This window comes from Panthera pardus, unplaced genomic scaffold (assembly GCF_024362965.1).
Source record: "Panthera pardus isolate Hobbes unplaced genomic scaffold, ASM2436296v1 HiC_scaffold_6, whole genome shotgun sequence".
NCBI classification, from domain to species: domain Eukaryota; kingdom Metazoa; phylum Chordata; class Mammalia; order Carnivora; family Felidae; genus Panthera; species Panthera pardus.
The window spans coordinates 113,923,015-114,067,193 of NW_026526991.1; the positions used below are offsets into that span (position 1 = coordinate 113,923,015).

General features: G+C 46.3%; 1 protein-coding gene across 5 annotated transcripts; it reads right to left on the bottom strand.

Annotated features, from left to right (window-relative positions):
* Nucleotides 1-14,507: 14,507 nt before the first annotated feature.
* JCAD (junctional cadherin 5 associated) lies at nt 14,508-97,145 on the bottom strand. Of its 5 annotated transcripts, XM_019465234.2 has the most exons (5): nt 97,014-97,145; nt 72,185-72,268; nt 44,320-44,659; nt 24,912-28,648; nt 14,508-19,366 (listed from the first exon to the last, which is right to left on the bottom strand). In XM_019465234.2, the coding sequence occupies exons 3-5, from the start codon at nt 44,598-44,600 to the stop codon at nt 19,332-19,334; spliced, it is 4,053 nt and encodes a 1,350-aa protein (XP_019320779.2). In that variant the 5' UTR covers nt 44,601-44,659; nt 72,185-72,268; nt 97,014-97,145; the 3' UTR covers nt 14,508-19,331. The 5 variants fall into 5 exon arrangements, with proteins under 5 accessions (XP_019320779.2, XP_053750580.1, XP_053750579.1 ...); XM_053894605.1 differs by lacking the exons at nt 72,185-72,268; nt 97,014-97,145 and adding an exon at nt 56,911-57,040 and having other exon boundaries at nt 14,508-19,263; XM_053894604.1 differs by lacking the exons at nt 72,185-72,268; nt 97,014-97,145 and adding an exon at nt 56,911-57,040.
* Between the last annotated feature and the right edge of the window lie 47,034 nt (nt 97,146-144,179).

Sequence of the window (144,179 nt, forward strand, 5' to 3'; positions counted from 1 at the left end):
TAAGCCTGGCCCGGCCAGAGCAAGCATCGATGCCCAATCCAGACACCCAGACGTTCTTTTTTTTTCTTATTAGTTTTAAATTTATTTATTTTGAGAGAGACAGAGACAGCAAGACTGGGGGAGGGACAGAGAGAGAAGGAGAGAGAGAATCCCAAGCAGGCTCCACGCCACCAGCACAGAGCCCGAGGCAGGGCTCGAATCCACAAAACCATGAGATCCTGACCTGAGCCGAAATCAAGAGTCGGATGCTTAACCGACTGAGCCATCCAGGCGCCCCCCCAACCCCGACACCCAGAAGTTCCGACGGAATGGGTTTGCATTGGAGACAAGAACCGCGGTCATTCTCAGCGCAGCCAGGACCGAGAGCTGCGGGCATACAGAACCTCCAGAGAGCCTCTGTCTCCCCACTGAGAAAAGTTGGGCCGTTTTATGGATGAGGAAACCATGTTGAAAGTGAGATCGCCAGCGGACTAGTCATTTGATTCTTGGCCAGAAACCACAATTGAACTGCCCCTTGGAGGAAAAGAGAGAATGTTTTTCAGAGTGCATTTACAGCATGCCCCTGCCTGTGCGGTCTGTAGCGATAACGTGATTCAGTGTTACTCTTGCAAAAGTGACCGAGAGGAAGCCACCTGCGTCCCCAGGGCCCCACCTGCGTTCTCCATGTGCCGCGCTGGGATGAGCCTGCGTGGGGGAGAGCGAGTCACTCGTTTACACGTTGCCGATGTGTGAATTTTGTGCCATGTGCTTTTGGTCTCCTGGGAAGCTCGGCCATTAGACATTTGTGCCTTGTTCTTTTTTCTTCTCTGGCATCAGGCAAGGGTCTCTCCACTCTGGAGAATCCAAGTCTGCCCCCACTGCTCTCAATCCCCCACCGCCCCCTCCCCCAGGAAGATACCAGCCTGAAAGCAAGCTGTGGAGTGCAAAGCAGGGGACATCTGAACCACAAAACAGGTTTGAACTAGAATGTCCTACTTGAGACTTCTTGTGGCCAGCGGGGGGGACATCTGTGTACAATTATGGAAACCATTTTGTGTTGTAGAAAGACCCAGCACGGCAGCAGGACCTTCCTGAAGTCTGGGGACCCTGACGTGTAAACAGAGGTCTCTTCCCACAACCACCGAGGATGTCTGGCCCCAGCAACTGCTGCTACAGGGGATGGGGGGAAGAGTTAAGATAAGGAACGCTGTCGCTTTGGGAGTGTTAGAGCAAGCGCAAGTGCGCACGCGCATCATCACGCCCACCTACGCAACACACGCTCGCCGCAACAGCCGCAGCACCTGCGCAGGTAACACACGCTCGTGCAGCGTGCGTGGTCAATACATGTTCTTTCAACACACGCTCATGCAACACGGAACGCGTGTAACACACTCATGCGATACATATACACAGCACGTGCACACACGACACCGCGCGTGTGCATGCAACACACGCTCGTGCGACACACGGTGCACGTCACACGCTATGTGATACGTACACAACACGTGCACACACAACACTCTGCACGTGCACCCGTAACACACGCCCATGCAACTCATACAGTGCACATAACACGCTCATGCAACACATGCACGTAACACACAGCGCACGCACATGTCACACACGCTGCTGTGACTCACGGTACACACGCGTGCACTCACACTCACATGCAGGTTGCTTCCGAGGGACCTCACAGAGCATTTGCGATGACCAGCCAGCAGGGGACAGCATTGCAAAGGCTTTGGAGGGCGAGGACTTTGCATCCAGAAGCAATACTCACAGAGGACCAACTTCCCAGGCTGCCTCAGTCGATTGCTTACGTGGTGCCAGGCATTTTGCCGGGTGCTGCAGGGGGCCGGCAGTGAAAACCACCGGAATGCCTTCTGCTTCCAGACCAAGCTTCCTTCTGACACTCTCCCGAGCGGGGCTGCACCCAGAGCCATCGTGGGGCCGCCTGGCTCTGAGGCAGGGGTGGGGAGTAGAGTCGCTGCCTTAGATCCAGCCCTGGGCTCAACAGGTCCGTGATGGCAGGCAGGCCACTTCATCCCTGCCCCGTTTCTGGAACACGAAGCGGCTGCTAGAGCCGCAGCACCCAATAGAAATACAGCGCGAGCTGCCAATGAAGCCACACTGGGGGCTTTAAATTCTCTAGTAGCACCTTTGAATAAAAGAAACGGGTAAAATTATTTTTCACAATGTACTTAATGTAACCCAATATATCAAAATACTATTTCAACGTCTAATACAAAAATATCGGGCTATTTTACATTTGTTCTGCACGGAGCCTTCAAACTGGGGTGCAGTTTCTTTCCACTTACAATGTGTCTCGTTCCAGACGGGCTGCGTCACAGGTGCCCTGGGCGAGACGGAGTGGCCCGAGTCTTTGCAGTGCATTGGAATCATCTGGAGAGCTATTTATTTTTTTTATTTTTTATTTTTTTTAAATTTTTTTAACGTTTATTTATTTTTGAGACAGAGAGAGACAGAGCATGAACGGGGGAGGGTCAGAGAGAGGGAGACACAGAATCTGAAACAGGCTCCAGGCTCTGAGCCGTCAGCACAGAGCCCGACGCGGGGCTCGAACTCACGGAACGTGAGATCGTGACCTGAGCCGAAGTCGGACGCTTAACCGACTGAGCCACCCAGGCGCCCCTGGAGAGCTATTTAAAAAAGCCACCCGTGGGGTGACCGGGTGGCTCAGTCGGTTAGGGCCCGAATCTTGGTTTCAGCTCAGGTCGGGAGCCTGATATCAGGAGTATCAGGAGCCTGAGGTTGTCACCAAATATCAAATGGCAGCCTAGCCCTTTCTTTCCCCCTGTGTAGTGTGTACCCTCATCCTACTCTCCACACACATACAGATACACAAAGACACACACCCATACAAATATATACATACACAAATACACACAAAGATATACACACAGAAGATATACACGTATACATATATACGCACACAAACACACACATGCAAATACACACACACACACACACACACACACAAAAGCATATACACAGGCAGGTACACACGCACAATGTTTGGAACCTAATGTTAGAGGTTTATTAGAATTGCCTTTTATCAGAAAACACAAAACAGGGGCGCCTGGGTGGCTGAGTCTGTTAAATGTCCGACTTTGCCTCAGGACATCATCTCACAGTTCGTGAGTTCTAGCCCCTCACTGCTGTCAGTGCAGAGCCTGCTTTGGATCCTCTGTCCCCCTCTCTCTCTGGCCCTGCCCTGCTCACGCGCACTTTCTCAAAAATTAATAAACTTAAAATATATTAATAAAATATAACATAAAACACAACACAAAGGGATGGAAGAGAGAGTCGGACTCGTGCATTTCTTCATAGCTGGACTCCAGCCCCTGTTCTGGGGGCCCCGTGGCTTCGCCTGAAGTCCCCTCAGAGAGCTCAGTACTGCCCTCCGCAGTGAGGCCGGGACGGCCCCTCCTCTGCTCCAGTGCTGGCCGCCTCTTATCACCTTCCTTCCAGGCGCACGGTGCCAACTCCTTTGTTGCTGAGGAAGCTGCAAGTCCCAGCAGTCACAGCCCTTTCCTCTGCTAGGAGCTCAGCCTCCGCCCGCCCCCTCCCTGCGCCCACAGGCTGGGGTGAGGCGAGGTGGGGACTTTCAGGGCTCCCTGCCTGCGGGCATTTCAGCATTTCCTTGGCTGACAGAGCCTGGCTGATGGGTGTGGCTTGAAGCTTTCCTGAGGGGATCACCTGGAGGCCACCAGCTGCCCCCTGGCCCAGGTGTCCAGGTATGTGACTGTTGAGGCTCCAGTGAGACAGACGCAGGAGGAATGGCCCAGGGAAACCCCCATGTACTTTGGTCCCTCGAGCAAGAGGATAATAAAGCAAAATCCCATTGGTACCACTCGCTCTCTGTAGGGAACCAGAAATTCGTTTAATAGCAAGCACACATGTAACTCCTAGTTACCCCATCAAGGTTTGGGAAGAGAAGAGAGGTTTGGAGGAAATATCGTTTCCACTTACTGTCCAGACGGGTCTCCTCTGCCATGGTATTAGCTGACCTTGGAAATGTCCCTAAACTTCCTGAGCGTCTGTTGCCTCACCTGCAAAATGGGAATGAAAATACTGCCGTATCTGGCTCTCAGGGGGTTGAGGAGGCCAGAAAGGAGACATCGGCTCAAACTTTTGTTCAGCTCAACGAGGGGTTGGGCACGGCCGCCTTCCTTATCAACTAGCCAGTAAGTCAGCCAATTTCGCGGGTGGTGGTGGAAGACACGAGACTCTTGGGTCAGAGATGAAGGACCCTACTCCTCACAGCTATAGCGGTAAGCCGGGTAGCAGCATTTCTTGCACCAACCTAAAACCCAGTTCACGGGGCAACATAAGACCCCCATGCGGGACAGGAACCCTGCACTCAGGAAGCCCACGGCATTTAGAATGGGTGGTGAGCTGGTCTGAGCTCTGCCCCACAGAGACACATTCTCCTCATTCTACTGGGCAGTGAACAGACCTGCCTTTGCTGTGGAGACAGCACTGCCTCTGTCTTCCCAGGCTGTTCGCTCTACAGACACCCTTGGCAAGCTGGTCCTGAACAAAGTCCAGAACAAAAGCAGTCAGCTCTTCTGTGGGCACGTGGGAGACCCATGGAGAATTATCTCCCCACAGAAGTGCTGTATAAAGGGTGCACACTGTGCACACGTAGGGCATCCGACTTCACGTATTCTGACAATTGCCCCCTGAGGAGGCAGAAGCAGAAGTTACCATTTTGTCGCTTAGGTGGATCGGGAGCCCGGGGTAGGAAGAGGTTAAGTATTTGCCTACGGCCACCCAGCCACTTGGTGAACTGCCATGTCTAACACTGAGAAGTCTAGACTCCAGGCCACTGGCAAGATGATCTCTCACTCATTCATCTCCACTACAATCTACAGATTGTAACACCCGGGGGGCACTCAGCACTCACGGCCTCTAGAATCTCCTAAAGCTTCCAAGGCTGAGCTCATTTGAAAACAGGTGATATGGACCCTGAATAACTAGGCTCTGTTCTGGGTTATCAAAATGATTCCAGGGGCTGTCCTGACCTGCCAACTTGGATGTCTGGAGGGAGGGGTAGGAAAGAGCTCAGCGACACCCAGGAGCAATCAGGCGCCACAGGGGATCGGCTTCTGTGAGCCTCCTGATCCAGGAGCTGCCTGGGAGGGGCAGGAGGAGCAGGCCTGCGGGGTGGAGGTCAGCCAATGCCTCACACCTGCCAGCCCATTGCTGCTCTGTCCCCAGGGGTCTTGCCCTGAGGGGTTCTTCCTGTGCAGCAGCGGAAGGTCGCCAGCCTCAAGAGGTCACATGGCCTGGGACTGAGGTCTCTGCTTCAACAAATACGGTGGCACTTCCCCCCTCACCCCCGCCAAGGGGCAGGGGTTTGTGCAGAAGCAGCAGCCTGCCTGCTGGGTCTCTTCAGGGGGCTCATGCCCAACGTGGGGGGAGGGGGGTGCCTTTCCAAGCCACCAGTTTGGCTGCCTGTTAACACTGGTTGAACGGTGCTGTGACAAGCCCGTAGCAGGCATGACCTTATTTAATCCTCACAAGATGCATTCCTACGGTGACATGCTCCAGTCGCACAGGTAAGTAACCGAACCGCAATTCACCGAAGGCCCATCCGTGTGTGCTTCCAGCCAAGGGCTTGTGGGTTATCTGCACATCTCCACAAATCAGGTAGGGGTCCAGGAGCAGAATCCCTTAAAAGCCTTTCTTCTGTGCCAGCCCGTTGCAGCCAAGTCCCTCAGCCTAGATCTCTACAGAAGGTACCACGTGGGCTCCGCAGGAAAAGCTGTGGCTGTTGTCCCATCCAGCAGGGCCCCGGGCGCTGAGGCACTCTGTCCTCTAGTGGCACGAGCATACGCTGCCCTCTAGTGTCCAAAGAGCGGCAGGACACTTCCTTGGTTCAGGACGCGCAGGGTGGCGGCCCCTGGTCTTTTCTTGAAGCGCCGCACAGAGCCCACATTTTCCCATTCTGAAGAATGGGCCTCTTCCCGGCGGGCTCTCCCACACAGACAGCGAGGCCCCCCTTGTGAAAATCCCCAGCATCCGTGTGCCCCGTGGGGCTGCCAGGAGCCCTGCAAGCTCAGCTCTACAAGAAGGGAGTTTTGTTTGACTCTGAGGGGGACTTTTGTACACTGTTGGCTACAGTCACCTCCCAAATGGCGAGTGTTGATATGGAACTATGTTCAGCTCGGATTCCACAATCCTCAGATCTATTTCCCATTCTCTCCCATGTCGCCGTCTCTCTCTCTTTTTTTTTTTTTTTTAACGTTTATTCATCTTTGAGAGACAGAGAGAGACAGAGCATGAGCAGGCAAGAGGCAGAGAGAGGGAGACACAGAATCCGAAGCAGGCTGCAGGCTCTGAGCTGTCAGCACAGAGCCTGACGCGGGGCTCGAACTCACGAACTGCGAGATCATGACCTGAGCCAAAGTCAGATGCTTAACCGACTGAGCCACCCAGGCACCCCCCCCCTCTTTTTTTTTTTTTTTACCATGTCACATCTCTTTAGAAACCTAGGCCCAAAGAAAATAATCTGTACACTAAGGAGCAAAGCAACTCCTCACGTTAGGATTTTAGAAAAATGTTTTGAATATACAGAAAGCAGAGGAGCCCTCTGATGATTAAAAATCATTAGATCATTACCCTTTGAAGAAGTGTCAGAGGAAAAGCCTGAGTTCAACTTGACCACCAGGAATAAATGGGGGTGAGCCTGCATGGTGAGATTTCCCAAGGCACCAGTCCTAGGCTAATCGAGCACTGATATTTCCGGGTCAGGTGCAGGGTCAAAGGGCAGAGAGACAATCTCTTGAGTACACTCCCTCTCCAGGAAATTCTTGATATTCCTGAAGGCCTTGACCTCAGGCACAATTCTCCCCTTGAATGTAATAGCATATACATAAAAAATGGAATTAGCGTATGTCTCAGTCAGCAGCCATTGCCATTGTAATGCTGCGTAACGAGCAACCAGAAAGATTTCAGGGTTGTTTTCCTCATGCGTCTGTGGGTTAGCTAACCCTTGTCAAGCTATGGGTCTTCAGGTTGACTGGGGTGGTCTGCCTCTCTGTGTCTCTTATTTTCCTGGAATGAGGGGCTGGCTAGGGCATATTCTTATGGCAATGAGAGAAGCACGAGAGGGAAAGCCCAACCACATTTCCAGCCTTTGCTCACATCCTGTCTGCTGATATATCGTTGGCTAAAGCAGGCTGTGTGGCCAAGCCCCAGCTCAATGGGCAGGAACTGATTCTCTGCCCTCCATGTGTGCACTGAGGAGGGGGGAGTGGAGATTAGAGACTAAACGTTTGTTCAGCTGTAATCCAAACAATTACACCCCTTTGGACCCTCACGTGCCTTTGACTTAATCAGCGGGTGGGATACACAGAACCATGTAGAAGCAGATGCTGGGCTGACTCTCGGATGGGTGACCTATTCCCACACAGGAGGCCTCATTTATGAGCCATCACTACTCTTCACAAAAACCACTCAAGAATAGACAAAACTCTGCAGGCCAGCTTGGCAAAGGCTCTGTGAAGGTCCAGTTTCCTCGGGCTGAGAATTCTCCACCCAGGCGGGTCTTCAAGCTGGTCAGCGTGGAGTTGCCCGTGGAGACGTTCCTCCGTGGGACTCCTGGTTCTCAGGCCAGCGCTCACGCCTTGAAACTGGTGGCCTGGCACAGTGTCTCCAACACTTGTCTCCAACAAGACACGATGGAGAAATCTGCACTGGGAAACCACATTTTGTTTGCACAAGACGTTTTCTCTCTATTGTGTGGGATCTATGCGATGGCTCTGGGACTTGAAACTTCTCTGGATTAAGAAAAAAAACTGAAACCCTCCACAGAGACCGTCTACTGGAGGTCCCTAAACTGAATAAAGATGCTCTGTCGTAAACGAAATGAATTCTGCAGACTTCAGCTTATTTTTCCTCATGGTACGACCTTACGTACGTGGGATGGATCTCAAACAAATATAATACAGGCACGATTCTAACTCTGAGAGGGCATCTTCTGTGTAACAGACCTTCATGATCAAGATAATCATTTTAACATCGTGGTAGGGACCCCTCGGCACACCCCTGTGATCCGAGCACAGCGTTCCGTCCAAGCTCATGCACGAGGGGCTTCCCAAAGGCGGAAGTGACTCTCCTGACAGCTTGTATCATTTGTTCTTCCAGAACAGACCCCGTGGCAAAATGATGAAGCTGTCGGAATGAATCCTCCCAGCCCCCCGGTCTTCTGTTTCTTCTTCTTCTCCCTGATGGCGACCACAAGTTTCCCTCTGCTTTCTGACTTCCTTGCTCGGGTTCAAGGTCAAACATCCAGAATCAGTTTCCTAGTTCTGCGCAACAGATCCCCTCCAAACATGGCAGCTGAAAACAACGGGACACGTTCATTATTCCACATCATTTCCGCCGGCATGTGGGAGCAGCCGGGCTTGGTGGCGCGAGGTGCCCCTTGAGGCCGCCCTGGAGAGGTCGGCGGAAGACTCTGGAAGCCTCCACGGGGGCGAGAAGGCCTGCCTCCTCCGCAGCTGGCTCTCAGGGCCCGGTGGGGGGCTGGCGCTGGCTGGCAGCGAGGGCCTCAGCTCCCCACCGCGTGGCGTCCTCCCCAGGGCTGCAGGAGTGCAACCTGACGTGGAGGCAGGCTTCCCTCAAAGTGAGGTACCCAAGACAGCAAGCTGGACACCCCAGTGGTGTTTTTTTTGTTTTTTTTTTAACGACCGAGCTTCAGAATTCACGCACCGTCGTTTTTGCAACCTGCTGTTGGGTACAAAGTTCCGCCTTCCTCGACGTGGGAGAAGATTCCGTAAGCACGTGCAAACTACAGAGCAAGGGTTACAGGGTCCATTTTGTGAGGCTGGCTACCAGGCCTCCAGCTCAGGGTCAGGGGCCTTTTAAACAGAAATCCCTTTCTCCTACTGAAATGGAAATCAATCTGAAATCAGTCAGTGGCACGGGCTGATCGAGTGGCTAGATTTCAGAGTGAATGTCAGACAACAATCGCATCAACCAGCAGCTGATCTTATGCCTAGTTGTAATAAAAGGCGTCGTCCCACGCTGAAAGTATGGAGGAGGCACGCACCAGGAGGAATGGGGGTGCACCCCTGCCATCACCTGCTGATTTACCTGAGGTCTGATGTGAGGGGAACAGACGGCCCTGGGAAGAGTGAATAGGGTAAAGAGGCCGTGCGGGATCTGTGGGCTTTCTGCAGTGGGGGAGGGGTCCTTCCTTCGGCATCCACAGGACCCACCATCAAGACAAGGGAGGGCCAGGGACATCAGGGTGGCTCAGTCAGTTAAGCTTCCAACTCTGGGTTTTGGCTCAGGTCTTGATCTCATGGTTCGTGAGAGATCAAGCCCTTTGTCAGGCTCCATGCTGACAATGAGGAGCCTGCTTGGGATTCTCTCTCTCTCTCTCTCTCTCTCTCTGTCTCTGTCTCTGCTCTTCCCATACTCAGGCCCTCTGTCTCTGTCTCTCTCAAAATGAATAAAAACTTTAAAAAAGAAAAAAGACAGGGGAGGGCCAGCCCAGGCTGTGTGGGGAAGACAGAGCGGGAGGGGGAGGGTGCGTCCTGCTCTCCTCCCACCCATGCCTGCTCACGCCCTCCGCCCACCTCCTCTGAACTCCAACGACAGAGCCAGGACCTCCTGTGTGTGGCTAAGACTCCACAGCCCTGAGTCTGCCTCCCCACCGAGCCCCCCTTGACCCATTCAAATCCCAACTACCCTGTGTTAACATGGGCAACTCTGACACCGCTCAGGATCCAGTTCCATTCACTGGCTGGTTTTTCTCCTCTTTTTAAACTCTTTCCTCTTTGTCCATGCAACAGCGATTTCCTATAGAAAACACAGTGAAATGATGTATGCACACTTACATCCATACCCATGATCCCGACCCCAGAGATAACAATTGTTGACATCTTGGTGAAAACACTTCTAGGCTTGTTTTATTTATTTTTTTAATTTTGTTTTTATTTGAGAGAGAGAGGCAGTGGGAGAGAGAGAGAGAGAGAGAGAATGAGCAGGGGAGGGGCAGAGGGAGAGAGAAAGAGAGAATCCCAAGCAGGCTCTGTGCCCATCAGCATGGAGCCAGTGTAGGGCTCAATCCCATGACCATGGGATCATGACCTGAGCTGAAATCAAGACTCAGAGGCTCAACTGACTGAGCCTCCCAGGTGCCCCTCCGGCCTTGTCTCCAGAAGAGTTTCCTCAAACGTCTACGGGATGACGGACATGGAAGTCACATGCCTACTAGTTAAAAAAGAAGTGTCCTAGTTTTCACGCCAGATACACTGGGTCCGCCTCTTTTTCTCTTTTAACAAGTTCCAGGAAACAGGATACACACCCAAGTTTGCAAGCCACAGCCCTGGGGCCGCTGCTTGTGGGGACGGCCTGGCGCTCCTGGCATCCAGGCTGGTCATTCCAGAACCAGCCCCGCAGCACCCCAGCAAGGGAGAGACGTGTTCGTGCAGACTGGGAGAGGGAGTGAAGGTCAGTTCCTGCAATTCATCAACTGCATGGGCACGTCCCTGTCTCACATCTTAACATCTCTGAAATCGGGATGGACTTAGAGTCAAAGGCAACTAATCATTTAACCGACAGCATTTGCTTCTGAACAAATAATGGCATGTCTCCCAGGTTTGTGGAAAATATGGTGGTCATCTTTCCCGACTCCCCGAGCCTCTCCTCCCTTGTTTAGCATAGCGCGCCCACCCGACTGGAGCTCAACTCTTCTGCTCCTCTTGGGGAGACCTTCCGGGGACAGTATTCTACGCCCTTCAGAATATTCCAGACCATGCTGTTAGACTGCATGAACAGTGCTACCTGTCACAACTTTTCCCCACACCCCGGACATCTTTAAATGTTTTCTCGTGGCTCCTGTTTCATTTTTGCCTTTAGTCATGATGCCTGCCAAAAAAAAAAAAAAAAAAAAAAAGTTTCTGGGGCACATCTGCTTCAGTAGAGATGCATCTATAAATACAAATCTCCATGACCAGGAAGGGGGTTCAGGGACTTTCCCTTGCATCGTTTACCAGCTGAGATCATTAATCGGAGAGGCAGAATATTCTACTGTCAAACGTGCTATCTGACCTGCTCAGAGTTCTGGTCCGGTTCCCTTGTGGTCAACTGCAGGACTTCTAAGGCTGAAAGCGTCCATCTTGGGCAGGAAGGCACTGGCATAAGCCCCCCTCTCGAGACCTTTCCAGCGAGGAGGCAGGAGGAGACGCTGCTTCATCCATCTCCGCGGTGGCTGTCCCCACGCCAGCCCCCTTCCACCGCGGGCTCACCCGCCAGCTGCCCCTCCCCCACCCACCCTGGGGACTTTCTCCTGAGGACTGTTGGGACCTCTGTGAAGACAGTCGAGAGTTCAGCCCGGGCCTCTGGGCAGAAGGTGTGATGAGTGGAGCCTGGAGGCGGCTGGACACAGTCTGTGGTCCTCAGAACCCGCAAATGCGGCATCTCCGCTGCCTTGTGCGCCGGTCACCTTGCCTCACACTTCCTCGTCAGCGCTGACGTGGAAACATCATTTTCCTTCGCCGGACAGTGCATGTCCTAGAAAGCAAGGGACGTTGTCAGACCCGAAGGCTGGACTGCAGGGGGGCTGCCTACAGCTCGCCCTGTTGGCTTCACGGTGGCTCCCTCCTTGGGGTAAAGGCACGATTAAAAACTCTCCGTTTGAAGCAACCTATTTAATCTTTCATGAGCCAGAATCTTCAGTGTTGCTTGTGGAGTTCTGTCGCGAACGTTCTACAGAGACGTGGAAGGCACACGGACTGCTCTGTTTTGTGGCTGGTGGGCACCCGTCCGCCCTGGGGCTAATGCCTGTCGGTAATTTAATGCCGCAGAGGCTGCTTGGTGGTTGCCTATAGTTATTGACTATTATTCCTCTCTTGATTACTAATAGAACTTTGATTTTATGCAGACCCTTGAGAGTGCCCGGGTTAAAAAGAACCACATTTCCCAGCCTCCCCTGCAGCTAGCTTGACCATGTGACTGAGTTCCAGCCAATGGAATGTAAGCAGAAGGGTGTCAAATGGCCTGGACGTCTCTTATAAAGGAAGGTGACTCGTTTGGAAGGAGAATTCTTTCTCCTGTCAGCTACCTGGAAGGCGTTAAAGATGGCTGGCACCCTAGTAGCCACCGCGGACAAGAAAGTTACCTTGAGGATGGAAGCCACCATGTGAAGAGGCTGGAGCAGAAGGGACAGGCGGCCTGGCTCCCCCGTTGCCATGGTGGTGACACGCTAGTCCCGGACCACCTGCCTCTGGACTCCTTTGAAACACGAGAGAGATACGCTTCCATCTCATTTAAGCCAGTGTTGTTTCTAATTCTCTGATGTAAGCAGCTGAATCTGATCCTAACAAATGCAGTTAGTATCGTTAAGCTGTGACTTTTGAATTTCTTACCTGGAGGATCCTTGTCTCATCCTCCCAGGATACAGCAAGCTAAGACGAACAGCATGGACTTTGGGGTATAGAAATAGGTTTGAGTCTCTCCTCTCCTGCTAGCTGCAGGCTGCAATTTTTTATCGTCTCCTCCCTGTACCCTTTTGTCTTTTGTAAAGTGATATGCATTAGATTAATCAATGCATGCAACGTACCTGGTCCACAGTGGGGACCCAACAATGTTACTTTCCTTGTCGCCCCCTCATCCCCATGTTGAACATTTTTAAGGACTCAGAAAAGGCTCTAGGTGAACGCACATTTGACTTCATGTCTCCACAAGCTGACCCTGCCATCGTAACTGGGGAAACACCAGTAGGGTCAGGCTGGGGAGAAACAGCCACGGTTAACACAGCGGGCGCACAGGACGGAGGGAGGTAACCAAGAGAAGAAGCAAATGGATGCTCCACGTGATCTGGCACAGACCTCCTCTTGTTCAAAGAAGAGCTAGACGCTCCCTTCCAGCCGAAGCCAAACCAGAGGCCCACCGCACCTGGGAGCGCCGATGCCCCCCCGGTTTTCCCTGGAGCCATCGTCCCCAAAATGCTGAGCACTGGGGTGACTCACAGCATTTCCAGCCTGCGAAACACAACCTGGGGAAAGATTTACGCGTGGGGTGGTAGCAGAAAGGCCAACTTTGCTGGGGAGACACAAACATCTCCAAACCTCAGTGCATTTAAAAGAACCCCAAGCAGGCAAATTGTGAGAAAAGCACTCTCTAGAGACACTGCAGATTAATGTCTTGGGCTGCCAGCCAGGCTCATAAACGCCCAGTGCCCTGCTCTAACATAAGAAAAATATGTTTGGGAGAATTCAATATTGTCAGTCTCTTGGCTGGTTCCAGACTATGGCGAGGCGGGGAGAAGTATGATAAGCTGTTGGAATGGAGAAATGGACCACCCTGGTGAAAGAAATAATGGCAGGGCTCCCTACCCCGGCGATGACCCGGTCCTCAGTCATGTATGGCCGTAGTTTTCAAGTTATTTTACTCTTGGACCCTTCTGGCAGGGCAAAGACCCCATGGACTTCCAATTTTGCCAAAAAATAACTATATAATCTTAGCGTTGGAAGAAACCAGTTAATTTAGTCCAATCCCACTTTCTCTACTTGTGAAGTGTTCCGGAGAGAGTAGGGGAGGTGGCCAGAGTCGCAGCTAGTTACTGCAGAGCCAGGCCCGGGATGAGTCCCCCGATTCCTAGGTTACGTATTTCATCGTACAGCATTAATTTGGACGAGAGACTTCTTTTTCAGTTTTATTTTCTTATGTGGATTCAATCATCACCCAACCGGGAATAGCTCTTACTCTCATACTTGCATTTGAACATGATCCGAAATGTCAGACTAGTGAGAGGGCCTTGGAACCCTCGAGCATGGAGCCCCACACAGGCAGAGACACAGAAGGAGGACAAATCTACAGACGCGAATGGGGAAAAGAAGGAGCTTAAGTTGGAAAGAAGGACCAAATCACTTCTTTTTAAACTCAGAAACACCAGCTTATCAGTTTCCTGGGCTACTGGAAACAAATTGAGAGCATCAGTTTGGGACTTGGCATGTGCTTCCAGAGCTGGGATTCTAAAAACAAGGAGTGAATTCCTAGAAGGAGACTAAGGCCTGGATTCTAAAACCTGCGAGTTCCCAGACAAGCATTTTCCCCATGCCTCGTAAGGCCCAGGTCTATATCCGTTTTCCATTCATTGAACACCCATGACGTGGGCTTCTCTGTATGTTTGGTCCTTATAGTCAAGGAATAAGAGGGGCAGATGGGGCAACAGAAGCCAGGAAGGGACATGTGCATGACCATGTGGCTCATAATGAAGCCCAAGTTCAAACCTAGTCCCCAGATTGGCCACAGGCCTCTTTTCCACCGCGTCAGCGAGTTCTTGCGGGAGATCCAAGAGGACCTTGAACACCCACCCGGGCGATACTCGGTGAATGCCAGAAGGTGCCGGAGCCCCTTGGGCCACCCGTCCCTGTATTACGATACCACCCGAGCTGCACCCTGTTCAGCCTGCTGCCGTCCGAAGACCAGCCTTAAAGGCTTTCAGGGCAGCACGTGCACCCACAGCCAAAGACAATGGACAGAGGTCCTTTCATGCAAAATGTTTATTTGGAATACGTGTGCTACTGTGCAGGCCAGCCATCCTGAAAGAGCAAGTCTTTACATTGTGCGGATACAGGAGCTCCTGGGAGACATTCATCTGTGCTCTGCTGGCGTTACTCTTCACCCACCTCCACCCCTCATCACCTTCAGGCGTCTGGTGCTGCCTGAACTGGGGGCGATGACCAGCAACCGGCGATTGGCCATTACCAGTTGTGTCTTCTCCTGGAACCCTCTCTACCTGCCTTACGTTATTAATGGTGCCCAAAGAGATGATGAGCAGATACAAAGTTTCTGTGGGGTTACAGAGCCTTGTTTTCACCAAGTTTCGGGAGTTTTCTTTCTTTCTTTCTTTTTTTTTTTTTTTTGAGATGCTTCTGCTTAGCATTCCTGACAGGCCTGAGTGTGAGGGCTCAAATTTCAGCTGACCCAAGTGGGGAGTAATTCATTGATTTTTATAATCCGTAGGTTACTGCTTTTCTCCCTGGCTCCGACATATGGTTTTCATTTCTAATTTCTGCCATATGCTTCTCAACTTGAACTTGCTCTTGTCTCTCTCTTGCTCCGTGACAGTGAGTGTCACGCATGTTGGCCCTGCTACAGGGTGGAGTGAAGGGTAGCGGGAGAGAGATGTCTTGCTCCTTCGGCTTAGCCACAGGCCCCAGCAGACCTGACTTCTGTATAGAAAAGGGGACAGGTGATCTTATGAGGAGTGTTTCCTCCTCACTCCCAGTCAAGGCAATGCCACGAATGGTTGGACAATCCGGACTTGCCTTCGGGTTCAAGTTTCAGTCACTGAGCAGAGGCCACAGAACCAGGACCTCCCTGTCTTCTATAACAAACACAACTGTGATAGGGGCTCTCGGAAGTCAAAGCCAGGAATCTGCAGGCACTCCGCCCGCCTCTCCGCACTGCTGATGAACCCAAGGACTGTTTCAATGGGCAGATTGCTAGACCGTATTGACCTTTCTAAGAGGTCTCAATCCGAATTGTAGTCTTAACCCTCTTTTTTTTTTTTGAAACAAAGCGTGCAGGCTAGGGGGTGGGGTGTTCTTTCTTTAGTGTTATTCTTTATCATCCCCCTCCTTCTTCGCTCGGTGGGTCCCAAAGTGGACCAACCCCCACTCCTGGAAAAGGGCCTCCCACCACGCAGACTCTTAAAGGTCACTTGGAATCTGTCTCTTAAATCCTGTCCTGAGTAGCAACTCTCCTCCTACAAACAGATGTACAGAATCTGCTGTTAAAAACAAAAGCAAAAGAAAACGCAGAACTCCCCCAGGCCTACGAGCCCTGCCTGAGACGCACTCCCACCCTTCACTCCGTCCCCTAAGCACAGATGGATCTGGCAGAAAATGGTCCAGACACAAAAGTCACTGCTCACAAGAACTTGGGAAGCTGGGAGTGTTTCTCTAAAGCTCAGATATTTAGACGGTGGGAGTTCTGCTGGTCACTTTCCAAGAGCTGCTAACCTGACACTTCATTGTGTACTGCTTAATCATTTTAAACAAAACAAAACAAAGCAAAATAGCCAAAACACACAAACACAATCTCTGGGGCGGGGAGGGGGGCAGGAGAGGGGGTCATGGATGAAGTGGTGGCTGAATCAGATTTTCCATTAGTCGTTTCTGCTCAGAGCTGGGAAGCAGTTGTGTCCACAGCGGATCGGCTTCGCCCTTCCTCCTCGGGAGCCCGAGGCCGAGCTGCCATCACAGGAAGTCATTCTGCGGCTGCAGGAGGCGGTCAGGGTCTGGTTCCAGAGCCATCCACGTTATTACGCATTTGAGCTCCACGTTAACAACACTTCACCAACAGTGCGACAGAACAGAAAAAGTTCTACTTCGAATTCGCACGTGGATCCAAACCTTAACCTACGACTTCAGTGAGGAAACCAGCATCTCGGAGACTAGATGCGTTTTAAGGGACTTCTAAAGAATTCCATGTTCCAAGCGGCATGGAAAAGAATTCTGAAGACACACTCAGGAGCTGTGCCCCATTAGCGGGCGGTTTTCTGCGGTCTGCAGAAACGTAAGGTTGAATGGGATAATGAAGATACTTGGTTTTCGATAATTTAGAAATTGTCTTCAAAAAAAGGGAACTCGAGCTGTATTACCAACATTCTTTCCCTTGCTTTGCACATCAAAAAAGACAAATACATTTCATATGCAATGCCGCATGTAACGTTTAGTCCAAATGGTCAAAATTATAGCTTTTAATTTTATAAGCCCCAAAGTACGAGACACGACCAGTTAGCATCCGTGCGAGAAAACAATGACAAACACAAAATAGGAACACTTGTTTTTTCCAGCCACAAATAATAATGGAGAGTTATATATGTATGAGAAACAGTAATAATAAGAGAATAATCAGCATTAAATTCAAAACTTCCAGGAAAGCTATTTTGGATTAGATAATGTTTTACTTCAGAATATGCAAGTTTAAAAGTCAAATTGTCAAAGTTCTCCTCCTCACCACACACCAAAGATTTATATACAGGCTGGAATCCAGAAGTTAAGGTTCAAAGTATAAATATTGATAATTGTGGCTAAATTCAGAATGGTTTCAGAAAGATGATACAATTTCAAATAAAAACTGAAAGAAATTTTGCTTTGTGATCTACATAGGTTACTCTAATTTTTTCTCTTCAGGATCCTTTTCTTTCTCTTGAGGAGTCAGCTAAATCTCAAATTATTTTGATTACAAGAGGTTTTTAGATGGGATCAGCAAATTTAGGAGGAAGTCAGAGCAGAGTGAATACATATGGATATATGTATGTGCCTATATGTGGACGTATATATATACACGTATAACTTCTTCCATCTGCAATGCAGAGGGAAGAACCCCCCACAAAGACCTCCCTGTGGCCCCCCTCAGTTCTCAGATGACTTGAGAGATTCACCAACCGTAACAGAGTGACCTCTTCCCCATTAAAACTTTTCCCGGGAAGAAGTTTCTGCCACTCCTAACGTGGAGACTTGGCCCATGTCCTTTGCGGGGAAAGCAAGAGCCCACGACAACTTTTCACAAGAGCCAAAATCTGGAAGGAAGTAGAAGACTCGGGGTAATGGGTAAGGACCAAGACTGCAGAGAAGCGTATTTGAGACGACTGCTCAGGACGACTTCAGTTCTGTATTGTTTATTACAGTCCAAATGCATGAAGTTCTTAGGAAATCAGATCAGATGGTACAGATAAAAACGGGCCATGAAAGCCCGGTCGGAGGTGTTTTTGGGCCAAATTGCAGACCACCCAACAGTTCACATTTTAGGAATTTGAAATGTCTAAAAATAGATAAGGTGGTTTCTCAAAAAAAAAAAAAAAAGAGAGAGAGAGAGACAGAGAGAGGGGGGAAGGAAGGACAGGAAAGGGAAGGAGGAAGGAAGGTGACAAGAACCCATTCAGGAAGTGTTCGCTAACGAGAACACCTTACTTAGAAAGGAGGGGCAGAAGCATGAAGACCCATTAACTCTGTGCACGTTACTGCAACGGTAAACACAGCAGAATGCATAGGCCTCGTAATACTTCAGGGATGGCATATATATAATGTCTCTAGCGCTTTTAAAAAATATGCCAAGACTAATAATTAAGGACCATCCCAGATAAAAATACATATTTCATAGAGGGGCAGGGGGAAGGGGGAGGAAAGTTTGGTCCCACGGTTGATCCTGGGACCTATCAAGATGAAACCATGTTTTTTTGGTAATCCTAGAGGATATGGCAGCAAAAATAGTTGTAAGGATGTTGGCTGGTTTTAAGAGGGTTATTTTCAAATATAACCTTACAGCTACATTTGCAAAAGCATCTTCGTGAAAAGTTTATTAACCCTGTAAACTGTCTATAGTGACATCTCTAAGATAAAATAAAAGTGGCTGAGGTGTGAGTGGGCAAGGGACGTGTGCTTTAAAGCAAAATCCGAGCCCTTTTGGGGGCTCCTCTCACACAAAGGGATACAGACTCTTAAATAAAATAATACTTCCTTAAAAATCTGCCACCTCACAATTGTTTACATCATAGAAAAATAGCATTTTTGTAAAAAGAAATAGAGTTACTTTGTTAAAATGGTCTATTTTAAACCAGCAGTCATTTCTCATATAAAGGATTTCTAAACATCCATACAGAACATAAAAATAGTACGGAGTGCAAAGCAGACAGTGGCATGTTTGCGAGTGATCGAAGGATTTCACTGCCAGATAAATAATACTCTGAGTACATTATGGTACAAGTTTTAATCTTTTAGAAAGTTAAAAGGTATCGCTCTTATCCTCTGATGGCAAGCTACTTATAAACAGAGTTACTTGCAGCAGCAGAAGGCCAAATTGCTTAGAAATGGGTCAGATGTATTCATCACGTCTCCCCTAAACTCAAAGCGCCGGGACGCTGGGCAGTTGGCCCACGTCCCAAACTCCTTAACGCAAGCGCGGACCACAGGCCGTGGAGACGCAGAGGGGAATTTACGACATTCACAGTCCTTTTAAAATCGTTCACGTTTGAATTTTCACATAGAACCAGATTAACACCAAACTATCTACCAGCTTGGCGAAACCCGTCACGAAGGAGAGTTTATGTGACTCCTTTGCAAATACAGGCATTCACTCTTTATATTATAAAAACAGATGGTTTCAACGGACTAATGCTTTATTTCCACACAGCGATTCTGTGGGGACGACGAAGTTCTCGGTGGCAGTGGTAAAGGATGTTACGGTACACGAAGGGCCAGTAGTCTCCAGCTTACACACGGGCAAGTCGGGCTGACGGGCTAAACGGGAGAACACTCAGTTAGTAAACTCTGGCGGTCCCGTGCTCAACTGGCGTCTCCTCACACCCTCTCCACTCTGCTAGGGTCGTATGAATCTGTATAAAAGAAAAAAAAGAACAAAAAGAAAAAAATTAGTAGTATATTCAATTTGCGTGTTTTGGTTTAACCCTCAGACCATAAATAAGTATGTTTAGGGAGCAAAATCCACAAGTGTAGAGTTAATGCTTCAACATTTAAACAATATTATTTTCACTGAGAGGCAAAAAAAACTTATCATCAAAAGGCTGTTTCGGGGCGCCTGGGTGGCTCAGTGTTGAGCGTCAGACTCTTGATTTCAACGGAGGTCACGATCCCTGCCTGGGATCTTTTCTCTTTTCTCTTTCCTTTTCTCTTTTCTTTTTTTTCCTTTCTTCTTTTCTCTTTTCTTTTCTTTTCTTTCTTTCCTTTATCTCTCTCTCTCTTTCTCTCTCTCTCTCTTTCTCTCTCCCCCGCCCCTCTCCCCAGCCAGCACGAACTCTCTCTCTAAAACTAAAAAATCAAAAAATTCTTAAAAAGGCTATTTTAAAAGGACATGTATGATCACTACCTAATCATAGATAGAAAAATGTTAGTTGCTTAATTTCTGATAATCTTTTCCTGTTGTCCACAGTGGAACAACATTAACTTTAAATACAACACATAAACCAGCAAAGGCATGCTTGCCTGATACCAAGGATTTTGTTTGCTTGTTTGTTTTGTTTTTGTTTCTTATAAATTACAACTCCACTGAAATCTTGCTTTAAAAAATGCATCTTTGTGATCAAATGCTGTCCCTGGAAGGCTTGAGGACCCTGAAATCTTGACTGTTTGGCCAGCAATGAGAGGCCTCTTGTCTCCAGCCGCCATCAGTCAGCAGACAGGCCCAGGCCTGGACACAGGCCTGTTCACACACTCTTCTAGGCCTTTCCCACGCACAGGGGTGTAGGAGCCTGGGCCACCACACTGACCCGTTCTACAGCCCACAACTGGAAAATCCCAGCCTGGGCCCGAGTGAGCTGCGTTTCCAAAATGGGACGCCATGCAGAACGATGGTCTGAAGCTGCCATTAGTCCTACAGCTGGGTGATTTTGATCTGACCACCCCGGGATTCACAGTCCTCCGGGATCCACATAAGCCCCAAGGCCACACGTGTGCCTCCTACGGCCAGAATTTCCTGCCACAGAAGCTCAAAGGCATCCTGACTTTTATTTAAGGGAAAATGCTTAGGAAATCTAGGAGGATTGGTACAATTTGACGGTTATAAAAACGGTGGCAGAACGATCTCTTCCCAAACCCATCTGGACCCCTGTACATCACGAAGGCCACGTACATCCCAATTTCTCTAGCCACAAAATGTGCTACCACGTCTCCTCACACCTTCTCGGCATAGCCACCATGTGTTTAGTGCACGTAAGACAACCGTGACGCTAAGGGCGTGCCTACGGCGCTTTGAGCCCGACATCACAAGCCGGATAGGACAAAGCGTCTGCGTTTAGGAAGAGCAGTCTGCTCCTCCTCGAACGTGATTTACCGCACCACTGGGCTGAAAGCAAGTGGAGTCCAGGTGGGTCAGCTGCCTTCTGACATGTTACGCTGAACGACGCCCAGTGTGACGACACAGGATGTGAGCAGCTGAGCGCTACGCTTCTGTGCTCAGTCAGCCTCTGAGTGGGGCTGATTCTCAGTGGGGGGCCTCCTCTGAGCAAAAATATCTTCTTCTCCACCGAGAATGAGGAGAGCGGTCACTAATGGATGACACGGTAGGAAGGGCACGCTTTCAGCTGGTGACAGGCCAGGAGGCTGAGCATCCACTGAGCCTTGAGGTACACAGACAGTGGGCACTGAGCAGCTCACCTCGGACCAGGCACCGGGAGACACCTCCACAGACCGTGCGTGTACCCCCGAGCCCCACTGATGAAACTAAGGGCCCGGAGCCAGGGAACTGGGGCTAGAACTCTGGAGAACAATGGGCTCCTTCTTCAGATCGTGGAGCATGTAGGTCCAATAAAAATATAACGTGAGCCACATAACATTACTTAAAATTTTCTACAAGCTGTGTTAAGGCAAATGGAAGGAAACAGGTGAAATTGATTTTAATAATATATCCCATTTCACCAAATCTATAAAAAACACGATCATTTCAACAGGTAATCAACATAAGAATTGTTGAGAAATTTAAACTTTTCTATCTGCTAAGTCTCTGAACTCTGGCATGTATTTTACACATACAGCACATCTCAGTTCGGATGAGCCACATTTCAAATGCTCAAGGACCCACATGTAATAAGGAGCTAGCAGATCTAGAAGACAGACAGGTTACCGAGTAGTTAGAATCCTGGTTCTGGTGGGCAATATTTCAGGTGAAGACAATTCAGTAAGGCCCAACCCTTGTGGATATTTTGTGTATTAACACCCTCGAGGGCTACTGCCCTTGACATTGTGCTGACATCCAGCCTTCTGACAGACGGCTCCATCACACCCTCCCTGGCTGGTCTCTCCTTGTTCCCTCCCGCACCCATACGGATGGAGTGTGCCACCAAAGCTGATGGAGCCAGCACGTTCTGAGCACTGCCAGTGCCTGGGATTACACTTCCAAATTGGAACACAATCCACCCAGAAGGGATGGACTGCTGTCACCTGAGTTAGTTTTGAGGTGCTGACTTCTTGGCCAGAGCCCCAAAAGACCACTAAAAAGATGTCAGCTGAAAGGACCGTCTTTCAGCGGCGTGAAGTACTTTATGATGCAGTAGGCGCTCCATCACAACACAGATCATGAAGTTCTAGAAGGGTGTGTGCATGTGTGTACGTTGGCGGGGGCGGGAGGAGGTTACAGATACTCACGGTATAGTTTTATTTTAAAATTCCAGAACAAAATCCAAATCTAAGTGGGCTGTGAATTCAGGAGGAGTGAAGTGGTTCCTGCACACTGGGCTGAGGGGGGCAGGGGAGGGGCGGGCGCGGAGACGATTCTTGCACATAAAATGATAAAATGTATCAAAAGGAAAACAAAGTCCAAGACGTCCATCTGTGAAAACGCAGTAAGGCTTTACTCTAACTTGTAAAACGATGAGTGGAAAAGGGAACATATCTCAGAGTTTGACTATCTCAGTCACATGATCCACATTCCTCTCCAGACGATTGATTTTGTGTAGGCCTGGTGACCAGTCCATGAAGGACTGACGGAGGTTCACCCGAGCCCCTGTGTATGTGTATGAAACCGTCCTTCGGGGTGTCCTGCTATGCAATTGCTTAAGAATGCCACCAGTAGCTGTGTGGCATCATGAGTATCTCTCTGCCTTTAGATTTTGGGTCATTTCATTATTTATTAACAAATGCATCAGGTGGAGAGGAGAAAAAAAAAATTCTACTTGTTAGTCACTATGGTTAAAAAAAAAAAATAAGGTCATGGAAGAGGTATTTTAGATGGCTAGCTAACACTAAAATTGGCACGATCTACATGTTTTCAGATACCTCTCCAACCTCATTCACATGCCAAGGGATCACGCTAAAAATTGAGGGGCACTTGACTGAACTAAAACTTCTGTGTTACAAAATACTGCCCAGAATATGTGCCCATGGACTGAGACATAGAAATCTTTACACCCTGGTGTTTTATTATAGCAGGATTTGTCTTATTTAATTTTTTAAAAATGTTTATTTATTTATTTTGAGAAAGAGAGAGAGAACATACGAGCAGAGAAGGGGCAGAGAGAGAGAGAGAGAGAGAGAGAGAGAGAGAGAGACAGTGGGGGGAGGGGAGATAGAGAATCCCAAGCAGGCTCCATGATGTCAGTGCAGAGCCTGATGTGGGGCTCGATCTCACGAACTATGAGATCATGACCTGAGCCGAAATCAAGAGTCGGACGCTTAACCCACTGAGCCACCCAGGCGCCCTGGATTTGTCTTATTTTAAAATTCTTACAATTCTCAGGATGAGACAGGACTGATAAAGAAACTCATTTTAACTCGTACTGAAAAGCAAGTGGGCATATTTGGGGAGGTGGGGCCGGGGGGACCAAGAGAGGAAGAGAAACCTAATAAATCCCAACAGCTTAAAACATGGGCCGTGTAATGCTTTTTCTGCCCTTATGGCAACGGTTCCACATCCTAGTGTTCTCTTTCTCAGAAAAGACCAACTTTGTTAAGTCAGATGATCCGACAGAGCCCTGACAAATGGCTTGTTTCAATGATGTATTTTGTATAAGGAACCAAGCAACACCATCTAACACTCCTAAGAATCATACGGCATTTGTGGGAAAATTTTTAAAGTGCCAAGTAGGCGTTTCATGAAACAAAAATTCTGGATTTTTCTAGCTGAAAACAAGCGAGCTTGTCCACTGACTTTTAAATCCTTGGATTTCACCACAGGAAGCAGAGAAAGGGGGTGTTCAGGAAGACTAGAGGGCTGGGCTCCGGAGGTGGGCCTGGGACCCAGGGTCCCCGCTGTCCCGCACACAAGGGAACGGATTCGCCTCGCTGTAAAAAGGTGTGAATGATTCATGGTCTCTTCTGTCTGCGGTTTGCATGTGGGCCTTCTGACAGGTACAACTCTTCTTCGAATCAGTTCTAGGATACATAATCGATAATTCCCCAGCCCTGAAGAAAACGCCAGAAACAGAGATCCCTGTTTGTGTCAGAGCTGAGGCTGAGACTGTGTTTGGGGAAAATCCCTGTTGCCACTGGGAACCCGCCTTGTGGTCTGAACCAGAGCAGCTCTGAAGGTGTGAAGGGGACAGAAGGGAGAGGGCCCAGAGGCATGCCAGGCCCTGCTGCCGAAGTTCTCTGTCCTGGGCTTTAGTGCATAAGACCATAGGGGACCTTATGGGACACGGCTGGTGGGTGAACTTTTTTTTTTTTTTTTTAATATTTAATTATTTGGAGAGAGAGGACGTGAAAGGGGGAAGGGTAGAGACAGAGGGAGACAGAGGATCCGAAGTGGCTCTGTGCTGACGCCAGAGAGTCCGACGTGGGTCTTGAACCCACGAACCGTGAGATCATCATGTGAGCCGAAGTCGGACACTTAACCGACGGAGCCCCCCTGTTTAGGGTGTTGACACAGTGCAAACTGCTCCTTTTGTTTACTAAAGCTTTTTAAAGTTTCATAAATGGCCGGTAGCAAAAACATAAAATGAGGGTCAAAGGATTTTGGAAGGTACAATGTAAGACAGCATCCTGGGCTGGGTAGTTTACTCAATCATATGATTAGGTTGGTATAAAGAGCATGTGGGGGGTCTGGGGGGAGCGCTTGTTTTCGGGGAGGGTGCAGAGCACACACTGTCGCCTCCTACAAGATTCATCGCGGTACAGCAGCACAATTCCAGTACTTTACTGATTTACCTCTGCACAGTACGGGGCCCAAACTATGTGTGTATAGATACCCAGATATAGCTGCTTGCATAAGGAATTTCCGTAGATATACAACCATTTACGGTACACTACCGGATCTTGGTTTTTAAGGAAAGCCTCCGGATAATTCTTTGGACAATGGAGAATCTTTCGGGGCAACAATGCACAGTATCAGCTTCACCAGCGCAGGACTGGCATCATCCACCAGCCTGGTGTTACACGCTCAGAGCACCACACTAATACTCTGTAACGCCTGCCTGCACACTGACTCCTCACCTGGGCACCAGAAATCCTGATGGATGATCTTCTTCTCCCCGTGTGCCGTTGGACGACCGTCTTCTTCCGGCGGGAGGGCGCCCTTGGAGACCACGAGCGGGAGCCCGGCCTTCCGAGCCAGGTCCCCGGCGTTCAGAGACACCAGGCCTCCGGGCTGCATCCCGGGGTCCCTCTCGGCCTTCGGTTCCTCGGCTTCCTCTGTGGAGTCAGCGCTCCGGGAGGTCAGGAGCCTCATCCGGGACACGGAGCTCACCTCCTTCATCCTCATCAAGCGGCCGGGGTCTGCTCTCCTAGGGGGCGAAGCCAGTTTCTCTTGTAAACTTTCAATCACTTTGGAAGTGCTTCTGAGCCTCTTTTCTGAGCCTGGCATATTTGGGGTCCTTTCTATAAAATGGAACAGGGTGGACTTGAAGGGTGGTTTTGTCCCCATGTCCTTGGGATTGAAGGACCTGGACTCTTGGGGACTGTACTGAGGCTCGGGGCTGGGGGCCTTCCTGGGGACAGTCCCGTCCGCACCCGAGGGCTCAGCGGCCGGGGCAGCGCGACGGGCGCTGTCCCTTTCCCCTACAAAGAGAGGGCTTTGGGTCCAGCCGCACTTTCTCCTGCCGTAAAAGGCGTCAGGGGACGCTGCGGGGTCATCCAGCTGTGAACCGGACCCAGGCTCCTCCCTGGGGGCCTCTGGCCCGCGGCCACCTCTGTCAGGCTCGGGGTGCTGGTCCTGTCCCGTTCTCCTGGTGCCTGGCAGCAGGGACTCCACGGCCACCTCGATGCCCAGGATCCTCGCAGCCCTTGCTTGAAGGGACTCATTTGGGGGGATTTCTATTGCACTGGCTTCACCTGAAGACACATCTGACTTCCCGGCGCTCTGCTCCTGTGCCCGCGTCAGTCCCACAGACCTCAAGTCCGGCGCCGAGAGCCCTCGGGGTTTGCTGGCGAGAGCGAGCGGGACCGGCGGGCTCCTCCCCTCCTCGCCACCGGCCTTCCGAGGGGTCGCTGGGCTCAGCTCGGCAGAAATGGGAACATGGGGCAGTGCCTGGCTTCCCGGGGGCTGCCTCAGTGAGGCCGGATCCGACGAGGGCACTGGTTTTGTGTCACCTGACCTGGAGGAAGCCGCTCTCTTCACAGGACCTGGGCTGACGGCTGGCTCGGTGTTCAGGGCGCGCTCCACCTCCTGGTTTCCCTCATCGGCGATCGGGCCTCCGTGTGCCGCCACCGCCGCCCCCCGGCCTCCTTCCACCTCCGCGGGGCCCGGGCACTGAGCACGGGCACCAGGCCGGCCAGGCTTCTGCCCCTCGCTCCAGCTTTCGGACTTACTCTTGGCTCTTCCCGGCCTGGCCCCGGGCTCCTCAACCCTCCACGCCTGGCCGTCTCCCCCGCAGCCCCAGTGCTTGCCCGTGGCCTCAGCACGGCCTTCGGGCTGCCACTCTGTGTCACTGTCCTCGCTGCTGCTGTCGCTGCTGCTAGGACTGCTCTCTTCCTCTTCCTGAAGCTCCTTGTTAAAACTCTCTAGCTGGCTAATCAAATCCCAGGGACGGCGGCTAACTGGCTTCAGGAGAAACTGACCAAACAGCTGTTTGCTATTGCACGGGCCGGTGGTCTCCCCCTTCACCACGTCGCCCCTGGGCACGGGGCTGGCTCTGTGGCCACGGCCCTCGGCGCAGGCCTGACTGGGCCCGGCTTTTGAAACAGGTGCCTGGCTTACGCAGGAGGCAGTCCTTGAGAAAGCACTGTTGCTGGAGGGGCTGAGGGACATTTGGCCTTTCAGGTGATGAGCACTTGGCCTCTGGTTTCGGTCGCCGGGAGCTAACTCCGTGGGCGCGTGAGCCTCAGAGACGAGAGGGTCTGAGTATTTTGGAGTCAGCACTGCTTTTGGTGAGCCTCCCGGCTTCTGACCGGGGAGGGGCAGCGCGCTTCTGGACTCCTCTGCAAAAGTGGTTTGGGTTTGCTGATCTCTGTACTGGTGCCCTGGCCACGAGCCAGAATACTTGAGCTCTCTGTGTTGTGCAGGGTGAATGAATCTGAGGTCATTTGTTTGTTTGCCTTCTTCTGGTTCCCCCAGATCTTGTTTCTGGAACTCTGTTCTCCCCACCATGCTTCCTGTGAGTGCCTGCAGCTCCAGGTCAGTGGAAGACATGCTCAGCAGACTTTGTTCCTGCAAAGCTGCGCTCTTATCAAGCCCATTCCTTTTATCAGTGCCCTGTTTTAAGTCATTGTTGTTCGTATCTATATCTGGCAGATGTGATTCTGATTTAACTGGGATGGAAACCAAACAAAATATTGTCTCGTTCATTTTCTTCTTTGAACTTTTCTTGGTCCGAATCCCAGTTTCGAACTTCTTGAGCTTGGTTCGAGTTTCACAGGTACTCTCGCCCTGCGGGCTTGGGGGGGAGACGAGGCCTTCTGTGTGCCCGCCCTGGCCGCCGTCCAGGGCAGGCCACTGTCCCCCCACGGCACCGTGGGCTCTTTGGTCAGGAGCGCCATTTTCCGCATCCCTGGGGAGCTGGTCCCACAGCCACCAGGGACTGGGATCGGCAGTGGCCGGGCCACTCACACCCCCCGGCGAGGTTCTCACACTCTGTGGGCTCAAAACGGCACCATCTTGTTGACCGTTTCCATGAGCGGGGGCCAGGGCAGTGCTGGGACTAGAGTTGTAGGACTTCTCGTTGGCTGTTGTTTCTTGACAGAAACCCCGGGGGCGGGCCAGTTTGAAATGCCGTATCCGTGGGTCGTCAAAGGGAATATACAGAACGGAGCCATCGTACGCGGTGGTCGGCCGGGGCTGCTGAGGGACCCCGCGAGGAGAGTGTGGGCTTGCACCATACTCATTCCCGGTGCCAGGGGGACCGGCCAGCTCCAACGGATGCTGCCGCTGACGGGGACCACACACGGGCCCAGGCACTGTGTCCTCCACGTAGGGGTTTGCGATGTGCTGGGGCGGCGACCTGTACGATGGCGGAGGCACGTACACGGGAGGCTCCAAACTAGAGTCAGGCGCGCACAGCTCCAGCCGGGGCTCACTGGATTTGGTCAAGTAGGAGACGCACAAGTCCGCCTGCTGACTGTCCAGAGAGTCACTGGCCTCCACGCCCGCCCTGGAGTGTTGGTGGGAGTCGTAAGGTGGAGGCTTGAGGGGTCTCCCAAACTTAGGCCGGGGGAAAGGGACCGAGGAACCCCCCTTCTCGGGGTTCCTTTTGGATTCCAAATTTGGCGCACAATTTGGGGGATAAAATGGCATTTTAGGAACACCTTGAAAATGTCCATCATTTAATGGAATGGGAATTTCCATGCAACTCAGGCCCTCGGGGGAAAGAACCCTGGGCAATGACTGGGATTTCCCTTTGCTTTGGGAATTCAGCACATGTTCTCCTTGCACAAATGGGTACAGATCTTGAAACAGTCTCTCCCCATCACCATCAGACATTTGCCTCCCTAGTTTCCTTGGCTGGTTCCAGCTCTCCAGGCTTATATTCTGCCACTTGGCAGGTCCTGCCATTCTCAGCTCTTCTTCCCAAACTGCCTTCTTCATCACGTTCTCTGTCCTTCCTCCAACTTCCCATGGGCCCTCCCTCGTGTGAACGGGCAGACTGTGGGCTTGGGCCATCCCTCTGACCTCTGGGTCTTCTCGGGCCCTTGGCCCCAGCAAGCCACCGACCTCCTGTCCTTTTCTTCTCCAGTAGGCGTGGTCGTGAGCGGTCTGGGGCTGAGAGGACCACCTCAGCACGGGCTGATGATAAAACCTACAAAACAGAGAGGCGTGGAAGTTATACCAGGGGAAGAACCACACGGAAGAAATGTGGATGTGTCTGCTTCTGAGTCAAACTCAGGTCAGTACTTCTGAAAAGTGTGTTCCTAACCAGAGTACTTACTGACTTTAAAGAAAACACGTCCCAACTAATTATGGTTGGAAGGCAGCCACGTGTTTTGCCACCGAGGGCCTAGGAGTCTCAGCAGCAGGCTTCCCACAAGAGCATCAGGCCACTGGTGGTACTTGAGAGATGTCAAGGCCCTTACAAGTTGAAATGCCCAAGGGAGCAAGGGTAAACTCGAGAGTAGTATTTCTCAAGTGTGGTCATGGGCCACTGGGAGTCCACGCCCCATGGAGGCCAGACCACTGAGTTCTCTCAGGAGTAGGTCTGGGAACCTGCTTCTCACAGCCCCACCCTAGAGCAGTGGTTTGTCAGCATGAGCAGGAATCATGAGAGGGCTGCTAAGGCACAGACTGCTGTGTCCTATCCCCAGTTTCTGCTTCAGCAGCAGCTTTGGGTGGGGGGGTGGGGGTGGGGGGCTCTACAATTTGCATTTCTTTTTTTTTTAAGTTTTGATTTTTTTTTTTTTTTGAGGTGGGGGGCATAGAAAGAGTGGAGGAGAGAGAGAATCCCAAGCAGGCTCTGTGCTGTCAGTGCAGAGCTCAACATGGGGCTCGATCCCACAAACTGTGAGATCATGACCCGAGCCAAAATCAAGAGCCGGATGCTTAACTGACTGAGCCACTCAGGTGCCCCTCCCCAACGTGCATTTCTAACATGTGCCCAAGCGATGGGGTCCCAGCACCCCACTGTGAGAACCATCACTGCTAGTTGTTGGGAACCATGACTTCACAAGTCCCGAGGCCCAGACAGTGTCCCAGCTCCACTGCGTCAGAATTGTGGAGGCAGGAGGGACACCCAGCATCGGCGTGTTTCTAGGCACCCCTGATATTCCCAGTGTGCAGCTGAGATGGAACCAGGACTTCAGCCGGGTTCCCACACTTCCCTGATGGCAAGAATCACCCAGTGGGCTCAGCAAATACACACACGACCACGTCACTCCTGTCAAAGTTCAGATTCAGTAGGTCTGGATTAGGGTCCAGGTGCCCACATTTTTGTAATGAGCCCTCCAGGCGAGTCTTAACTTAGGTGATGTGGGAATACGGCTCGGGCCGACTCTGACCAGAAGAAGGGGGGCTCTGTCCATGTGGCAGAACCCCCTGCCAGGTGGGACGGGGTGTGGCAAACGCCAGCCTACTTCTGGGTCGCCCCCCATCACCAGGCTGCACGGTAGAAATGTCCTCGAGAGCCTTTGCGAAATGCTAATGCCTAAGGCCCACCCCCCCCAAATATCTTGATCTAATCAGACCAGCCAGCAGCCACCAGTATATTTCAAAATCTCCTCAAACGACTCTAGTAGCATCAGCCAGAGTTTGGAATCACTGCTCTAATGCAGCTGGAGAAAACAAAATCCGAACAACTGTTACACTGTCTACGACAGTCAGCTCTGTGTACAAGAGACCAGAGACCAGGACCCTAACACAGAAAAACCATCAACTGGAAGGAAGCTTTGGCACACTCCCCTACTCTGATCAACCATGGGCTACACGGACAATGTTCCAGCTCCAAAACTGCTATTCGTTTTGTAAATTATAAAAGTAACAGGTAGCTGTTGTTGAAAATTCAGAAAAATAGAGGAAAGAACAAAAAACAAAACCACCATGGAATCTTTCCCCCCAGGGATAGTTATCTTGATATGTATCTTCCAGTCTTTGTGTGGGTGAAGATGTGGGTTCTCAAGCAGTCTTGGTTCTCTACGAGGGATCTGGTTTTCTGTGAACGTTTCCCTGCACTCACAGCGCAAACAGCAGCTGTCACTTGCGTGGCGGTTACTCTGTGCTCAGTCCATGCTTAATGCTTTCAGTACATTTGCGCACCCGCACCCCTCGGGAGATAGGAACTGATGTCATTCCCATTGGCAGAGGAGGAAACTGAGGTACAGAAGTAATGTAACATTAATATGCACTTGGGCACTTAGCTGTGTCTGGCCCTGTGTGACGAATTATTTCCTTTAAATCTTATAACCACTGTTCTCTCTCCCTTTTACAGATAAGGAAACCGAGGCACAGAGAGCTTTTGACAGCTCTCTCAAGTGGTACAGCTTGTAAGTAACAGGGAAAGATTCAAACCCAGGAAGTGTGACCCTCCATGAAGCCCATTCAGTTAGCCACTCCGTTTTACTTCTCCTAATGTAATGAAAAATTCCTCAAGTGCATAATTTTAACAGTTGAAGAGTACTGTGTCATATGCACATGACTCACTTAACCACTGCTGGGCATCTACGTAGATTATATTCTAAACGCTTTGAGAAACACTGTCATTCACAAACACTGAGCGCGTCTCAGGTTACGTAGAATAAATCCTCAGAAAAGGAATTAGTGGGTTGGGGGCATTATGTTATCTGTATCGTCAGATCTGCCCTCGGTTCCAATTTACTCTCCCACCTGCAGCGCAGGGCACCAGTCTTGCTGATTTTTTCCATCTCTGGTTTTTCCAGTCAATTTGTTTCCTTATTATAGAAGTGAAAGTAACTCCTGATTGGTTTTAATTTGCATTTCCTTGATTACTTGTGAGGTTACCTTTTTTTTTTTCCATGTGCTTAGGTGTCATTTGTGGTTCCAAAGGACTTCTACAACACAGCCCACTTTGCAGCCGGCAGGTGGTAGAGAGAGGACGGTGTGAACAGGGAGGAGTCCGGGCGACAGCAGGGGAAGGCCTTGGAGGGTGGGGACTGGCTGAAGGGGGACCACTCCCAACACACAGGATGTAATACGGATGGTAAATGCATAGTAAACATCCATCATTACGATCACAGGAATACCTCGCTTTATCCTGCTTCACAGATACTACGTTTTTTGTGTTTTTTTTTTGTTTTTTTTTTTTTTTTTTACAAATTGAGCATTCAAGCCTTGAATGGAGGAAGTCCCTGCAGATGGGCTGGAAACAACAGGAGAACTGGAATTACAAGCGGAGCCTGAAGATGGGGCTGAATTGCTGCCACCTTGTGATCAAAGCTCAATGGATGAGAAGTTGCTTCCTATGGATGAGTAGAGAAAGTGGTTTCCTGAGATGGGGTCTACTCCTGGTGAAGACTGTTGAAATGACAGCAAAACATGGAGAATATGCCATAAACTCAGCTGATAAGGCAGAGGCAGGGTCTGGGCAGATTCAGTCCAATAGTGAAAGAAGTTCCACTGTGGGTCGAGTGCTATCAAACAGTATCGCATCTTACAGACCAATTGCGAAAGAAAGAGTCAATAATGTGGCAAACTTCACTGTTGTCTTATTTCTAGAAACGACAGCCACCCCTGCCTTCAGCAGCCAGCGCCCTGATCAGTCAGCAGCCATCAACCTCGAGGCAAGACCCTCCACCAGCAAAAGGACGATTCACTGAAAGCTCAGATGATAGTCAGCATTTTCAGCAATATTTTAATGCTTTATTTTATTTTTTTTAAGTAATCTCTACACCCAACATGAGGCTCGAGCTCACAACCCTGAGATAAAAAGTTACATGTTCTGGGGTGCCTGGGTGGCTCAGTCGGTTGGACATCTGACTTTGGCTCAGGTCACGATCTCGTGGTTCATGAGTTCGAGCCCCATGTTGGGATCTGTGCTGACAGCTCAGAGCCTGGAGCCTGCTTCGGATTCTGTGTCTCCATATATCTCTGCCCCTCCTCCCTTGCACTCTTTCTCTCTCTCTCAGAAATAAACATTAAAAAAAAATTTTTTTTTTAAGTTGTATGTTCTACTGACAGAGCCAGCCAGGCACCCCAATTCAGCAATATGTTTTTTCGCTTTTTTTTAATTGTGGAGAGAGAGCATGAGTGGGGTAGAGGGGGAAAGAGAGAGAATCTTAGGTGGATTCCATGCTCAGCACAGAGCCTGACACGGGGCTCAGTCCCACGACCGTGGGAACTTGACCTGAGCCCAAATCAAAACTTGGACGCTCAACCGACTGATCCACCCAGGTGCCCCTAGTAATATTTTAAATTAAGGTATAGACTCTGCTTTTTCAAACGTAACACTGTTGCACACTTAATAGACTACAGTATGGTGTACACACGTTGCTTTAATATGCATCAGAAAACCAAAAAATTCATAACCCAACCCAAAATATCTCCAAGGCATGCCATCATTATTAACAGTAGTAGCAGTAGTGTCTTGGAATGACTTCCTTGCCTCAGTAAGTGAGGGTTGCTCTTCAAGTCCTGCCCCCACTCCCACTCCCAGATAACTTTTTAAGAGCCACTGAATGAAAGGGTTGAAAAAGTAGAAAAGATTTCAGATCAATTTGAGGTAAAGCATTTGCCACTGAGCAGCCTAAGTGCTTCTGCGTTTACTTCTTACACGTAGTGACAGCTGTGTTAACCCTGGGCGTGGCTGAAGGTCAACATCTTGGCGGCTTTCGTCGTTATCAAAATCACGTTTTGAGCACTCAGGCTTTGAATGCGTAACAGAACACCTCTCGGGTCGGGTTCCATAAGGATGGTTCCCGTGGAAGCCACCACCCTCAGCCCTTCGTGCACGTCTCCTGCCCCCACCCTGGTGAGCCGAGGAACCCCCCTCCTGAACCCCAGAGGCCACGGGCCCTTCCCTTACGAACTCCTCCATGACCGCCCGTCCATCACAGATGTGCCGAGAAACGCTAGGGGATGAACCACTTCTGGGGTGACAGTTGTCACAGCCCCGATTAAGAGAGAGTAAAACGAATAATTGACGTGTGTGGCTGATGCCTTGCTTCAGAATCCCCTCTCCTGCCTTGATTCCTCAGCTGACGGGGAGTGGATACCACATGGCTTTAATGGTTTTAATCAGCACCACTCACACATGATCCTTACAGTCCCATAAACATGTCGCCGGGGCACCGACTTTAGGGGAAAAATCCACAGTGTCGCTTTTGCCCAATTTCCCAATGGAAATTCTGGTTTCTCGGTAAACATGTGGCGTGCTTAAGTGCCAAGAGGTAGCTAGACTCCCGAGGTGCTATTTGTCTATGTAAGTGCCATGAGCACCATCAGAAGACAAATAAAAAATGACATAAATAGGGCAAGAATATAATCGGACCCTAACTACCTACACAAGCAATGCAGTCTGTTTTCTTCCCTGCCCACCTAAAAAGGTTACACTCTATAACCTTTGTCAAATCTGCCCTGACTAACCCAAATGGCTAAGCATTCTGGATTAACCTTTCTTCCTTTGTACAATACACCAAAATCCCAATTTAAGGTAAACACAGGTCATCTGGGAAATCTTATATAATGTTTTTTTAATTGCTTATTTGGGGGCGGGGGGGGCAGAGAGACAGAGGGAGACACAGAATCCGAAGCAGGCTCCAGGCTCGGAGCTGTCAGCACAGAGCCCGATGCGGGGCTCAAACTCACAGACTGCAAGATCATGACCTGAGCTGAAGTTGGATGCTTAACAGACGGAGCCACCCAGGTGCCCCTTAAATAATCTATTTTAAAATTAAGCCATATGATATAGTGCTAAAGACCTTATTTAACAAACATCTATTCTGTACCCAGTATAAGCCTGAGTCTGACAGGCGTGAGTGGACCCCACATGGTGGCAGTTTTGTAAATTTCTCCCTCGGACAAGTTATCAGCCTGGATATCTACTGGCTACCATGCATGATGTCCGTTCCTGGCTCAATTGTGTCCTCCCTCGCATGGCTTCGAGGCCAAGAATATGTTTTCTAATACCTTTGAGGAAATAAGATGAGATCAAGTTTGTCTTTTTAAAAAAAATGAGACCTAATAATTTACATCTTAAAAAAGTTAACAATGGGACGTTTTACAAAAACATGCTGAACACATTAATACAGGGTGGGAAAAAGATAAGAAAAACAAAGAGGAATGTGAGAGCTCAAATAAATTGTGTGGACAAGTTCAACGAGACAAGCAGGGTCTTTATACAGAGCCCCTGGGAAAACAGGACCGAGGTGAGACAGAAGTTAACACTTGCTAACAGCTCCATGCCTTATCACAGAAAAGAGACATGATAGCAACGAAACAACTGATAAGAAACTGCTTGGGACATATCTGAAATGTGAACATGTGAAAAACAACATGTCTAAAGGAAAACAGGCAAACCCATTCACTGAAGTAATAAAAGCTAATGATGAAAAACCTCCGGAGACATTTCTATTAGTGCTCTCAGGACTCCTTTTCAACCACCACAGAAAATACTGTCCTTCTTTTAAAAAAAGTAAAAGCCTACGTAGAATGGCAATATTTGACATGACTTTTTGTAAGTTTATTTATTCATTTTGAGAGAGAGAGAGAGAGAGAGGGAGCATGCACACAAGTTGGGGAGGGGCAGAGAGAGAGCAAGAAAGAGAATCCCAAGCAGGCTCCAGGCTGCCAGCACAGTGCCCGATGCGGAGCTCGAACTCACAGACCGTGAGATCATGACCTGAGCCAAAATCAAGAGTTGGACGCTTAAGCAACCGAACCACCAGGTCGCCCCTCTGACATGACTTTCAACCATGGTTTCACACGTTCCAGGATAATCTTCTGACTCCACGGTCCTCAGCTGTACCAACTTGTTACCATCCAGGCACACTACAGCCTAGCTCTGTGTCGATACCAGAGGGCGGGGGAGAGATGCCCTCCCTCCTCCATGAACAAAATCCCGAACCTGGTTCCCCGTGAGCAGTCCCCAAAGTCCAGCCAACTGGGCTTCCCTCGGAGGCTTGCATGGAGGGTGGGAGGTTCCACCCAAGTGGTCTCCTGGTCCAGTGATTTCTTCCAGTTAGCAAGCCCGCCTGCCGGCCTAGCAGATGCCAGTATGGCCGACCGCCTTCCCACACCAGTGGGCATGTCCTGGACCAGGGGGCAGCTGTGCCAATTCTGTTCCTTCAAAAGCCATGCCCTAGTCCAGATGCACAGTCTGAGCATAAAGGTGGAACGGGTCATTTAAGGAGCCTCATACTCCTCAAGGGAGAAGCTCTTCTCTTTGGAGATTGGCAGAGGCGTTGGGGCATCTCTTCAGAGTGACTCATATTCACCAGCCCCGTGTGAGATGTTTGCCATGTTTCCGTGAGCGGGTCAGCCATCTGCTGCTACAGAATTTGCTCTTAATGCTCTCTGGGCCCGGAAGCCTGCAATTTTATTTTTCAGTGTGCCTTGGTATATTCGATACACTATACTGGGTAAGTAACCCTCTGACACAGGGTAATAAAAAGGTAATTTTGGAAAGGGGAAATAGGAGTCAGGAGAAGATTAAGCCTAACCTACGAAGGTTACCGTAAAGATCAGTCAGGAAAGACGAGGCTGTTCTGAAAACACTATGGATGCATATCACTATTTAGCAAAAATTCAATCTCAACAAGAATCGTAGGCTGCATTTACTGCTGGTTCCTAGTCACCTTCTGATGAATGTCTGAGCTTCCGGAAGACAGGGCTTAGGCGGAGCAGAGGGGAAAGAGATGGGGCCTGCAGTCAGGCCAGAGGGAGCCCAGTGTACCTGTGCCTGCCCCCCAGGGAGGGCTACTCGGAGTCGACAGGGCTGACGGGAGCGTCGGTGGCTTTGGACTTCTCAGTACGCCAATGGGGAGAGTGAGGCAAGCCGCCAGGGAGCGTGAGCCCCCGGCCCGGGCGCGGGCTTTCCAATCAGAGCCTTCGGCAAGATATTTCGCTTGGCTTTTGCCTCTCATTCTTCATTTATACTCAAGGGACGGGAGTAGTTCCTTCCTTTTTGGGTTTGTTGGGAGGGCTTAATGAGATAATGCATTTAAACTGTTTAGCAGAGTGCCTGACACACAATAAGCCCTTGGTTTTTTTTTTGTAAACAATCACTACTATTATTAACCCAATTAAAATAAATTCTCAGCAGAGTAGATAATTTTGAAATTCTTTTCCTCACATCAAGGAAGGAGGTAAGGGGCACAAAGGAAAGAGAGAAAGAACTGAGTGTTTGTCTTATGTGATGATTATTTTCGGCCCGTATTGTCTTTTTTGAAGTTGTAATCAATGGGCCTTCACAATAACAGGAAATAATGATATAGCTGACTGTCATAACAAGACTCTGCCCCTCCGGTGATGGCTGGTCTCTAAGGAAGAAGCTACACCCGTTTCCACAATGATGATGTCGAACAAAACCAATATTTAGTTTATTACAACAAAGCAGGAAGAGCAAGCTCTGATCCCTTTTTCTGCACATAACTCCAATAGGTGAAGCAGACTGTCTCAGTATTTTCCTATTTTCTCTTTAACAGGGATACTCTTTCACCAAGGTAAAATGTCTTCACTAGCGCAATCCACACACTGCCGCCATCGACAATGAAACGAAACAAACCACTTCGAGTTCCTCACTTCCCTTTCACGAGTCTGTCGGCACCCCCACGCTCACGTGGGGGTCTATGGAGCACTCTGTGCCTCAGAAGCGAAGCTGACGACAGTGAAGAGTGAGGGAGGCAGCCACCAAGGAAGGCAAACCAGAGCCAGAAGGAGCTAGGAGGAAGCAGTCGGCTCTCTGTGTAGACAGATAAGGACACTGATCCCACAGTCATGTACATCAAATACCTGTCAGTACCTCAGCTAGACTCTGGTCTAAGGCTCTTTGTTCTTCGTCAAGAACTCAGAGGCATCATCATCTCTGAAACAAAGTGAACCAGAACCGAAGACCCAACTGCAGTGCTTCCTTGGACCCAGGTTTCACATCCTTCCCATCCAGTGCCTCTCACTTGGAAACGTCCTGGCTTCCTTACGAACCCAGTTCTCTACCTGACGAAGAAATGCAACTCACAATTCTCTCGATGGAGGCCCAGCTACGAAGACAAATGAAGTTCTAGACTGTGCTTCTGGAGCCTTCCCATTTCTTCTAGAGGCACCTCCTCATCCTCGTCTCTGTTCTTCCACAGGTCTCCTCTCCTGCTTTTTATTGGGAAGAACTGCGGATGGGAAAGCACCCTGAGAGTGTGTGCAGGAGAGGGGGCCGGCTCCAGGCACTTCCGAAAGGTTGCACTGCCTAACGACAAGAACAAAGCACCCCAGAAGAAGGGTTTGTTCTTGAAAAGACCATGGGAAAAACCAGGGGTCTGCCTCTTCACGTGTGTTCATGAGCTCACCAACTCAAACAGCTGGCACTTTTCTCTGTGAAGAGGTCAAAACAACAACACCTAATAATTAGAATGCGAAGCAAGCAGCTAAAAGACAAATAACGTTTGTGGAAATGTAATTTCTTTTTTTTTTTTTTTAATTTTTTTTTTCAACGTTTTTTATTTATTTTTGGGACAGAGAGAGACAGAGCATGAACGGGGGAGGGTCAGAGAGAGAGGGAGACACAGAATCGGAAACAGGCTCCAGGCTCCAAGCCATCAGCCCAGAGCCTGACGCGGGGCTCGAACTCACAGACCGCGAGATCGTGACCTGGCTGAAGTCGGACGCTTAACCGACTGCGCCACCCAGGCGCCCCTGGAAATGTAATTTCATAAAGACAAAGAGAGATATAGAAACAGACGTTAAACTTGAAGCATTCCTTCTTGGGAAACCATTATAAGCAGGATATGATTGGACAGCAGCTTAGAAAGCCTCTGAAAAGTGACTGTTTGCCATACCCAGGAGCACCATCTAGAACGGACGTTTGCTAATCAAATATAAACCTCCCGAGATGAGGCCCCCGACCGCCCCATCAGAGGCTCTTCTAGATTGCTATGTCTCTACACGGTTATGACTGCCGCTGATGACAAGAGAGAATTACAAGTTATTCTCAGGGTTAACTGACAAACATCTTTATCAGAATTCCTGGGGCCGAGCAGAGAAGAACCTATTATGGTATGACTTTCAGATCCAAACTTCTGCTACGTTAAGTTATTTTACAGCTTCCTCTGATTATAGTCTCTCAGAGGAAACACAGTAAGGAAACCGTGAATGCCTGATAACAGTCTTTTATATATTTTAAAGGTAGCTAAGTATTATTCAATTATGGCTACTTACATTTTAAGCACGCAGTTTCCTCCACGTATAGATAACGGCTAGCTTTTCTCCCGTGCCCACTTCCTCTATTCTCTCCTTAATCTTGGCAGGTGCGGGCGTGCGTGCGCGTGTCTGTGCCCGGGTGTGCACACACGTGTGTGTGTGTGTGTTGGCAAGCGAGGCTTGGAACAACACAGTAGGTGCACAAATAGCTAAAGTGCGTGCAAACTGACGGACTAGAGAATACTTCTCTTTATGGTCTCTGAACACGGATGTAAACGTAAGCTTCCAGAAGCATCCTTTCTATATCGCCAGAGGGAGGACAGAGATGCCATATAGGATGCGCTCGAGAAGTATCTGTCGTTGGTTAGACGGCAAAAATTAGGATACAAGAAAAATCTGGCACCAAGTCATTTGATAAGTGGAACGCTGTCTGTGCAGTTTTAGGACATTCCTGGTTTTCCAGCTATGAACCTATCAGTCCTGCAGGGACACCTGAGGCTGCCTGTGCGGTTCTTCCTGCACCACGGGAGTGACGTCTGTGCAAAGCCTGCGGCATCTCCATCGTCACGATCTGCCAACTGAGACCACTCAGGAGTGGTTTAGCATCAGGGGAAGGTCTCTGGAGTACCCGACTGAAGGGGGAAATGCCAAATCTCTAGAGTTACTAAATGAATGGCCTGTGAAGAGAGAACAGGTTTGGGGTACACGGTCAGCACTCACCTCCCTCATCCGTAGCCCCTTCATCGAGGGCAGGTAAAGGTCAGACATCCACATCTGGTCATCCCCTCCTCCCCGTCCACCCTGCCTTCCCCTAATCAGCCCCTGCTCCCTGTCCCCATTGATGGGACAGGGCTGAGATGTGCCAACCAAGGCCAAAGCCCAACTAATGATTCCTTGTCTCAAAAACGTAAGAGGCATGGGTGGCAGTCACCAGGGCCGTCTGGAGCTAAACCGTCACATAGAGGCAAGAGCGGAACAAAAGTCACTGTGAGCCAGTTACTGGAAAGCAGGGACCGTCAGCCAAGGGAAGAGGCCAGTCTGCAAAGGAGGGAGCAGAAGCGCAGGGAGATGCAGAGACAGGAGACAAGGTGGGACCCAGCGTGAAAGCGCCCCCCAGGGGAACAACTCACAACCCTGAGAGAAGTCACCTGACTACCAGCCTTGGCTCCTAGTTTTCTCATTCCCCACTTCGGCGAGGCCCAGCCAGGCTCCATTTCCTCCCTGCAGTGGGCCCCGAGCTGCCCCAGTACGGCCTCACGAAGACTTGCCCCGTCTCACTCAAGTGGGCTAGATTGTAGATTCTTGCACCCACAGAATCTACAAAGGAGGGGAATTTTACCACCGAGGCCGTTCGGCCTAGTGGGAGTTTGGCCGAGTCCGTGACTCGCATTTCCTTCTCCCTCCCTCCCTGTTCATCCCCCAGGAGTTGGCATGTGGACAAAGCCGTCAAAACTGCTACCTCAGCTGCCCGGCGCGGAAAGCCAGCGCCCCTCCCTGTCACAGTGGAACCTTCCTCCCTACCCCCAGCCTCACACAGGTCCTCCCGCTGGAAAAACCTCCTCCGTTTCCCACCCCGCTTTATCCCAATGTTCCGAAATGCTCAGCACTTCCACAACTGCCTTGGCATGAAAAGCACTAGGTTTCATCCAATTTATCAAAAGAAGTTTTTCTGAGTGTTTTAATAAGTGCAAAATTCCTTAATAGGCTTTAGCAAAACCAGAGGTGAATCAGAAATGGGGGTCAGCTTTCAGGAAGCTGGTGGCAACCCTGGAGGGGCACAAGGGAGCCAGTCATTCCGACTGGGAGAGCTGAAGAAGCCACCAAACTGATGGGTGGGGCTTCCAAGGGGAGTGGGAGGAGGGCCCCAGGTGCTTCTAGGCAGGGCTTAGTGCCGGGGAACACACGGTGGCCCTGCGTGCTTGGCACCCTGAAAGCACGAAAAGGCATAGGGCAGGCAGGGCAGGCAGGTCAGGCGTGGAGAAGGAGGCCTGCAGGGCCATACGGAGATGGGGGGTGACGCTGCAGGCGAAGGGGGTCAAGGACCCAGTGCAACACCCTGCACGTAGCTTTGGAAGGGAGCTCTCTCCTCACTAATTCAGATACGTGTGTACCAGCAGGAAGTGACTCTTGGGCCCATGTGCACCACCTGAGTACAAGAGCTTCTCAGCCAGCCAGCGGCTCCTTCAGCTCCCCACATGACACAACTGTCATGCTCTGCCCGTGTCGGGATCTCCGTGTCACTTGATACGGTAACAGTGCAAGCTCAAAGCACAGCCTCTTCGGCCAGGTTGGGAAACATGCATCCTGCATGTTTGGAAATCTAGTCAAGGCTCCATACTTGTGGTTTTTCTTTTTTTCTTTTTTCTTCATTTTACTGGATATAACCAGCCCTTACATAAGAAACTCTGTTGTAAGATGATGTTAATTCGCGAGGGAAAGGAAGAAGCGCCATCATGCTCCCAAGGCAGTCTTGATGTTTAAGCCACACCCCAGATGACAGAGAGAAGCCACGTTGTGCACACGTATCTGATCTAGGTGATTAGATTAGATTAGATTAGATTAGATTAGATTAGATTAGATTAGATACGACACGACAGGATGCATTCCTTAGGCAGCTCCCCAGACAGGAAAGGGACACAGCTGTGCCCTGGGAGCCACCGCACATCCCCTCGTGCCCGTAGAGAGGGCGGAGGACAAGGAAGTGAGAGAGGACAGTCCGCCACAAGGCAGCTGTGAAAGGAGCTTGGAGAAATGCAGGCCCCTCTCAAGCAGGGACAGGCCCCACCCGGGGAGAGCTGATCCGGGCCCGACACCGCTATGGAGCAGCATAGCACCGCTATGGAGTGGCCTGCCTGGCAGCCTGGAGCCTGGGGCCCAAGCCAGGCTTCCTTCCGAGTGGCCCTTACAGAGTCACCGAGGGCCTCTGGGCTTCATGTCCTTTGGCTATAAAATATGACTCTGCTAACGTGCTCTCCTAATAGAATAAAACAAACCAGGCTTCTTTTGGCCCCCGTGGCCTTGGAAACCACTTTGACCACCGCCTTCTCTGGGAAGTCCACGAGGGCCCCGAGGACTGGCCTGGGGTGGGGGGGATACTCTCTAAGGCAAACCTCAACCCTCCTAAGAGAGTGCAAGAGGGTACCCTCGTGATGCTTCCCAGCCACCCTGATGGCGTGGAGTTGGGGCCCCACCTGCCCTTCCCGGGCCCCCCTGCCCCTCCAGACCTGGAGCCCAGCCCAGAAGAGTCGCCGTGTGGGACGGGCACGCAGCAGGACCACAGCTGCCCTGGTCGGCAGCCTGGAGGCTAGCATTTGGCAAAGCACCATTTGCTCATCCAGATTCAGAGTTCACAGAAGCCAAAGTATTGTTGGGTTTGCTTTTTCTTCAGTTTTCAGGCTTTAACGATCAGCACCTCTTTATTTCCTCTCAAGGCACTTTTTTTTTTTCTCCTGAAAACGCATTCTCCTGCCTACCTTTCTGTTTGCTTTTCTGTTTGCCTCCTGTTTTCAGGTCTCTATAAGCTACTAAAGAAAGAAAACATCTTTTCACTTCAACCCAGGAAGGCTTGCAGCTGGTCTCGGAGGCTTTGGGCACTGGCATGGATTTCTGCGAACACGTATGCATCTTCTGTTTTTACCCTACAAGGCAACCTTCAGTCTGACAGCTAAGATACATCTCAGAAGGTAATCAGCCCCCCTCAGAACTGGGGGGGACATGGCCAGATCTGCCGAGAACACGGTCGTCTGTATGAAGACATCCCAGTGCCACACGAAGCCACTGAGCTGAGCACTTTTCATGACAGAAAGAAAGACTGCCTACAGATCTGATTATGCCTACCTACCTAGGGGCTGGGCTGTGAGTGCCTGGGGTCCCCAAAAACCTGTTAGCACAAAGGGGCTAGAAAGTCCTGAGCAAGTTGTAGACGAGCGTGGGGGCCACATGGCCCACACAGCATTCTAGAGGGGACTTCACTAACCCCCACTGTGGGACCCAACTCTGATCTCTGATCCAGCCCTCTGAGATTGAGGGAGCCCCCACACAGCCTCCAAGGGCCATCTGTAGGGATTCCACTGCCCCAGTCTTTACCTCACTACAAGTTGAGGACTTCTGCCCCTCAACAGTGGAAGAAAGAACTGAATCCACGAGCACATATTAAACACACTGTGTATCCAGCAACCATAACAAACTCCGTAGGAAACACACAAGAAGGGGAGACAAGGTACAGCCTCAGGGCCCCGAAATCCAAGGTGGAAGGTACAGATATACTCAGCACAGAGCTAGAAGCAACAGAGGGCAGGACAAAGTCCAGCACAAGTTTGTGTAGTGGTAATTACACTAATTCTCTAATTCTCAGCCAACTCATCCGAAAGCAGCCTCTTCCAAAATCCAGGGCGGGCGTGTTTTTCAGGGAACGTGGCCAAAAAGAGACTTAGGCCCAAGACAGTAGTGGACACATGTGTGAGTCTGAAGGGCAAGGTTAAATAAAAGCAGTTTTACGTCCCTTTCCATTGTGGGTGTCGTCCTGAACCTGGCCACTAACCCTTGCCAGAGAAATGGTTCTGACGTGGCAACATAAGTCTGCTTTCACTGCACCACGCACGTGGAAGGCAATCACCTTTGCTTTTACTCGATGATGGGGCTGAATGCTCTAAATTTTAAGAATGAACCCTCTCCCTTCCTCACCTGAAAGCTGTCAACCAACATGGAAAATCCTCTCTGGGAAAGGTGAGTTTTCACCATGGAAGCCTGCTTCTTTCCCTCTAGACTGAACTCACTCCCCTTTTAAGTTTGCTTGGCTTTTTGTGTGTTTGTTTCCCTTGAAGATAGGCCTCTGCTTCCACTGGTTGCTTTGGTCCCTTTCTTGCCGGTTATGCACAATTACATAATCTGCTCTACAGAGGCAGAACCCTCCTCCTCCAGTCTGAGCCTGGTCCTAACGCAGCCCTGGAGACAAACGCACTTTTATGAAGTGATGACAAGGGTCTCCTCTAGGTGGAAACCGTGTGCATGAGGGCCACAGGGCTCCCCTCTCATGCGGCTCTGTGGCAAGCCGCCCAAATTCCCTCTTTTTTACCCCCGCCTCTGGCCCCCCAGCCAACCCGCCCTCTTCTTTGTTGTAGGAAAACACCCACAGATTGCAGCTGTATTCAGATGGGACACCCACATTAGGGCCAGTGTGTGCAAGGGAAAGATGGGTTGGAAGGCAACGAAATTACACAAATGTACAAGAAGAAAGGTTTTCTTCTTCACACACGGAGGGGGACATACACCTCTTCCAACTCTGTAACGTACGCAATATTGAAACATATTAATTACTAAGGAAGCCTGATGCACTAGGAATGTGTGCCTGACAGAAACTAGCTTCTCCAGGGTTTTTAAACGATTCCTAGCGAAGGCAATATGAGGAGATTCTAAGGGAAAACAGAGGGTGGGTATTAAAATGCCATGGGTTTCCCATGACAGAATTCACCTGCTGACCACTGTTCATCGAAGGCCTCCCGTGGCCAGGCCCTGTGCTCAGTGCGGCGAACCCTGCACCCGCCCCCCCCCCCCCCCCCGGCCCATGGAACGAAGCGCCCCTGTCTCTCACCCTTCCCCACCTCTCTCTGAAGGATCAGTCTTGCACACCTGCCGCCAAGTCCCCGAGACAAAAGAAAACGGCGGGCTCTTGTGGGAGCTTACCCCGCCTCACGAGCTCTAGAAGCAGAAGCGCTCTGGGGCTCCCCGAGGGCTCTCCGTAGGTGGTGGCTGTCTTCCGAGGCGCTCACGTGGCCCTTCCCTGGGGACGGCTTACTGGGGGGGGGACCCGCGGGGCCATCCTCACACCCATTCAGCAGGCCCTGGCCAGCTCGCGCGCGGGTCCTGGCGTGCCGGCGGCCCTCGCGGTCACCGTCGTGTGGCGCCGGGATGCCTCTTGACAGCTTGTATCCATGAGAAATCAGGAGGTCCTCTACGCTGTACATAATGCGCTGGCTTCATGGGAGCTCGGCCGCCGGGGACCGTCGCGTTGGCAGGACCCACCCTGAAGGGACAACAGAGAGGGTTCGTGAGGGGTGTCCGACTCTCCCCGGAGCTGCGGCTGACACGTCCTCCTCCCCTCGCTCCCACCAAACTCGTCCCCGGCTGGGAACGTGAAGGAATGGGGACCGCTCCCCCTAAAATTCTGCCCCGTCTAACTCACTGGGGATGGTGCACGTGGCACGGGCTCTGCAGGATGAGGCGGGAAACCGGGGGACCCCACCCTGTGCCGGCTGCCTCTTGCAGAAGAGTCTGGACTAGCGTTGAAGCAATGAAATGATTAACAGTGTCCACCATTCCCTTGCCCCGGGCATCCAAAAACAATGGGCACGAGCAGTGAAGGCAAAATAAATACAGATGCGGAAGCTGCAATTACCTCGTTGAGTTTCTAAAATGAGAAACTGCCAGTGTCCGGCTTTACCTTATTATACTTGTCATCTTGCAGCCATACCTTTTGCTCTCAAAGGGCAGAGCCGGATCTCTAATCAGCACGGAGCTGTGATCCACCCTGGCGCTCTGGGGGCTCTGGGGGGGCGGCCACACCGGGCTGCTGCGAGCAGAGCCCAGGTCTCTGGGCGCATTGTGAGAGACCACGGGCCCGGCTGGCCAAGCACGCACACCCAGCACGCTCCACAATCCCCAACTTCTCCCTTCCAACGTGAAATTGTTTTTAATTTTTTTTATGTTTGTTTATTTTTGAGAGAGAGAGAGAGAGAGAGAGCATGAGCGGGGAAGGGGTAGAGAGAAAGAGGGAGACACCGAATCCGAAGCAGGCTCCAGGCTCTGAGCCCGACGCGGGGCTCGAACTCACGGACTGCGAGATCACGACCTGAGCCCAAGTCGGGCACTTCACCGACTGAGCCACCCAGGCGCCCCTGTGACGTGAAATTTTCAAGACTCAGATTTCTCGCCAACAAATCCTGGGGCAGCTCTTCCCTCTGGAGCCACTGCCCAATCCCACCGTGGTAGATGAATTCCACTTGGGCAACTTCCCCAAGTCAACCGGCCCAGGGCAGCAGGACCACGGAACAGAAGGAACCTACCTGTGAGCACAGGTGTAAAACAGGCGGGGCCGTGTTTATTTTTACCCAGGGGAATCTTCTTTCCCGTGGCTTCCGGCTAGTGGGGAGCAGCCCTGCGTCCCCGGAGGTTGGGCCGCGGGCCAGGCCTGCAAGAGCTAGGCCAGAGCCGGCCCCACTTCTCTGGTGGACGGAAACGGCGCCGTGGCAGCCCCCGCGAACAATGGCCAGGAAATGCCTGCCGGCCTGTGTGCAGGTGAAAGGGAGACACATGTGCTTCCTGTCGGGGGAATTCTTACGGAGGCCCATCCCACAATTCTGCTGACCGGGCGCGTCCTCGCTCTTCACCACATGCTCCGTTACGGTGGCAGAAAAGTCCCGGCCATCAGCGCAGAGAGCATCGAACTCGGGAAGTCGATCACTTCCCACGAGGCCCCCACATCTTATGGAAGGCTGACAGGCCCTGGCGGTTACTGTAGCAGAAGCCATTCCTGACGCTCCTGCTGCACGGCTCGCAGGGGTCGTGCCACTTGGGCCGTTCACAGGAATGGAAGGACCAGAGAGGCGAGCCTGTGTTCTTGGATTCCACTGCAAGTCACTGGACTGCGGTCCACAGGGGAAAGTGATCCCATTACAAACACAGGGAGGGCTACGGGAACACAGAGGCAAGGCCACGAAGGCGAATCCCTGTTCCGTGCGGTGCTATACCCCCGGCATCTAGCACATAGCCTGCTCTCAATAAATAACTGTGGAAGGAACGCACAAAAGGAGAAAGGGACATTTGAGCTGGGTTTCGAAGAATGATTAGGAGTTCACTAGATAAACTGCATGTGCGTGTGTATGAGAGAGGGAATTGGTATATAAAATAGATCTGGGGTGCAATTATCTCATTGTAGCATTTAGATCAGGGAGAGCCCCCATAGATCGGGCCCCCCCCCCCCCCACTGACTGGCTTCATGTCGCTCATACAGTCGGCACCACAGTAAGCCCTGGGATGTAGGTCTTATTACACTCAGTTTCTCTTACCGTGTCAGGCTCTTTAAAAGCCATGTACCATGCAGGACACAGGGGGGCAGGCAGCGCCCACGGCACAGCCCCCTGCCAGTGCGCAAGGAGAGAGGGCCCTCACCAAACACACACGCGGCCCCTCTTCTTACTGGGCAAGGAGATGGTCTGGTTGGTCTGGTATGGCCACGTCCACGTGGACATTGTGTTTAACAAACCCTCAAGTGGCATGACGACCCAGGCCGACCCATAAACCTCTTTCAAAAAAGATCCAAAAGGTAAGAGCCATAACTCGAACTTACAGGTGTGAGGTCAAAAGCATACTGGTTATTGGGAACTCCGGACTTGTGTTGCCTCACGGAGGCCAGGTGCCTCTGCGGAGCGGGATTACAAAGCACGCCAGCTTCAGGAAACCGGGCCTAGAGCCGTGCGGGAGAACAAAGAGGAATGGGCATACCCGCAAGCCCCACAACCCAAATGGGCCGTCCCAGCCACCACCCCGATCCCCGAGGACTTCTCTCCTTGGGCTGACACTCTTCGCCTTCTGATCCCAACTCTTCCCCTGGGCCTCCACCTCATTTCCACCCATGCTAAACACCACCTGAGACAGATCTGGGAACAGTCACATGGGTTTTCCAATCCCTCTCACCGTCTGCTTACTGTCTTTAGCATCCTCATCTACTTAAGACGGAATGGGCTGCCTCAAGAGGTAGCAAGCGCCCCATCACACGTCAATCACAGCGGCCACCGTTAGAGGAGCTGGCTTGCTGAGGAGACAGGCATCCAATGAACTGGACAAAAAGCTGTCCCTTTTAAAGTCTCTTTCTGATCCTGAGATCCCAGCATTCTAAATCAACAGTATTTAACTGATCACCCACCCACCGACTCACAGGGTGGCTGTAACTACAAATACACAGCAAAATTTGCCATAAATGTAAATTATTATAGCATTGGATTTAACAACTTTGAAAGGTATGGGTATGGCTCAAGTAACAAAGTATCAGGGGTGATCCTTTTAATCCTAGTGCTAATGCCACTGGCACCCAGCCCCAGCTATGACCCCTGGAATAAGTCACTAACTATACCAAACCTCAGTTTCCTGATCTGCGAAATGGCAATGCTCCCATCTGCCCGTGCCACTAGACTGTTTGAGGACCAAATAAAGATATATAAAAGTATAAGTCACCACGTAAATCCAAGATTGTGGATTTATCATGCTACCGTGGTTCTAGTTTGTCTCTGAAGGGTTAGTACTTGCTTTATGGAAAGACTTCATATTAGTTATTAATTTTCGCCATGAAGTTTAGACCATTTCCTCTTGTATCCCTTGGGATCTGACTTTTGATTTCCAAGGTCAAACCTGCTTTATATCACCCACATATCTCATCTTTTGGGAATGGATATTTCGATCTCCATCCAAGTCACTTAGAAGAGTAAGTGGTACTTTGGAGAGCCCAAAACATTGAAGCACAATTCCTGAGTGCTTAGAAACCACCAGACACTCAAAGTATAATGAATAAGACACATACTTTGCCCTTGAGAATCTTACTATCCTGCTGTACAGACAGCAGGTAAATAGGCAGAAGGGACCCTGACCCAGTCTCAAGGGGTCAAGGAAGCTTCTGGAAGGAAGACTGAAATCCACCTCAAGGTGGATCTGCACTGTAAGATCACCCTGTAAGTATGATTGTCCAGCCAGTTCATTTAAGAAATGTTTTCCTTCCCTACTTTGGTTCGTTACCTTGTTCATCTAGGAAGAGGGATCAGGACAGTGAAGGTGCCTGGATAGGATCTCAGGGAAGGAGGGGGCTTTTAGCACGAGCTGGACCAGGACACAAGAGACAAATGAGCTCACTCTAAATATTTATTTTTTTTCATTCTGTGAATATCTAAATACCATTCACACAGATGAAACATTTAACGTAAGAATAAACATGTTCAGAGAGAAAGCACACTTTATTTCATTTTATGCTCCCAGCAAACTTCCTAAGGTAGCTACGGATGTCTCCATTTTGCAGACAAGAACACTGAGGCTGAGGGCCTGAGCCTGTAAGCGCAGATCGGAGGTTCAAACACAGGTCTGTCTAGCTTCCAAGCCCTCACTACTATTTTAGGCTTACCCATCTAAATTTCCTTCCTTGATGACAATAGAAGTTTCCTAATTTACCAAATACTGCCTAAATATAAACAAGGAAAAATGAAAGGCACGGTGACATTAAAGTGCAAAACTAGGGGCGCCTGGGTGGCTCAGTCGGTTGGGCGGCCGACTTCGGCTCAGGCCATGACCTCACGGTCTGTGAGTTCGAGCCCCGCGTTGGGCTCTGGGCTGACGGCTCAGAGCCTGGAGCCTGTTTCAGATTCTCTGTCTCCCTCTGTCTGCCCCTCCCCCCACTCACGCTCTGTCAAAAATAAATAAACATTAAAAACAAGTTTTTAAGTGCAAAACTATACTTAAAAGGAAAAAAAAAATCTCCTTTCTTCTCTTGGGTTAAGATGGCTCTTCTACAGGATTCTTTCCCAATACACACCAGGGCACACACACATATGTACATATGCACACACAGCCGCAAGGCCTGATGCCTCACTTGACTGCAAGGTTTTGATGGCAGTGTTTGTATTAATTTTCAATGCCCAGTAATAGGACTCATTCACACATAGATCACGTCATTGCTCTGTGACCTTCAGTGGCCCTCTTTGGTCATTTTTGGATTCAGGCTCCTACAGAGCTATCGTGAAACCTGTTGTGTGAACTGGAGAAGCAGACAAACTACAGCTATGGTAAATGGGAGAGGAGTGAGTGACCTCCGAGAAAAAAAAGCCACCTACATTCTAAAAGAAAAACTATCGATCTAGAAATAGTCACTCTTATCTACAACACTGATAGAATCTGGGCTTCATCTGGGCAAGGGGAAACCACAAAAGCGTCTGGGCGAGCAGGGGAAAGTGTGCCTGACAATCAGTATGGTGGGAAAGTGGACAACTAAAGTGGTTAGAGCACAGACAGACGTGCAGACGAGCAGTTATGTCTCTTCTCTTGTAACGTGCAAGGCTGGTAGCAGAGGAGATGGGGGAAAAGGAATAATACAAGTCATTTTCAAGAAAACAAGTGTAATGTCTTACTTGGCGACTAAGATAACGGTCATTTAAGAGAAATGCAGAAATCAGAAATAAGTGTCGGTTGGAGAAGATGACAGGTAATTTGATTGTAATTTAACCAACCCAGTCCCATACATTTTTTTCTCCAAATCATTTTTGAGTGGATTTTCATCAGATTATTTGTCCTGTCCAAAAAACCGGAACGAGACCACTTAAAGTAATCTTATTTTGTGGTAGATTTCGAAGTTCTATTCAATATTAGCCATTAGCATTTAAGCAGAGAGCTGTCCACCCCTTCATTGTAGGGATGAATTTCTGTTTCTCCACGTTGTTCAATATGTATCTGTTGTGTTGAATTGAGCCTGAGACACTGCACAAAAGAAGGGAACATCTTTGGGCTTCAGTCTTCTCTGAAGGTTCTTCGGGGTCCTTCTCGTTCTAGAAATCTGTCTGTCTCTCTAGCCTATTCACCCTTGTGATGAACAGCATGTGTTTCTAAGTCAGCTGGCCACAGTAAAAAGGGTACAGCTTGTGGCCATGACACGGAACAAAGCTAAATAGGTCATACGAAGACAGAACCTCTGACCTTGGCCCCATTAGCACCCATAGAGGCCAACCAAGAGAGCTGAGCAAAATGGTCACATACGAAGAAGAGGAAGAGGAGAGGGTGGGGGCTCAGGCCATGGAGTACACCATCCAGCAACTCTCCACCCAGGGGTCCCGGAGGGCAGGTGTTGCACTCTTATTCCAACTTAGGTTGGTCAGGACACTTGTTTTACACTGAATGTGCTAGGCACTGGGCTGTACTAAAGAACATAAAGACACAAGGCCAGCCAATACCCTCCCTTGCAGATGCAATGGTCTAGGTTGTAGTATGTCGACTAGGGGCTCATCACCAGGGTAGACGTTGGCAAATGGATGTTATTTCATAACAGGTACCAATTCCTCCTCCCTCTACAGCCTTAAAAATAAAAAATAGTTTTTGTTCTCGTATTTACAGTTGTAAGGCTCCCCACGACAATGAAATAAAACTATTAATAAGCTCATCAGATCAACCAAAACTCTTCTTCCTTTTAAAATTTGCCTAGAACATGAACTGAAAATAAAGGAAAAAGACAAATACCCAATTAAAAATGTAAAACAAATTGGGACACCTGGGTGGCTCAGTCGGTTAAGTGTCCGACTTCGGCTCAGGTCATGATCTCACGGCTTGTGAGTTTGAGCCCTGCATCGGGCTCTGTGCTGACAGCTCGGAGCCTGGAGCCTGGAGCCTGGAGCCTGCTTTGGATTCTGTGTCTCCTTCTCTCTCTCTCTGCCCCTCCCCCACTTGTGCTCTGTCTCTATCAAAAATAAATAAATGTAAAAAAAAATTTTTTTTAATGTAAAACAAATGATCACTCTCACCAGTAATCAAAGATACGTAAAGTAAACCCAAATGCCATTATTCACTGGTCAAACTATCAAAGTTTCCAGAAGGCAGTATTTGTTGGTAAGGGCATGGTAAGCTGTAAGGGTTCTCCTATTTGTGGGGGCATACGAATGGGGAGGGGGGAAGTATCTGTGTGTAAATGGGTATTTCCTTTCTTAAAAGTGATATGTTATAAAACCTTCAAAAACCTGAAACTCTAATAATCTCATTTCCTGGGATCCATCCTAATGAAATAATCAGAGATACCCACAAAGTCTTCTATAAAGAGACTTACCCAAGTTTCAATTATGATGACAAAAAAATTAGACCAAATAAATGTCCACTTGAGATATGGTTAAAAAAACAAAACAAAACCCTGATGCATCCACACAGTAGACTAGAATATGTACACACATGTATAAAATTATGTTTTCAGATATGCAATGGCACAGGGAAATGCTCATGGTACCACGTTAAACAGAAAAACAGGATACAAACCCTACATTCAGTGCAACAGCAATTTCACACACACACACACACACACACACACACACACACACACACACACACACGCGAGAAAAATCACCAAAAGGAAACATATCAAAATGTCAACAGTGGTGTTTTATTCTGGTTTGCTTTTCTTTTTTAATGTTCTTATTTATATTTTACTGTATTTTACAGTGACCTGTCACGAAATGCATTTGGTAGAGCCATATGAAGTAATGCCGTTTTCAAGGAAAAAAGGGCCATATGCTGACACTTTCGTGTACTTTAACTTAATATGATCTCACCATCAGAAAAAAAAACTTAGGGGTGCCTGGCTGGCTCAGTCAGTAGAGCATGTGACTCTTGATCCTGGGCTTGTTGAGTTCGGGCCCCACGTTAGGGGTAGGGTTTACTTGATTGATAGATAGATGGATAGATGGACAGATAGAAAGAAAAACAATTAAGAACAGTTTCTTAGGTAGGATTAGGAAAATGTATCTTTGAAAATATATTACGTATTTGGCAGTCTCAATGAAAAGAAACACTGAAGAAAAAAATAAATGAGCAATAAATTACATAAGGTTCTAAGGGTCTAGTATACGGCACATGGGTCTTATCTGCTACAGAGTTTCTTAACCTGTTTCCAGGAAGCCTAAAGTTACATGTTCTGCTGATAAAAATCTAATACAAGATTACAAAACAGCATTCTAAAGGTCTTGATTAGACATTGTTACTCTTCTAGAAAACCTAAAACTTCTCAGTTGTGTTCACTGACATTCCATATTTAAGATGTAATTAGTCCCTCAAGTTGTTGGCCGTTCACTGTAAATACTTCTTCCACTGACAACTTTTCAGTCTAATGTTATGATTAATATATAACAAAGTACTTTCTTTAAACAAGAGGTAAATAGCTAAGACCTAACGGCAGGATGAAGCACGTTGCTAACTGACACATGGATATTTACTGCTTTCTATGTACTTTATTATGAACAATAGGATTGCCATTTCTCTTTTCCATCTTAATTAATGAAAGAAAGAACTCAACAGTTTCAGTGTAAGCTCTGGTGCGGTGAAGTGCTCACACGCTGTTGTTACCATACCACAATACTGTGACGACCAGATCTTGTCAGGGCACTCAAGTTGTTAAAATCTTCTCCACATAAAAAGCATATTTAATCTGTGAAGTAATAATTTCAGTATGGTAACCATTCCTGAGTTAAGTTTCTTCAGGGTGACAAAAAAAAAAAAAAAAAAAAAAAGGAGGTGGAAAACTTGGGTCTCAGATCAAAAGGACTTCTGGAATGCTAATCTTGCTGGGTTGGGTCGGTGTTAAGGCACTGATTCCAAAACAGAGAGAGACAAGGGAAACAAAGTACCAAATGTTATGCACTTTATTTTTTTCATAAATATTATCTCTTCTAACTTCTTTTTTGTCTTTTCCCCCAAGACCTGAGTGAACACACACACACACATACACACTCCCGTCTTCTCTTTCACCTCTACGTTCTGTCACAATTATTGCTTTGGTGACCCCACCCCCTTTTTATGAGACCCTAAGTACCTCATTAACATTTCTCAAAGATTAGTAGTCATTAAGAAGAGGAGTAAAATTGGATAAGATTTTTTAAATCTTCTGGAATTTCTGGCTATTTGCGAAAATAACCATAAAACTTACAATAGACTAGAATTTAATCCCACTACCAACATGCATGTCAAACTCCACATGTAAAGATTCCTGGAATAGTCTATTAAACTTAGAACACACTAGTTTTCTTTGAAAATATCTTGAGAACAAAAGAGCCAAGGTTTTATAATAATGTTAAAGTTCAAATCATTTCATAAAACTTGTAAATTATTTTCTAATTGCAAAAGTCATGTAAAGTTATTCTAGAAGTAAACGCTGCAAAATTCAGTGTTGAAGAAAAAAGAGTTCCCAGTAACCCCACTGTGCCAAGAGATAACCACCAACAGTTCGGTTTCTATCTCTCCTATTCTTTGTATACATGCAGTTGCTTTCTCACTCTCCTTTTTTTTTTTTTTTCCCTTCTTCGAAATGTATCTTGGTATCTCTTCATTCTTTCATTTACGTACAGAAGAAACAAGCTTATAGGTAAGCTACAGAGAGATCACCAACAAGCAACAACTTACAAGGATATTTCACGGTCTAATAATTAATCTTTACTAGTTTAGCCTGCCTGTGACCAACTATATTATCTACAGAAAGTTTTTGGAGAATATATTTAAAGAAAGTAAAGGTAATAGTCCAAATGCTAAACAAGATACCACAAATTTAAATCAAGATAACTGACGTTTCAGTATCAGGGCAGTTCCTGTATTTTTTACATGACTGTTAGTGGTTAAAGGATATATCAAAGTATTGGAGACCCATCTGCCCCCCCCCCAACCCCCTCCCCGGGCTGCTGGCCTTACCAAGTGTCCCTCAGCACTCCTTAAGTTGGTAAGCTCTTGGAACAAAACATAGCAGCAAGGTTTTAATGAGTGAGAGAACCCTTCCCATCCAAAAGGTGAAAAACAACATCTGTTACCAAAAAAGTAAGTAAATAAATAAATAAAAAGAAACATTGGTAATGGGATCAACGATAGACCTAAAGGATTTCAGAGGCATAGTCTTCACTTATCAAAATCAAAACCACAACAGAACAATTGTTTCAACGCAACACTCTGTGTTCTAAACTCTCTCTAGATTAATTAGCGTGAAATCCCGCCAAGCTCATTAAGGGAGAAATTCTGGACTCCTACAGCACGACTGGTGTTTACTGTCCTCCCAAACTACAGGACTCTCCAACAAGGACAATGGGAACTTGGCGGAACCACAGACTTCTGGGCTGTCTTTACTGATAGCATTTCTAGTTTATTTTTAAGCTGCATTTAAAAAAAATTATAGTCCAAGGATCTTTTCAGATTTGGGTGTTTTTTTTTTTTTAAATGAAAAACTGGTCCTTATTTACTCTCCTTGTGTACCTCCAATCTCCAGTTACATTTTGTAGCTATTGAACAATAAGCCATATGCTTCTGGAGTCTGTGACGACTCAGATGCGTTATTAACTAACTCTGATTAGCTTGTCAAGTCCTCCAGAGCATGTGAACACTCGGGCACTTTAAGTTATATCCCAAGGAGGTAGAAAGACAAAAAAATTTTGGTTTGTTTTTTTTCTTCTTTTTTTCCTGGCACAGGCTTTCTCCGCCCACCCAATCCCCTTAAATCTCTTGGGCCTGCCAAGGGCCTGACCTTCCATTCTCTGGAGCACAGGGTGAAGTTTGCCAGGAGGAAGGCCCAGCAGATTAAGGCCTCTGTTCAACAAATATTTGCTCACCCACTCTTGTGGGAGTGAAAACTGTTTGCTACAAGTTGCCTCCCCAGAGTAATAGTTAGGGACCTGCAGGATGCCTGTTTAGTTGGTGGCTAAGAATTAGACACCTAATAGCAAGGTAAATAGAAAGTTCAAACCCACACAACATTATGAAAAACCACATGAATTTACCAAATTCCCAATTTCACATGAAAACCATCACAATTCTCCTGAAATAGAATCCGCATATGAGTTCCAAAACACTATACATGCTTGCCTTGCCAAAGGGCCATAATCCAGTCATCTTAACTTCTAAAACTGCCTGACTCAAGGCACTGTTTTCCTGAAGTTTTACCTGCATAGCCTGTGACCACTCAGTTTTGAATACTGAGTCTGCCATTTTTGTCTAAGTATTTCTTGCAGCCTGACCCCTCCCACCCCATCTTCCAACCCTCACCTCAAATCCCTAGGATGTCTGTTCTTTGCAAATCTGAAAAGACAAAAAGCCAGAGAAGGAAGGCCTGAAGATGACACACACACACACACACACACACACACACACACACACACACACCCTTGAAATTGTGTGGTCCACATTACTCCATCCATCTCCCTAAGACAGGCCAGGCAACTAGACTAAGGGAGGGAGAGGTGAGCATGGGGGTAGAGGGAGGAGATGCCGGGGATGGCCGTGAGGGTGGCAGGGTGTGTGTGTTGGGAGGGGGAAAGGGAGGGTGATCTGCCTAAGCTAATTCCCCAAAGTCCTCTGCTCCTAGAGAGCACGGATGAGCAAGGAATGGGGCATGACCAGGTCGCGCTGGCGAGGAGTTCTCATTTTTCTTTTTTCCAGTAGTGAAATCACAGCTCCTTTCTCAAAACCCCAGAGGAACCCAAGGGGGCTGGGCTGCTACCTCCAGTGACAAGGACCAAGAGCGGTGCTGAACCTCACTGCGGTCAGGGCATCTAGGCAAACCCAGGCATTCTAGGGTGAACTGATGGCGACGGGGGTGGGGTGGGGGTACTCAGGAGATCCAAGTGCGAAGACCGGGCGCAGGCAGGCAGGCTCCAGATCCCATAAACGAGCTGATTAACGAGATTTACAGCACTCTCAGGCGGGGCTCTTTCCTTTCTCCCACCCTTTTCTCTCCCCCCCCCTCCACCCCCAACTTAACCACCAGCAGCCGGGGAGGCCCGGCAGCCCCGGGCAGTTGCTGGGAAGCAGCGGCGATTAGCGCCCTAATCCCGGGTCCTGACCCGGCAAAGCGGTGGGCGCGGAAGGCCGGGCGGAGACCCGAGCAGGGAGCGCCGGGCGCGGCAACGAGCTCCCAACGTCCCGCGGGCAGGTCCGGACTGCCGGGGGGGGGGGGGGGGGGGGGGGGGGGGGAGAGGCGGGTAGGGGGCCACCGTGGGAACCGGGGACCTCGGAGACTCTGAGCAGCGGCTGTCAGTTCCTGGGGTGCTGTCCGCGAAGTCGGGGCGCGCAGGCGAAAGAGCGGGCTGGCCGGAGCCGGGCCGGCAGGGAGGACGCCGAGAGCCGAGGCAGCGACCCCCGCCGTTCCGGGCCCTCCCCGCGAAAGGGGCCGAGCGAGCGCTAACGCCAGCCGCGGCCCTCGGCGCGGGACCCGCGAGTCCCGCACCCGGGCTGGGCACCTGAGGGGCGCGGACGCCCCCTCCCAGCAAAAGCGAACGCTCCCTCACCCCGAGGCTGCGGGCGTGCGGCCCGCGGCGGCCGGGCCGGGCACCGTGTGGGACGCCCGGGGCTGGGGTGCGGACGCCCCCCAACGCCGGGGGAGGCTCGCACCGGAGCAACGTCCGGGCTGGAGAAGTTGGGGGCGCGCGCGGGAGGCTGGGGGCGAGGCCCGCGTAGCGCCGTGGGAACGGGCCAAATGGGCGGCGGGAGTCAGGAGGGGCGAGACACACCGGGACTTACCGAGCGGCTCCCTCATGCTGCCCCGCGCCGCCGCCACCGCCGCCGCTCCGGCCGGCCGGGGACCAGCGCGACCCGCCCCGCTTGCAGCCGCCGCGGCGGAGCATGCCCGGAGCCGCCGCCGCCCGCCCCACCCACCGCCCGGCCTCGCCCCGCCTACATCTCCGCCCACCGTCCGGTCTCGCCCCGCCCACATCCCCGCCCACCGGCCGGCTTCGCCCCGCCCATATCCCCGCCCCGCCCGCTAGGCGGCCTCCAGGCTCTGGCTCTCTCCGCGGGAGGGCGGCACCCGAGTAGGGAGCCTAGCTCACCCGCCTCGGGTGGGCCCTGCGTGGGTGGGTCTCCCCAGAGGTACAGGTGACTGGACCTTCTTTCTCTTTCCCTGTCACTTAGGTTTGAGCGGCTTCAACACTGTGCGAATGTCCACACGCACACACACACACACACACACACACACACAGATACATACAAAACAAAAATATTCGTATACAGATGCACACACTCATATATAATTACGCAAAGATGCACATAAACACACCCATATGCAGTCACACACAGATGCATACAAACACCCTCATTCGGTCACAGGCAAACCCACACACATATACACACATATACACACTCACACACAAAGACACACATACAACACAGACACACACAAACACCCATACACACACACTTTCAGAAAAACACAATCATGGAAGGTGTGAGGAGCAGTAAATAATGCCGGGGACAACAGCTTAGTGCTTGGGATTTCCTCGTTTAAAAAAAGACCTCTAAGAGCCTTAGCTATAGGCTGGAGACTTTAGAGGTCAGTTAGTTTATCCTCTCTTGTGATAGATGAGGAAACTGAGGCTAGGAGTAGGATATGCCTAAAGGCAAGAGTAAGGAGGAGGTCAGAGGGAGAGTTCAGAGCAGAATAAACAATTATTCGTAGCCCACTCCACGTTTCCCTGGCAGCAGTGATTAGACCACTGCCAGGTCCACTCAGGGGCAAAAGTCCTCGTACTTTGGCGAGTAAAGAAAAGACATGAAGAGTTCAAGTTTGCTGATGAGTTGGAGAGAGAGAGAGGGTGTTGGCTAAGTCAAGTCCAAGGGGCAAACATGGATGGCAGAGTAGACTGGAATCCCTGCAGAATTTTTAGGAAACCTCTTAGCCACACCGTGGATTTAGTGTCAGAACAGCATTAACACATGAAGCTGTTTGCACTGTCACCATGGGCGACCCTGGTCCGAGGATTGTTTTCTTTTGATCCTCACTACCGGGACTGGGGTTCAGGGAGGCACACAGAAGTTGCAGAATCAGGCCAAAGACCCTTGCCCTTAACCCTGACTATGGAAGAGTATATAGGCCAAGAGAGCAAAAGAGCTAAACACACTGGAAAAGAGAAACAATCAAATCTGATGCTGTGTGTGTGTGCGTTATCTACCGCACATCAAGCATACCGGGGAGACGGTGCAGACAGGACAGCGTGATCAGGTGCTCAAGGAAGAAGGTGTGGATCCCGATTTGGGGTACTTCTGCCACTTTCTAGATGTGTTACTTTACTTCTGTCCACTTCAATTTCCTCTCTAACAAAATGGGGATAATGACAGTGTTCACCTCCTAGGAAATGAGAATTGAAGGAGGTAAGTAAGGCCTTTTGAGCACTCAGCATAGTCCTGGCACATAGTGAAAATGTAGAAAGTGGCAGCCCCTACCATGGAAAGTTCTGTGGGCTGAAGCCAGCAGGGGAGGCATTCTGGGAGGGCACCCTGGAGGACAGGTGGGTTGTGTCTAGGCAGAGGCAAAGGGTATCATCTCCAGGCTGGAGGAGTTAAGATGAGAAAAAAAGACAATGAATCGCAGAGGCTTTTCTGGAAAATCGTAATCATACACAGTGGTGACATTGCTTCTTGCCATAAACACATCTTTCAGGGACAAGTGCTTCAGTGACATACAATTCCCATTTGTCCTCAATTTGTCAAATCAATGAAATAACTTCTTCTTCTTCTTGTGGAATGCCTATACGTGCCCAGCACTATGCAGACACATATGGAGCTCAATATTCCTGCGAGATCATTTATCAGCCCGAAAACTGATTAGAACAATGTTATATTGTTGGATTTCTGGGTCACCCCCGCAGAAGTTTTATAATGTCACTGAAATGCTATATAGTTGCAATAGAGAAAACACAGAAGCAATACTAGCAACTAGGCTAAACATACCTAAATAAAGTTTAATAAGAAATTGTGTCTCAGCAGAAAGGTTGGTAAAGGCAGATTTCATTAGAGGAAGTTAATGAGATTGAGATACTGTAGATTCTGAAGAAGATGACGGTGCAATTTCAAAGATTTTTGTGGTTTCTGAGCGCTGGCTCTTTATCATGACAACCTCATTTCAAGATGTTTTGCTTCCCTCTTTCTCCAGCACTGATGTGTCACCAGCCCTGTTCTATTGCTTCCCAACCATGACTAAGGCCATTTCAAATGAACAAGCAAATGAAAACATGAGGATAGAAGGTGGTGGAGGGGCTGGAGAGCGAGGAGAAAGGTGGGAGATTTTTTCAAAAGATTTGAAAATAGAAAAATGAAGAAGGAGGTAAGGTTGAAAAGATACATGAGTATGAGTAGATAGTTGTCTGAGTTACAAAGGGGAGGGTGGTGCTTCCCCAGATGAGTATGAAAGTTGGTGAGGTCCATCCATTGGGCAATTTGCCACACTGGTGACCGGGGCATAGACACGAGGTGGTGGACAGGATATGTGAGAAGCCAGCTGTACATACGCATGTATGCATATGTTGGCGGTTATGATTTTAGAGGAAAGGAAATTTCTTCGTTAAGTCAGGATTTTGTCGCTCAGAGACCACCTGTGTAAGTTTTATTTTGACTGTAAGAAGAGTCACGTTCCTTCTCCTCATTGCCACCCACCCCACTTCTGTGCAACTTCAGTCACTTGCTCCTACCTACTTGATTCGGGGAGGTTTAAACACAGGACAAAAATATCTGTCTGCTGCTTACGGGATATGTGATATAAAATATGATTGAAAACAACTTTGAGCGTGATGCTGTTAGAAACCCAGCACCGGCTAGGGAACGTGAGCCAGATTCCAGCCCCGGGTGCCCGAATGTCTCCGCCTTTCTCTGAGTCCTGGAGAAGGGATTTCACAGACTCAGGAAGGAACTTGGATTATTGAGTCATCAGGGCAGATGTGCAATGACCAGAGAATGCTTAATGGCCTCTTAAGAAAAAAAAACGAAAAAAAAAAAACCTTGTTTCTTTAACTCCTTGCCTTTTCAAGGACCTAGAATAACCCTCTTCCCTCCTTGCTTTAGGGCTCTTTTGTGATGACCTAATATACGGTTTCCTTTCGTTGACTTAGATATTCTTTGATGTTTTTCTGAGTTTGAAAAACACTACCAGTTCTCATTTTTTAAAGATTAATGTCCTTGATAAAAATCTTGAATCCTTCTCGTTGGCTTGTACTAAAAGTCAGACAATAAGTATTATACAAAAACTACAAAAGGTTTTATGTCAACAAGTGCTAATAAACCTTATATATTTTTTAGATACTGACATGCTCTGTATTAATTCAGAGGCTATTCTGCATAATTGTTTTTGGCCATAAACTGGAAATCTGTTTCTCAAACTGCGTTCCATGGACCACCTAATTTCAGATTAATGTTGGGTTTGACTGGAAGCCGAATGCCTGGTCCTCATCCACGTCGGACACAATCAGAATTTCTAATTACCGCAGTTGGGACCCAGGAATCTGTACTCTTAAAGTGAATGTCCAGTAAATGTCCAGATGATTCTTACACAAATAAAATTTGAGAAGCAAGAATAGAGCACAAGAAATAGAAAGAGTGTGTCAAAACTTAACAGAATGATAGGCACGGCTCAGGTCATGATCTCACGGTTCGTGAGTTCGAGCCCCGCATCGGGCTCTGTACTGGCAGCTCAGAGCCTGGAGACTGCTTCAAATTCTATGTCTCCCTCTCTCTCTGCTCCTCCCTGGCTCATGCTCTGTCTCTCTCTCCTTCAAAAATAAATAAAAACATTTAAAAAAATTAAAAAAAACAAAATACAGTAGTCATCAACATCATTGTATGATGGTGAGGAATGGTACAGCGATGCCTCCTGTGAATAAAATGCAATAGATGTTTGTTAACTGTTGACTTAGAAGATTTGGCATCAACCCAGACAGGAAATTGACAATCCTGGGGATTAAGAGAAGAATAACAAATATTTTTAATCATATACCTTCACTCTAAGGAGAATGAATCTGCATGGTTATTGCATAAGAAAAATCATTTTTAATCATTTGCTATCTCTTTGTTGGCTTTTTTCCTCCATGAGGCTACACATTAATGGGAAACAGCCTAGCTCTGCCTCTCTCCCAAGCCCTGTCGCCACCCTAGCAAAGGGTTGCTGTTTACTAGTGGTTGACAGAACATTCCAAGCATCCCCCTGCCTGCAGTCTGCGATTCTTTCCCAGATTCATTAAGGAAACCTTGTTTTCCTGTCCTCCAGGGAATGACAGTGGCTGGCTGGGATCCCACTGGTAGAAGGGAGATGCACACGTGACTTCAAAAAGACAGTGATGTGGCCGACATCAGAGTGGTCCAGACATGGGCAGCCCTGAGCCGCCTCTCTTGCCATCACATACCAGCTAATCAGGGATCAAGCAAAAACAACTCTAGCATTTTCTTTAACCCATACAACTTCTTGGGGTGCCTGGGTGGCTCAGTCGGTTAAGCGTCCCACTTCGGCTCAGGTCAGGATCTCATGGTCCGTGAGCTCAAGCCCCGTGTCAGGCTGTGTGCTGACAGCTCAGAGCCTGGAGCCTGCTTCGGATTCTCTGTCTCCCTCTCTCTCTCTCTGCTCCTCCCCCACTCATGCTCTGTCTCTCTCTCAAAAATAAACATTAAAAAAAAACATACGACTTCTTATTAAAAAATGGGAACTATGTGAACAAAAAGGATACAAGTTGGTTACCAACATTCATTGAAAAAAAAATGCAATGCTTCCATTGGGGGAGAGAATGACATATTGGCCTCTTATTAAGTTGGCAATGGCTAGCAACACAAAAAGGACACTGACTTGGGAGGGAGAAGTGTGAACTACCTTTCATTTAATGTTTCTTTTCTTTTCTTTTCTTTTTTTTTTTTTAGTTTATTTGTTTAATTTGAGAGCGAGAGAGCATACGCAAGAGCATGCAGGAAGGGCAGAGAGAGAGGGAGAGAGAGAATCCCAAGCACCGTCAGCACAGAGCCCGACACGTGCCTCGAAGTCACAAACAGCAAGATCACGACCTGAGCCGAAATCAAGAGTTGGATGCTAAACCTGACTGAGCCACCCAGGTGCCCTCATTTAATATTTCTTATGTGCCAGGTACTTGCTAGGTCTTGACTTGTTGTCTTTCACGTACATAAGGGCAGCATTTGTTACCAGGGTGCTCTGATTTTGAAGAAGTGCTCCTCGTTGAGTGCTGAAGATATCGGAAATCTCCCATATAAGAAAGCTTTCTATGACTTGCTTGAACAAGCTTGCTTGTTCGCCTCTGTGAAACTTCTCTAGCATCTTGTTTAAGCTCTTGGTACAGCATTGATCGTGGCATGCCTTGCATTTGCTTCATCAACCCATGTGTTAAGTTCAGCTACTAGATTCTGAGTTCCTAGTGGAAGGGATTGTCCCCTTCCACTAGGATCATCCCCATCCTAACCGTGTTTTCTTCACCCTTCTGCTTGTCTATTTGGCATCCATCAATCACAGTACAGGGCCAACCTGATGGCCATGGTTGTTTACAACCCCCTGGTGATGTAGAGCCCATCCTCTAAACCACCTCCTTATCTACCTATCACACACCAAGTCAGTGTCTTCCCTGACCTAATCGTCCCAGGCAGCCCCTATCCTCTCCACCTGCCTCAAAACCTACTAGAGTTATTCAAACCCTCTGCTGATTCCCCAGCCCTGCCTTGCCTTTTGCACAGAGACCTCAGTAAAGGCTGTGGTCTGTGCTTTTCTCTTGCTTCTTTCTGCCTCCTGATGGACACTGGTGCTTCCCCCTGTGGTCCAGCATGGCGTGCCATGCCTGTTTCTAGGGGAACAGTGAGTGACTTGAAACTTTTCTTTCATTTGTTTTGAGAGAGCATGCATGTGAGTGGTGGTGGGGGGGGGGGGGAGGTTGGTCAGAGAGAGAGGGAGACAGAGGACCCAAAGTAGGCTCTAGAGCTGACAGCAGAGAGCCCAATGCAGGGCTTGAACTCACGAACCACGAGATCATGACCTGAGCCGAAGTCGGATGCTCAACCGACTGAGCCACGTAGGTGCCCGGGAACTTTTCTTCCAATGGTACTTACATCTTCAGGTTGTCACTCAGTCACCTTTATAAATTAAGACCCAGGTACAAATCAGTCCCGCTGTTTACCACAACTGAGCACCATACCTTTGGCAGCTAGGTGAAACAGCTATCTGTTGAATTGAATTGGTGAGTGCCTCGGAAATGAAGGGTGATCATTTAAACTCACACTGTGCAAATACAAAGTTGTAAATCCTTGCCATACGAATGGGGTCCAAACACTTAGGTGAGGGCTAAGGGTTACCACAGGAAAAATGGCTGGCCAGCACTTTGAGAAAAGGGCTAGGTTTTCTTGAATTATTTCTGTCTGTGTTAAATCTGTTTGGAGTTTTGCTTTTGCTTTTTCCGTGTTCTGTCTTAAAAACAGCTTACTCTCCTCAAACTCTGTTGATGAGCCTTTCAAATACCTGGGTGACATAGAGATCAGGCAGATTGCATGCTATTTGTGTCTTTGGTGTAATCCAACAGAAATTAAATTTTCTAAAAGCAGGCAATATACAACATGCAAATAAGAGAGGGCAAAGGGAATAATCAGTTTGTAGGAAGGCAACAAACAGACATGAAACATAATTCAGGGAAAAGAAAATAAATTGGCGGAAGCCAGCCTTACATCAACAGTAGTTAAAAAGTAGCCCAGCGTCTCATTTGGCTAGAACATTGGTTAACAAGTTCCAGAATAGTTACTGCCATGTTTCTTTTGTAACCCACCCTCCCCTGATAACTGGGTTCATTTTTCCCCAGTCTTTGCTGATAAGACCCCGCAAGACTCTCCATTCCTGCAAGTGCCATCACTGGGGCCTCTCCTGCATGGGGACCAGGAGCACATTTTCTTGGCGAGAGGCCGAACTGAGTGCCTTTCTCAAGACGGCAGGAACTGCATGTACTTTCTACTTTTCTCAAACTAGTGAATGTATTCATTCTTTGTCTAAACATTTTTATAGTCTTCCCTATAGTTCTTGATGCCTGGAATGTGCATCAGACCTTTAGCTGAAACCACCAAATACCTGAAGGTTACCATAACTAACCAGTCACAGATGTAGTATTAAATCCAGTCCTATTCTCCTCCCTTCTCTATACAGCATACACTGGAGCTATAATATTATACATTCTTGGAACAGATGATATTCATAAACACAATGACTATCCTTTCCAGAGAGCACTGCCTTATCCGTGGTCAAGGGCCACCTGCTTATTTTATCGGGGGCCACCTGTTTACCAGTAGGCATGCCTACTTATGAGGTTATGATGGATTTTGTATGTGGAAGGATTCATTTAAAATGTAGAAGAACATTCCTAGTTATGAATTCTTCACGGCTACCCCTCAGTAAATTGTTCCATTTTGTTTGTTTATTTATTTATTTATTTATTTATTTATTTATTTATTTATCCAGCTGTCCTAATGAACTGTAGTATGAACAGGGCACTAACACGGGGGGAATGGGAATGTTGGCAGACCGAAGAACGTGAGGACAAAATAATGTTGAAGTGGTTGCAGGATGGTAAGTCTGATTTTCAGTCATTTGATGTAAAATCGTAGGGTCTTCGTAACTACATTTAAAGGAATGTATTTAAATGTTAAAAGACAGGGGCACCTGGGTGGCTCAGTTGGTTGAGTGGCCGACGCTTGATTTTGGCTCAGGTCATGATCTCATGGTTTGTGAGTTCAAGCCCCACATCGGGCTCTGTGCTGATGGTGCAGAGCCTGCTTGGGATTCTCTCTGGCCCTCTCTCTCTAAAATTAAATAACAAAATCTTAAAAGAATATTTTAAAAAGTTAGAAGACAGGTAGATTTTCTTAGAGGCAGATTTGAAACGCTAATATAAAGACAGTAAGAAGGATCCCCACAGACACCAATATATCTTTGCTTTGGGAAGACAGAATGCTCTCTTCTTTCACAGAAAGGCGGGTGCCATGAAACCTCTTTAGTTCACAGCTAACTCCCGCTGCTGAGTTACGTCTATTTATTTAACACTCCCATTTTCCATGTTACATGCTATATTTTGTGTTCCTTGCTATGGCAGACACTATTTCTACTAACATCTCCAAATAAGTGCATGCCTTCTGCAGCCTTCGTATGTGCACGAAGGCCTCCTTCATCACCCCAAATTGTGAGTTTCTTAATGGCCAGATACCTGATGACGACTGCCATTCACAACATAAACCACTAAGCTTAGAAATATCAGCGTCCGAATCTGTTGAAGTATGAATTGGTGAAGTTATGGGCCGTTTGGAAAAGAACAGGTGGTTAGCTGTCATTGGCCAGGAACATAGAGGCAGGGCCCAGAAACCTGCCTTAAAACAAGTTCCCTGATTCTAATGAGCACCAAAGTTTGCGAGCCACAGCTTGTGACCTGGCCTGATATTAACCTGCTACTACTCACAGTCTCCCGGTACCACCTCTTGGCTGGCTCTGTAGGTCTCATTAACTGCAAAGGGACCGGCTGCCCCCCTGGGGGAGCTGAATGCATTCCCAGTAAAAGTGCCTCCCAATTCCCCTGCTTGTCAGGAGGTAACAAAACCTGAAGGAGGAAATACTTGGGCTCCAGAGTCAGACAGACTTGGGTTGGATGCACATGTTGCTGTTTATGAATTGTGCACCTTTAGGGAAATCAGTTCTCTGAGCCTCAGTTTCTTTATGCGATATCAGAGCACGGTCTTGCTATGAGGATTAAATGAGGTATTTAGTGAGCGTCCTCAGTACAGAGTCAACATTCCATAAATGTTAGCTGGTCTCATGCTGCCCTCTTCATCGGGTTCACAGGAGAATGAATGAGAGAAACACAGAGCACCTGGCACATCGTAGCACTCTGCAAATGACAGCTATTAGTATCGTCAGTTTCTGGCCACTAAATATAACTTATGAGCACAGCTCCTTCATTTGTTGAGAGCCAAGGGAGGAAACTATTTCTAAATTCATTTGCTTTTTATAGGAAAAATGTTACAGAGATACTAGATGATTAACAAATTTTAAGAAAGACTGTTCCACTTAGCCTTTTGGATGGAAAGCCAGATTGGTGTTTCTTTCCTTCCTCCCTTCTCTCCAGACGAGAAAGTGGTATTGCAGAGAGCATGTGTATTTTAAGGTTAGACGTCCTCAAAGTGGGGTGCCTGGCTGGCTCAGCCCGTTAAGCACCTGACTCTTGATTTTGGCTCGGGTCATGATCTCACAGTTCGTAAGATTGAACCCCGAGGTTAGGCTCTGTGCTGACAGCACGGAGCCTTCCTAGCATTCTCTGCCTCCCTCTCTGTCTGCCCATCTGCTGCTTGCGTGCTCCCTCTCTCTCTCTCTCTCAAAATAAATAAATAAACTTCTATAAAAAAAGAAGTCCTTAAAGCTATTGAAATATCATAAAGAATTTAGTTAAGATAGTGTGTAAAGCAGGATATTTAGAGTACCTTCATTTTTCCAGGGAGCCCAGATATCACAGGATTGCAAGAGAACACTTTAATAAAAGGACTCTAACTTAATGTAAAATGTGAAGTCTCTGAGCTTAATCTGAGCATATGGCTCTGTGTGTGTGTGTAAGTGTGTATAGGGCAGTAAAAGAACTAGCTTTTAGGATTTAGAAGACCAGTTTTGGCCCAGTGACGAGAGGATGAATAAATGTGCTAGAAATCTTGACAAAAATACTGTGGACAAAATAGCCATCTGATACTAAACCAAGTATATCCTCTGAAGCCTACATGAGCGGGATACATTTACATGACTCTTCCTTTGGCTATTAACACGTGTCGTACCTGTGGCTGGGACGTTACTTCACCGCCTTTCACCCCTTTCTTCCAAATTGAATGGGAGGGCGCCAAGCAGGCAACCGGCCAAGGTGGAAGTAAGGCAACCATATTATAAGCCCACTGAAACTTCCAGTGATTTCAAGATGAAATACTCTGATGTATCTGGGGCCAAATTCCCCGGCCTAAATATCCAGAGGAGTCAGCCTGGCTATCGGCGCCTGGCTTTTCCTACATTCCCAGGTGGACAGTCTTTCTCTTCACGTACGAGTGGGTCATGGCAGGGGTAGCTCTGGTGTGTATATGGCTCTGCATCTGCCCAAACAACCCACGGCAACGGTTGCCAGGGAAAGACAATATCTGCAGCTGCGTGCTCACCTCCAGCTGCCAGCGATCCCCACGTGGATGAGGAATCCAAAAGGGGTGTTGGAATCCTCTGAGCAGGGTTGTGGAGGAGGAAGGTCATAGAGCATGTGTTACCCACGGCATGCCGACCATTCCCTTTACTGTACCCATCACATCCCAACACATGATGCTTCTCATATGTGAAGCAAAGCAAAAACTTGCTTGGAAGACACACCCTCCCCCCCCACCCCGCCCCACTCCTTTCGATTTCTCCCCTCAAACTAGCTCTTAAAGGCTCTAATGACTTTATTCAAATTCTGGCTGCACAAACGGGAACTCTGTGTAGACTTCGAGGCACCACCATATTCTTCCCTGGGGAGAAAGGTCTTGGAATCCAGAATGGAATGGGTTAGGGTTGTCCTAATCTCTGAAGGAAATAAATGTGCTTTGGAAATGGAGGACCTAATGCAATGCTATGAAAAAAAGCCCACATGTGACAGACTCTGTTACGTGTTGCCTTCAATATGTTTTTAGTAGGATTCTTGAGGAACAACATGCTCTTCTCATTAGACCTGTTAGCCCGGTGTCATTTCACACAGCTTTGTCTCAACTCCCTGGAATGGCCTAATTGATTTCACATTCCTGTCAGTACCGATGACACTGGGTAGTTTCTATGTAATAATTGAGCTGATGGCCAGCCAAGGAGACAGAGTACCCAAGGCTTGCTACGACTTTGTTGGATTTTTGAAGCGAAGCGGTACGCCTAACCCCCTCCAGGAACTTATATTCATTCTAGATTGGAAGAAAACCCTCGCATAAAATGAAGCCAGTGTCACGTCAGAAATGCCAAACACCAAGCACTGACAGATGCCAGCCTGTCAGAATCATGCCATCAGATTATGGAGCAGCCCAGTGGAAAAATCGGAAGTGGGTAGGAGGTGGGGGAAGGTACTCAAAAATCGGGGCAGTTTGTGTTTTGCTTTACTAACGCGTGCTCGGGGGGAAGCAAGTCCCTTGGAAGAACTGGGGTAAAAAGCAACGAAGCTGTCATGCCCATGTGTGTGCTCTGTTCTCCACAGGCTGCCACCACTGTATCCTCATTATAACACTTTGTCCCAAGCACTGCCATTTGTTCTGAATCTTCTCGACCGAGATGACAAATGGAGTTAGCCTGATGCTTCCTGGGGCATACGTGGTTTCACTTCCAATTTATAAATATGGTTCAAACGGGACTTTTGGAGCACTGGGTGCCTACCCAGAAATCTGACAAGAGTTCCTTCTTTCTAGACATAGAATGCCAATGCCTTGATTCAGTCAAAAGAGCTACACTGTACAGGTGTTTGTTGATTGCAGAAACCACAGCCTGAGCTGAGTTTCAAAGCATCATCCTCCGAGACTGTGGATCTCATGCAGCCAGATGTGGAAACAGGGGTTCACGTTTCCCTGTTCACGTTCATCCCTGAGGGGATACATCCCAGGGCTGTCTGGCTATCCCTTCTCGAATTTTGCAGTGCAATTGTGAAGGGCTATCTGTGTGCAGGTAGGACAATATAAGGACACACGTGTGGTCCTGGGCAGCATGGCATTGTGAATGACCAGAGTCTATATTAGAAGGGACCGAGGGAAGGCCTGTTATCCTCAACTTCACAGTAATAGAAGTCAGCATGAGAGCAAAGCCATCATGCTTGTCAAGGGTAGAAGGGAACAAAAGACATACTCTAAGCTGGTGAGAACCAGCTGGGAAGGCTGAATTGCTCAGGCCCATGTTTTATTCATGTTAAAAGGGTTTCTCAGGGAGAGGGGAAGGCACATTCCCCAGCAGAACTTGCTTGCCCAGAAAGGCAGGCAAATACACGGACATGTATTTGATTGAACTTGAAAAAATCTAAGAAGACATTTGGAATTGTGGAGAATATTAACAAGGCAGCTGCAAGCCAGCCGGAATTGTCCAGTGAAACCTGCCTCCCAGAGTCAGAGCTTCTAGTCTTCTCTGTGACAAGGTGACACCCGGGGTGTGGCTTCTTTCACAAACCCTGAGCAGAAGACGGTATATGGAATCGGGCTGCCCTCAGCAGGGAATTGAACAGAAGACATGTACATTTCTTTTCACCATGTTATCCATTGGTAAGCGTTATAATTCAACAGCATTAAGTACATTCACAATGGTATACAGCCACCACCGCTGTCCATTTCCAAAGCTTCTTCATCATCCCGAACCCTATACCTATTAAACAGTAAGTCCCCACTCATTCCATTCAGCGTCTGATACCCTCTATTCTATGTTCTGTCTTTAAATGTACCTATTCTAGGTGCTTCACAGAAGTGGACTCCTATAACACTCCTCATTCTGTGACTGGCTCATGTCACTTCCCATAAAGTTTTCAAGATTCCACGTTGGAGCATGTGCCAGAATTTCATTCCTTTTTAAGGCTGAATAATAGTCCACTGGGTGTTGAGACTACCACTCGTCTCTCAATGGACATGGGTTGTCCCACCATTTAACAGTTGTGAATAAGGCTGCTGGGAACACTGGTGCAGAAATAGCTGTCTGGGTGGCTCAGTTGGTTGAGCGGCGGACTTCGGCTCTCGTCATGATCTTACAGCTCATGGGTTCGAGCCCCATGTCTCGCTCTGTGCTGACAGCTCAGAGCCTAGAGCCTGCTTTGGATTCTGTGTTCCCGCCTCTCTCTGCCCCTCCCCCACTCATGATCTGTCTCTCTCTCAAAAATAAATAAACATTAAAAAAAATAGAAATAGGGGTGCCTGAGTGGCTCAGTCGGTTGAGCGACCGACTTCGGCTCAGGTCATGATCTCACTGTTTGTGAGTTCGAGCCCCGCGTTGGGTTCTGTGCTAACAGCTCAGAGCCTGAGGCCTGCCTCGGATTCTGTGTCTCCCTCTCTCTGCCCCTCCCCTGCTCACGCTCTGTCTCTCTCTGTCTCTCAATAACAAATAAAAACGTTAAAAAAAAAAATTTTTTTTTTTTAAAATAGAAATAGCTGTCTGAGTCCCTGCTTTCAATTTTTTTTTCAGTATGTACCTATGAGCGGAGCTACAGATTGCACGGTAACTCTATGTTTAACTTTCTGAGGAACTCCCAAACTATTTTCCACATTGGCTGAACCATTTCACAACCCCACCGGCAATACACGGGGGTTCCAATTTCCCGCTACCATTGCCAAAACTTGTGATATTTTTTATTTTCTTTTTTTAAAATAGCCACCGTAATGGGTGCAGAGCAGTATCTCATTGGGGTTTTGATTTGCATTCCATACTCTTAATAATTTGGTCACTGAGACAGGTATGGCTTGTCCTTTGAAATTTCAGAAGCTCGCCCTGGTCAACCAAATAGTGTCTGTGTGAAGCCTGTTTCCTGACAAATCTCGGAGCAGCTCGACAGGGATTCCATCGTGTAACTGTCACAACCACATAGCACACAGAGACTGATTGCAATTGTAGAAAGGCAAACATCTGAATCAAGAAAGACACTTTGCAATCCCAGTGGGCTGGATGAAGGGTTTCTTTTTTTAATACCTCGGCATCAGAGACCTGCCATTTAGTGCAAACCAGGCAAATCACCCATCAAGCCTGTGAAGATAGTTGAAATAGATTCTCTAATGGCTGAAAAGCTAGACAAATGGTGACCATTCAGGGTTTTCTGCTTTTTGAGGGAAAAGCTGATTGCTCTGACCCGACAGCAAGACCCATAAATTATACCTGTGATAATTGGAAAGAGCTGTATGTGAACCGATCAGTCAGAGAAGTTGCTTCTCAGGGGATTGGCCGATGGCAGCAGGCCCCTTTATACTCCTACATAAAAAAGCCACAGGACAATCGTGCATTCCTCTTTTGAACTAGATATATCAGAGCCTTTCTCCTTGGTGACCCTCAGGACGATGGCACACCCCTGATGGGGGACCGATGGGAGAAGACCCAGGAGAGAAAGGGTGTGGCCAGCGCTCTTAAATACACCTTGGTAATGGGTGGTGAGATGTCCTGGTCATCTCTTTGACATGCCCCTGAAGCCGGCAACTGTATTGGGTGTGGTGGAGAGGGCGGTAAGAGCTCCTCAAATCTGGCTCCGGGCTCTAGTCGTCAGGCTCTGGTGAGGCTCCTCCATTCAACACCAGTGAAGGTGCTGGTGATGCTGGTCTAGGGATCTGACTTCGTTAGTAGGTCAAGTAAGTATAGGAGCTTCTGGCTCACTGGCAGCAGAAAACAGAAAGGTACAAGTGAACTTTAGAGTGAGGGAGATATTACTGTTCTAGGTGGGGCTCTTTGAGTTTCTAAAGAGGGAAATTACCAAGAGAAACAATCTGATTGGTTTACTTAATCACCATCATCTCTGGGTGGAGTGTTTGTTTTGTTTTGTTTTGTTTTGTTTTGTTTTTCCAAACCTTCTGGATTTCTGGCCATGGATTTGGCTGACCTTGTGTCAGCTCCTTGACCTGGTTCCCGTTGGCTGTGATGGGGATAGGGTTTTGGTCGCTGGAGGGCTAGGTCAAATGATATACAACATGGCTGCTCCCATTCAAATACTTGAGGGCAGTGGGCAGGAGAGTTTCTGGAGTATCACACCTATGCTCATAATTAACTCTGCACTTATGAAAACCAAACACTAGGACTTCACATTTGTCTCCCCTGCCTAAAACTTAGAACGGTTTCTTGAGATTATGAGAATATATTATAGAAAGAATTTAGCTCAGGTCTTACTTGCACAATTATTCCCATTAATTATTATTCATCATTTGTTTAATTTTTCAAACATCCCCATCCTGAAGAATGAACAAGAGTAAAAATAATATCCATACAAATCTCTTGGCAGTAAATAAAATCTATAGGAGGGTTCCCTTAATGAGTTACCTGTGTTGAGGAGTTGAGATGTCTTTGGAATGAGTCCAGATCAAACTGATCCTCTTACTGTCCAGTGGTTCCATCTAATTGTCACTGAGTGAAAAAAAAAAAAAATCTTGTTTTCTTTTTGGAATTCTCATCTTGGAAGAACCACCAAGTTTCTAAGCATCACTTCTGTCTTCTTGAAGATCCAGTGTTGTTTCCCCTTCTCCCCCTCCCCTGGTCCCATCTTCAAAGGGCACCCACTTCAAATGGTGCCCTCCAGTCAGTTCCTGGGGCTGGAAGCTTGGAATCCTCTTCAGCCCCTCCCTCCTCACCTCTTCTTCCTTAACAGACAGTCACCACTTTGTGTCCTTTGGACCTGTCCCTTTCGTCAACAATGTGCTGTCTGGGGCTTTGCCATTGACCTTCTTCTACTCCCTCAGATTTCCCACATAAAGCCTGGAGAACAATCTGACATAAATCGAATGCCGATCATCACCCTACTCCCGTTTGTGAACCTGTGGTAAAGCCTCTGTCGAATTCAAATCCTACATCACCGCTTCCTACATTAAATTCCTAATCCGATGCTTCCTGGTTTATCAACCCTCTCTCCTGGGTAGGACGGCCCCACCTCTGACCACCCTCAGTCCACTGTGCTAGGCCCACTCTCCTCTCTGCCTTTCTACAGGCCAAGGCTTCTTCTGGAATGCTCCCCATCATCATCGCCCTGCGGGCCCCCTTCGATTCCAATTCCAGCAGCAATGCCCAGGCCTGCACACACTGAGGCTTTCCTTTAACTCTCTCCTCTGGCTCAGCCCATATCTTCTTGTCTGTGGCGCCTGTTGCCCAGCTGTTTCCCTAAGCTCCTCTCCCACCAGACAGGACTCTGTAGGCTTATGGAAAGAGGAAAACAAATTCTCTTTTCACCGGTGCAGTCCTGCTTTAAAGTTGTATCACGCATTGTTCGTGATCCAACTTCCCTGAAGAACAATAGAATGTATCCTCGCTGCGGCCCAAACCTCCTTACTGCTGACCACCCATAGTTCCCCAGGTGAAGGCAGGGATTGAACTCACCAACAGCGAGATCATGACCCGAGCCAAAGTCGGATGCTCAACCAACTGAACCAGACACCCCTATTTTGACATTTTATACATCAGTCAGGCATCTTTTTTTGGTTTAAGATGACAAAAACCCAGTTCGAACTAGCATTGCCATTATCAGGGAGGTAGTTGGATCACGGGGTTGAAGAAAAGGTAGACAAACAAGTTGGGTAGGTTAAGGCATGGAGTTGAATCAGAACCTGGGATTCAAATGCCAGCAGGTACCATGGTAGTACCAGTGTTCCTCTAACTAGAAAAGAGACCAGTATCACAGAAGCACATCCCTGAAAAGATGGCACACAGCCGCTGTGTAGCAGCTCCTGGAATCAGCAGACCCTTGTTCGCAAGCTCTATCTAGCAATGTCACCTCAAGCATTGCCTGCAATTCTCTTGCAACAAAATGTTCTTTTAGTTTTCGGGGATATCATATGTGTGCATGGCGAGGATTTGGCGGACGTATCAAATTTATTTGCTACAATTTCCACCTGGCCACATTTGTTTAAATTTTACACGTTTGAAGTCAAAGTGTAATTGTGTTTTTGCCTTTTTCTTAGAAACGAAAATTCTGAATATATATATTTATACATCTCACACATAATGGTGATGATAGAAACCTTTAAAAGTTCCATGAGCAGATGGTAGTTTTAGAACAAAACAGATCCATTAGCTGTCAAATGCAGCTTCCCGAAGGATGAAAAATAGAGTCAGTTCTCAGGTACTGCTAAGAAAAGCTCTCACTTACTCTAATCCCTTAGGATACGGATTCTTTTGTAAAAATTTTGCTATGGGACGACTATGACAATTTGCTCTTAAGGAATGTCACAAAATGCAAAAAAAAAAAAAAAAAGGCTTTTGATCAAATGGTCTGAAACTTAATTCAATATGTGTTTTAAAAGATGATGCAGTTGATTCCAGACCAATTCCAGGTGCACATTTCCAGGGGTCTCCAGAAATGCATAGTTTTCCTGTCCCCATTTGTAGAAGTGTTTTCTCTCTTATAGTAAGCATAAGAAGGAGGGGAAAAAATAATCTCCTATTTTACAAAAGTAGAGTTTTCTAAAATTGGTGAAACCTTCAGAAGTGATTACAGATGAAGCAAATTACTCGTCTAGGGTCCGATAATGGTTTAGAGGTAGACCAGCTGGAAACCAAGCATTCTCTCTATTGCCTCCCCACCACCTCCACCCAATGCTGAGCAAGCATTTTCGAAAGGATCATTTCTATAAATAGTCCCTCATATTAGATTTTCTGCAGATGTCTGTGTATGTGGATCTACTGAATGATTTGATAAAAGATTCTCAGACAACATTTTACATGACCACAAACAGCTGTCAAGATTTCAAATATATTTATTTATGGGCATCTCGCTCTACTCAACAGAAACAAAATACAGGGCTACAGACAGCCAAGAGAGCTTTAATTTAATAGTTAAATCTAGGGGTCCCTGGGTGGCTCAGTTGGTTAAGCATCCGACTTCCGCTCAGGTCATGATCTCAGTTCATGAGTTTGAGCCCCTGTCATGCTCTGTGCTGACAGCTCAGAGCCTGGAGCCTGTTTCAGATTCTGTGTCTCCCTCTTTCTCTGCCCCTCCCCCACTCGCAATCTCTCTCTCTCTCTCTCTCTCTCTTTCTCAAAAATAAACATTAAAATTTTTTTAATTTAATAACTAAAGCTCAAATGTCTATTTGCCAAGCCATCCAATCTGTGTTTAAATGACTCAATCCATAATTTTACATGGGAACCAAATGAAACTTCTGTCTTTCAGCCTGAACATAAGTCAGTACTGAATCAGAACAGAAACCAGGCACGTAGACCATAAGAAGGAAAACATGCAATTGGCTAAAACACTTGTAAAGAGTCTGAAAATGTTTATTATTCATGAGGTAAGAGAGTAAATCCAATTAGTTTCATATAAAATTATTTACAATCTGGAAACTATTCATTGTGCTTTCTGCCCTCACATGGTCTTCAGATTGATTTGCCCTTGTATCTTCCCCCACAAAAACAAAGTAAAAGTCCTCATACTTGACCTAGCAGTACATTCCAATCCTGATACTGGAAATACAGTATTAGGTACTAATACAGTATTAGAAATACAGAAATAAGTACTCTGATGCTCACTGGTGACTTTTCTTCCAGTTATAGAAACTTTTTTTGTTCATTAATCTTCTAGTTTGTTTATGAACTCAAGTTCAGCTTTTACATTTTCACTATTTCAAGAGGTGTCTTTTGGTATGACCTAGACACTTGGTGTTAAAGTCAGTCCTTCAAACTGTGAAGTCAGGCAAGGCTTAAATAAAATGATCCACTATAAAATGAGCACATTGTGGCCCAGTTCCGGGTGGACCATCTGCCCGATCTGCCACTATTTTCAAGTGACTTCGTATGGGTCTTTACACTTCAGTGAAGTGTAGTCATATTACTACATAGGTCCATTTTTCTTTACCATAAGAGATTCTTTCTAGTTCAAAAATTCTGTAAGGAATAAAAGTCTTTGATTTCAACAAATTTACCATCAAGTTAGAGAGAAGACATATGGGACACAGGTTTTGCAGAAACCCTGCAAAGATGGAGGTCAGTGAGAGCCTTGTAATCACAAAAGGCTACTTGAAGGGAATGAAATGCCCTCACCGGATGGGAAGAAGAAAGGGCTTCCAAGTGAGGGATAATACACATTACGAGCCAAAGAGATGAGAACCAAGGGCGGATGATGGAAACTGTGTGTGTGAGTGGGAAATGATGGGTTGACCTCGAAGATGCCCTCCAATCACTGTAACTAGGCCAAGAGCCCTAATCTCTAGCATCACTGATAACTCAGTTAACCTATTGTATCTAAGAGTGTCCATGGAGTTAGGGTGATGTTGCCTGATCTGTGGGCTCCTAACTGCCTCCCCTGCTCACCTGTGCAGTAGAAATCCATAGCAGTGGAGAGAGCTTTGTTTACTCAAATTCTATCACCAATCCAACTCTCCCTCTATACAGCTTATTTGTTTAGATGAACTCCTTCGAAAGGTTAAAAATTGAAACTACATGGAGCATTGGATGGGATTTTATGGACAAAATATATAAAATTCTGTATCTCTACCAACCCTTTTGGAAAATGTAAAATTCAGAATTTTTTTTAGCATCAAACTGCCACCAGAAAAATAAACCAGTACATTTAAATTTTTTTAAAGGATTTTTCCTCAAGGAAGAATGAACACGTATAAAGTGCACAAAAGATGAGCTGCCCAGAAAAACAATGAGAAATGTCTACTTATTGTCTGCCGCTTTTTGGACATTGAACTTGTCCCCTCCACAAAGGACTGAGTTGTCCTTTGGCAGACAAATCAGTACAAATTGTGTGTCAGCTGTGCAGGGCATTAACCCAAAGGGTGTGTTTTACTGACAGGGCAGAAAATAGAGTCTGCTACTGAGTTCAAAATGAGCTGCGTTAGACAAGTCAATCAAGAGGTCTCTTCTCTTGGTTTGCCTGCCGGATGACATCAGTAGCCCAAGTTGGGAAGTTTAGTTAGCTTTGGATTTTCAACAGTGACTTTTGTCATCTGAGAGTCACATCACAAATTAGGGTCCTCAATTACTGTCTAGCCTGGGTGTAAATCCAGTCCCACTATTGAAAAAGCTGTTCAGTGTTTTGTTTTCGTTTTTGTTTTCCAGTTGACAAAAGACATCCTTGCTTTTTAACCATGATCCTTCCCATAGCTCATATGTTGGAGGAAGAGATGGGGGAATTCAGTAGACCTGAATTGTTTCCAATTTCAGGCATATGATCTAAAAAAGGTTCATATAAGGGCACCGGGGTGGCTCAGTCAGTTAAGCATCTGATTCTTGGTTTCAGCTCAGGTCATGATCTTACAGTTTGTGAGATTGAGTCCCACATCGGGCTCTGTGCTGAAATGTGGAGACTGCTTGGGATTTACTGTCACCCCCTCTCTCTGTCCCTAGCACCCCCACCATCTCTCTCAAAAATAAATAAACATTAAAGAAGTAAAAATGTTCAGGGCACCTGGGTGGCTCAGTTGGTTAAATGTCTGACTTCAGCTCAGGTCATGATCTTGCCATTCACGAGTTCAAGCCCCATGTCGGGCTCTGTGCTGATGGCTCAGAGCCTGGAGCCTGCTTCAGATCCTGTGTCTCCCTCTTTCTCTGCCCCTCCCCCGCTTGTACTCTCTCAAAAATAAGCAAAACATTTTTTAAAAATTAAAATAAAAAATAAATAGAAATGTTCATATACTTCTTAACAAAAAAGAAATTCAATCGACCCAAGAAGTCAGAAATAACTTTCTAAAAGGTATATTGCTATATTTCTCTCCTTTTTAAAAAAACAGAGCAAACTTCTTAGTTTTGGTAGATTTTTATGTCTTGCTAAAGAACTCTTGCTGTTATCTGTCAGAAGAGGAGGGTAGGTATAGAGGACCCGATCTCAGACTTGGGGTCTGGAGACTTGGGCAGGAAGCCTAGCTCTTCTGATTTAGGGTCACCTGTAGGATGGAGGAAGCCATATTCCCCACTGGTGACACAGAGTCATACTCCAGGCTCTCCACTCCCACACACACCATACCCCAGGCACGAGGCAAGGTGGCATCTCACTGTCAAGTCTGGGAGGAACTGAACACAGCTCAGCACCTTCTTTCTTCCTCCCCCAAGCCTCCCAGTCATCATACACACAGTCAGTCCTCAAGGCGGGGGCCGTGGTTGTTCAGCAGCAACACTGTCCGAAGTTGAAAGCAGGTCTAATTTAGGGGCACGGTATTAAACCCACTTGGTTAGTAGACTGAAACCACATTCTCCAACATCATTTGATCTGTAACACAACTGCCTGATTCAACTGTTTCTGCATGTGGGAGAGGAATAGTCAGGGGAGTTTTTTCTTCTTTCATGGTACCTGGCACCTCACTGACCATTAGTAAAGTTTTGCTTAAAACTAATGAAGATAGAGAGTGGATCTGGTGGAAAAGAGCAAAGGCGTCTGAGTCTTTATAAACAGGCAGTGTGAAACAGCTTCAAATACCCGAAGAGAGATCATTAGTATTAAAATAGAAAATAGCAGTATTTCTCCCCACGGGAAGTTCAGGATAAAATCGTCACCCTTAGGAGTGCCAGAACACAACGCTGTTCTCAGTCTGTTGGTCTCAGCCAAAGCTGGAGGGATCCTCACTGCAGGCCTCATGGTTCGTTTGTTTACTTAGAGCAAATGGAGAGATCTGCCAGCTCAGTGTTCGGGTTTTAAATCAAATAGTTTGGAGGGGAAAGGGGGAAAAAAGCTATGGCAAACCATAAGAGACTCTTAAAAACTGAGAATAAACTGAGGGTTGATGGGGGGTGGGAGGGAGGGGAAAGTGGGTGATGGGCTTTGAGGAGGGCACCTGTTGCGATGAGCACTGGGTGTTGTATGGAAACCAATTTGACAATAAATTTCATATTAAAAAAATAGTTTGGAAGATAGCAAGATAAAGGCCCTGATTCAATTTCAGTTTCTTTCTTTTTAAAAAATAAATAAATAAAATAAAGTTCAAAAACCCAGTGATTCAAAAGCAGGAATTAGATGAAGTTCATTTGGTTCCCAGGCCTTGATCTCTATCCCAAGGAGGGAGGTGATGTTTAAAAAATAACACTCATTAACCCAAATCAAGAAGGGTCTTTCCCTGTCTTCAGGGCAAATTTTAGAAACCATTGATGACAAAAGGGATCTGGTTCTTAAACCCCTTTTTAGCTTCTGTGATGGAAACAGCACCCTGGCATGTGGTAGACTGACCACTGGGATGAGAGTCAAGAGGCTGGAGCTTTCCTAAAACATCCCGTGTCCTTGATAAGTCGCTTTCCGTTCTCTGCATCATGGTTTCCCCAACTGTGAAATGAAGGGCTGGGCGGCTTCCTTCCATTGGTGGTGAGGCTGGGCCTCTGCCTCCGGCGGCCTCTAACTGGTGAGTGGAAGGGAGCTGCCACGGTGTCCGTGGACGGCTACCTGAGAGGAGGCAGGAGGAGCATCCGTCTCTCAGCACCTTGAACAGCACCTCTTCTTGCCCTGCTTCGTCTGGCTGCCCTATTTGGCAGCTACTCGCAAAGCTACTGCTGTGCTTCCATCTGTCGAATCTCAGCGGAACATCAGGGATGAGGGGTGTGAAATGTGGATGCTCCTTCCATATTTTCTTAGCTGCTGCTAATGGCTGTCTAGGGACAAAATGTTGGAAGACCTTTTTGGAAGTCCCTTCTGAAACACATAAAAATATCTAGAGTTCGCTGGATAATTGTTTCGTAGCACACAGGCTGGCCACCACCATTTTTGTAGCCAGTGACGCTGTCTGATTTATCCGAAAGAGTGAAAAGTCACTGTGGATGAGTTAATCTGTGGGACTAGAACAGCAGATGCCGGCTGCCTAGCAAATAGAAAGACTTTTCTGTATTTGGGGGCTTTTAAAGTACACACACACACACACACACACACACACATCAACTCTGCTCTGTAAAAGTTATTCATGATATATGGAAACACAATTGTTTCGATATAAATTCAAAATGGCTGGCTTGTTTTGTTCCCAATTATATTTATGAAAATGGATAAAAGAATGTCTGGGTCCCAGTAGTCAACATCGGTGATTTGTAACGTGGTTAACTTTTACTAATGACTAGAGAATATGCTGACGTTTTCCTTCTCAACCTAATGGGTACTTATTTAACTAAGTATTATCATCTTTAATTTAGGGGTTATCAGCCAAAAAGCTGCTGGTCCAGGAGCATGATGAATGGTGTTCTGTATATTCCCTGGATTCCAAAGCCAATGACACTAAAAATACCCCAAGAATAAATCAAAGTGCAAAACTCATCCGGGACACCACCTGCTTACTTGCTGATTGCTTGAGGAATGTTTTAGAAGAAATCTTTGCACAAGTGAAAGGAAATCACAGAGGGATGTGGATAGAAGAGGGAGTTAAAAGAAGAAAAATGTGAACATTCGAGATCTTATGTTTGTCAACTCCTAAATCCCTTTCCATATTCGACCAAAGGTCCTACCAGATCATGAGAAGCAGGACTCCAGAAACTGAAAATCAAGTCACTGTAGGGAATGTGGCTCATCCGGGCCTCTGGGACACAGCTGTCCTCACTAGGCAGAAGGGTGGGCCATGATTAGCTCATTGTCTGTTAGCTTCTGCTCTAATTCACATGCTATTGATAAATAAGATAGGGGGCGCGAGAGGGAATTAGAGCCAGGCCCCAGGCAAGATTAGAAATGGCAGCCTGGCACAGACCCAGCCCCTAGAGAACATGGAGCACTGGCCTGGGCCCTCCCAGCTGGGCGGGGCCACACTCATGAATCTTCTTTTGGGACCACAGGTGCAGAGGCTTGTCTTCGTTTTCATGGCTAAACAAAAGCATTCAAGCTCTGGAGGAGTAACAATATGGTGACTTAAAGATGACTGGTACATTTGAGAGCAGCTCTGCAATCTGAGTTCTGACAGTTGTTTGGCATAATTAAAAGATCACTAAACAGCGCTAAGAAAAAACGGTTCAAAAATAGATGCGATTCTGGATGAGATTCTAATGGCATAATGGAATTTCTGTTTAAATTTATCTTTAAAGGAAGTTCCTGTCAAAAGGGGGGGGGGCTGACACATGGGAACTGACGTCAAATTTTCTCAGATGAGTGTAGGAGTTAAGAAGGTGGAAATGCATGTAAAGCTATTTGAATGTCCTCATGATGGCAATAACCATATTCGAAACTCTAGTAAGTTCTTCTCAACCTACTTTAGGTCTAAAATCACAGAGTACGTTTTCTACAACACAGAGGGATCCTCTGGAAGGAGAAAGAAGAGTGGAGTGTGGAGACAGGGGCCGGGCAGGGGGTCGGGGAATGGGCGGTTGTACGTGGAGATCCAAGTAGGGCCATGGCGGCAGGAAGGGCCAAAGACACATATTTGCACAGCAGCGCCTAACCACAGCTCCTGGCTTATGGTGGCAGGCAGAACAGAGCAGCTGGGAGCCTCCATAGTCATCAAAACCATCACAACCACCCTTCCCTCCCCCACTCAACCCCCAGGCCCTGCAAACAGGAGCCAGCAGCCCCACTGGAGGGAAGAAACACCCGAGGGCTCTCCTCATGGACACCTGAACCCATGGCCAACATCCTGAGCAAAAGTCTCCCCTCTGAGCACAAAGCCCAGTGCCGTAGGTCACACAGCCCCCCCATAGTGAGTGGCTCCTGAGGCTTCAAAAAGAAGCCTTTTCCTTCCTGAAGGCAGGATCAATAATAGTGCCAGCGCCAGCACGTTGGATGATGGGCATTTGCAGATCAACTGTTCCTGGTCTGGACTCTCTGTGAACAACCCCAAAAGCCTGTGACATGTAATAATTTGTTCTTCTGCTGAGGCACGGACTAGAATGGCCCAAGAGCAGTTGTCTGGGGTGAGGGCCAGCCGCTTAGCTGGCGACCAGCTTGGCTCACTGCTTGGCATCTGCGTTTCAACTCAGGTTTCGCCATTTTTCTGCTCAGTAACCCTCGTGAGGCGCCATTGAAAGTGTTCTGCTGAGGAAAAGTTCTGTAAAGAAAGCCAACGAAGTATTCTGATTTTGAAAGTGAAAAGTGCAAAAAGCTCCAAGTGAGCCGTGGGTTTTTGCCAGAAAATAGATGGCTTTGATACATTAGAAAATAATGGAAAGGATATACTACGGAAGGAATTCAAATTCGTATGTGCACATATGCCAAGGTCCCGGATGTTAAGTCTACTGTACTTTCCAATTTTGAGATGTGAAAGGCCCGTGCTCTGATCTACATCCTGAGACCAAGTAATAAAAGGAATCTGCCTTCAGCCACAACTAAGGTGTCACGCTCACTGGCCGTGATTTAAATGTTACCCAAATCCACAGATGGTCTCCTACTCTGTCCATGTGGGTCCCAATGGCATGCTCATTCTAGAATGACTTTTTGGTGTCCATATATTAGGGCTGCTTACAAGCCCGTTGTTTTTCACATCTGGGCACCCGTGTCAGTTTGGATTATTTAGAATTGGCAACTCAGTAAAATCATTGGTGCATATAAGCTGCCTGTGGACAGGTGTGAGACAAACGGAAGGCCTGCAGCTGGCCCCCTCAGGACTGTGGGACAAACGGAGAAAGAGGGTGGGTGGGGTGCTGAGCGTCTGCATGTGGGATGGCTGAATGCCTTGCACCCTTGAGTTCCTGCAAATACCTCCTGAACTCCAGCCTCTTGTATGTAGCCCTCTTGTATTATCAGGACAGTCCTCTGACACTCAGGCCTTAAGTCTAGTGGCAGCACCAAAGCCAAAGGAGCCCCAGAGACAGAATGTGGCTTTGAGATTCAGCAACTACTTGGAGGTCAAGTTTCTTTTTGTTTTCAATGTTTATTCATTTATTTTTGAGAAAGAATATGTGTGCATGAGTGGGGGTGGGGCAGAGAGAGAGGGAAAGAGAGAGAATCCCAAGCAGTCTCATGCTGTCAGTGCAGAGCCCTATGTGGGGCTTGATCTCATGAACTGTGAGATCATGACCTGAGTCAAAATTGAGTCGTACACTTAAGCGACTGAGCCACCCAGACGTCCGGGGAGGTCAAGTTTCCTTAATAAGCATCTCCAAAGTAAACTCTAAACTGGTTGGTTGTGTAGAATATTGGGTTATCAGCAGGGCCCCTGGGTGGCTTAGTCAGTTGAGCATCCGACTTTGGGTCAGGTTATGATCTCCCAGTTTGTGAGTTCGAGCCCCACATTGGGCTCTGTGCTGACAGCTCAGAGCCTGGAGTCTGCTTCAGATTCCATGTCTCCCCCTCTCTCTGCCCCTCCCCTGCTTGTGCTCTGTCTCTCTCTCAAAAATAAATAAACATTAAAAAATTTTTTAAAGACTATTGGGTTATTGGCTATTGTTTGCAATAATTAGGCCTTCATGTGAGAGCTTGGGCATCTTGTTTTAGAGGGGACTTCCTAGGACTCGGTGTAATCTTGCCTAGAACCTTGGTAGGCCCCCAGGGACTCAGTGAGCATAAGAAGGCACTGCCATATAGAAGAAAGGTAAGTGATGCTTCTTTTAGGGTCACTCTAGGAAGTCAGCAGGAACTTGCCTTCCTGCTTTGTCATCACTGGTATTGAAGCCCAGGTGAACATTCATGACATGTGCACTGGTGCAGGATGGGAGGGCTGTGAATGATGGGAGGTGCAAAGAAAGGAGTGAGTCAGACCACCAGGTGCTGTGGAGTTGCTGTCGCTGCTCAGGGGGCTGTACAGAATGCCTGCCTTCTTGTTGAAAGCAAAGGAGTTCTACCGCCTCCTGCACTCCACCCCACATAGTCTTGGGGGAGACAGGTGGTGGTCTTATGGAAAGAAACTGGTTTTCTCACTGCTCTAAACTAAAGCTCCATTCTTGCCTTTGTAAAGGCCAGCCACCCACTCCTACCTTATTTTCTTCTTGCCCACACATCTCACAGATTTAGCCTGCCCGTCTCCGTCATTTTCATTATCCAATCTTCTGCCCGAATTTCTCTCTCCCTGAACTCACTGAGGTGTGGGGTAGTTTCCCATCTTTTCCTCCTCCCACACTCTCTCTAAAACGAGCCTACAAAGTCCCCCATTCGGAAGTGCCAAGGAGAACATCTAGCTCTCACCAGAGATAAGTTCCATTCAAATTGTCTGAGTAGGATGTTGGACCCAGTGATTTAGACTTCAGTCCAGGATGGGTTCAGGCTGGTGCATTGTAAACTATGGTGTGATTCTGAGTCCCTCTGATCATTTCATCCTTCTCCCTAGTATTCCCTGTGGCCTTGGGACAAACCGTATGTCCGCTCTTTGTGCCCTGGGATTCTAGGTCCTTCCATGGTCCGTGCCCCCAGTGAACTTGCAGTTCCCAATTTTGCCCGGATGGATGAGTCCATGACTCTCATCTCTTGAAGTTATTTTTGTCACCAGGCCCATTTCTTCACTTGTAGTTCAGTATTGCTGATATTTACCAGCCAATTATTAAAACTGATTCTCTCTCTGAGTGAACGGTGGTTTATAAAACTATTATTCTAAATTAAGTCCTGGGCCAGCTTTCCCAGTGGCCCTGTGACCTCAGCAATGGGTGCTATGTCCCAGACATCGTGCCTGTATTCCCTCAGTGCTAACCACAGCCTGCTCTTAGCTGTCCCCTTTCTAAGCTGGCATCCTCATTCACCCTGACCTAACTTGAGATTTGGGGTTGAACGTATGCATTTAGTACTCAAGTCATTCACGCTTCCTATGTCCTGATATCATAACATTTATCCTGCTGTGTTTTAATTATTTGCCGATATGTGGTTCTCCCAAGCCAGACCACGGACTCCTCTCGGGTAAGGACTGCATCTCACTGACCCTTGGATCATGAGTGCCGAACACAAGACAGGTGCTGAGAAAAAACATGTATGAGTCACTCAGGTTAGCTGTTAAGTTTCTCTAGGGAAGAGGCCTTGCAGAATCCAAAAACCCTAGCTTTGCCATGGACAGTACTTTCTCTCAGAAGCAGCAGTAATAACAAATGACCAAATTAGCAGGAGGTAGGCTGTTCCCATTCATCCTGGAGAATTTTTTTTTTTTTTGCAGGTTTGTTTGTTTCTGTTTGCTTATTTGTCGCTTTTAAATAAAGCGGAACTTCTCTCTGAAGTCATGCCATGTTGAGTCAGCTGACAACAGAAAAAAAAAAAACATGCCGTGTTTCACTTTTTTTTTCACCGTCAGTAAGAGTCAAGGTTCAGTGCACACAAGTCATACCATCCGTCACCTGAGGAGCTACAATGAGGAGAAGATTCCAGAAAAATTTGAGCAGCCTGGACCATAAAGTCCTGCTCTCCCAGTCACTCTGCCTTGCTGCCTGCCTGCCTTGTCCTGTCCCAGGAGACAGAGGAACAAGCATCTGAGAGCCAGCCCTGGGGGCCTACAGTCACCACAGCTTTGAGCTGGACTCCCGCTGTGCCCCTAACCTCATCTCCCTGAGCCTCAATTTACTCATCTATAAAATGAGAATGCTACCTGTCTTACAGCATCATCCCAGGGATTAGTGATCCTGTATCCATGCCATTATGACTGCGTTATGATCTGTGCATCTAGACACAGGCCACATTCTCAAGCTAGCACATAATGAAAATCAAGGAATCTCTAATGCATTATTCATCACACCTTGACATGACTTTTATATAACATTCAGCCAGACTATCTTCGATCTATTTCTTCTTCATTTGCTATTCTGAGCTCAGAACATAGGATAACTAGCTCATCAGTTCAACAAGCTGATTTTTTTTTTTTTTTTTTTTTAATGAGCATCTGCTTGTGCCAAGGTCTCAGGTTCCTGAACATACCTGGTTTCCTGAAGTTGAGGTGTGACTGATGGAGGCTCGGGCGGTGCCATCGAATTTCTCCAACAGATAATTAAGGCTGCATGGCATATATGTAACGTGTATCTATTTGGAGACACTGTGGGAAGGTGAATCAAGCAAGAGCTCAGATTTTCCAGGGAGAAACTGTAGAATTTTAATGAGCTTGGAGTCCATTTCTCTGCTGGAAATAGCAGATCTTTAAGCATTTCTTCAATAGCATTACAGTAATTATAACAATTCTGAAAGGAACAATTTACGGGATGTATTTTTGTAAGCTTGGAGGAACAAGAAAGGCCACATCCGGTTCTGCATTTGGTACATGCCTAGAGTCACTGTCAGATAGATGTTTAAAAATATGAATGACAAGACTATAGATTATTCAGTTCATGGTCTCCACCAACATCTTAAGACAGTACTGTCCAATTCAACTTCCCGTGATAATACAATTGTTCAGATTTGTGCTGTCTCTTAGGGTGGCCACTGGCCACATGTGGTCACTGAGCACTTGAAATGTGGTTAATGAGACTAAGGACTGAATTTTTAACTTTACTCAATGTTAACTGATGAAGTTTAGACAGCCGCATGTGGCTAGAGGCTACCGTATTGTACAACACAGCTCTAAGGTACCAGCTGAAACCCACTCCAGTCACTTTGCCACTTAGAACATCAAAGCGCATAGGAGGAAACCTAAAAGGTACCAAGGGAGCCACAAAGCCCATGTACTCAAGCTCATCTGAAGCCTCTTGATTTTGTTCTCTGATTTTTCATTCCACAACAGACTGGAGCGTTCAATTATATAGAGAGGCAGACACAATGGCAGCAACTGTAAATGAAAAAGGTTGAAAACAGACCAGGACTCAAAGAGACAAATAGTCTAGGATTACTGATCATAGGACAAGCAGTCTTTATACCTCAGAAGTACAATATTTGATGCATTGCTCCATTGAGAAAAATGTTAAGAATTCAGGGATGTAAGCCTCAGGAAGGATAGAAAATGAGCAAACCTCATCCAGACCTTTGTCCGTAGAAGGTGGTAAAATATAGGCATTTTTGGCACACAAATGAGTGAATTTTGGTTATCTGAAAAGCCCAGTCACTCCGTGCATCTCATCCTTCCCACAAGGAAGAAATTGTAGTTCCATATGATGTCCTACTGCTCTTGAGATAAATCCCTAGACGATGACCATGACTTCCTGGGCTGCCTTATGTGGCTTTGTCTACTTCTCCTGCCTTACTTCATCCCAACCTCCTGACTCTGTTTTCTAGCCACGCTGGTTTTCCTTCTATTTCCTGAAGGTGCCATGAACCTTCCTCCATAGGGCTTTGCATATGCTGTTCCCTCTATCTAGAAGGATTCTTCCTCCCAACTTCCTTCCTCTCCCTTTCAAGATCCCAGTTCTAATGCCACTCCCTGGAAAGCCTGCTTATACCTCCAACCCTCCTCAGCCAATGCAGATCTGGCTCTTTTGTTATTCATGCTTCCATGTGAACTCCTTTGCCCAAAACATCCACTTGAACATACATATTCACCAGTGAGATCATCTAATTTATTGATTTGCATACTCTAAGACAGAGATTGTGTTTGGCCCAATTCATCCATCTTTGTAGCCCCAGTAGCTGGCTTCTGTTCAATAAATGAAAGAATGAATGAATTCTGGTTTATTTGTAAGATCTTTAGAATGACAGGTGTCCTCTGATCCCTAACACATTCGCATCTTTTTGTAAAGTCTCTTTAGTTTCTGGGATGACTTGTATCTTTAACCACCATGCCAAAGTTCTTATTGTCCCATAACTTTTTGCCATGAAATCTCTAACCTAAAAATCCCCCTACTGCTCCCTTATTTGCTCCACTTACTACCTTCGCCCCACCCTCCAAACTTCTCATTTCCTTAAAATAGTCAGCTCTCATGCTGGCAAACTGAACTACGTCTGTGTTTCTTTTCTTAACAGTGCATTTTTTTTTATTTTTCCCCACTGTTTCCTTCACTTGATTTCACTGATAGCCTCTGAACTTCTTGTTTGCCATCTGTCTGCCAGGAAAGCTTTGTTGGCTTTTGAGATTTTTAGTTTATCCTCCACGTGGACTTTTTCTGTTATCTCTTCCGTAGACTTCCTCTAAATTTCCAATCTGCTTATTTTTTTAAATATTTATTTATTTATTTATTTATTTATTTATTGAGAGAAGATGACTACATGGGGGAGGAGCAGAGGAAGAGAGAGAATCCCAAGCAGGCTCTGTGTTGTTGGCATGGACCCTAACACAGGACCTGATCCCACAAACTATGAAATCATGACCTGAGCTGAAATCAAGAGTCAGAGGTCTAACAGACTGAACCACCCAGGAATCCTGATCTGCTTAGTTTTCATGCTTGCCCTTAAAAATATTAAAAAGTGGGGAAAATGAAACCTACAATTATCCCCAACTCATCTTACTCCCTACCTTCAAAACAGACAACATTAGGAAAGAAAGGTCTCTGATAATCTTTTCCAAAACCTTCAGGGGATTCCCATCTTCCCATTTTCTTCCTCATTACAGTTTTATCTAAACAAATCAAGGGTTAAAAAAAAAAAAACTTTCATTAGTCTATGCATCGCCCCCCTCCCTAAACTCAACCAACTACTTATACCTCAGGCCGCATTCTCTTTTTCAGAATGAGGTTGCTTCACTGGTTAAATGATTATCTCTTTCTCATAGACCTTATTTAGTACCAAAGTCTTGATATAAATCACAATTCTCTTTAACGAGTATTTATTGAGTACCTTCTATGGGCCAGGCACTATGCTAGGGAAACAGCCATGCATAAGATGATGGGGGCGGGGGGTGGGGGGGAATCCCTATCTCCATTTATAGGGAGAAGTATAATAAACATGAACGTATATAAAATAATTTTGGATAGTGATAAGCTCAACAAATAATGTTATGTGATCACTGCTAGATACAACAACAAAAAGTCTGAATTTGTAGCTCCTAACCCACAGAGTGTTGTAACAATTAAGTGAGCTAGTATATGCATAATGTACAGAGGAGGATCCACTACTCAGTAGAAATTGTGGGTTTGTTTTTAAGCATAGACTCCTGTCATAGATGTGTTTAAAATTATTATTATTATTATTATTAATTTGATGAAAGATTATCCACTCATTCAAGAGATATTTATGGGGTGTCTCCTGTGAGCAAGGTACTAACATGCATGTGAGGTAGTGCAGAACAGAAGAACAGAAAACCTGCCACATTCTGACTTCAAAAGCAGGACTGAAATAATGAGCCAACTCCACTGTGGCCCCTGCCTGGGAAAGGCCAGCTGGGCCAGAGGATGAGGTGGCCCACTACCTTTCAGAGCACTCTTGGTGACTCACCTCTTGCCTAGTCAACTTCACATGGCTCTAGAGGGCAGAGCCCTGGTTATACTTTTGCCATAATATTTACAGGTGTCATATAAGGATAGGGAGGCAGGGGCACCTGGGTGGCTCAGTCAGGTAAGCGTCAGATTTTGGCTCACGTCATGATCTTGTGATCTGTGGGTTCGAGCCCCTCGTTGGGCTCTCTGCTGTCAGTGCAGAGCCTGCTCCAGATCCTCTGTCTCCCTCTCTCTGCCCTTTCCCCGCTCATGCTCTCTCTTTGTCTCAAAAATAAGTAAACATTTTGGGGCACCTGAGTGGATCAGTCAGTTAAGCATATGACTCTTGATTTCAGCTCAGGTCATGATCTCCCAGTTTCATGGGTTCAAGCCCCACGTTGGGCTATACACTGGCAGTAAGGAGCCTGCTTGAGATTCTCTCCCTCCCACTCTCTGCCCCTCCTCCACTCACACTGTCTCTCAAAATAAATAAATAAATAAATAAATATACTAATTAATAAACAAACTTTAAAAAAAATGGGGGGAAGGCCAGTAACCCAGATACATACAGAGATTCAGAGTTGAAAGGAACTTCGTATATGTGTATTTCACAGATGAGGAAATCTATATATATTATATATATGTGTGTGTGTGTGTGTGTGTGTGTAAGTCACACACACACACACACACACACACACACACATACTTAAATATCCAGATCTTTTGATCCCAAACAAACCTTTCCTCTATCCCTATTGTTACTCGAATGACCTACAATTAGAGACCTACAACTTTTCAGTGCAATTCAACCAACCTTTTCTGCTCTTTGGTTATGGGCAAAGTAGCATGCAAAGTACTATATGAGGCATAAAACTGAAGAAGATCTTGTTCCAGGTTTCAGGGAGCTTGCTGTATAAAACAGGAGGCATAATTCAAAGTGAGCATGGTTAGTGCTACAGTAAAGGCACAAAGTATCATGGAAACCCACCAGAAGGAATTAACTCCAGCTTGACTGGTTCTGCTGGGGACTAGCCGGCAGGCAGAGATGGGGAGGAAAGGGCACCAAGAATGAGAGAATTGGGAGCTAACTCACAGAGAGAGGGCTTGGGGCATAGGGCTTTTGCAGGAAAGGGCTATGATTTTAGGGGTGCTGGAATGTAGGGCTCACAGGGCTGGAGAGGGTTGCTGGTGGGAAGGAAGAGAGAAACACCTTCAGGAGGGGCCCCTCATGGCAGCCGTAGGGGTTTGGACTTAATTCCAGCCCCCACCCCCACCCCCAGTTTTGAGCAGGGGAGTAACTTCATGAGAGCTGTGCTTTATAACTAAACTCACAGGAGGAAAAAAAAGAGGCAGGCTGGCGGTTGGCTGAAAGATGGCAACTCACTTCTGTTATTCACAGGTTACCTGTGATAATAATAGTTCACTCGGATTGAATGTGCTAAGAGCTTTGCATACATTAACTTACTTAATTGTCATAACATTCCTGAGGGCTAGGAGCTTTTATTATTTTGATTTTACAGATCAGGAAACTGAAGCTTAAGGAAGTTAAGGTGCTAGAAAAGAGGCAGACCGGGAACCAACCTAGTGGGTTCTATTTCTAACTCTACCCTCTTAACTGTGGTGCCATATTGCCCTGCTTTGCTAAGTCTAGTTGGCAATGATTTCGCTTAGGAGAGTACCCAGGGGAGAGGTGAAACTAATTTTTAGACACCCTTCTATGGCTGGCATCGAAAAGGATGACAAGAAGACAAAAGCTGAGCTTCACAATGCTTCTCTGCAGCCCTGTCTTGTGGGTGACATCTAACCCCGAAGGGGCTCCTTCTGCCAGTTTTCTGGCCCAATTCCTCACCTTCAGTTTGTGTGTGCTGAAACGTAAACATGACTTCAGTATTAATTTAAGAAAGTTAAGAATCAGCAAGGTAAGGCTATTAGAAAATAATTCATCGTATACTTTTTTAAAGCCTACATGCCCTGGGTGGCTCAGTTGGTTAAACATCTGACTCTTGATTTTGGCTCAGGTCATGATCTGGCCGTCATGAGCTGGAGCTCTGCATTGGCCTCCAGGGCTGAGTGTGGAGTCCCAGCTGGGATTCTCCCTCTCCTTCTCTCTCTCTCCCTCCCCTATCATGCTCTCTCTCTCTCTTTCTCTCTCTCTGTCTCTCAAAATAAATAAACAAACATTAGAAAAAATACTTTTCAAAGCCTAAATTAAGCCAGTGGGATAGCTGTTTTATTTTCATCATCTGCCATTATAAATTAGCTTTGGCATTAACTGGCATTACTGCTTTTGATAAACATAAAAGATCAAAGGCTGATTTTTACAGTTTGTGTGCAAAAGTCCACAATGGTGGTTTTACATCTTAAATCCTGAAATGGCTCAGACCCAGCTTTAATCCAACCGTGCTAACGCATGTAATCACTCATATCCTAGAGGCAATATCTAGGAAGCCGCAGTATCTAGGATAAAACATCCTACGGCACTAAGACCCCTACCAGTGTTTCTGCTCAAACACAATGCCAGAACATTAAAACCGTTATTCTAGATGATGCCTTAAACATCATCTATTATTTTAAACAGATGTTTTACAACAGGGAAGGGTGCATCATGTAAAAGCGAGTACATTCTCTGGAATTTTATCACTGCAAAGCCTGAAGTAGCACAGAGGGTTAATTTGGATCAACACGTTGGGCTATACATCTTTAAGCTTGGATAACTTACAAGGTGTCCGCACAGAGGGTTAATTTGGATCAACACGTTGGGCTATACATCTTTAAGCTTGGATAACTTACAAGGTGTCCGTTCTCCTGTTTAATTTCTCAGTTATTATCCTCCTGGATGGGTGTGCTAGGGAGGTAGGGAGACCACAACTGATTGCAAGAAGCCCTACACACTGGCCCCCACAGCACCTGGTTTCTTTGCACTTCTCTTCTATAATCTCTTTTCAGAAGACCCTTTATTAAGACTTCAGAACAGGGACACAAAGTGAGAGGCTCATCATCCCCATCGTCCCCGGTGACACCAAGCACCCTCTTCAGTGTCCTTAGCCAGCAGGGAAGGACAGCAGGGACCATCCCCTCACTGGAATCTCCATGGAGTCTGTGAGAGGAGATTTCTGCCACTAAATACTCTTTCCCAAGTCAAAGTTTTCCATCCTAAGTAGTAAGTGCCTTCTTCATAAATATAAGTCAGCCTACATTTTGATGGAAGAGAAAACCCCCATGTCCTTCATATTAAAAAAAAAAAAAATTAGCTCACACATGTTTTTGGCAAGTTCCCATAAACACGCTCCCCACTAAACACTTTGGGAGTAGATTGTCTCCACCCCTGCATCTGGATTCAGCTGAGCTTGGAGTCCTTGGCCCAACCTAGCCGGTTGAAATACATGAACCAGAGCTGTAGACCGAGACCCTTGGAGCTGCTCCCCACCATCCTCCAAGGGCCGAGCTCCTTCATTCTTCCCCAGGCTGCTTTTCTCACATGCCTCTGTGCTCAGGGATCTTTAGATACTTCCGTCGTGTGCACTGAGGTCATTCTGTACCATGGTTCCACAGAGTACAGAGAATACCCATGTGCAGGGCAGAACTTTGCTCCATGGGACAAAGAAGCCATGTGAGGCTTCAAAGGCTCCCTGTCTCAGGAATGTCCTTATAAACTCTCTGAATGAAAAGTCCAGACTTTACTCATTACTAACCTTTCATCTGGAAGGTCCTGGGCTGCAGGTGGTCAGATGAGGCTAGTTTTACAGTGTTTGGAGAGACTGAGGGGGCAGAGGGGGCAGGGAAAAAGGTGGACCCACAAGTCAATTGCCAAATCTCTCTCTGTTCCCCATCTCTCTCTCTCTCTCTCTCTCTCTCTCTCTCTCTCTCTCTCTTGCTTCTGAATAGGTGGAAAGTATTCTGGAATACCAACCCTTCACTGCCTCCTCCTCTTCCTAACCCACCTCTCCCTCTCCTCTCTCCCTCCCCACTTCCTTTGTTGTGCTCCCTCATCTGTGTCCTACCTCCCCTCACTTTCCTCTCTTCTGCATCAACATTGCCCAACTCTAGGTTTCTCCCTGTGCCCTTCCCCCTGTCCCTCTTTCCTTTGCTCCCCCCTCTTCTTCTACCCACACTCACCAGAGCAACATTTACACCTTTCCCTCCCTCTTTATGCCTCCCTCCCTTCTCTCTGGAGCTCTGTCCATTCTCTGAATTGGACATCTCATAGATGTCCTGGATGCTTGACCTTCCCTTATCAAGAGGATCTTCCTTCTGGTCTCCTTGAGTCCAGGGCTGTGTCTGCCACTGCCACTTCAACCTGCATGTTCCCATCTCTTGTTTTCTTCTCAAACTCAATGTAAAGCAAGCTTCCCTTCCCCTGCTCCCAGAGACTCTTTCTCCCAACTTCCTTTCATGGCTAATGGTGCCACCGATTTCCCAACCTTCCAAGTTCAAAATTTGAAGTTACTTTGATTGACACTTCAGCCAGTCATCTAGTTTTACTGATTTTTCCTTAAATATCCCCCTGCTAGGTATTCCTCCCACTCTGTTCTTGCTGCTGCCGCCTTAGCTCTGGCTCTCATGACTTCAAACCTTGACTATAAGTACTTTGCTGTTCCCACTCCTCTCCCCAAAATCCAAAGGGTGGGTGGATGGCAGAAGGGCACTATTGCTCTAGCAACCTGAGCTGAGGGTAGGGAGGGTGGGAGCATGGTCAGGACTGATGTACCGACCAGCTCTGGCTCTCCCCTCACAGTGCTGCCCCTCTGCTGACCCATCAGCAGGAAGGTGAGGCCTCAGGCTCAGGGCTCTGGGGAATAAGCATAATTTGATCTTTAGTTATTCTGCAAATACATACCAAGTCCCTGCAATACCAAACCCTGTCCCAGGTACTGAGACACAACCATGAACAAAACAGAGTCCCTGACCCTGGAGATCACCTAGTCACAGGAGAGAGAGATAAATAAACATGTAATGTGACAAGAAGTGGTAAATCACGGGACTTATGTATCAAGAATAGAGCCGAGGGGCACCTGGGTGGCTCAGTCTATTGAGCGTCCAACTTTGGCTCAGGTCACGTTCTCATGGTTTGTGGATTTGAGCCCCATGTTGGGCTCACTGCGGTCAGCACAGAGCCTGCTTGTGGTTCTCTCTCTCCCTTTCTCTCTGCCCCTGCCCCATTCATGCTCTCTCTCTCTCTCTCTCAAAAACAAATAAAAGCATTTATTTTTTTAAAAAAAGAATAGAGCTGAATAAAGGGAATAAAATGTGAACGGAGCAAATGGTCAACAAACGAGTGAAAAAATGCTCAGTGTCATGAGGGAAACGCAAATCGAAACCACAACGACACAGTGTTTCACACCCACCAGAATGGCTGTAATAAAATAAAAACGGGAAGTAACCAACGTTGGCGAGGGCGTGAGGGCCTCAAAGCACTCGCACATGCTGGCGGGACCGTGAAGTGACACAGACCCTGTGGAACGCAGTGTGGCAGCGCCTCACAAAGTTTAATGTGGAGTTAAATGACCCCGCAATCCCACTCCTGTGCTTTCATCCAAAAGAACTGAAAACATGAGCTCCAACAAAAACTTGCCCATGAATGTCACCGCAGCACTGTTCGCAGCAGCTGAAAGGCGAGAACGACTCAAACGTCCATCGAGGGATGACTGGACGAGCAAAACGTGATGGATGCACACCACGGAATATCATTCAGTCATGCCAAGGAATGAAGTATTGATTCATGCTACGTCGCGGATGAACTTTAAAACTTGGTGCCAAGATGAAGAAACCGGGTACCAAAGGCCACATATTGTATGATCCCATCTCTCTGAAATGTCCAGAATGGGCCAATCCATAGAGACAGAAAGCAGATCAGTGGTTGGTTGTCAGGGGCTGGAAGAGTGGGGACTGAGTGTAGGATTTCGAGGGTGTAAGATATCCCTTTGTGATGATGGAAAACTTGTCTGGAATTAGATGGTTGCGCCATGTTGTGAACCTACTAAACGCCACTCAATTGCACACTGTAAAAATGGTTCAAAAAGACTATTTTTGTGTTATGTGCGTTTTACCACAGCAAGAACAGCAACTGGGGGTGGCCACAGGGTGCTCCTTGAACAGCAGAGTCCAGGAAACCTCTCAGCTGAGGTGAGAAGCCTCTGTCACAGACCTGGGGCAGGAGGGTTCATGCCCTGCAATTACCAGGAAAGGCAGGGACTAGAAAAGCATGCCGGCGGCTCCGTACGATATTCCTGGTGATCTGACCCCCTTTCTTCATTTCACTCCATAGTCGGGCACAATGCTCCTTCTGTGCCCACACCTCTGCCTCTCTCCTCCCAGCACTTCCCGGCCGCCTCCCATCACCGCACCCCTGCACTGTCCCCAAGACACACCTACGCTTCCCCCCACCCTGCCTCGCCCTCAGAATTGCTCCTTCTGGCCACTTGGCCACTTTTAGGGCCCAGCCCATGAAGCCCTTTTCTTGGGACACATTTTCTGACGCCTGCCAGAGCATGAGCACCTGCTAGACTGAGGCTCTGAGCGTTGAGTCTGCTGCTTCTCAGCCATGTGAGGCTGGGCACCTGACCCCTCCCTGGGCTTCAGTTTCCTGCCGCATCAAAGGTGGGCTATTAAGAGAATAAAACAAGATGACCAAAGTGCTGAGCTTAGTACTTGGTATGTAATGAACTCTCAGGAATGGTGGTCGGGTCACTGCTTCAGCATTTCCTATAATCCCAAGTTTGAAATTTCCCACTTCATTTTGTACTGATAATATTTAGTAATTATTTATTGAATGTATGGAAGAGTCAGAATACATGATAAACATAGTGATGGTATTTATAGACTTTGAGATAATCTTCCTCCAACTCTGGTAACTATTTCAATACAGAGCATATAGATAACACTTGAATAAATGTTTAATTGACCAATGATTGATTGATCGATTGATTGATTTGGCTCTATCACCAAATAAGAATGGAATTTTCTTCAAATTAAAATATAAAGGGAAACAAGATGTCTGGGCAGGGGAAGGGAAGAGAGAGAGGGAGGGAAAATCAGCAAGTAAACAGAACCTGACCCAGCCAGGGTGAGATATATTGAAATATTCCATAGGCATAAATGTTTGCAAAAAAAAAAAAATGCATAGTTGAAGAAGGACTTGGAGGGGTGGTGGAAATTTTTTCAGAAAAATGGCTCACTCTACAAATGAATTATTTTATTGTTTTATTAATTTTTTTTAATCTTTGGTTTTGAGAGAGAGTGAGCACGAGCAAGGGAAGGGCGGTGGGGGGCGCGGGGGACAGAGGGTCTGAAGAGGGCTTTGTGCTGACAGCAGAGAGCCCGATGTGGGGCTCAAAATCATGAACTGTGAGATCATGACCTGAGTAGAAGTTGGACGCTTAACCAACAGAGCCACCGGGCGCCCCTGAATTGTTACTTTGTTTCAAGATGCCATGGTTACAGGTGTTCAAAGTAAATGTTAATGCATTTGACAAATAGACATAAGACAAATCTTTAATGTACTATCACTGGAGAAAGGCATGAGTTTAAAATATTTAAAAATAAGATAGTAGAGATACATTTCACAGATTTCTACAAGTGGGAGATGATAGATAGGTAGATAGACAAACAGATAAACAGACAGATAGATAGATAGATTATGGTGGCACCCAACTAGTGGAGGAGAAATCAGCAAGGGAAGAAGAATCTGTTTAGTTTTATTCCATAAAAAGATGCGATCACAAGATAGGGCTGGGACTCACTCCCCTGTGCCCTGGTCACGTGACCAATCTCCAAAAGCTGCACAGAGTAAGACCAACCCAACTATTGTTTCCTATTTTCACGACCCGCACACACCCAAATGCGGGTTGTTGACCCACCGAGGCACATCTCTCCCTCAAACCCCCAGCCCTCTCTCCGGGAACAGAATCGCCCCTGCACTTTCCTCTCCAGGAGATTCTTACTCGATTCCCCTTTCAGAGAAACAGACACAAGCCCCGTTCAAGAGTCAAAAGCTAGAAATCAGCTGGCTTCTTCCAACGCTTACTGACACAATTTTCTTAATCATATTTCCCTTTCAATAAAACAGTGAAAAAGAAAAGAAACCATTTACCTGACCAGATCCCTGAAGCCTTCATGAGGGTCTACAACTGAATATGGAGAAAACCACTCGGAATCGTCTTCTGAGACTTCCTGAAATCCCCAATCTGCCTCCGATGGCAGCTCTGAGTTTGAGCCGTGAATAGAGGCTGTGTGTTATTTTAACCACAAGGTTTCTAGTCAGAAGGGAGGAGAGATGGAAATGAGGTACGTTGGCAAGCAGAAGCACCATCCACCTCGAGTGAAATGAGCTCGCTGATCTGATGTAAGAGCTCGGGGACATTTGAAGAACCCTCAAACCAACTTTTCCTAAACTAGAGGTTAAATAGCTGCGGAAAATTCCAAAGGAGTAAGATAAGACACTTATGGTCTTTTCTAAAAAAAGACACGTTGGTATGCCCTGTCTGATACTGTCTGAAGGGAAGCCCAGCATGGAGCTGGCCTCAGGAGCCCTGGGCCACCGAGAGGAGACCGTGACACCTGGAGACAGCTTTGCTCCTCACGAATAAAGGAGTCTTCCGGGGGTTAAAAGTACAGAATGACACAGGAGGAGGACCAAATCACACCTTTTGTGTAAAAACAAAACCGGTATCATGAACAAGCCATACGAAGTTATGGGGTAAGGGAATAGCTATTCTGGAATAGGTTATTCTGGAAGATTAACATGTGTGAGTGTGTGAGTGTGTGTGTGCGTGTGTGCGTGTGTGTTCTCACTTCCCAAACAACTGAAAAAGCAAAGATCCAGCCTCAGCTGAGACCAGTTGGAGATCTTCCTCCTCAGTATCTTGGCAAATAGAAATGCCACTTTGGACTCGGAGGGGGAGAATGATTTATCGTTCGCAGATCAACAGCAGAAACTAAAGCCGCTGAAATGGCCAACAGTCCTTTACAGCCAGCCCTTCCCAGATGCCAGAGGGGTTTAACTCCACTTTTGGAAAAACTCAGCAGTGCTCCCATTAAGCAGGGTCATAATTCAGTTTTATATAGACTCTTTCATCTCAAAGGAGCTCGAGGTGGGTTTACACCAAAATATAAATTATCCTGTGCACGGTCACCTCGGGGACGAACCACAGCTCCTGCCCAGCAGCAGCTGGCCCGGACGTAGGCAGTTTGGAGCGGCAGTGAGACAGCAGGCCAAGAGGTGCTCGGCAAGGAGGAATGTGCGGGACCCGTGCTCCTGACGTGGCCCTTTCCTCCCTGGGGCCAGGACCTCTCTGATCTGCACGTGGCTTTCCTTCCCGAGTCCCCCAGCACCCTTCCCCAGTACCTGCATATACAACCTCAAAACGGACCTCAACATCACCAACCAGTGTGGCCCCTGGATAGCTCAATCGGTTAAGTTTCCAACTTCGGCCCAGGTCTTAATCTCACAGCTTGAGAGTTCGAGCCCCACATCGGGCTCTGTGGTGACAGCTCAGAGCCTGGAGCCTGCTTCGGATTCTGTGTCTCCCTCTCTCTCTCTGCCCCTTCCCCACTCAGTCTCTCTCTCTCTCTCTCTCTCTCTCAAAAATAAACGTTAAAAAATCACAAACCAGGAGTCAGTGATGACTTCATTTTCAGATCTCATCTTATAGAAGTGGCCTTGGCAAAGCATGACCCTTGGGCCAAATCCAGACGCTTTGTAAATAAAGTTTTATTGGTATACAGCCACACTCACTCATCTATGGACTGTCTATGGCTGCTTTGGTACTACCACAACGGGGTGGAGTGGATGTGGCAGAGATTGGAGTTAGGGTGTTTTGTCTTAGAGGTAGAAAAAACGAACAAGGAGTCTCTTTCAATATGGAAGACGCACCAACTCATACCACCAAACCCGTATTCAGGCCCTGAGTCTCCATTTCAATTATTCCTTCATCAGAGAAACTCTCACTCAGGCATTACCTAGCACACTGCCTCAGCTTACCTAGTTTCATCCCCAAGAAACTACAGTGGCTGCATCCAACTGTTCTCTCAAACAGCAGCCTTTGAAGCACCCTCAGGCCCTCTCCATATCATCCCCAAGTGCACCTTGTCTTTGAAACCCTCTCTGGGTCTCTCCAAAAGAGTTAGCTGCTCCCTCCTACAGGGTTTCATCATGTTTTGTTTATTTTTCTCTTGCATTTCTTGTAGTTCTACCCCAATTATCTCCCTGTTTGCCTTTCTTAGCACACTATGCATTTTCTGAGAGTAAGAATGATATCTTATTCGACTTCTAAAAAATTTTTTTTAATGTTTTATTTATTTTGGGGGGATGGGGGAGAGAGAGATAAATAGATAAAGAGAGAGAGAGAGAGCGTGCGCACCTGAGTGGGGGAGGGGTAGAGAGAGAAGGAGACACAGAATCTGAAGCAGGCTCCAGGCTCTGAGCTGTCAGCACAGAGCCCAACGCGGGGCTTGAACCCCTGAACTGCGAGATCATGACCTCTTATTCAACTTTTTATCCCCAGAACCTAATACTGTAAAAGACATGTAAAGTGGACACTCTGTTAGGGGTTTTCTACAAACATAACTCAGTCAGTCTTACTCCACAGGAACCCAGTCTTAAAGGAAATGAACAAAAGGATTGTCTGACACTCCCTTAACATGAGGTGTTCTTGAAATAACCTTCCCGGGGATGACGCTGGGTCTGTCCTTCTAACACTGCCCCTGAGTTGGGCTGACTTTTACACATCCTTTGTTAGCTGGTCCTTTTTTTAAAATGTTTTAAGTTTATTTATTTTGAGAGAGAGAGAGAGAGAGAGCAGGGGAGGGGCAGAGAGAGAGGGGAAAGAGAGAATCTCAGGCAGGCTCCACGCTGTCAGCAGAGAGCCTGATGCGGGGCTCGAGCTCACAAACCATAAGATCATGACCCAAGCTGACATCAAGAGTCAGATGCTTAACTGACTGAGCCACCCAGGTGCCCCGTTAGCTGGTCCTTTAATTTGGAATTTGTGGAGGAAGAGTCTCCTTGCAGAAAGATCAACAGCAGTTGGAAAAAGACAATCTTTGTAACAACTAGAGCAGTCAGAAGACCTGGAAAGATCTGGCACCAGGTGGAAAAGAATCTGTGTATTCTCTAAGCTCACTTCTCATGCTAAGCTCTGGTAAAGCCTAGTTTCCCTGGTGTGAGCCCATCAGAACAGAGCTATTGCATGGCCAAAGGATGCAGATGTCCCCTCTGTGGGTCTGGGGCACAAAAGGAGCCAGATTTCTTGCATTGTGGGGTCAGTAGCGCTGCACCTTCTCAGTAGATGTGCCGCTACGCCTCCTCTTATTTGCATCCTTTCTCATGGTCACAAAGGTGGCAAGACCTTGACAATACTCTGCGGTAAACAAAAGAGGGTTATGTGGATGTGCTGGACATTTATCATATGCGTGGCCACTCCACGGCTTGTGAACAGTCTTCCTTTGGTGAACGTGGACTTCTCACATTGAGTCCTTGTCTAAGTCTGCTCAGGCTTCCATAACAAAATAACATGGCCTGGGTAGCTGAAACAACAGACATGTATTTTCTCATGGTTCTGGAAGCTAAAATTCTGAGATCAGAGTGCCAGCAGCCTCAGGTTCAATGAGAACTCAGTGCCCAGTTTGCAAACTGTCATCCACCTTCTCCAAAGGCCTTTGCACGTATAGGAACATCTCTCTCTTTCTCTCCCTTTTCCTCTTCTTATAAGGCCACAAATCCTATCAGATTAGGACTTACTCTTATAACCTCATTTTACCTTACTTATCTCCTAAAAGCCCTGCTTCCAAAAACAGTCATATTGGGGGTTAGGGCTTCAACATATGAATTTTTTGTAGGGTGAGGTGAACACAACTCACTCCGTGGTTGTCACCCTTTCTCAGAGCAGAAACCAGGCTTTCTCTTCCAGCCTCCTTTGCAGCTGGGGCACAGGCGTATGTCACAGGCTGGGTGTTCAGCTGCCTTCAACTTCGTAAAGACCAGGAAGAGGCAGGAAAGGGGTTGAATCCATTCTACAGGAGGTCAGTGCCATTTGGCAGGGAGTCATCAGCTCTCGGAGGCAGCCCCAAGGAAGGCCAGTCATCGTGTCTGTTGGGTGTCTGTTGGGTGAGCTCAGGGGTCTGGCCCTGCCTCTGTAGCAAAAGCCCACAGCCCCCTAACAAAACTTGTATTGTGCTCCCTCCTGGTCGTGCAGCTTCTCTGCCTGACCTGGGTCTCCTGGAGGTTCTGTGACCTACTGATGGTCTTCAATAAATAATTTTTTGGCTCCCAGTAGCTAGAGGTACCATTTATAACTAACAATGCTCTTGTGTGTGGCTGATACGGTGACTTAAAACCAAACCATTTAGTACCTTTTGCTTTCTTGCCCAGCACTTGCAAAGGGTTTTCCTTTCTCGCCTCAGCGCCATTTTGAATGAGTATTTGACAATGTGATTCTGTACTCGTTCTTAGCTCGTTTGCCCGTGGGCTCATTCCTCATCCTTTCCCTATTTCACTCGGTATCAAGGGGGAGGTGGGAATGCTCACCCCTGCAAGTTGTATGTCACAGACTCTCAAGACACCTGGTTTCCAGCTGGGTTCAACCAAGGACAGGCACTGGTTGGAAGGCTGGAGGGAGGAGAAGCCAGGGTATTTCTCCTTCTCTCTCTCTCTCTCTGCCTCTGATCGTTTTGCCAGCAGGGCCACATCTCCTCCCCCATGACTTTGGCTCTGTGGGGCCAAGCTCCCTGGGCCCAACTTCTACCAGATGATTCTGTCTCTGTCCTTCAGCCTGGGGGTAGTATGGCTTCCATTTTGGCTGATCTCTCAATTGCCTCCCCACCCCCATTTGGTTTCTTGGCTTTTCCATTATCTGTGGTCACTACCCTGCTGTAAATGCTTATAATTGCTCTCATTTTCCTGGTCGGACCCTTAGTGATACAGCTATCCATGCCATTTCTGCTTTAGGTCAAAGAACCAGCACCTGCCAGGAGCCTGAGTGGGACTCTGCACAGCACGTTCATGCTGTTGGGTGGACTTCCTTTTTATTCTTTGGATAGGGTCACGTCTCCAAAGTTGGTGACCATGAAGCAAGTGCTATCAGGCTATCTAATAACTCTTCTGTCCTTTTCAGAGAACAAGAAACAGCATTCTAAGGCTTGGTGATAGAAAAAAAATCATGATTAGAAACAGCAGCTAATTCCTTGCCTCCCTGACCAGAAGATCCCATGAGGATTAAGCAAGATAAAGCAGAATAGGTCAGCGAAGGCTGATAAATACCAGTGTGTGGAGAATTTAGAAAACTCTGCCTGGCTTTTAGAAAAAATAGATTATAAACACTTTTTCCTCTAATTCATCAGGAGAAAAAAAAGGTTACATACACAATGTATTCATTATGGCATTTATTAAAACAAACCTAAATGTCCAACCATAATAAAATTGGGATTTTCATCATGAGATGCTTTGCCCCATGGGATAGTTTACAACCAGTAGCAAAAATAATTATGAAAGTGATGTAGCAACTTGGGAACTTTTCATAGCAGTGTTCAGTAAGTAGAACTTACGAGTCACAAAATGTACCCTCTCTGTGATCACAGACATCTGAAAATCATTAATGCATATAAATAAATTAGAATCGGTGTGGGGAAGACTGAGTTGCCAGGTTAGGGTGACACCTGATGGGTGGATTATTTGTTCCACAATTGCCTTTTTGTTTTTTTAAATAAGGATGTTCGTACAACAATAAATATTCTTCCCTTTCCTCTCTTTTTTGTTCCTTTCCTATCTACGGTGGGTCGTGTCACCCTAAAGAGGACAGGCAGGGCAGAAAGGCAGCCAGCTACCAGGACTTGGGGCATATTGAAGGGGACACAAAGGTAAGAAAGAGAATAAAAGAAGATAATAAGGACTTTTAGTGACTCTTAGGTCTTATGTAGAAACAAGAACGCATCAATTTTTAAAGTGGGGCTGGATCATATGTTGTAGCTTTCATATTCAATGCTTTACACACACTTCCTCATCTGTTTCCCTGGAAGAGAGGGCAGACCTCCTTCCCTGCCTCAGTTAACAGGAGAAACTGGAGCTAAGAGATGTGGAGTGGCCTACTCTGATGAGCACAGCTGGAAACGTCTTCTTTGACTCCAACTTCAGGGCATCGGCCTCCACACATGGTTTCTTCCAAACAACTAAGACGGAGGTTGAGCAATCCAGTGTCCCTGACAACCAGAGGTGCTTCTCTTGTTGAGCCTCGAGACCTCCTCCTGAATCTCCCTGAGCTGCTCAGATGAGACATAGTTGTGTGCCTATTCCTCACTGGAGATCAAAGTTGTCTCCACAGTGGGATCTTCTTATCTCCCATTGGGCAGGTTTCCTGCCGTCCGTAGTCTGCTCACCCTCTGTGGATTCCCAGGCTCGAGAAGACCTACTCACAGAGAGTATCCGGTTGCTTTTAGGAAGGACTGCACATAAAAAGAGTTGCTGGCAAGAGGTGAGGACCTACTCACAGGGCGATTGTAGGAAGAACTTTTTTTTAATGTGTGTATCGGGTTTAGAACAGTGCCAGGCACATAAAAAGTTGCCTAACTAGCTGGTAGGAAGAGAGCCACTGCTAGTAAAAATGGGAATAGCAGCAATTAACCAGGGATTAGGAATAAAAATAGCCCTATGAAAAAGTTTTCTTCAGAAATTAGGAGCAAGGAGAAAGGTTTTTTTTTTTTTTCTTTCTTCTCCCAGAAACTTATTTGATTCCTCGTTCTAAGTCACTCATGTGCTTTCCTTTTAGCCCAAACTGCAAGAAGACTCCTATCTTAGGTCTTATACATTGTTCGATATTAAATGTGTTTTGGAAAGAGGTAGAATAGAAATTAATTGATTATAAAATAAACCAGGTAGTGACTATACATTGCTCAGCTGATTGAATAGGTATCTCTTTGTCTCCCTGTTCTATGGTGAATCAAAGAATTTGCACAGTGAGTGTTTATATACTGAAGGTAATTTACTTCTTCAAGCACTAAGAATTTGCTTACTGATAATTTACTTACTAAATGAACAATATTTAGTAAGTGCTATTAATGTAGTTACTGCTCAGTAAGTGCTTACCACCAATAAAAAAAGGTGAACCTTAACAAGAGCTGTATTTTCCTAAATTTCTCACTCTTGTTACTCCCTGAAAATAAGTTCATGCTCCATTAATAAAGAAGCTATGTGTGTGTGTGTGTGTGTGTGTGTGTGCACGTGCTTCTTCTTCTCTTGAACATTCCCTACCTATATTCCAAGACACAGCTCCTATCTTAGCGCCATCCACTCAGTCATTCATTCATTCATTTGGCAGGGATTACTGAGTGCTTGGTATACGCCAGTCTCCATGTGGTAGTAAGTTCCCCATGAAACTTTCAAGTACTCGATGATCAAGCCTTCTTTCAAAACCTAAGGGTGGTTAGTGAATCCTGAGCCATTCATCTGATACTTGATATCTTCTGTGTGGCTTTCTAAATTGTTTTTTTTTATGAATGGTATCCTATATCTCCCATCAGAGTATGGTCCTCTAAAGAGCAAGGACCTTATCTTATTAATCTTTGAAGTCCCAACACCTACCTAGTACATTGTCCTACACGTATTAGGTTCTCAATAAATGGTTTTATTAATACTGATGTTATGGTAATTTAAGATAAAATAAATGGATACCACATGGGAAGTGAAATTTGATGCCTCCAGATTCAGAAAGTTTTTCATGTCAACATATTAAAGCATATCCTAAGCTTATGGGAGAGTCCAAGCCAGAGCTTATAAAGGCTACAGTCAAACATCTGAGCAAAGCTGGCTGCGTGTGTCTAAAGGTTAGAGCCTGCAGCCTGGACTATCCTTGAACAAATGAATGGCCCACTGCCACATGTAAGTAGACACGTCTAGAAAAGCATGGTGAATGTGGTAATGACAGTGGTTGGGACTATACCTTCTGAGAACGAACAAGCATGTCGTGAACAAAACCATTACTAATAAGCGCTAAGCTGAACAGAATTTATCCTGTATGTCTGCCAAGGAGAAGCCATCTTTCACGGTAGGAGGGATGAAAAATGATAGTTGACCAGCAAAGCCTTGTTCATCTTGATGCAAAATCGATTAGCTAGTAAGGCCAGTGGTATTTAGTTTGGAGGTGGATGCGATGCAAAATGAGTAAGTACATAAATATCTGTAGGAAAGGAAAAGCCAGTATCTCGATGTATACAGTGTCATACCAGCCAAATGTTCTCAGGGACTCCAGTGGTAACGACTCATGAGCACCTCTTAGGAAGAAAGCCTTTTTGGTTTTGTGGGACCACGTCAAAGTCTCAGCAGCTATATCACCTAAGTACCAAAAACTTTGACCTGGCACAGATTCCTCTCACACTATGGTAGTTCTCAGACTTGACCTCTCATCAGACTTACTGTCTGAAACATTTAAAAAATTTTTTTAATTAAGAAAAAAAAAAGTGAAAAGCTGATTGTTGGGCTTCACCTCCAGAGATTTTGATTCGGTAGATATTTTTAAGAACTTCTCAGGTAACTCTGGAAATTGACTGGGTTTGAAGTCTACTGATCTAGTGCTCTGTCTTCTGTACTAAACTCTGCTGGGAGCTAAAACTGGAAAAGAAGTGCATCCCCTGGTTCATCTTCAGGGATGAGTAATTGGGAAGACAAAACTTGCACATATGAACAAAGAGAGAATACTGACGGTGAGAAAGGAGGGCTCAGGGTGGATTTCAATGCTACATAAGATGTCCCTGGACTGGAGAAGGGGCAGGGCATCCCTGGTAAAAACAAAAACAAAACAGAATTAGCAAAGCCATGGAAAGAGACTAAGCCAGGAGCAGGGAGTAGGGCCAGCTGACGAGGGTGGAGGGGACACATATTGGAATAGATGGAAATAAATCTGGTTTATGTATATTTAACAAGTGGCTATGTAGTTCTCTTTGAAGAACACTATTCTGAGACAGTGACCCTGTGGAAAGTGTGACTTTAACCAATAATTCCCAACCAAGTTGGAGTTATAAGACATTGTAATTGTTGGTTTGATTTCACAATGTCCGGCTTTTTCCCTCCATATCTCTCCAAAGAGCTCATGAGAATGGAATCCAGGCCCTAAGTATATCAGGTTTTCCCTTTGTGAGGTTTTGCAAATGCTTCTTGAGAACATCCAACTCTGAGATAAAATAGCACTTGGGTTAAAAAAAAAAAAAAATCTATGCACCACATCTCCATATGGGTACACACTGCTTGAGGGAAGTCACATCTATATACACTTCCCAGCCATGTCCATGTGGGAATGTGGGAGAGAGGAAGTCTATCAAGGAATGCCACATTAGTCTTCAGGACCAGCCTTAGTCCTAACAAGACCTCACATAGCTAGCATGGCTTAGAAAAGACATCTAGCAATGTATTCTGAAGATCTACTGTGAGCCAGGCATCAATCATGATGAGTACAGGGATAGAGCATCAAATATTCTACCTCAAGGAGCTCACGTATTTTTTTTTTTTGAGTAATTTCTTTTTTTTTCTTTCCGTTTTTAATTTAAATTTTAGTTAGCATACAGTGCAATATTGGTTTCAGGAGTAGAATTCAGTGATTCATCACTTACATACAGCACCCAGTGCTCAGTACAAGCGCCCTCCTTAATACCCATCACCCATCTAGCCCATTCCCCGCCCACCTTCCCTCTGTCAACCCTCAGTTTGTTCTCCATCACCTTCTCACTCAATAGATTCAAGTCCACATTTGGAGGTGAGTCTAGCACTCTAACAGGAACAGAAAGAATTGAAAATAGTGAACGACAAGTAGAAGAAAGGGGTGAGACCTTGAAGAAGTTCAAGGAGGGTCCCCTCAGTTGAAGTGTGGGGGTCATTCATTAGTATGTCTAACCGTGGCCATGAAAACAAGTCTGATACCCAGATAAAAGGAATAGAATGGACAAGACTTATGAAGTAATCTCTCCCTCCCTCGCGGCATCAGCAAGAATTGTCATAATTGACTCTTTTCAGCCGTGCCTTTGGTTTTTAAGAGGGAGGTAGAGAAAACAGGAAGGCAAGAACAAGAACAATTCAAGTAGGTAATGGAAATGAACCCTAGGGAAAAGTTAAATGATTCCAATTCTTTTCAGGAGAAGAAAAGCCAGAAACGGGATTTCATCAAGCAATTAAATATAGGAGAGTTATTTTAAGGAGAGAACACTTCTCCATCTTAAAGGGGTTTAAATGAGAGGAAATGGCTTTAATTTCAAGAAGAGAGGTTAATTTACTTATAAGGAAAACTTTCTGACTGGAAGGATTGTTACGGATCAGATAACTGGGGAATTGGTGGACTCTCCTTTCCAAAAGACCTTTAAGATGAGGAGAAACAGATTTTTGTCTGGAACAGTAGAATTCTGGCAGGGGAAAGAAGAGGTGGTGAGGTTCACACCCTTATAAGTCCGACCAGTCAGGCTCTGGCATCCTCTAGAATGAAGGTGATTTTTACAATATTTGCTACATGGGCAGCAATCACAGGTGGCTTTTATCTAGTGCTTTCCAGGAGCCAGTTTATATGTTAACTCCTTTCATCCTCAAGACAACCCCAGGAGGCCAGTTACTATCTGCATATTACAGATAAGGAAATGGGTGGGCAAGGAGGTTAAGCTGCTTCTTCAAGGTCACACGTCGGGAGGGACAGGGGCCCAGCAGTTTCCGGATGACCTGAGCTAACCCATCCTGGGAACCTGCCTCTCCCCGGTGGCTCCAAACAAGCAATCCTCATTCCTACCTCTGACTCCGTTCTCCCAAAAGGCCAGAATAAAAAGTACTTTATTTGCTCTGTATTCTATTCTCTATAAATTATAAAACTTGTGGTTGAGGGAAGAAATTCTTTTAACAACGGGCCTTTCCCCAGGACCTTTCTCTTCTATCTAAACAGTAAACAGGCAACAAAGGGGTGACCCAGGACCCTTGGCTCAATTCCTGGTCCAGCTTGGGACCCACATTCTGGTTATGAACCAGGGTCCAAATCCTTTATTAATATATCTGCACATGCCTTCTTCCCAAAATGATTTAAGGCAGCTCAGGGCTAAAATCAATTGTTGGTTTCAAGCAAATCAATGCCCACAGGACTTTCAGATATATTTACCTGCTGTTAACCAGATTCGGTGGAAAACTCAGCTCTTATCCAGTTTCAGGATACATCAACCACGCAAGTTAAGGAAAAGAACAAAATACTCCTTTTTTGTTTGTTTGTTTTTAATTTTTGAGACACAGAGAGAGACTGAATGAGCAGGGGAGAGGCAGAGAGAGGGAGAGAAAGAATCCCAAGCAGGCTCCGTGCTGTCGGCTCAGAACTCACGAACCGTGAGATCATGACCTGAGCCGAGATCAAGAGTCAGACCAAGAGTCAGACGCTCAACCGACCGAGCCACCCAGGTACCTCAAGAACAAAACACGTTTATCGTGGTCATTTTTGTGGAGTGAAAGATCGTCTTAATTCATTAAAGGCAGGCTGTTTTCAGGTTGGAGAACGGGGTGGGAATGAAGGAAGAATGAAAAGAAATTTGTTCCCCCATTATTAAGGCCAGTTTTCTTCAACCAAAAACAACTGGCAAAACTGAACGGAGGTGTCATGGTTTTCGGGGAAGTTACAGAAAAAGAGTTCGTAGGAAGTGAAGGCCAGGTTGTTGTCAAGGCTCCTCTTAACTTGGACCACAATTATCGGGGTCCAGCATGCTTGTGATTGTTCATAATTCACAGGGTTTTATTTCTGACATGACCTCTATTCAGAAGAAAACTATTTATCGTTTAGGAATGTTTGGTGTTTGACGCTTTCATTTCTGTACCCTTTGCCCCGCTGAAGTTTGCTGCATGTGAAATTCATCTTGAAGCTCCGACTTTAAGAAAATGAGTCAAAAGGACCAGGGGTCTGTCTCCTGACTCTCATAACTTCTCTCTGCTCAGCAGAGCAGTACTAGTCTCGTCATGGGAGGGTCCCTCAAGTGCAAGACCCTGCCGGAAGCGGGGGTGAGGCCACCTATGATTCCAAGTGAAGCTTCCAGTGAGGGCCCAGCACACAGAGGCAGGGACCCTGGCTCAGCTGGTATGCTGGCCCACTGCCCCTCACACCAGTGAAACCAGACCCTCACACCCTATTGTAACACCTCCAAGTGGGCTGGCCAGGAGCCTCCCTGGGCTCTGTGTCCAATGTCTCCACCCAGAGTTGGTCCAGAATCCATGGAGTCTGGGCAGACTTCAGGAGGAATGTGGCAGCTGGGCAGGTGAGAGTCAGGCTTGACCGCCTTTGTGGCCATTCACCTCACGTCACCATCAAATAAGCTCTGCATTGGATTCTTCATGATCGGCAGGGATGATGAGGTGGGGCAAGAGAAGGCGTAAAAGAGGGGCAGACAGTGTGGTAAACTGATGTGACCCTGTCACAATGTCAGGGGTTCTCAACATTTGGGGGACACCCACCTTTCTTTATTCAGGAAAAAAACATACCACACGTTACCCACCACATCTTGCACACAGGTTCAGGCGGGTTTTTCAGGGGCTCCCTGAAGCTCAGCTGTGGACATAAACAAGAGCCCCAGTGAAGATTCCCGGCCCCAAGGGTCGGATACACTGTCCCTGGGAAGGCAGGCAGAGGCTTGGGGTTGTCTCTGTCAGCCCTCCTTCCTCAAATGCTTACTGTCCTGTCTTGTAACCCTAGCGGGAGTAGAATACTCTGGTGCTGGTGACAGACCTGGCTTGCTTGAGTCAATGAGCTGTGTGACTTTAGCCAAGGCATTTAACCTGTCTGAGCCCTAGTTCCCTCATCAGAAAAATGGGGGATAACAGCAGTGCCTACAGTGTGAGATTGTTTGAAGGTTAAATGAGAAGGTGCTTTAGCCGAACAAGTGCTCAGAATATATTAGCTAGAATTCGGTCCTGTCAAAGTCCAACCACCCACACATTGACCATGAGATTGGTCAGGGCTTGAGAGTATGAGACATTGTCTCCAGCAGCCCCCGGAGGCGACAGGAGCCACCAGACTCACGATCAGGGCAGGCCTCGCATTTGTCACAATCGTTGGGTGAGGGATGGCCATGGCAGAGAACAGGCATGCACCCTGGGGTGAGGCCTGGATGGGGGGGGGGGTGAGGAAACCTAGGGTCCTAAGGCAATCTGACATCACACAGAAGCATAAGCAACACAAAACTCTGCTCTATAACCAATAAAGGACACACTGATGGGATAGAAATACCTGAGAACCTCACTGCAGCCCCGCCTCGCATTTTGCCAGGAGGGCAAATGAAAAGGGAAAATGTGAAAGGAGATTCTTCCCAGCATTTTGGTAACTATGTCCCTAGTCCCACCCCACCAGGCTCCATGGGGATTATCCCAAAACCTCAGGCACCAAGGAAGTTCCTGTTTGAGTAATTAAGTCTTCCCTTGAGGGCATCCATCAGGACAAGCCATCCTCTCTTTGTTTTTAAGACAATCAGACACCAGGGTGTTAAGAGAGGGGTGGGGGTGGGGGTGGGATGGTGGGGGTGGAGGATGGAAGAGAAAGGCAGGGAGGTGGAGAGGACGGAAGGAAAGAAGGCAAAGCACCCCTCCCACTCTGTGGTGAGGGTATGGGATGTTCACTTTCTAAGTTTCCAGGTAGTTAGGATTTTATGTCTGTGGTTTTCTAGATGCAGATTCAGCAGTGATAGCCTCAGACTATAAGTACTTCAAAACAGTTTCAGGCTGAAACTAAATTAATCTATCTTTTTCTTTTTCTTTTTTTAAAGTTTATTTATTTATTTTGAGAGAGAGAGCAAGCCGGGGAGGGTCAGAGAGACAGGGAGAGAAAGAGAGAATCCCAAGCATGCTCCGTGCTGTCAGCACAGGACCCCACGTGGGGTTCGAACTCACAAACCTTGAGATCATGACCTGAGCCGAAACCAAGAATCAGACACTTAACCGACTAAGCCACCCAGATGCCTCAGCATGTTTTTAACGGATTATTGCCCTCCTCTTTCCTTAATTCTAAGCCATATGCCTTCTGCCCGTCCCTGTGAGTGATCTGTCTTCCTCAAGCCTTGACTTCGGCATCAAATGGGTTCAGCTTGTCTCATTCCTGCTGACAGCAGGGAGGAGTGATTTTGCTCACTGTAAGACAGATTAATTTGGGGGGGCGCCTGGGTGGCTTAGTCCGTCAAGTGTCAGACTCTTGGTTTCAACTGAGGTCATGAGCCCAAGGTTTGTGAAATCGAGCCCCTCGTTGGGCTCCTCACTGACCCTGGACACCTGCTTGGGATTCTCTCCCTCTATCTCTCTGCCCCTACCCCCCCCCTTTCAAAATAAACAAATAAATAAACATTAAAAAAACAAAAAACAACCAACATGCATCTAGTCCTGAAGCATTCATTCTAAATCTGCTATTTTCCTACCTTGAAAGTAACCGTGGGGACAAAATCCCCCACGGAAAGACCAGAAGCACCTCACCGCAGCCAGTTTAACCTCAGACCCCTGGCCTAGCATCGAGGGTTCCTCGCGGTGTTTTTATTCTGGGTCCCCCACCTGGAGAAAATTTGACTCCAACTGTCCCAGCTGTGGGTCTGCAGGGCCCTCCCACGTGGTAAACGACACCGTGTGGAGACAGCGTTCCTGAAGGCTCTACTGATCCCCGGATGACCCGGGGAGGTTCAATCTGGAGACTCTGAGGCAGCAGGCAAGAGCTGGGGTCGGGTTCACCTGCGGACCCCCCCTCGGCCCCGCACAGCAGACCCCACCCAGTCTCCGGGAGCAGGGACGGCTGGGGGCGGGGAGCAAAGCTGGGCAGGCCGCCCGCCCCAGGCAGCTGCAAGGAGGTGGGAGCGAGGCAGCTCCGCTGAGGTCCCTGGATGCTGGAGGAAAAGGAGCAAACTCTCGGGCCAGGAAAAAGGCGGGGCTGTCATTGTGGAGCTCAGGAAAGGCTGGTTTGCTTGGAAGCAAAGGAACATGGCTGGCATCGCCCCATCTTGGGGCACAGTCTTCCTTCTCTCCAAGAGGCTGGCCCGCGATCCAGAAGGCACAGGTGCCAGGGCCTGAAGCACTTCAGCAAGGCTGGCCGGATGCCGACGTGGGGTGACTGCCCCACACGGGCAAGCGTTGAGACCCCCCCCCCCCGGAAATACCCCTTCTTTACGAAGCCAACGACGTCACACGCATACACACGTGCACACACACACACACACATCACACGCACGCCACGCCACACCACGGACACATGCCACACCCGTGACATGCACACCCATCCCACACCGCACCCATGCAGCCTACTCTGGAGGAGCAGAGTGCTCCACATGGATGGTCCTTAAGGCCAGCAGACACCCGCCCCCAGCTTGTTCCCTGCAGGGCCCAGCCCAGCGAGCAGCACCATGGACTCTTCCGGGAGGACGCATTTGGAAGAGTTCCCAGTCTCCTGTCAGCCCCAGGGACACGCTCTTACAAACCCGCTTCTTGCAGCCCCGGACGTGGGCCACGCTGACCCGCTGCCTGAAGGAGGCATGAGGTATGTCCGGGGGGAGGGTAGCGAGAAGTGACCACGTCTCCTGAACCTGTGTTCCCTCACCTGGCCTGATAAGGGAACAGAACATTTTAAAGTAGAAGTAACCTAGGGGATTGGAACTGTGTATTGATGACATAAATGTTAATATTTATTTTCCCAAAGTTTTTATTATCATTGGTCAGGCATTTATTGTTATGAGAGCATTACGTAGATTACCACTAATCCTTCCGGGTGCTTGATGAGTGGGTGCCACCATCTTTATTGTGCAGATGGATCCCCGTGAGGTTGCACAAACAGTAAAAGCGGGACTCGGGCGTGTCTATCCACCTCCAGAACCCATGTTCTTAACCTCAGAACTATACTTCTGCTGTGTTGGGAGATTTTGACCGCCCTGGAGAAGATCTGTGACAAAATGCACCAGTGGAGTCTAGGGAGTGAGGGCAAACAGATGAATGCGGTGTCACATTAGTTTCTAAGTAAATCTGGTACAAACTTTAAAAATATATTATCATATGCTGAGTTGCGAAACGAAACATGGCAGTCGCAACCACCAGTTTCTCAGAGGGTTTTAACATCAGGCTGCCTTTGTAGAGATCTAAGCGTAGACACCCAGCTACAGAACTGAATTGCCCCTAGAGCTCCTCACTGCTGTTTTAATCAGGAGCTAGAAACAGCTCACCTTTAGGGTGCTGGGTGGCTCAGTTGTTTAATCATCCAACTTTTGATTTCGGCTCAGGTCATGATCTCACAGTCTGTGGGATTGAGCCCCATGTTGGGCTCCACACGGACAGCCCAGAGCTTGCTTGGGATTCTCTCTGTCTCTGTCCCTCCCCCACTCTCTCTCTTTCTCAAAGTGAATAAATGTTAAAAAAAAAAAAAAAAAAAAAAGGAGAGCTCACCTTCCATTTGTGAAGGCCACTTGTCTGAAAAATATCTATTCATTGGAGGGTCCAGCTACATGGTTAAGTCTCTAAAACTTAAAAGCAGTCGTGTCAGAAAGCTGCCCATGAGACTGTCTTGCCCTCAGTGGACACTCTGTGTTATCAGTGTGGTTGCCCAACAATGCTGATGTCAACAGTACACACTTGTGTGACATGTTTCCGAAGCAGTTGCAGTCATTTGCTCCCGTCACTTGGGTGGCCCCATGTCCTCCACCCCCATGCTGACACAGGTGATCCAGTGGGGACAACCCTGTGATCCACAGTCAGATGTTAGAGGTAGTTCACAGGTTAATGCCATGTGCATGTGCTCTAGCCGCTGCCTCCCACAAATCCTCTGTTCATGCCAAGCAGTGGAGAGTAATAGAGCCAGGTTGGTCAAAGATAATATGGCGGGCAAAACTTTGACTTTCTTAAAAAAAGAAAAAACAAATAGAATCAATGAAGTAAGAATCTCCAAGGAAGATCAGCTGGGCGCTTGTACTTCTGACGCCTGCCTCCCTGGAGACCCTTCCTTTTAGGGCTACTATAAGCCTGCCTACAAGGGTCTGCCCTTTTTTTTTTTTTAATGTTTATTTATTTTTGACAGAGAGAGAGAGAGAGAGACAGAGCATGAACATGAGCATGAGCAGGGGAGGGGCAGAGAGAGAGGGAGACACAGAATCGAAAGCAGGCTCCAGGCTCCGAGCTGACAGCACAGAGTCCGATGCGGGGCTCGAACTCACAAACTGCGACATCATGACCTGAGCCGAAGTCAGACGCTCAACCGACTAAGCCACCCAGGTGCCCCAAACGGTCTGCCCTTATTAAAGCTTTGACCTAAATGTGGACAGAAACTCTTGCATCTATTCCCTACAATGCATTTGCAACAGCACTGGAATAATAAATTAAAAGTTTGTAGATAACGAAAGAGAAATAAACAAAGAAACTAACAGAATCAGACCATGTGTCATCAAAATACTGTCATCTCCTCCTTTCTAGGATGTCTGCTTCTTTTTCTTACTCCCTACTGGTCTCCAAAGGGCCAAGGCCATCTTCGTTGCCCGGAAGTATCGTTGATCATGCTTAGGAACCTCGAAATCCAGACTCATGGGAAGAAGATCTAGGGAGACAGGAGATCCCTCTTCCTTATGTCCAAGGTCCCCTTGCTCTTGTCCAGAGGTTCCATTAATTCATTCCTTTACTCGTTAGATCTTTAGTGAGCCTTTACTATGTGCTAGACATTTGGATGGGCTCTGAAGATGAAGTGGTGGGCAAACAACATTTATGCCACCTCGGAGCTGCATTCAGTGATCTCTGGAGTTCCTTTGCAAGTCATTGGAGGGTTGTGCTTCCATCATGAATAGTTTTGAGGTTCCTATAAAAGTTTCCCTTGGCTAGTGACTCATTCATTTCCAATCATTTCAATCTGTGTGTGAAGGGTCAAACTCTGAATTTAATCCTCTGAAAGAATCCTGATGGCTACTTTTGTTTTGATGGGGTGGGGCTGGTGAGCAACCGGATGGCCTGAGTTTCCTTGGTTCTACATGTCAACAGCACAGACAGTGCCAACACACTCTCTAAGAGGAGACTTTTTTTGAAGGAAACTCTCTAAGAGGAGACAATTCATTAACTATCATGGCCAAACCGACACCACAGATCGTTCTCTTGGTTTCTTGAGCTTCCCGAGGAATCCCATTGGCCCTGAAAATTTGTTGACTGGATATCTGTATCAAAAGACCAATAGTCCAGAGAGTCAGGTGGGGGTCAAGGCCAAGGCTTTCAATTCAGGTCTGAGACCAGGGACGAGGCTTATGTGGGGAGACGGGTGAGAAAAGAGCCAGAATCCCCAAGAGCCAAGTCAAACCTGGGGAATGCTTTTTCTAAAGCCATAGAGTCAAGGGCAAGTTAGAGGTCTGCAGGACAAGAAGTCAAGACAAGGAGTGCCAAGCCTCTGTGTCAGGGGAAGGCAAGGATCTTGGATGGTGTAGGATATGGATGCAAAATGACTGCTACCTCGGAATTGACTCAGAGGCTAGACTCTGCTGCTCTTTGATCTCTGCAGAGTCTGGAGTGGCCAGATCCAGTTCAGCAGGTGGCTGGGGAGGAACAGAGCACACAGCTCAGGGTCAGGGGTACCTAGGCTCAATGTCGGGGCTTCTTACATTTAAGCGTTCCTCCTACCCACCCCTTCCCTAGAGGTCTTCCTCAAACCCCTAGTTCTGTGCTTGGCCTCTCCCCCACTGCACCATGGGATTTTCAGAGGTTCCAGTCATACCCATTACTTCCACCAAACAGAAAGAACAAAAACCTAGCAGACATGATTGCATTCCACTTTTCTTAAGTTTCTCATGATAGTTCCCATAAGTTTACAGCAAGTTCAAGCTTATATTTTCCCACGTATTCTAGACTATACTGTATTTCATTATCTGACTGCCAGGAGGGTAACTCCCCATTGGGTTACTAATTACTATTTTTATTGCATTCCAGAGACTTTCCAATTTTTTTTTTTTTTGGTCATTTGTTTTGCCTTGTAATTAGATGTCATGAATAAATTAGAAGAGTTTTAATGTGATTTTGGGGTTTTCTTTATTAATCACACTGAAAGATGAAAGGATCAAAGAGCCAGCAAGATAAAAATGTAGGGTATAGTTCTTACCTCAGTCTCCTAGCATAGTGGCTCTCAAGCTGTGGTCCATGAACCTCGGGGGGTCGCTGAGACCTTTCCAGAGAGTGCACAGAGTCAAAACTACCTTCCGAATGATACCAAAATGCTATTTACCTTTTCCACTCTCTTGACATTCATACAGAAGCAATGGTGGGTACCACTGTTGATGTCTTAGCACAAACCAGCTTTACCAGTAGCCATTAACATCTTCACCATCACAAACTCAGAGGGTGAAGAAAAACCTCAATTGAAAATACCCTAGCTAAAGCAGTAAAATTACTAATTTTATTATGTTTCAAACAAAAAGCCTAAGGAAAGTTCTATCCAGAGTATAAGAAAGACCAACAGACTTTAAGTAACAGAGTATTAATAGATCATGGATATGATTTTGGATTCTACATTGCAACTGATCTTTGAGAAAATGCCACTGGTTAAATTTCGATGTAGTAACAAATAAGAATATCCACAATTATCTGAAAAGGCTAGTAAAATGTTCTTCCTTATTCAAGCTCTTCTAGCAAATATCCAGTGTCTTCTATAAGCCAGGCATTAAGGGGGGTTGAAAAAATGTAAAGCAATGCTACTCTTCTTCTAATTATCTTTATTTTTGAAAATATAGGTTGTGTTTATTTTTAAATGAATTAATAAATAAATATTTTTAAAATGTCTCCATTTTAGGGGCACCCAGATGGCTCAGTCAGTTAAGTGTCCGACTCTTGATTTCAGCTCAGGTCATGATCTGACCTCAGATCATGGCTCAGGTTCATGAGTTCGAGCTCTGCACTGGGCTCTGTGCTAAAAGTGCAGAGCCTGGTTGGGATTCTCTCTCTCTCTACACCTCCCCCTACTTGCACTGTGTCTCTTTCTCAAAATATATAAATAATTTTTTTTAAAGTCTCCATTTTAATTTCTAATATGATAAATATTGATAGATATAACTACATGAGCTAAAGCTCTTTGGAGTAATCAATAATTTTGAAGAGTGTAACGGGATCCTTAGAACAGAATAGTTGAAAACTTACATTTTAAAATGCACACACATATACATTCCTCCCTTCTCAGCAGACCAAGACAATCTTGCCTCATTCACTGAGAAGAAGTCCTTGAACTGTTCATAACAAGAAGAACCCATCTAAAGTAATAAGAGCCAGAATGACATCCTTGTCTCCATGGTGACCACCAGCAATCTGCCAGGGCAGCCTGGAAGAACATGTCAAAGAGCAGGAATTTGAGATTCAAAGGATGGATGGTGCCAACACCTTGACAATATCAAGATTGCTCTGAATTACAGGAACCATCTCTGTTCTTAAAGTCACATTTCCTCATTTTTACATAATGCCATAAACAACAGGACCTGGCCTTTCTTCTGATGTGCCTGCTACTCTTATTCTCCAGGAAAGAAGTTCTAACCTCTCCCGTGTGCAGAGATATTGCCTGAGACAGGGAGAAAGTTCTAGAGTGTTTTAGAGAGTCAATAAAGATACCTGACTTCCTTCTAAGATTTATCTCTTGAGACTTTAACCAGTACCTATCACAGAGGTTGGGCCCATGTACAGATTTAAATAGGTTTGCAAACCAGGTGCTATGACAGCCATGGGTGTTAGGAGACAACAGGTATCATGAAACTCTATATTCTGCCTCACATGTGCTTTAACCAACCCAGGGTTCTGGATGAGTGGTTCTTCAAGTGTGGTTCCTAGACCAGCAGCATCAGCCTTACCTAGGAACTTGTTAGGAATGCAAATTCTTGGTCCCTAACCCAGACCTACTGATTCAGGACCCCCGTGAGTGGGGTCCAGCAGTCTCTGTTGGAAAGAGGCCCCAGGGAACTCTGACATACATCAGATTCAAGTTCACCAGATAGAGGGGCTTATGTTTGTCTTGGACACCTCCCACCCATTTCAAAGTAGCTTATCCTTTTCCCAAGTGGGCTCTTCAACTCCCAGCTATCTCTCCTACTTCACACCGGGACAGGATCTCATCTTTAGTTCCCTGCCAACCCTTCCCAAATTGAAATGTGAGCAAATAAGGCTTAAAGCATCAAGTTTCATTTCATTAAGAAATGAAAGAAATCTCTAAATGTGAAACTCAGAAGTGCTGCCCAGAGACTGACTACCTTAGCCTTGCTTTTTATCCGTGATGCTTACCATTAAGTTCAAGTTCCTTTATATCTTTTTTTTCCTTTTTACAGAAATATTCATCTTTAATCTCTCTTTAGCTTACATGTAACTAACAGAAACATTCCTGACTCGGCGAGTGAAACTTGCACCGTTGCGCTAATGTCTCCAACCAATTTTAGAGCAAGAGTTACTGAAAAAAAAAATCCCTCTACATTCGTTTCTTGTAACACCAAGGAAAAGGAGGAAGAACTTAGTGGCCAGCGTGTTGGACTCTCTTGGCCAAGGGTATGTTGTCCGCACTTGCTGTGCTTCTGAGGCAAATTCAGCATCTGGAGTAGAACTGCTAAGCCTGGGCAGCTGCATAAAAAATATGCCCAGCCAGTCAAATACGTTGCTTCTAACTGGAAGAATAATCCACATTATGGGTCCTTCTGCTGGGGATGAGAAGTCTAATTCCCACGCAAAGCATAGCATTGACTTAGAGAACCAAATGGATGGGGACTCAAGAAACCGGGGCCATAGTCCTCCATGCTGCAGAGAAGCTAGGGCAAGACTGCTGAGCACCTCCAAACCACCTTCAGATATGGGCAATTCTGACTCTTCCTGCATTGATGGATCTGTTGGTACAGTTCACCAAGGGCACAAAGTATACTATTCTTTCTGCCATCATGAGCCACTGGTTGGCACTTCTGTTTTGTCTGTTGCCATGAAATATGTAATGAAGTGTCCAGGATAATTTTATAAACAGAGGAACCATTTCTGAATGCCAAAAATACATGTACATACCCCACCACCTTCTTCTAGGAGGTAGATCTGCTTGTCACCGAAATGACTGCCCCTCCCGTTGATTTGTATGATTTCATTGACACGGGGGGGGGGGGGAGTGGCAGTTCTTAGTGTGACAAGGCTAAGACATGTGCATATCCTAGAAAGGAAGTTTAATTTTAAAATATTAAACAATCTGGCTTTCCTTCCTTTGGCACCTCGGGGAGAAAAAGATAGGATGGGGGCTATTAGAGACAAGGACTCCTGTGTTCTCAGCCTAAACCCTTCTCTTGAACATCTGTATAACACACAAGTCACCTAATATTGAGGAAAAGAAACCATGAAACGTCGTATCTATTATCCTTTTGTCAGAACCACCCTATGTTAGATGCAACGTCATTGTGTTCTTAAAGATCTCTAGAGAAAGATTCCATTCCTTCATCTCTCCTTTCTAACAACTCTAAAGAAGACACCTGGAAAAATTCTTTAGGCTCTTCTCTCCTTTGCAATACCACTTGTCCCATATGAGTGGAATTGGATCAGGGTTCTTAGCAGCAAGTAATAGAAACCGGCTCTGGCTCTTTCAAGCAATAAGGGACTAAGGGGATACTATTTGGGGCTCTCAGAATGTGAGAGAAGCTGAAAGTACAGTCTTGGGACAGAAAGAACCACGAAAGGCCTGGAGACAATGGTCATAATGTATAAAATAAGGCAACATCCTTGTTACAGGTACAGCATGATCAAGACGTCACTGGCACCAGAAAAGCCACCAGTGAGCCACACTCACCACTGTGATGAGTCCAATTTCTGAAACTCCTCTCCTTCCTATGTCACATGCACAGAATTCAAAGTCCCCAACAGCAAGCATCTGATTGGTCAAGCCTATGTCCATCACTGACCTGAGCTGACACTCTGGCTGTAGCAGTGGGCAGATGGAGGAAGTATGTGGCCCCTTGGCCTCCACTGTGTGGAGAGGCAGGGAGAGGCAGGGAGAGGCAGCAACCAGGATGGTCTTCGGGCCAAAAAAATGTCCAACAAGAGAGTGTAATCCCCAATAAGGAAACTAGTGGCTGTTGGAAAGGAAAGTGAATATAACAATAAGATATCAGTCTTTCTCCCCAAAGGAATATAAGTATTAAATGTTGTGGTTACGATCAAATCCTAGCATGAGTACTGTGGACTCTTGAAGGGTAGCATTGATCACACAAAGTTTGATTTCCATGCTCTTGGATTGCAATATTTCCTCATCACACTTTCCCTACATTTCTTAGGGCTGCTGGCTGAGCAAGGAACTGCCTGACAGTCCCTCCCTGCGTTATTCAGGCTACGCGACACATTTTGGCAGATATTTTGCACTTAGTTGTACTTTCACTATTCCATCCCTGAGCTTGGCTTCGTAGCAGGCACAGCAATTTTAAAGGCATTATCAACCTAGATCTTGATGTAGGTAGCCACTGTGAGTGTCCTGAAACAAAGAAGTAAGGAATGTTCTGTGGCCACAGCCAAATCAGTCCGCCAGAGCAGAAGGAAACTGACACATCTCTAATGAATCCTGTCAACTAAGAATCCATGTCACATCAAAGGGAGGACTGTGGGCCATAACAGTGCAAAGTATCGTCCACTTCTCAATGACCAAATGGCACACACATTTCACGATCTGTGAGTCACTGCCTAGAAGATGCACCATTTCTAAGAAAGAAAAAAAAAAACACTTGTCAAACTATGACACAACATTTTCACATCGTGGAGTGTTTTTATCTTCTGTGTACTGGAAGGGCTGTTTTAGTCTTCTTTAGACACAGGTTTTATAATAATATGGACATATAGAAGAGGAAAACATGACAGAAATAAATTGGAAATATCTTCACAGTCTTCCTCTAAGTCTTCCAAACTGCTTTTTGACTCAGCATCGTTGAAAGCTGTTGTTTTTCTATATAAACTGTCCTCTGTGCCATGAAGAGTTTTAATGCCACAGTGCATCCTAAAAGAATCCATCCAAGAGCAAGAAGCCAATTGTACTGATCTCCTAAATGGGCTCTGCAATTATTTAGATCTTGCCTTCTTTTGAACCTCCTCGGTAAGAATTGCCAAACCCATGGGATTCACCATCTTTCCCTCCCTTTCTCTCCCACCAAAGAATCTGGCCCTACATTGTCCCTGGGACTTTTCCAGGCTGCTGTCACTCATGCTGCAAACTTTGATGCTGGCATTTATAAAACTTAGGCAATTACGCCAATTTACATTCCCACCAATAGTGCACGAGGGCTCCTTTTCTTCCCCCACGTGCTGGCCAACACTTATTATATCTTGTCTTTTTCATTCTAGCTATTCTGACAAGTGTAACATGATATCTCATTGTGGTTTTCATTTTCATTTCAATTTCGATCTGAAAATCAATTTCAAATTTCAAGTGCCACTGTGGAAAACAGGATGGAGCTTCCTCAAAAAATTAAAAATAGAAATACCCTATGATCCAGTAACCCCACTACTAAGTATTTACCCAAAGAATAAGAAAACACTAATTCAAAAAGATATATGTACTCCGATGTTTGTTGCAGTATTAATTACGATAGCCAAGACATGGAAGCAACCCAAGTGTCCATCGATACATGAATGGATAAAAAGGACATGGTATAAAATATAATGGAATTTTACTCATTCAAAAAAATGAGTGAAATCTCTCCATTTGCCACAACATGGATAGACCTAGAAGGTAGTAGGCTGAGTGAAATAAGTCAGAGAGAGAAAGACAAATACCATATGAACTCACTTATCACATGTGGATTTTAAAACACAAAACAAATGATTAAACAAACAAACCAACAGACACTTTTATACAGAGAACAAGATGGTTGTTACAAGAGGGGAGGGGGTTAAGGAGACTAGTAAAATAGATAAAAGGAATTAAGAGGTAAAAACTTCCAGCTATAAAATAAATAAGTCACAGAGGTGAAAATTACAGCATAGGTAATGTAGTAAAATGTTTATAGTAGTAAAAATGTTGCCACAACTTCTCTATGCTTATCATGACTTCATAGTGAACATTGTATAATGTATAGACTTGTTGAGTCAATATGCTGTACACTGGAAGCTAATATAACATTGTTTGTTAATTGTGCTTCAATAACAAAATTGATTATTAAAAAGAAGTAGGCAACAACAGTGAGGGTAACAACTGACACCTTGCCTACACTGACTATAAAACACCGATTGTAAGATGCATATAGTTTGAGAAATGTTAATTAAATATATATATATATAAAAAAATGTATCTTATAATTTTAAAATCAATTAAATATGAGATGTAAAGACAATCTTTAAACTCAGAAGTGCTACAACATGAAAGTTATTAATGTTGCCTTGTAACACTTATTGTCATGCAGGACATGGGCAGCCAAAGCACATATTTTTATGGGGCTATTTGGACTCGGCCATTTTGATGAGTTTATTTGGACATTCATACTTATTCCATAGCCCTAATCATACTGTTAAATGTCCAGTTCTGTAAGTTACCAGGAAATGTAGGCAATAGACTCTCACCTTCTCCCATCCCCATCCTATTACTCATCCTGGAGTCTAACCTTATCCTTCACTCTACTTCTTCCCTGAACTTGAGGCTCCACCCTGAGGGAAGATGGAGTGGAGTCAAGGAGGAGTAAGGATGTCTTGATTTCAAGAGATGACATCAGGAAGCAGGTGGTCTTTGGGTGTCAGTGGGCACTGAGACTGCGAGAGAATCATTGTACAGGCTCTAAAAGGGAAAGTTTGAGGTTAGGAAGAGTGTGACAACCAAAGATCAAATCACAGACTACAGTATAAGTAATGGAACAAAGATCTAGAGTACCAGAGTATAGGTGAACTTCAGTATGGTTGAACCAGAATGAAGACGGTTGAACTAAAATCAAGAACTAGGTGGTTAGCGTTGGCCAAAAACACATGGGGAGTCCAGCAAGTTAAGAAAATTAAACCACAGGCAGCACCAATTAACTGGGTACAATGGATCAACAAGTCTTGGCTAAAGGCTTCATATATACTTCCTGCCAGAGCAGACGCTGGCTAGGGCATAGGCTGGCCCAGGTCTAAAGAAATGAACAGTAGATGACCTACAGCTGGATGAGGTGAAGAGAACTGGGACCTTGGTAGGGTCTGATTATTCCCAGGGCACATATGGGGTTGACACAGGATCTAATATTTTTGGATCATCTTAGAATGATTTCCTCATCATTTTCCATGGTTATTCCCTGAAGTCACCCTGACTATCCTCAGCGGGACAGCTAAGCTCCAGATGTAGAAACACCCCTGGACGTGTTTTCCTCTGATGTTGTTGAGCCCAATAAAAGATTATGACAACTTGAAACAAAAATGAAACTTTCTTTAAGGCATGGCCACCCCACCTCCACACACGCAGCTGGAGTTTCCTGCTAACGTGATCCTTGAGTATCTGGAGGTCCTGGCCAACTGACAAAACAATTTGCTCATGATGGTGGCTTAATGACAAAGAGGAAATCTCTTATGGACTGCTTGAGCAGCAAAAAGTATCTAAAGAACACAGCTTTGTGTTATCGTAGCCACAGGGAACAAGAAGCCTAGGGATACTTTTATTTTCCACTGTGAATGTTCCAAAGATGACAAGCTCTGCAGGTAATCCCAGGATATATACATATATACACCAGCAGTATATATATACAATAGGAGACATACATATATATACTTCTTCTGCTGGTCATATTTAGTTCTAATCAAGACCTATATCATCAATGAGCTTATCCATAATGGAAAACAAGCAAACCAAACCCAGGTTGCAAAACCCTCTACACAACTTGCTTTTGCTTTTGACAGCATTTCCCGGTGCTCTCCAGGAGATGGGAAGCTACGGAAATGTTTGTACAAGCAGCAGCAGGGCAGAGAGCTAGCAGGAAGCTTAGTGTTTCAGGGATTTTTTTTTTTAATAGCTTAGTTTAGTCCATTTTCGTTACCCCTTTAATTTGATCACAAGGTCAAGTTTTTGGACTATAAGCCAATCTATTTACAAGCTGAGGATAAAGGACACAGTGTACTCATACTGCACAATAGAGTATTTTCTAAATCTCCTGTGAAATAAGCTAAATTCATAAGCAAAAAATCATCATAGGCTTATTTACTTCACACCACACCAGAATAACTTCCATGACTCTTTAAATAATTTCCTTGATATTATACACTTTTGCCTAATGGGATGGTCACTCTCTTGAATACATCACGTAATATAAACTCCCGTGATAGAAGATTCTCCTGAAGAGAGATTCTCCTGCTGGCCTTGAAAAAGTGAGCTACTATGTTGTGAGGGGGCCATACAGCGGTGGACTGCGGGAAGCTTCCAGAACTAAGAGCAGCCCTCAGCTGACAGCCCATGAGAAAATTGAACCTCAGTCCTACAGCCTCAAGGAACTGAATTCTATGTGAACTGGAAAGAGGACCCAGAGCTCTGGAAAGGACAGCAGGCTGGCTGATGCCATGATTTCATTTTCCTATTACAAGTCCAGCAATGAACCATCTTCTAGACACATGTAAGTATTTCTTTAAACATTTTTTTTTTTGTTTAATTATTTTTGAGAGAGACATAGAGTATGGAGCAGGGGAGGGGCAGAGAGAGAAGGAGACACAGAATCTGAAGCAGGTTCCAGGCTCTGAGCTGTCAGCACAGAGCCCCATACAGGGCTCAAACTCACAAAATGCAAGACCATAACCTGAGCCAAAGTCGGATGCTTAAACAGACTGAGCCACCCAGGCGTCCCTACATGCAAGTGTTTCTGAAGAGCCTATCACACAAAGTGGATTTTGTTAATAAATAGTATTCCAATTTGCCCTCCATGGCTGTACCAATCTACACTCCCACTATGACCAGCCATGTTTGAGAATGCCCAGTCCCGGACCTTTTACCAGTACTTGATATGAACATGTCTCGTGTTGCTAATGAGGCTCAACATATTTTCGTATGTTTATCGGCCACTTGGTTTTCCTCTTCTGTGAAACGCCTCTGTGTCTTTTGCCTACTCTTCTGTTGGGTTATTTATTCTTTTTTATTGATACATAGAAATTCATGATAAATTCTGAATAGCAATCCTTTTTCTATTGTATTCATTGCAAATATATAATATTTGCGTGTCAAAATCCATAAGTCACTTTCCCCTAAAATTTGCTTACAGTTTTTTTTTATCACACAGAAATTTGTAATACTGATGTGTAATCAAATTTACTAATTTTATTAAATAAATTAATAAGTTTATTTACATTTTAATTTTGAATAATCAAAACTTAGTTTTGGTTTGGGGTTCCTTTTAAAGAGTTCTACCCCCAAGATTATAAAAAAAGATTCTCCAATATGTTCTTACAATATTTTTGATTTTGTTCTTATGGTTTTACTTATATTCCACCTGGAATTTATTTTATGTCACCCACTCCTCCACCCACCCCAATCTGGTGTCCGCCCTTACCATGTACCTGATGGTGCTTTGCACAAGGTTTCTAGCGATTTCTACATTGGTGAATCAAAAAGCCAGCCCTGTGGCCTTGTTTATTTTAATTCTGAGCAGCACCCGTAGGGGTTGAGCACAGTTTTCTTTCTCAAACACCTCCCTCCCTTGGCCTCTGGGACTGCACACTTCCTTAACTTTCCCTCCATCTCCTGGCCTTCCTCTTCCTCCTTTAGTGGATCATCTTCCCCTTCCCTTCTGTAAATGTTGGTATTTTGCAAGGTCTAGTTCTGAGTGTCTTCTCTGTCTCTCCCTTGGGGACCCAAGTTTTATATAATCTCAATAATGATTCCTTAATTACAACAATAGCTTAGACGTCTCTCTTGAGCTGCAGCTTTGTATATTCGGATTCATGCCCGACAGATCTGTTTGGATAATCCACAGCCATCTCAAACTTCACATGTTCAAGACTGAACTCTTGAGTCTCACCCCTCCCCATTCCAAACTTATTTTCTCTCTAGGCTTCTTCATGATCTACTCCTTTGGCTCAAACCAGACACCAAGGCATCACTCTTGGTTTTTCCCTTTCTTCCACCGCCATACCCAATCGGTCAGCGAGTCCTGTCAACTTTATCCACCAAATATGTCTTGACTTTCTCTGCAGCCCTTCATCCCCACCGGCCCCCCCTCATCCAGGTCACTGTTAGCCCTCACTCATGCTTCTGCATCAGCTTCTCTGCTTCCATTCTCTCTCCATGCAGGAATGGTCTCCTTCTAAAAACTAGGTCACTATAGCTCCTGCTTTAAACTTCTCAACGGCTTCTCATTGTATTTAGAACAACCTAAACATCTTCTAGGGTCTCTAAGACCTGGGAAAGCCTGGCTCCTGACTCTCCACTGTCATCTCAGTGGAGATGGTGACATCTGTCACCTTGCTCATGGGTCCTTCTGAAATCTTTGAATAAACACTTTATCTTCATCTCTAAAGGGCTGTATTCCTGGGGCCACTGTAACAAGTAACCACAAACTTGGTGGCTTAAGACAACAGAAATCTCGTTTCTCACAGTTCTGGGGGCCAGAACCATGAAATCAAGTATTTTACTGATGAGGAACTGCAGTTTAGAAAAAGCCCCACAGCTTCTAGGAACCATTCCCCATTCCCCACCCTCAAAACTAAATATCCACAATAAGATACAAATCACTTTACAAAGACAAAGAGCAGAGAAAAGATTTGTCATACAGTCATTCAGTGAAGCAACTAGACTACAACCAGTTCAAAAAAATCTCTATTACTACAGGCCAGGTCATGGAAATAACTGCAATGCAATGTATGTGGATTTGCTACTTTTGTGTTTATACCAAAGGAGAATTTGAGATCTAGAAGACAGGGCTGACCCATATGTATTATCTCATAGGAGGAGGATTTCCTTAGACGTGTTTGAACGTCCAGTTCTGTGTTTCACTCTGAGTTCTGTCTGTCCCCAAGGCTTTTAAATCAACCAAAGAAGGGGATTATAACTATTTATGACTCTGCCTACCAAACACTGCAGGGCGTGACCTTGCTGCAGGCTAAGGGCCGGCCACATTTGCACTTCCCTCTCCCAGTGGCTGCTTTGAAAAGGTCTGCTTTTCTTCTCAGAGGCTTTTGGGATCTGGACAGGCACACACTTTGGAGTTATCTCCTCTTAAGCAGATAATTCAAGGATTAACTTATCTCAGTAAACACAGTGATGCTAGAAGGACAGCTAATCACCTCCCAGGAGAATTGGAAAACCTCAGGGGAGAAACCCAGGCCTCCCCATCCAGTAAACAGCACAAAGCTGGAGCATCCTGGAGAGGCTCTGGGCCACATGCATCCACCAGAGCCGTTGTGTATGCAGTGGCGTCAAGCAGGGAGAGCTCTTCAGGGACCACTTCTGCTTTCCCTGGCAGCAAAAGACTTGGAGCTAGTGGTAAGTTCACCATGTGTATCTGGAGAACATAATTCTGTGGTTTTCTACAGCCCCTTCCCACCTCCACCACTCACCCTTCTAGGGAAAAAGTGACTTGACCACCCATGGCCGGCATCACTGGGAGCCACGCAAAGGTTTCTGGCCACCCCAGTCTTCCAAATCCTCAGGAGCAGCTGGTGGCCAACGTGTTTGTCTACTTTTTAGATATTTAGTCTTCAAACTTCCACATCCTCCACCTTCTTTCTGGCCTCTGGCCTGCTACTTTAAGGATTCCTGCTGCTTCAATGGTAGATGCTTTATACACAGCAAAAGGGTCCAGTGGGTGTAGGGAATTTTATTTTTTAAAAATTAAACCTTTCTTTACTACAGGGTTCTTTGAGCCTCCATCAGACTAATTTATATGGTCACTTTTCAAAAGATGGGTATAGTGTATAGGATTTCCCACGCATGTGTGTTTATAGCACACCCATTACCCTGCAGTCTACTAGTGATGCATAGAACCCAATGTGGGAAACCCTGCCCTGGGCCTGTGCTCAGGAGAATGGGAAGAGAAGGAAGTATAGTATTTACTGTGAGTCTGTGCATGTCAAGAGCTGTGTGTGCCTTTAGCAGGCATGACCATTAATATCCATAGTCTCTCAACAATTCAGCAAGGTAGGTATCCTCAATGCCTCTCCTTAGGTGAAAGACGACATCGTTTGCAGCCATAGGAAGGTCCAAACCCTACAAACATCGAAACAAGTAGACTGCCCCAAAAGAATATTTTTGTGATCATCCAATTAAAAAACCAGGCCATTGTACTGAGTGAGGGACAATCTGCAGTGGTGGGTGGTGCATGGCGGTGTTGTGCTGTGCCTGCTGGGCCGTGAAGGACCAGTCAGTGAGGTCATGGTGGCCTTGGCCATGACATGAGGACAGAGTGGGGGTGGGGCACCTATGGATACATCACAGATGACTCAGTCACAATCAGAAGACACTTTGTGCTGTGAAAATCTCTGAAATTCATGGAACAAAAGTCGTTTACAGTTGAATAGGGGCTACTGCTGATTTGCAGGCTGAAGGAGAAATTCTGGAAAGAAAGGCATGGCCAAAGCCAACTAGCGCTCTTAGGGACCACGGATTTGTCTGCAACATTAAAGGAAAGGGGCATGCAAATGAATTTCTGGGTTTTGAAAAGAGAATTGATAAACCATGCCATTGCTTTAAAAAAAAAAAAGCTTTAGGGGCACCTGGGTGGCTTAGTCGGTTAAGTGTCGGACTTTAGCTCAGGTCATGATCTCATGGTTCATGAGTCCGAGCCCCGTGTCAGGCTCCGTGTTGACAGCTCGGAGCTTGGAGCCTACTTCTAATCCCGTGTCGCCCTCTCTGTTTGCCCCTCCCCACTCACACTCTGTCTCTGTCTCTCTCAAAAATAAATAAATGTTAAATAAATAAATAAATAAATAAGCTCTTGGTTTTAAGAGTTTTAGATTTCCAGAAAAGTTGCAAAGATAGTATACAGCTCCATACCTCCACACCCAGTTTACCTAATTGTCAACAATTATCACAATTAATGAACAGTATTGTTACAACATTAGCTAAAGGCTGTAGTATATTCAGATTTCTTTATTTTTTTACCTAATGTCCTCTTCCTGTTCCAGGATCCCATCCAAGATAGCAAATCACATTTAGTAGGCCTGTCTTCTTAGACTCCTCCTGACTGGGATCGTTTTTCAGACTTTCCTTGTTTTTGGTGATCTGGACAGTTTTGAGGAATACAGGTCAAGTATTGGAAAGAGTGTTCTTCTATTTGAGTTTGCCTGCTGTTTTTCTCAAGGTTAGACTAGGGTTATGGATTTTAGGAGGAATACCACAAAGATAAAGTACCATTCTCATCACATCACATGAAGGGCACATACCATCAACATGATTTATGTTAATGTTGCCCTTGACCGCCTGGCTGAGGTCATGTTTATCGGATCTCTCTACTGTAAAGTTACTCTTGCCTACTCCCCCTTCCACACTGTACTCTTGCAAGGAGGTCACTATGCACAATCCACACTTAAGGGATGGGCATCACACTCTACCTCTTCCAGAAGGGAGGATCTACATAAATTGCTGGGGAATTTTTCTGCTTGGGAGATGTGTCTATTCTCCTCCATCTAAACAAATGTATTCAATCATTAATTTGTATCAGGATGGACTCATGGACTTTTACTTTATACTTTGTACAAATATGTGTAAATAACACCATGTTATTTTTTTTTTTTCAAATTATTCCAGCTTTGATCACAAGGGAGCTCTTTCATTTGGTTCCCATGTCTCTTGATGGGCCTCCACTAGTGTGTGTGTGTGTGTGTGTGTGTGTGTGCAGTTTTTTGGTTTCTTTGGGAGATATTGTTTTTGTTTTGTTTTTTGAGCCCTTCCTTGCTTTTTAGCACTACAAAATGCTCTAGGCTTACCTTGTGTATTTCCTATCCCTGTCCTTTCTAGAAACAGCCATGTCTCTAAAAAACTCTGTCCTCTTCTGTCAGAGGATAGTATGAGAAATCAACTCCAGATCTTGGTTGGCTGTGCTTGCTATTGCTGCAGAGTCCTTCTTTCTAGGTCCTCCCAGCAAATGGAGCAAAGAAATACATGTGTGTAGGTAGTCTTCTGTATCAAAATTGAGATAAACTTGAGTTCATGCTGATGTCTCCACCTGTAATCCAGTACTACAAGGATTATTCTAGCCTCCTCTGCTTGTCCATAACCTTACAATCCAATAGTGAGAAACCTGGCTCCTGCCAGCTGCCATACATTTAGTTCACTATTTAATTCCAGTTTACGTATCTGCTGGTTTCAGAATGCTGAACCCATATCCCCATGGAAGATAACTTTACCAACCAGAATACAATGATTATGAGCAGTTCCTTTTGTCTTTGGTCTTATGGTCTCTGCTCATTTCCAAAGTTACATGATCTACACCTTTTCTCCCCACGCCCACCCCCAATGGCAGTATGATTGTATTCTAAACTGGGATCCTCTGGCCTCTTGAATGATTTTTTTTAATTTGCTTACATTAAAGTTAACTCTGTGCTGTGACGTTCTATGGGTTTTGACAAATGCATAGTGTAATGTATCCACCATTACAGATTAGCTTCACCGTTCTAAAAAGCCAAACCATGGAAGTGTCCACTGATAGACAAATGAATAAAGAAGTTGTACAGTGGAATATTACTCAGCCCTAAAAAATGAGGAAGTTTTGCCACTTGTGACAACATGGGCAGATCTTGAGGGCATTATGCTATAAGTGAAATAAGTCAGACAGAGAAAGACAAATACCATATGACCTTACTTACATGCAGAATCCAACACAAACAAACCCATAGAAAAAAAGACCAGCTCTTGTGGTTACCAAAAGTGGGAGGAAAGGGAATCAGAGGAAGGTGGCCAAAAGGCACAAGCGTCTGGCTGTAAGATGAATCAGCACTAAGGATGAAATGTACAACATGATGACTGTAGTCAAACCGCTGTGTATTACACGGGAAAGTTGTTGAGATCTTAAGTATTTTCATCACAAGGGCAGTGTGTGTGTGTGTGTGTGTGTGTGTGTGTGTGTGTGTGTTTATGTGTGTGTGTATATGTGTATATATACACACATAAACATATAAAATAGTACCTATATGAGATGATGAATGTTAGCTAAACTCATTGTGTTGATCATTTCACTATATGTATTAGAGCATTGTTCTGTACACTCTAAATTTATACAATGTAGTATGTTAATTATAGCTCAATAAAACTGGAAGAAAATATCTTTACAAGGTGCAGAATATTGTGTGCCATGTGCTGCCATTTGCATTAAAAATCAAGAGTGAGCAAGAAAAAAATTCCCTGAGCTTCACCTATTGCCCCCCTCCTGTATTTCGGTGGGCTTTTCCATCTTCAAGTGAGCAGATATTTTAGATGAACACTAAGCAATGATATGTATGTAATGTAATCTTTAATTGTTTACATATAATGTAGTAATAGTAAATAAAAGCCTTTTTAAAAAAATACTACTATTAGGCGAGGCTGGGTGGTTCAGTGGGTTCAGTGTCTGACTCTTGATTTTGGCTTAGGTCATGATCTCATGGTTCGTGGGTTCAAACCCTGTGTCAGGCGCTGTGCTAACAGCATGGAACCTGCTTGGGATTCTCTCTCTCTACCTCTATCTCTGCCCCTCCCCTGCTCATGCTCTCTGTCTCTCTCAAAATAAATAAACATTTAAAAATTAAAATCAAAATTAAAAAGAAAAATACTACTACTATAAAATGCTTATTTTGTACTATGCCTTCTGTAACATATCAGGTACGATACGGCAAAAAAATTTTTTTTTTCTTTTAGATCATTATGCACTTTCAGAATGGAGAAAGGTTAATTCCATAAGTTTCACTACTCTTGAAGAGGTCAGATCCTAGCCGTGGCCAGGAAGCCATCAACCCTGTGGCAAGCGGCAGAGCCAGTGTTTGGACATGATCCAATTTTTTCTGTACCAAGTGACCTTCCAGAATTTTCATAAATCTGGAGGCTTTAAAACTCAGCAATGACCTTCTTTTTGCCCTGTGACCAGCTCTCACCTCACCTCATTTTTTAAGCCTAAATTACGTTTACTTACAAACTCAAAGTTTTACAACAAAGGCATTACGGTGCCCACTCTGCAGCTGAGACCAGAGCAAAATGCAAAGGATAATTTATCTACCCCTTGCTCATAGTCAATTTCTATTTTTCATTGACGACAGCTTTGTGATCTCCAGAGCGAATCTCATGGAAGCAAAACTTTTATGACTTACGTTAATTCAGTGTCCTCGGCTGTCATGTTCCTCAACTTGCTATCAAGGCACAGAAGTATATTTTTAGGGTATTTCTAAGGGAAGCAGAGTGAGGGCTTATCAGACAAAATTTACAGCAAGACTTCCTGAGAAGCTAAAACAGGTGAATTCTGCTATGCACACCCACACACGCACATGCACAAATACACGGCCTTGTACGCAAGCAGGATAGGAGATGATTTCTTTGGGAAAGGACGCACGTTACATGAGCATCCTTTTGTATGTATCTTATTATGATTCCCAGGGCTGAGTTTCCTCTTCGGGAGTCACTCAGGCTCCATTGGGCCTGGCTCAGGCGAAGGCTCGACATGTTTGTAGGGAAGGAAACCGGAAGGCAGGAAGGGGGAAGATGAGTAAGAAGAAAGGTGGAAAGGGGTGCCCGGGTGGCTCAGTTGGTTAAGTGTCCGTCTCTTGAGTTCAGCTCAGGTCATGATCTCATGGTTCAGGAGTTCGAGCCCCGAGTTGGGCTCTGCGCTGACAGCACAGAGCCTGCTTGGGATTCCCTCTCCCTCTCTCCCTACTCCTCCCTTTCTCCCTCTCTCAAAATAAATAATAAATGAGCTTTAAAAACAAAGAAGAAAGGAGGAAAGGAGGTGGAAAGGTGTTAGGGAAGGAGGAAGGAAGACGGGACGAGGGAGATGGGGAGAGAGGAAGGATATCTCTCAGGTACTTACATTTCACGTAACGGGCCAGCTGTTTTACCTACAATTTCTCACTTATTTCTCATGGCAACATGACTAAAAGGATGACAAAAGTAACATCAGTGATGCCAAAAAGGTGGAGTGGGGGTGGGGAAATGATGGAGAAAATCAGAAAAAAGACTTTTCACTTAAGAAGCCAGAAGAAAGATCCTCATCAGGTGACAAACCATTTCTCACAGTGTGACTTTTTAAAAATATAAAACCCATTAAAATTTTCTGCCTCTAACATATCCTCTGCTAATCATAAATCATAAACGTGTAACATTACTATTGTATTATTAGTACTAACCCTGAACATACCCAGTGCCCTGGGCTCTTTTGCCTTCATGGAGTCTTCCTCCATTAAAAAAAAAAATTGTATTTTATGACTCTGTTAGTATAAAGACGAATATATTAATATTATCTATTGAAACTTCTTCTTTGGTCTAAAAGTTCATTTTTTTTCCTTCTGGTTTTATTTTTTATTTATTTATTTTTTAATGTTTATTTATTTTTGAGAGACAGACAGAGTGCAAGCAGGGGGGAACAGAGAGAGGAGGAGACCCAGAATCTGAAGCAGGCTCCAGGCTCTGAGCTGTCAGCACTGAGCCCGATACGGGGCTTGAACCCATGGACTGTGACCTCATGACCTGAGCTGAAGTCTGATGCTTAACCGACTGAGCCACCCAGGCACCCCTCTTCTGGTTTTAAAAGAAAGTGAGATAGGGGCACCTGAGTGACTCAGTCGGTTAAGCTTCCCAGCTCAAGTTGTGATCTCCCAGTTCATGGGTTCAGGCCCCATGTCAGGCTCTGTGCTGACTGCTCAGAGCCTGGAGCCTGCTTCAGATTCTATGTCCCCTTCTCTCTCTGCCCCTCCCCTGCTTGCTTTCTCTCTCTAAAAAATAAACATAAAAAAAAAAAAACATTTTTAGAAGAAAGTAAGACATATTATGGGTCCCTGAAAGTATTACAGGGCATCAGCACTGTTCCCACTGTGCTGAATGAGTAAGCTCGCCCCTAAGGATACCGTCTGTCAACTACTGAGTTGGCTCACCCAGGTCACCACGCGGTTCCTGAGTTCTGATTCCTGGGGTGCAGGGTCAATGCCGTGTGAGACCAGGGTGTGACGTTGTGTTGCTAGGTGCCTGCCAGTAGTTGAATTCAACTGATCTAGATTCACAAGCTCTTTTCTTAAATAGCAGCTGAAAACGGTGCCCATTGATCTCATAAGGTTTATAAAACCAGCCCTTGTGTGACAGCGAGAGGTGGGGTTAACTCAGAAACACAAGGTCTGCGCAGAGGTTGGTTCGGGCCCTCTCCATCCAGCGCACACGCTGCCTGAAGAAGCAACTGGCCAGAGCAGAGCAAAGTAACCTCAAGAAGATAAGGTATCAGGAGCAGAGACTTGTCATTCTTTCCTCCGTGAAGACTCTAAGGGTACAGGCATTTAAACAAAAAGATAAAGTAAGATAAGTATAAGCAAATTCCAAAGATCTCCTTTTCTTCTTGAGAATTAAATACTGTTCCCAGAGTCTTTCAGAATTTTTAGTATTAGTTTTTATGACAGCTTCAGAATAAAACAAGGCATTTGTTCACCAAATTGATCTATCATTAAGATACAGTATTTACTTTTTTGAAAATCAAATCCCAAGAGAAGTTCACAGAGAAACCTTAGAATGCATTATTATTTTTTTTTTAGAATGCATTATTTTGGGGGGCACCTGAGTGGCGCAGTCGGTTAAGTGTCCGACTCTTGGTCTCAGCTCAAGTCATGATCTCACAGTTCGTGAGTTCGAGCCCCACACAGGGCTCTGCGCTGATGGTGTGGAGACTGCTTGGGATTCTGTCTCTCCTCTCTTCCCCTCCCCCACCTGTTCTCTCTCTCTCTCTCTCTCTCTCTCTTTCTCTTTCTCTCTCTGTCTCTCAAATTAAATAAACCTTAAAAATTAAAAAAAAAAAAAAAGAATGTATTATTTTTTTAAAGTAATAAACCTCCCCTAAGGCAGCCCTTCTGTGGGCCACGGGGAAGATTGAGGAGTGTGGTGAGTTCCCTTAAAAGTAGACACACCCAGCAAGTATGGCAGAAAATAACTGCTTTTTTGCATTTGAATTGCATGTTTCTAGACCACATCTCCCAGAGCTTTCCATGACTCGTGTCTTATCTTTAAGATCTGGCTCAACCATTCCCCCGGAAAGAGAAGTTTCTTGACCACCCTGTTCTTCCTCATGCCAGTTCCGTATTTTTGTTTTCCTGACAGTACATGTGATCATCAGAAATTATTTAGACGTGTTGATTGGTAGTTGGTTCACTTGTTTGTTGTTGATCTTTCACTACTGGAATTTAAGCTCCGTGAGAGCAAACACCTATAGGTTTTGTTCACTGCTGAATTTCCAGGGTTGAGGATCATGGCCAGCATGTATTTGTTGAATGAATGAATGAATGAATGAATGAGTGAGTGAATGAATTCCAAGGCCCCTCTGAATCCCTCTGAATTCATTGACATTGACATTCAGAGACCATTGGAAACAGATTTCTAAATATTGCTGGGAGGTAACAAGTAACCAGATCACAGGGCGTTAGAGCCAGAGGTCCCGGACTGTCATCTGACCCCACTCACTAATCTAACATACAAAGACAACATGGTGGCCCAGAGAGGTAAGAGCGACCCATAGCAGAACCACTCAGAGGTTCAGAGGGCCCCAGCTGTTTCCAATTCCTGAGGCAGGCCTCAAACCACAATTTTAAAATAAAGGCACATGAAAATCAGACAGAGTACCAACCAAGTCATCTTCTCCAAGATAAATAACAGTCTACAATCATGCAGCTGATATTAATCAAGGCAAGACCATCTGAACATCAAAAACAAACAAGAATCTCCCTTTTTTTTGAGCTTTGCAGCCCAAGCCAGCACTCTTGGTCATTCCTGCCCTTGGCTCCCCGCTATCCCTTGCTCGAGACTGGTAATGATGAAAAGAGGAGTTTACCGTGTGTTGAGCATTATGCTAAGTGTTTTACACGCTCCATCTCCAGGAGGGAGATACTGTTATCCCCATTTTACAGAAGGAGAATGTAGGCTTCAAGATATTAGATAATTTGCCTGAGTTCACACAGCTAATAAAAATGGCGCTGGGGCACCATCTCAGGCTGAAAAGACTCCATTTTAACTTAATTTTTTTGAATAGATAGTATAGTCACTGTGTGTTCAAAATTCAAAAACTACATATAGACTTACTTTAAAAAACTCTAAACTCCAGGGGCACCTGGGTGGCTCAGTCGGTTAAGCGTCCGACTTCGGCTCAGGTCCCGATCTCACAGTTCGTGAGTTCAAGCCCCACATCAGGCTCTATGCTGACAGGAACCTCGAGCCTGCTTTGGATTCTGTGTCTCTCCTTCTCTCTGCTCTTCCCATGGTCATGCTCTTTCTCTCTCTGTTTCTCAATAGTAAATAAACGTTTAAAAAAAATTTTTTTTTAACTCTAAACTCCCTTCCACTCACAGCATAGCTTTCCAGCTTCCCTTCCCATAGACCATGTAATGCGCTTCTCGAGGGTCCTTCTAGAGATGTTTTGTGCACTTCCAAGTCCATAGAGGGTTGTCTGTGTGTGCACGCATGTGTATGTTCTTGTGTCAACTTTTTGAAAATGTTGAACATACATAAGAGTAGGCAAAATTCTATAATGGAAACCCCAAGTTCCCATCACCCTGCTTCAAGTAATGTCAATGCAAGACCAATCTTGTTTCCACCACATCCACTTGTCCCCTCTCACCCATCATAGCATTTCATCCGTAAATATTTCTGCATGTATATCTAAAAGAAGACTATTAAAATATGACCAAAAATACAATTATCACATCTAAAAGTTAACACAAACTCCTTAGTATTATAAAATATCCAGTCAGTATTCAAACGTCCAATTGCTTCATAAATGCCTTAATTTTTCAAAAATGTGTTCATTCGAATTTGTGGAGAGGCCTTTTAAGTCTCTTTTAATCTACAGATTCTCCCTCTACTTTCCTTCTTTTATACTCCTTGCAAATTTGTTTATTGAAGAAATCATTTGTTCTATAGAATTTCCAGCAGTTGGTATTATGGAAAAGGGGAAAATTCCTTTCTATGGTAGCACAGAATTCATTCTTTGTTTTTTTTCATTTAACAGATTTCCTTAATCTATTCAATAAATACTTACTGAGTGCCTAACACTTTTCTACATACTGGAAATAGAACGGTAACCAAAGCACACACGCAAAGAAAACACCCCTCCTCTTCATGGCACTTACCTTCTAGTGGGTTACAAATAAGAAAATGTACACGAACCCGGATTACTGTGTTTATCAGAAGAATAGAGCAGGGAAAAGGGGAGAGGCTGTGTGAGGAGAACCACAATTTGAAATAAATAGTGCGACCGAGGAAAGCCTCACCGAGAAGATGGCATTTGAGCACATTCTGGACACAGGTGAGAAGCCGGGTCCTGAGGCTGTCTGGGGGAGGGGCATTTTAAGCAGAGACACAGCAAGTGCACAGCTGTATACACAGTGGGAAACAAGCCCTTTAGCCCATGGGCTGCAACTAGGTTTTGCTCAGTTTACCTTTTCTCTTTTGCTTTTGATACGGTGATTCTTACCATTTAGAACATGTTGACTTTTAGAAATGTGGTCCCACTTAAATCGTCTCTTCCATGACTTCCTGGGCTTCGGTCAAAGTTAGAAAAAGCTCAGGTTTTTAGTCACCAGGCAATTTACTGGCCAAGATGGCAGAGGTTTCACTACAGTTATAAAAAAAAACCACAGGATCTCAATGGTTTAACATGACAGAGCTGATTTCTTGCTCACACCGTATGTCCGGGGCAGACCAGCTCAGTCTACTGTCACTCAGGGGCCCAGGCTTCAGGTACATCCACGAGCGCTGTGTCAGGAGAAGGACTCATGGCAAACTGCACACCAGCCCTTGCACGCTCTGCTCGCGTTTCATTGACCAGAGCAAGTCCCACGGTCAGCCTGAGCTCCAGGAGGTAGGATGGGGTCACTTCAGGTGTGCCCACGAGAAGGGAGCGGGTGCAAAAGGCCATGATGACCACCACGTGCTCTGCCTCCCTTGCTTGAATCCAGGTGAAGAACGGCCCTTTGATTAACCCCAATTCTGTGACTTTCCCTAACACAAGCGAACTGACACAGTACAGCCATACCACTAGATCTGTCTGACTGGTCTGTGTGGTCAGTTGGAGTGTCTGTAGGGAGAGCCGTTTAGACAGGCAGGACTCACTCACAAAGCTCCCTGGTCCCCACTTTTCTCCAGCATGGGGAGGTTCTCTCCTGCTCACCTCAGGAGCCAGGATGACACCTGCTGTCCACTGGCTAGGTTAGCTTCTTGGGGCACAACATCTGGAACAAATGTATAAATCAATGCTGGTCACTTTCAGATAAAAATAAATAGCCTGTATCCTATAGACCAAGAGAAAGGTGCTGTTTGTTTAGACAGTGGAATTTTTGCAGATTTAGTGAAGCCAATGGATCTTGGAACTTTCAACATAAACAATGAGGAAACTAAAATAAACCCTTACGGAGCAGAAGAGATAGGAACATTTTCTTCAGCATGAATCATGGGCTAATTATTGTTCCTAAAACTGTAAGCTAAATTAATTTATGCTCAGTCAGCAGCAAGAGAACAGGAGGGATCCAGTACCTGCCTTGAGTTCAAATATAGAATATTTGGAGACAAGAGCGGTGTTCGATTTTTCTGCCTGCTAGAATACAACCTCTCTCAAGCCACCTCAAGGAATGGGAGTTCTTTTGAGGATATACATGAGTAATGAGATCTAGAGGGACCTCATGGGAACCTAGGACTGGAAACCAGCGTGCACCCAGACTTTGATGGGAATGAAATCACATCTAAAGTGTTCCCAGGATCTCAGTAGCAACAGGGATGGGGTTCTACTTAAAAGAACCTCCAGGGCAGAGTGGGGCTCCGAGAGTTAGTGCTCGTGCCTTGCTGGGATGGGTAACAGTGGGAATCTCCTTCACATCCTGCCAGTCGAGTGCTAACAGCTCATGATGTGCGGCAGTAAAGGAGTTAATCAAAGTGCTGGCTGTCTTTGAGACTCCGGGCCATATGCCCACTGCAGGGATAGGGACTGTAGGGTAGAGACATTAGATGGCTACGTCTCACCTTACTACAACATTATCGTGTGAAAAAGACCAACCTCAGGTTCAGATTAGCCAGTTTCAAGAAGAGGAAAAAATAATAATGAAGGAACTGTGGCAGATTGCATTACTGTATTTACTCCAACTATTTGCTGGCTCCCCCTACTAGATGCACCCCCAGAGGGCTGCTCCCTGGGACCGCACCTGGTGGAACCACCATACTTTCCCGGTGGGAGTTTCTTTGTCTACTGGAATCTATACCTTGTCTGAACAGTTGTTTTAAGGGTCATTGCATGGTTCTGCCATTGCTTTGTTCCCTCTGTCACAAGACTAAGATAGAGCCTCCTCCTTCGGCCTGCATCCCAGAACAAAGAACACAGAGTGAAAGTCGACGGGTGCACTGCCAATATGTATATGAGCAAAAAATAAATATTCGATGTTGTAAGGCACTAGGATTTTGGAAGTCATTTATTATTGCGACACAATTTAGTTTAAGCTGATGGGCACAGATATCAGAACGACGAACGTGGTGCTGATCTAGTAAAAACCCCAAAATACATAGCTTCTTGCCTGAAACAAATTATTGCCTGTAATAAGAAAAAAAAAATGGACCAAATGAACTTGTGGTTTTAGTTAAGGGGTAGAGAAGCAAAACATCGGCACGGTGGGCTTGCTTTTATTGCCTGCATTTGACAAGGGACTGACTACAAGAAAGAGATAAGCTCCCAAAAGATTTCCATTGGAAAGCAGAATCGAAATATGGGAACCCAGGTGTCCCAAAGCCAACAGAACTGGGGTGAAGAGGGTGACGAGGTATGGAGAACCGGGTGAACGTTCTTTCAGAAGTCGTTCATCTCCAAAGCCCTCATTCACTCTGTGCCCCTTGCCACTTCTTCCTTGCCTCTCTGGAGAGGGTGAAACAGAAGGTCATGGGGCTGAACAATGTCAGCCACAGTTGCAGGTACAGGTACAGTATGCGTACTGAATACTTAATGAAGAGACTCTTCCATTCAGCCCCTGGAACATGGGTGGCCAGACTCTTCCTCTGCAGCCAGGGGATTAAGAGACTCTCTATGGAAAATCTTACAGCCCAAGAAGAAAGCTCTTAAGATATTGATGCCAGGGGTCTCCCAACAAGGGGTATGCCTAGGTCACATGATAGTGTGAAAATCAACAAGTCTCAATCATGAACTTGGAGCTTCTAATCAGCTTTTTATTCCTCAACTCAAATTGAGCAGGCCAGAATGGACACGCGTGCGTGCACACACACACACACACACACAATTAATGCCCTCAGAGCAATAGAGAAGATTTGCGTGTATGACACAAAAATGTTTTTTTTAAATAAAGATCATTTAGGGGCACCTGGGTGGCTCAGTCGGTCAAGTGTCCGACTTCGGCTCAGGTCATGATCTCGTGGTTCATGAGTTCGAGCCCCACGTCGGGCTCTGTGCTGACAGCTTGGAGCCTGGAGCCTGCTTCCGATTCTGTGTCTCCCTCTCTCTCTGACCCTCCCCCCATTCATGCTCTGTCTCTCTCTGTCTCAAAAATAAATAAACATTAAAAAATAATTTTAAAAAAAGATCATTTAGACATTCAGAGATCACAAAAGAGATCTTGGAAATTCAAAAATACAATTTCAGAAACAACAATACCAAACTTGATAGAAATCAAATTTGACAAAATATCCCAGAGAGTAGTCAAAATCACAAAAAAGATGAAAATAGAGATGAAATAATAAAATCAGAGGAACAGCTCACGTGGTTCAATACTGATATTTAGCAGGAGTTCCAGAAAATAGTGATGAGGAGATCTTCAACGATTCAAGAACATTCTCAGGATGGAAGGACATGCATGGCCAAATTGTGAGAATGCACTGAGATTCATACCAAAGCATATCATGTAAAATTTCCAGTTCTGGGGACCACTAGAAGAGCCTACAAATTTTCAGAGAAAGAAAATCAGGTCACACAAAGGATCAGTACTCATGGGTTTAGAATTTTAAGAGAGTAGAAACCAGAAGATATTCTAAAGAAAAATGATATCAGACCCATATTGTATAGCCAGCAAAACTATTGGTTTTGATGGTAAAATAAAGACATCCTATGACACACTAATCTTCAAAAAATTTATCTCCTACATATTATTTCTCAAGAAGCACTCCACTGAAATGAAAGAATAAACCAAGAAAGCAGCAGCATGGGATATATGAAAAATCCAACAAGGAGAGAGGCAAAGGGCATCCCTAGGATGCTGACAGAGGCTCCAGGATGACGAGACAGAGGCAACACAGTCCAGATGGGAGCACGGTGACTCCAGAGATGTTACAATGGGGTCATTGTAACATCCCTACTGCCATCTTGTTAAGCCAACTGAGGTCCAGTTGATCTTATTTGACTTATTCTCTCCATGTACTGATGAAGTTCCTTCTTTCTCCTTTACCACTTACTGCTTGGACCAGCTGAGGTTCCCCATCTCACCCCCACAGAAATGTGTTCCTTTGACAGACTCCTGAGAGCTGGTGGTAAGCTGTGGTGAGTTTAGACCCAGGAAGTTCTCTGAGCAGCTTACCTGTCCGACCATCACACTGCTGCAACCCAGAACCCATCCCACACCAGCTGCAAAGTGTGAGTCCTTACATCCCAGGTTTCATGGTGGCCTTGCTCCCCAACTCTCTAGAGGGGGCTCTTTCTACACATTCTGGAAATCTAAACTGGGGGAATCTAAACCCAGAGATTCTGTTGAACATATCTTCTCCTGGAAATCCAGGGGCAGCTTTATTTTTTGATTCCAGTTAAATTTGTGCTTGCTGTGAAAACTGTGCTGTGGTTCCTCTGGGGAACACATAAGAGTTGAAAATCTATAAAGAAAAGCAAAGAAATCATTAACACCAAAGTTTGCAGAAGGATTAGCTGGGGGTGGAGGAAAGGGGCTGTCACTGGAAAGAGGAGCCAGGAGAGTTTTGAAGATACTGACATAATCCTCCTGAGTCTCAGAGAAGAGTATGCAGGGTCTCATTTTATTCTTTTCTGATTGTACATAAATGTTTTATATTCTATTAGGTATGAAATATTTCTTAAAAAAATTTATTCTTCTAATTTAAAAAAAGAGCCAAGTAGCAGTGAATATGACATAAACAACAAAAAAATACAGAAGCTTTGTGGGCAGATGGGGAATGACCGCCAGGGTATTTTGTCAGGTGAAGGGAACAGGGGCAGGATAGGCTGTTATGATACAGTGACTGAGCAAAGAAGTCAGAAGGAAGATACACTCACATAAGCACCTTTGTCTGTATGTTCATACCAGAAGGACCCATTATTGACAGTGACCAGTGAACTGAAAACCGGGGCCTGGGCACGGGAACAAAGACCCCTCACATTCTGCCCTTTCATGGTTTTGAATTTTGAAGCACTTGAAAGTTTGACTTGTTCAAAGAACTTTGTTGTTCATAAAGAGAAGTCTGACAGAATCAAACCAAATGTTGTTGAATATGTGGAAGCATATACTGCTGGTAGGAGGGCAAATTGGTAAGCCTTGAAAAGTAAATTTGGAAATACCTTATAAATTTGGGCCAGCAACAACACTCGCAGAAAAACTGAAAGTTCAGGAAACATATACAGGAATGTTTAGAACAGCATTGAATATAATGATTGAAAAGTAAAGAAAGAAAGAAAAAGGAAAGAAAGAAAGAAAGAAAGAAAGAAAGAAAGAAAGAAAGAAAGAAGAAGGAGGAAGGAAGGAGGAAGGGAGGGAGGGAGGAAGGGAGGGAAGAGTGAGAGGGAGAAGAAAGAAAGAAAGAAAGAAAGAAAGAAAGAAAGAAAGAAAGAAAGAAAGAAAGAAAAAGAAAGGAAGGAGATAGAGAGAGGAAAGGAGGGAGGGAGGAAGTAAGGGAGAGAAAGAAAGAGGGAGAGAGAGAAAAAGGGAAAGAGAAAGCAAAAAGGAGGAAGATAGGAAGGAAGTAGTCTAAAAGTTCCCCAAGAAGAAAATGTATTGAAAGAAAGTCCAATTGATCCCTACAATATGATAGTCCAAAGATTCTCATAAGGCAGTAGAAATGGATCAGCACGGATAAAAATCACAAAATGTGGAAAGAAAGCAGGTAACAAAATGAAATACACTCCATGCTACTGTTTATGTGACGTTCTACCTATCTAGGTGCGCAGCAAAGTCTGATGTGGTTGGGTTCCATCCACGACAAAGATGAAACCTGGATAGTGGTACCTGGGGGACAAGAACAGGAAATAAGCTGTGGGAAAGCTAGACAGGGGCTTCATCTGTACTGGCCATGCTTTATTTCTGAAGCTGGATGGTGGGCACATTATATCACTCACCCTAACTTCTTGATTATCTGTTCACAGTTGACCATTGAACAACATGGGTTTGAACTACATAGGCCCACTCATACATGGATTTTTTTGGTACATATAGTACTATAAGTGTATTTTCTCTTCCTTACAATTTTCTTAAATTCTCTAGCCCACTTTATGGTGAGAACACAGTATACCGTACATAAAACATACAAAAAGTATGTGTTAATCAACTGTTTATCAGTAAGGCTTCTGGTCAATAGTAGGGTTGGTAGTTAACGTTTTTGGGAGAATCAAAAGTTACGCTAGGATTTTTGACTGCACAGAGGGTTAGCGCCCCTAACCTCTGCATTTTTAGGGGTCAATTATACATCATTTAGGTAAATAAAAATTTCCATTAAAATCATGTGGGATACAGCATCTCACTCAATATCAATTAGATTATAATAAGAAAGATTAACAGAAAAGAGATTCCAGCAAGTCTGACCTTGGGGCCATCTATCACCTCACATTCCATCTCGGGGTATTTTTATTATGTTGCGTCTAGCGAAGTACACTTGGACAGAAAAAAATGTAGGAATGAAAATGTCCCGGAGTTTTATGATTAAACCATCAGAGGTTTAGGGAGTTGTGAGGAATTTTCCCGGTTGCATCCGAGTCTCTTGTTTTAATATGAGAAATTGGGGCCCAGGGAGGTAAGAGATCTGCCCAAAGGCAATCAGACAGAGAAAGTCTATGATAGACCCACAGCCCAGGTCTCCTGGCCCCTGGCATGGTGCTTTGTCCTGGACACTGTATTCTTATCAGGGAAGGAGCAGCGACTTCCCAAGAAGGCGTGCAGTTCCTGAACCAAACCATCAGCCAGGCTCCAGATTGGATACCGCTCCAGTGAGCCTCTGCCTGGCAAACCATGAGAACAGGATTTCCTAGATGGAACTAA

Bases quoted from the DNA above. Each gene is read 5' to 3' on its own strand.
- JCAD (XM_019465234.2), bottom strand. From the start codon at position 44,600: ATGTACAGCGTAGAGGACCTCCTGATTTCTCATGGATACAAGCTGTCA. The intron at 28,649-44,319 runs GTAAGCTCCCAC...TCTGTTTTGTAG, and splicing joins TCTAGAGCTCGTGAGGCGGG to GTTTTATCATCAGCCCGTGC. The intron at 19,367-24,911 runs GTGAGGAGTCAG...TCTTTTATACAG, and splicing joins TCAGGATTTCTGGTGCCCAG to ATTCATACGACCCTAGCAGA.